Raw genomic sequence first — 144,179 nt, 5'->3', positions numbered from 1 at the left:
CCAGAGAAGAGGAACGAATGGGATAAGATCTCCTGAGCTAACTGGGAGATGGAGGGAGAGAAGAGGGAGTCAGGAGAAAGGGGAGAAGAGTAGGGGAGATGAGGATATGAGGGAGCAGGAAGACTGAGTCAGGGGAAGAAAAGAGGAGAAAAATAAAAGAGATAACTTAATAGAGGGAACCATTATAGGTTTGAAGAGAAATCTGGCACTAGAGAAATATACAGAGATCTACAAGGATGGCCCCAACTAACAATCTATGCAATTAAGGCTACCTTAAATGCCCTTCCCCTACAATGAGATTGATGACTACCTTAAATGCCATCCTAGAGCCTTCATCCAGTAGCTGATGGAAGCAGAAGCAGACACACACAGCTAAACACTGAGCCAAACTCTTAGAACCCAGTTGCAGAGAGGGAGGAGTGATGAGCAAAGGGGTCAAGACCAGGCTGGAAAAACCCACAGAAACAGCTGACCTGAACAAGGGGGAGCTCATGGACCCTAGACTGATAGCTGGGAAACCAGCATAGGACTGACCCAGATCCTCTGACTATGGATGTCAGTTAGGAGGCCTGGGCAATCTATAGAGCCTCTGGTAGTGGATCAGTATTTATCCCTAGCATATGAATGGACTTTGGGAGCTCATTCCACATAGAGGGATACTCTCTCAGCCTAGACACATGGGGGAGGGCCTAGACCCTGCTCCAAATGATATGACAGACTTTGAAGATCCCCCATGAAAGGCCTCACCCTCCCTAGGGAGCACAAAGGGGATGGGATAGGAGGTCCTTGGGGGGCAGGGGAGGAGGGGAGGGAGAGGGAACTGGGATTGACATGTAAAACAAGCTTGTTTCTAATTTAAATTTAAAAAATGAAAAAACTTGGAGATCAGGGCACATGCCCTCTAAGGGTAACCAACATTCAGCCACCTATTGATGCCTATAGATTCCAGAATTGAGGGCACACCACACAATTCCTGTGGCCAACATCCCTGTTCCACATTTAGATACACGATGCTGGCAGGGTTAGAAACCAATGCAGTGGCCCCGCACTCACACAGCTGAGGGGCTTAGGAAAACACCCAATTGCAGCCTGTGTCCCACCTTCACAATATATTTAGATACACGGGGCTGTGGGCTGTCAGAATGCAGTGACTGTCACACAGGGAGCACCGTGGTCCCACCACAGCTACTTTCCATGCAGTGCCTGAACATATGCCAGGGCCTGCTCAGAGAGAGTCAGATGCCAGAAGATTTTGCCTGAAGCACAGTAAGTATCCATAGAATCTTAGGAAACCCACATCACCCAACTGGGATCACCATTTCCATCATAAGAATAGCTAACAGTGAGCACAACCCCTCCACACATGCTAACATCACACCCACCATTCTCCACATACCCCCTACTCCCCAGAGATAGTGTCTTCAACTGTGCTGTAGCCTAAAGCCATTAATGATAACCTCAAGAACTATAAGGGGATACTTTAGTGCCAAGCTAGAACTAAAATCAACATTGCCTACCAAACCAATACCCTAAAACACACTTTCAAGATAAAGTTACCTGCAGTCTCAGTTAGGATTTCTATTGCTGCAACAAAACACCATGACCGCAAAGCAAGTTGGGGAGGAAAGTTTGTTCAGCTTACACTTCCACACAGCTGTTCACCACCAAAGTAAGTCAAGCAGGGCAGGGACCTGGAGGCAGGAGCTGAGACAGAGGTCACGGAGGTGTACTGTTTATACTGTTTTACTTCCCACAGCTTGCTCAACCTACTTTCTTTATAGAAGCCAGGACCACCAGTCCAGGGATAGCACCCCCACCACCTACAATGGGCTGGACCCTCCCCCACTGATCACTAATTGATAAAATGCCTTACAGTTGGATATCATGTAGGCATTTCCTCAAGCGAGGTTCCTTCCTCTTTGATGACTATAGCTTATATCAAATTGACACACAAAACCAGCCCATACACTTATTACAAGGCCCACTCCGTAAAAGTAATAGAGTAATAGAACTCATTGATCCATAAGATGCCCAAATCTCAAAATAGAGGCACAAGACATACAAAAAGAACATAATATAGTCAAAAAGAACATAATAATTTGAGAAACAGATCCCAATGGAAATGATATCTATAAAATTCCTAATAAAATGGTAAAGAATAACAAAAAAATCTCAAAAGAGATACAAGAAACAAGTAGATAATTGAAACAAAACAATGATACAAATTAAAAAATTCAGTAAAAAGATATAAATGATGGAAAAGACTCAAACATAATCCTTGAAATGAAAAATTTAGTAAGATACACTAAAAATACAGCCAAAAGACACAGTCAAGATCTAAATAAAGAAGGAAGAGACTCTAAACTTGAAGATATGTATTCTGAAATATTCCACTTGGGAAAGAGAAAGTTAAGTGGAGGAGAGGGAAGGAGTGAGAAAGAGAGGAAAGAACAGGGAGAGGAAAGAAAGAAGAAAGGAGAAGACAAGACTGTCTTAGTTTGGGTTTCTATTGCTGTGAAGAGACACCATAACCATGGCAACTCTTATAAAAGAAAATGTTTAATTTGGGCTAGCTTACAGCTTCAGAGATTTAATCCCTTGTCATCAGAGTGAGAAACATGGCAGTGTGCAGGCAGCTGTGGTGCTGGAGGAGCAAAGAGTTCTACATCTGGATTGACAGATATTTGCTAGGAGTCTTGTGGATTTCTGGGAATTTCCTTAGCACCAGGTCTCTTTCTAACCCCATGGTAGCTATCTCAATCAAGATGTCTCTTTCCTTGCTCTCCCTCTCTGTCCCTCCACCAATGTAACCATCTTCTCCTCCCCCTCTTCATACCCCCTGCCCCTGCTCTCAGTTTACTCAGAAGGTCTTATCTATTTGCATGGAATAACTTTTTCTTTTTACTTTTAGGCTGTATGCACTGTTACTGGTGAGTTTCTTATAGGCAGTTGGTTCTATTCTATTATCTATTTGGCTATCTGAATCTTTTAATTAGATAATGTAGTTTGTTTATTATTTATGATTATTATTGACAGGTAAAGCTTTATTCTGGCATTTTATTACATTTCTTCTGATTTTTTGACTACTCTATTTTTCTCCTCTTCTTTGTGTGTGTTGGTATTCCTTGATTCTTTTCTATTTCTCTTTTGTGTATCCTTTGAGTGAAACTTGTACTTTCAGGTTTATATTTTGGTAGTTTTCTTTGTTTTGTGTTTTGCTTCTGTCTCTGTGGTGGTTTGAATAAAAATGATCCTCTTAAACCCATAGGCAGTGGAGCTATTAGGAGGTGTGGCCTTGTTGGTGGAAGTATGTCACTGAGGGTAGGCTTTGAGGTCTCAAATGCTCAAGCCAGGTCTAGTGTGACATTCACTTTCTGCTGTCTGTCAATCCAGATGTAGAACTCTCTGCTCCTCCAGCACCATCATGATCTTGACCCCTTTGCTCATATAATCCCTCCTCCCTCACTTTGACTGGATTCCAGGGACTCAGCCCAGCGATTGGCTGTGTCTGCTTCCATCAGTTACTGAATGAATGTTCTATGACGACAATTAGGATGGTCACTAACCTGATTATAGCAACCTGAACTGACCTTCCCCTATAATCATGATGGGGAAACCCACAGAGACAGCTGACTGGATCTACTGGGAGCTCACTGACATAGGACTGAACTAGGCCCTCTGAATGTGGGTGACAGTTCTGTGGCTTGGGCAGTCTATGGGGCCACTGGAGTGGGACCAGGATGTATCCCTGGTACATGAACTGACTTTCTGGAGCCCATTCCCTATGGACAGATACCTTGCTCAGCCTCAATACTGGGATGGGGGGGTGCTTGGTCTTGTCTCAACTTGATATGCCAGACTTTGTTGACTCCCCATGGGAGGCCCTTACTGAGGATTGAATGGGTGATTGGGTGGGCAGGAAGGAAGGGAGTGGGAGGAGGGCAGGGAGGGGGAACTGTGGTTGGTATGTAAAATTAAAAACAAATTTTATTTTAAAATTAAAAATAAAAAAAATTTAAAAGTGTTATTCCATGCAAATGAGAACCAGAAGTAAGCACCAGTGAGACAGACAAGCATAAGAATAGCTTAGTAGCTGAGGACTCCACTGGGCTTGAGCTATCCTCACATTCCTATTCTAACAATACACTTAAACAACCAGGTAACTCCTGACGCACTTGCAAGCACACTCTGTTCCAAACCATGCAATAGATGGCTCCTCCCTTAACAGCCCTTTGTCAGCTCTCCATTCATTCCATTCATAGATGCCATGGAACTATTGGGGACCTAAAGGTAGGGGACTCATCCAGACTCAACGAGTTTCGAGTACACAAATCATGGCTTGAGAATATCTAGTCCAGTCTGAGACCATCACCAACACCATGATTGAGTTTGGTTTACCTGTAGAAGATAAAATCAGGTAGACACAGGAAGAGAGTGAAACCCAGAGAAGCTTTTGTTTTTTCTTTTCTCCTCCTGAAAATGTGATGCATAGAGCAGATGTTGGTTTAGTGAAAAGGATCTGGAGACAAATTTGTTCCAGATCCTTGCTGTGAGGATCCAGACCAGTCACTCAGTGGCTCTGAGTTTCTATTTAGTCATTCTTCAAGTCAGATCATCATTTACCTTTCTAACTTAGAGGTACTGTAATACAAAGTTTTCAAACAACATTAAAAGATGGAACAGAGAGACAGTGAGAGGGCTCAGCAGGTAAAAACACTTGTCACCAAACCTTATGACTTGAGTTCCAGCCCAGAAATTCACAAGCAAAAGGAGAGAACTGACTCCCAAGTTATCTTCTGACCTCTACACATCATCATTGGCACACAGACACACACACACACACACACACACACACAGATATATACACACATGCATTCATACTCTCATATAGACACAAGTATACACACATATACACACTCCACACACACACACAATCATAGTCCTTTTGTTAAATGGCATGCTGTCAAACTGCCTTCTAGATACTTATACCCACCGATCAGTGCTGTTCTCAGCCTTCACCAGAGAAACTTATTTTTGCAGTGGGTACCAGTCAATTCAGATGCTCACAAGTGGTCCAAGTGTTGACAATAAGTGACTGTTGAGTGCTCTGTCCTAAGTGGAACAACTATGTCAAACCAATGCCCAAGGTTCGGAGAACACTGCAGAAAATGGGATGAAAAAAATAAATGTCAGAGCCCAAAGAGGAGGAGGGAGCACTGCCAAACATCATCTTCTAGACAATGCATGACAATTACATTCATGAACTAACAGAAACTGTGGTTATCTAAACAAGACCTGTACAACACTGAAACCATCCACATTTCATCATGCATGGGGAGAGATTCCTGAGGCTCCACCCCTCCTGAGGGACTATAGACCATTAACTGGACAGGGAAGAGGGTATCACTTTCTTCAGGAGTAAAGCCACTGATAAGTTGCCCATGTGCCAGTAAGTAAGCCTTGCCCATGTTTATGCAAGCAACCCTAATTAGACTCCACACAGGTCAGAGAAATCAAGGTAGGTGTCAGGATGGTTAGGAATAAGTCAGTGGGAAGAGAGAGGAGGGTGAGGGATGGTAGTGGTGGGGTGTAAAAACAACCAAACTTCCTTATACACACATGCAGCATTGCCATCTTTTTAATTTGTGTTTAAAAATGCTTCAAAGGCTTGAAACTCTCAGCAGAATAGACAGACAAGGAACAGACAGCAGTTTGTACAATCCCGTAATCCCATAGCCCACTCACCAGTGTAGACATGCCTGGGTTACCTGCCAGGTGCTAAAGTGAAGCTAAATTCAGTAGCTGTGTCCTCTGAGGGTCGCAGTCCAGTGGAGGAGATCATCAGTGAGTACCCCATCCCACTGCACCGCCGAATGCGGGGGTACCCAGAGGAGCAAGGGAAACTGCCATCATCTGATGGCGTCAGACTGACTCCCCACCCCAGTGAAGGCAGGCGAGGCAAGCAGACTGCCTCTTACCCAGGTGCCCCGGGCTGCTTTTTTTAGCACATCTCATCTTCTCCTGGTTTTGTTCAATTTTCTGCAACCAGCTTTTCTATCTGGTTCACTTATCTGCCTTTATCCCTCAGAACTGTCTCAGTAATGCCATTGACTGGCAGGGACACTCCTTCAGAACAGTCACTGTAGCACTGGTTCTCTCTGCTATGCCCTCCCACCAGGCCAGGCCCACTACCTGACTTTCTAGGTTAGCTGGGGCTTTCCACATCCAGTCCTTTCTAGATTAATACTTTTTTTTTAATTTCTAGGTATAGGCTTTCTTATCTTAATGAGACTACATTTCACAAAATCAAAGGTATAATGAGTTGTTCTTGGCTTGTTTGTTTGTTGGTTGGTTGATTGTTTAAGACAGGGTCTTGTTTTGCAGTTCAGGCTAGCCTCAAACTGTCAATTTACCTGCCTCAGTTTCCCACCTGCTGGGATGCTACCACACCTGGATCTGACCTGGTTTTAAAGTGAGCTAAGATTCTGTAAGAAGAACCTATTCAGCTTGAGTCCCACTTCAAAGTCAAGTCAAGTTCAACCCTCTGCAAATAAGAGAATGAAAAATAACTGGTCAGAGGGGTACCAGGGGAAAGGTGCTGAGTTTTGGGCCAAGGAACTAGGCAGGAAGCCATGAGTCTTAGACAAGTCATCTAACTTTTCTGACTCCCAAACCTCATGTTTCATTGCCTTCCTCATAAGTGACAGAATCAAACTCACGAATTGCTATAAACGTGGTCTTATAAACTGTTAAAACTGTTCGGTAAGTAACAAGCACAAGGTACCCTTCTAATAAAGACACCAGCTCCATAGAAGCAGGGCCTGGGTCAGTTCTTGCAACTTGTGTGCCTCAGGGCTTGGCAATGATGAGGAGAAGCAGACAAACAAAAGGATGAAATGCCAGGTCTTTACATATTTGTAAAGCTTGCCACTTGCTGACAGGAATGAAAACACTACCTGAGATTCCACCGGTGGTTTTTTCCTCTATGTTTACCCCGATGACTCAGGTCCCATCTGTGTGAGGTGTGCAAAAGCATCTAGACCAGTGATCATTCTGTTGTAGATTAACAGCAACAGACTTGACCCTAAGTGATTTCATTTTCCCAGTGCTTTCTGGTGACTAAACATAAATCAAACCACCTCACCCTGGTCTTCAAAACATTATGTAGATATGACAAATCATTCCCAGTTCCTAGAAGAAGCAGCAGGAATGCAGATTTTGTTCTGTCAACCCCTTAACACTTTCAGCCACTGGTAAAGATAATAATGGTGCTGTTCCTTTACTGAACTGAGTCTGTAGCCACCGAGACCACTATGATTTCCTCTTTAGTTTCCTAGAGTTCCTGTTATTCTGACCCCCCCTCAGTGCAGAGTAGAACATCTCCTGAGAAAACAACAGCTACAAAACGTTGGAGTGGGATACGCAATAGGAAAAGTAAGATAACTTTAAGGTCATGTGAAGGAAAACTGGGCAATAATAATGAGAAGGGTTTAAGTGGGAAGAGGGATAGGCAAGTATATACAAAGAATGATACTTCCCCTAGAAGTATGGGGTTACCAATAAAAGTCCCATTGGCAAGTATGGAATTCTTCCAACAGCTGTCCGGCTGTTGGAAAGAAAACGTCACCCACAGCCTTATACAGCTTGAACCCTATGAACTACAATAATGACTGGTGTGGCAAGATATGCCCAAGTGTATAATCGTGACACAAGTGTTTCAGGGTAACCAACCACTTTCTGATTGCATTTAAGGCCTGCTCTACAAGAGGAAATGCATGCCTGGTACTATAAATCTGGCCAAGAATCCATGGTTGGGGAGCTCACAGAACCCAAGAGTGCTAAATGGATATAGAATCAAACTGCCTTCTAAGTTCATATCTCTATACCCATAGACTAGTGCAGCTCTGAGACCTCATCAGCCAAATTTCTTTATGTGGCAGATGCTGGTTGGTCAAAGTGCAGAGAATGAGTGAGGAGTGCTCAGCCACAAATGGGACATCTGTGTTGCCCTCCTCAATGCTGTGGAAACATACCGAAGAAGGAGAGGAGGGGTGGCAAGGGCCAGAGGCTAGGGAGATGGACATGACAGGACCACTGCACGCATGAACTCACAGCAGCTGTGGTTGCCAACAGAAGATAAAGTCAGTCCTCATTCCAGCATAGAGGGAAAGAGTTCATCAGTCTGCGCCACTAACTGGAGTAGCTATGGGTGCTGACGGCTTTTAGCAAAGAAAGAGTTGGGTTTCTTTAAAGAGGTGGCCCCCGTGGGCCAACCATGCTCCAGTGGCTGTTCCCACACCAGGGGTATATGGGTTGTACCAATTAGACTCGGTGGGTTATTGTTTTTAAAAACAAAAAGTGGGGGGGGGTGTAGATCTTTGAGTATAAAGTGGGAATAATGGTGATGGATATGATCAAAATCCACTGTGTGAAACTGCTTAATTCTTAAAGAATTAGTTAACAAGATTATATTAAGAAGGTAACTCTTAACATTTGACTTTATTAATATTCAACTTTAGACTTAGTACGTGGCTCAACAGCAGATCACTTGTCCAGGTCAATCCCCAGCACTGCAAAACAATAATAACCAACTACAAATATGCTTGCAAGTTGATGTCAACTTGACATAAGCTGGGAGAGGAGGGAGCCTCAATTGAGAAAATGCCTCCATAAGATCTGGCTGTACAGGAAAAAGAGAGGGGGATAATAGGACGTGAGAAGAAGGCATGGGGGAGCAGGAAGGTTGAGTTGAGGTAAGAATAGAGGAGAGCAGGATGAGAGATACCATAATAGATTGAGTCATTATAGGCTTGAGGAGAGAGCTGACACTAGTGAGATCTCCAGAGATCTACAAAGATAACACCAACTAGAAAACTAAGCAATAGTGGAGAGACTACATTAATTGCCCCTCCTTGATGGTCCACAGCTAAACACTGAACTGAACTCCTGGAACCTAATGACAGAGATGGAGGAGTGATGAGCAAAGGGGTCAAGACCATGATGGTGAAACCCACAAAGACAGCTGACCGGATAAGGGGGAGCTCTTGAATCCCAGGCTGATGGCTGAGAGGCCAACAGGGGACTGATCCAGACTGCATGAATGTAGTCTCAGTGAGGAGGTCACAGAAATCACTGGGGCCTTGAGTAGTAGATCAGTGTTTACCATGGTATATGAATGATCTTTGGGAGCCCATTCCAAATAGAGGGATGATCTCTCAGCCTGGACACGTGGGGAAGGGCCCAGGTCCTGCCCTGGATGAAATGACAGACTTTGGAGATCCCCGCAAGGAGGGCCTCACCCTCCCTGGGAAATGATGTAGGGATTGGGTGGGGGGCTGGGGGACTGGTGAAGGGACAAGGGAGGAGGGGTAGGAGAGGGAGCTGGGATTGACATGTGAAGCATTCATGTTTCTAATTTAAATTAAAAAAAAAAGATCTGGCTGTAGGCAAGCCTGTAGGGCATTTTATTAATTAGTGACTGCTCAGGGAAGGCCCAGGATGTCATGGGTGGTACCATCCAGTCCTGGGTTCTATAAGAAAGCAGGCTGAACAAAGCAGGGGAAGCAAGCCATTAAGCAACAATCCTTCATGGCCTCTGCATTATCTCCGGCCTCCAGGTTCCTGCCCTGCTCGAATTCCTTCCCTCAGTTCTTTTGATGAAGAACTGTCACATGGAACTGTGAGCAAAATAAACCCTTTCCTCCCCAAGAAGCTTTTGGTCCATGGTGTTTTATCACAGCAAAGAGTCACACTAGTGAAGATAGCAAGCAAGCAATTTCCCCTACTTGGTTAGAACAACTAAAAGTCAGCTGGATGAGAATGTAGCAAAATCTACGCATATGTTCACGAGTGTTGAGCGTCTATATGCACTGTGACAAGCTTTTGAAAGCTGTCCTTCTGTATGCGCCAAGAGCCGCGACATTGCTCAGTCTCCCAATCAGTAACCTTGTATCTGAGTCCTGGTTGCCAAGCTTTCCCTAGATAGCAAAGAGTTACCAAGTTATCTTTTGAATAAATTTATTTTTTGTTTAAACTAGCATGAGTTAGTTCCTTGTTGCCTGGAACCATTGCTAGAAATACATTCATGTACAAAGATAGCTAACCCAAATATTAATGCCTTCCCTTCCCTCTTTTTGATTCAAGTTGGCCTTTCCACCCACATAGCCTGGTGCTCCATCCCTCTACTCTTGAGTTTTAGACAAGGGAATGTCTCTTAGGTCTTAAGAGGCTGCCAATGAAGCCGGGCGGTGGTGGCACATGCCTTTAATCCCAGCACTCGGGAGGCAAAGGCAGGCGGATCTCTGTGAGTTCGAGGCTAGGCTGGACTGACAGCCTCCAAAACAATACAGAGAAACCCTGTGTCATAAAACCAAAAATAAAAAAATTAAAAAAAAAAATAAAGAGGCTGCCAATTAATGTGTTCTTGACCTTTGAGAACCTGAGAGTCACCTAGAATAGTGGCTAAAACACTGCCAAACGCATTCATATCAGACACCTGCCTTCCAACAGCTTTCTGACTGAGCTCTGCGTAAGGCCCTGAAGGAATGCTTCTAGCAAGTTCCAGGTCATGTTGATTCTAGAAGCTTACCTCAAAAGAAATTAGTTTTTAGCAACGCCCCAACTAAATCACCAAGATGTTTCTGACAGACTGAGTCCCAGATCCTTCCTCCTTGCACGTCTCTCAAGTTGTAGCTGTCCCTGTGAATCTTTGGAGCGAGAAGCCCCTGCGACTGTGCATGGCAGGATGAGAGCTAGCTGTATCCTCAGTGCCAGCTCCCACCCACTGTGGTACTGGCTCTTAGCATGTCTGTGTCCCTAGAGCTAGCACAATGCTTGGCACACACCAGTCACATGCACGGGGGAGAATGAATGATTCTGTGTTGGCCTCCTCCATAGGAAGTCCTGGCTGGCTCCTGTTCCCCCAGGGGATCCATTAGCATATTGAATAGCTAGTTAAAAAAAAATGATTAGCCACAGCAGCAAAAGAAGAAACATGAGCCGAGCTTATTAGTTTGCCAGGCTAGTAAATATCATCTTGCTTTGCTCTCTAAACTCCCTAATGAAGATAGCAGCTCTCGGGAAAATAAATAAAACATTAGGTTGACAGCACACCGCACATCACGAGCACAGCCCACTAATTTGCTCGTTGCTGAAGGACATTAGCCACCTTCAGGCTAACCGCCATAAGCGCACGGCCCAGTCTCCCTTCCTCCTAGATCAATTGTATCAAGCTACAGTTTTCACATTTTTTCAGCGTCCTTATATGTATTTTATTTCAATAACTTTCTAAATAGGAAGATACCCATCTTAATCACATGAAGGCTATTTTTTTAGTAGCTGTCCTAAAAGCCAATTCCTTTTCTGAAAAAAAAAAAAAAACATCATTTTGAATCACAAAGTAACTGGGCTAAACAGTGTTCTCAGAATATTAATGTGAGCTCAAGCTATTAAAATGTCATGGTTAACCTTTTTAAAATCTAATTAAATTAAAATAATAATATGGAGAACAGTCTCCCTGAAAGGAAGGCCCTTTTCCAAAGAACTTGTTCCATGTCTCAAGACTAACACCTTGAGACCATAAGAAGGGGAATTTGCGTGCAGACAATGGGCGACTGCCTTTGTACCTGCTGAGATTAACTTTTAGTTGTTGTTAAGACTTAATTATTGTAGCATGCTGGAGGGCAGGGACAATTTACTTGTCTGATCTCACCTAATAAGATGTGTTTGCAGATGCCAGCATCTCCTGGACTTAATCAACAAACTATCAAGACAATCAATGCTGTCGGTCCCCGTGTCCTTGTGATATCTTTTTTCCAAATTAAAAAAGATAAAAACTCAAGGGCAGAGTGCTACAGGGGGAGGCCAGCTGCTTAGAAGGCCACAGTTTGGCTAGCTAGCATCGGGCTTTCCTCCCTCCCTGGATGGGCAAAGTCATCATGGGAGAGGATTTGTCCAGCCTAAGGCCTTGATGCTTCTTAGTGCAAAGTTCAATCCACACACACCAGGTGAATGGTCATTATCCGGGTACCCCAACACCTCTTGTTCTGCAAGACTTCACTCGGAGTCCTGCCTATTTTAATCTCGCATGGGAAGATTGTTACCCCCAGGGCATTGTGCTCGCCTCTTGCTTCATGATAAATGCATTTCTGTTCCTTCACTTACTCATCTATGTGTGAATCCAAGCAAAACAGTTTTGAAAGACAAAAACTGGCTATGATATCAAACAGCTTGGCAAATTACAACAAACAGCATGCCTTACTTTCTACCCTGCTTCTCTGTAGGCTCCAAGACACTCTGGGGAAGAGAGATTAGATCACATGTGGACATACAAAAAAGGGAGGGTGCTACTGTGACCCAGTTAGCAGGCTATCCTGCAGGCAGGAGCCAGCCCAGGGGCCACTGGACACTAAGCTGAGACTGCCACACAACTGGTCCATCTTTAATGGTGGTGGCCAGCATTCCCTGCACTCTGTGTCATCAAGTCATTATTCACTCTCTCAACACACGTACATTTGTGCAGCACTGCTTCATGCCAAGGCCTATGCTGAGCATGTCCCTGGCTTCACTAAATGCAGGCTGTGCATGGCTGGATTCTTGGTAGTTTGCCTGTCTTAGGCAAAGTCACATTATGACAGTCTTAAGGGTCTCTTTTTTGACCAACAAAAATCTAAAAGATTCAGTCACCACCTTCATAAACGGGTCTTACTTTCTGTGATTTTAGTCACCCACAGGGACAATCATGACCCCAAAGTATTAAATGGAAAATTCTATAAATAATTCAAAAGTTTTAAATTATATGCTATTCTTAGGATGATGGTGGGATCTTGCAGTAGCCTGCCAGAACATGAATTATCTCTGTCCCAGTATGTCCATGTGTTATATGCTACCCTCCTGTTATTTACTTTCCAACCTTCTCTCAATTACCAAACCAGCTCATCTTAGTGTTTGCGTTCAAGTAAGCCATATGTAACAGCCTAGCACTGTCACAATGCATACTCATTCACCTCATTCATCTTATGATAGAGGCTGCCTATCATCTCACAATCTTCTACTTTATTATTAGTCATTGTTGTCTCTTATAGTATCTAGTTTATAAGTTACATATTGCCATGTGTATGCATACATAAGAAAACCTAGTAAAAAAAACACGCTGTGCATGTGTGCTGTGAGGGGGTATGTGTAGTGTGTGTGTGTGTGTGTGTGTGTGTGTGTAATGTGGTATGTACATGTGAGAGGAGTATGTCTGTATATGTAGTATGGGGCGATGTGTATGCAATGGGAGAAGATGGAGTGTGTGTATGTGTGTATGATATGTGGTATGTGTATGGTTATTATGTGTGTGTACTGTATGTGTGTGTATATTATATGTGTGTGGTAGGAGATGTTGGGTGTGAGCAGGGATATTGGTGCTATCCACAGTTTTAGGGATTGTGGTGATCTGAATAAAAATGCTCCCACACAGCCTTGTGTGCTTGAACACATGCTCCCCAGTTGGTGGAACTATTTGGGAAAATACCTAGGAGATGTGGCCTTATTGGAAGACATGTGCCATTTGGGAAAGGATTTGAAGTTTCGAAAGCCCACACCATTCCCAGTTAACTCTCTCTGCCTCTTTCTTGTAGATCATGATATAAGCTCTCAGCTACTGCTCCAGGACTATGTTTGTCTTCCTGACATCATGCCATGATGGTCATGAACTCACCTTCTGAAACTGTAAGCCCCAAATAAACTCTTTTTTCTATAAGTTTCCTTGGTCATGGTGGCTCTCCACAGCAAAAGAAAAGTAACTAAGACAGGCATTTAAGTAGATAAACACTCCAGAGTAACTGTCTAAACACTCCAGAAATGACACATTTAAAGTTACATTTACAGCCCATTGCTAAAAACTATGGCCATGCCTTATCAAGTAAAGTTGGGGAACACTTTCTCCATTATGTTACCAATTAAAATTGAGGAGGTCCTCAAGCTCTATTATAGAGCTATAGTCCTGAAAACAGCTTGGTATTGGCACAAAAATAGACAGGTAGACCAATGGAATCGAATTGAAAATCCGGGTATTAACCCACACACATACGAACATCTGATCTTTGACAAATAAGCTAAAAATATGCAATGGAATATAGAAAGCATCTTCAACAAATGGTGCTGGCATAATTGGAGACTGGCATGTAGAAGAATGCAGATCGATCCATGTTTATCGCCATGCACAAAACTTAAGTCCAAATGGATCAAAGACCTCAACATAAATCCAGCCACACTGAACCTCTTAGAAGACAAAGTGGGTGGTACCCTTGAACGAATTGGTACAGGAGACAGCTTCCTGAACATAACACCAGTAGCACAGACAGTGAGATCAACAATTAATAAATGGGACCTACTGAAACTGAGAAGCTTCTGTAAGGCAAAGGACACAGTCAGCAAGACAAAAAGGCAGCCCACAGAATGGGAAAAAATATTCACTAATCCCACATCTGACAGAGGGTTGATCTCCAAAATTTACAAAGAACTCAAGAAGCAAGTCTCCAAAACACCAAAGGACCCTATTAAAAAGTGGGCTGCAGAACTAAATAGAGAGTTTTCAATAGAAGAGTCTAAAATGGCTGAGAGGCACTTGAGAAAGTGCTCAACATCCTTAGCCATCCGGGAAATGCAAATCAAAACAACTCTCAGATACCATCTCACTCCTGTCAGAATGGCTAAAATCAAAAACACCAATGACAATTTATGCTGGAGAGGATGTGGTGAAAGGGGGACACTCCTCCATTGCTGGTGGGAGTGCCAACTGGTTCAGCCACTTTGGAAATCAGTATGGAGATTCCTCAGAAAAATGGGAATAAACCTACCACAAGACCCAGCAACTCCACTCTTAGGCATATATCCAAAAGAGGCCCATTCATACAACAAAGATGTCTGTTCCACTATGTTCATAGCAGCTTTATTTGTAATTGCCAGAACTTGGAAGCAACCTAGATGCCCCTCACCTGAAGAGTGGATAGAGAAAATGTGGTACATCTACACAATGGAGTACTACTCAGCAGAAAAAAATAATAGAATCATGAGATTCGCAGGCAAATGGATGACACTAGAAGAAACCATCCTGAGTGAAGTAACACAGTCACAAAAAGAGAAACATGGCATGCACTCTCTCATATATGGATTTTAGACATAGATCTGGGGAGTGCCAGCCTACAATCCTATGGCCAGAGAGTCTGGGAAACAGAAACTTTATTTAGTGGCTGATCGAAGAAGAGGCAGACTCCCTTGGTTAAGTACTGAGCTGAACTCAAGAAAGCCAGTAACAGAGAGGGAGGACTGATGATCAAAGGGATTAAGACTGGGCTGGTTTAACCCCCAGAAACAGCTGACCAGACAAAGGTTAACTCTTGAATTCCAGGCATCAGCCTGGGAATCCAGCATGGGACTGATCAAGACCCCCTGAATCTGGGTGTCAGTGAGGAGGCCTAGGTAATCTATTGAGCCTTGGGCAGCAGATCAGTACCCATCCCGAGTATACACACGGACTTTGGACTCCCATCCAACAATGTGAGGTGCACTCTCACCCTGAACTCTTGGGGAAGGGTCTAGGCCCTGCCCTATATGAAATGACAGACTATGCACACCCCCATGGAGGGCCTCACCCTCCCTGGGGAAATGAGGGGATAACGGGGGGGGGTTGGGGGGAGGGCACAGGAGGAAGGGAGGGAATGGGAGAGGGACCTGGAACTGACTTGTGAAGCAACCTTGTTTCTTACCTCAATTTAAACTGGAAAATAAAATTTAAAAAAATTCTCTAATAAATATTTTTGCAAAAAAAAAAATTGAGGAGGTCCTTTACCCTGTGAAAGAAAAAAAACTTAATTAAGTGTATTTCTCCTGGGCTGGAAGACAGCTCCATGGGTAAGGTACTTTCTGTGGGAGGCATGACAACCCAGTTCCGATCCCCAGAAGCCATGTACAAGTCAGACAGCAAAAATCTATAGCACAGTTCTGGGGTGTGGAGAAAGGTGGATCCTAAGGGCTGGCTGGCCAGTTGGTCTAGCTGAAACAGAGAGCTCTCAGTTCAGAGAGAGACAGTATCAAACACTGATGTGGGCAGTTGATTATCTAGTACCAAATGGTCATCCCTTAAAAATATACACAAGCAACATTATGCAGACTGAGAAGTTTATTTAGGAAGATATAGGATATGCACATACACATATATATGTAACAACAATTAATGGATAAGAGGTCATGAATTTGAAAGGTAACAAGGAGGGATATGTGGGGGGTATGAAGGGAAGAAAGGGAAGGCAAAATGATTGAATAATATAATCTCAAAAATAAAGAAAAAAATTAATAATACCACAAAAAAATTTCCACAATTTAAAAAAAATTAAGGTGGAGATATGTTAGAGGAAGATGCATGAACCTGACCACTGACCTCCACATGTGTCTTCATGGGTGACTGCACACAAACACTGCACACACATGGTGTGTTGTTCTTACAGACATTTGCTTTTTAAATGAATAATATAGTGTCTTAGTCTAGTGAGTCAAGATTTTGGGGTATTTGCAATAGACTACTGAGTTACAAGTGTCAGCCAGGAACCACCATACATAAAGGGAGATTTCTCACCTAACCGAGTCTGACTTAGAGATGGTGGTTTCGGCGAGGTGAGCTCTCGAGACCCTGAAGGACTCACAAGGAGGCCATGTCAGGATCACCATGCATGAAAACATCAGCGGAGAAGAGGTTCTGCCCTGATTGTATGTGGGAGGTGGAGTGTAAGCTTGAAAATAAGATGCGGACTGTGGGGAGCAGATGAAGTTCTGAGTGAATATGTTTTATTGACATAGTCATATCAAGGATCCCATGGATGCTTCAGCCTCAGACTCATAGGAATGACAACCCCTTCTCCGGTCTGAGAACAAATGCTAAGGAATGGGTGACCTTTAGCTAAATTCAGTGTGTATCAACCACAGCTTCCTCCTCCAGATAACTGCTGTCCCAAAATCCTTTGCTACTGAGACCCTCTACCCCACACCCCACTCCACCCCACACTCTACTCCACACCTGCCACCAGAAATTTACTAACTCACCCATGGACTCAATTTCTGGGTCACTGCTCATGAGCTCATCAGAGCCCATAGCCCACCTGATCCCAGTCTTTCTGTATGTGTGTCTGTCATTTCTTTGTTCCCTGCCACCTAAGTCATGTCCATCCCAAAGCCTCAATGGTCCAGCAGCACACCCTGCAGAGTTAATTCTGACTTTGATTTTCTCCATAGAACATTTGTGGTGCTAGGAAGGAAATACATTCTCAGCCATCTAATGTTCACTGAGTGGGGACCTAGGAATTAAACTGGCAAAAGAAAAGACAGCATTTATTCACATCCCCTGGAATCCACAAAAAGATGTATCTCAAAAAGCAGTTAGAAGCTGCCTTGACAAGGGACAGGAGGTTAGACAGTAAGTGGTGGGAAATGACTAAGAGCTACATGGAAGAAACAAATGAAAGATAAATAAAATGGTTAATTTAATCTGTGGACTTGACTGGGTCAATGGGTGACCAGACAAATGGTTGAACATTTGGCTGTGTCTTTGAGGATGAGAGAAGCATTTGAATTGTACCTTATCCTAGTCTCTGAGGCTGTAACAGAGCACCTAAAATGGAGTGACTTATAAGGAAAAACAGCTCGCTCCAGTCATGGTTTTAATGTCTAGGAAGTTCCAGATTGAGTAGCCACATCCAGTAAGACCCTTTTTGCCGCTGATAATTCTCTGTGGAGTTCCCAAAGTCACACGAGAAGTCATGTGGTAAGAGGCGGGCACACAGAAACAAAGCTAAGCTGGCTTTATGGCAAACCGATCCTCAAGATAAACCATTCACCCTTGAATGAATAAATGCTTTCACGAAGGCAGAGTCCAAATAACCTAATTGCCTCTCCAAGTCCCACCTGGCTTCATGTCTTAGCACATCACAAAGAGGATTGCATTTAAGAATGAGTTTGGGTGAGGGCACTCAAGCCACAGCGTATCAGTAGATGGAGCAAAGCAAATCACTCTTCTCCATTAAGAAGTCGTAGAGGAAGGAAAGGCCCCTGATAAGAACTGACAGTTGGGAGCTCAAGACCCAAGGACGAGGAGTCAACGTAGTGATGGCCCATAGTCAAGATCCCAGACATCAGTGAAGCAGCAACCCGGAACAGAGCAAACAGTGAAAGACCTGCACACGACCAAGCCAGTCAAACTTCCAGAATGGATGAGGTAGGGGCTTCCACAGCGCCATTCCTAGCTGAGGGTCTCTTGGCAGTTGATGGCTACTGTGGGAAAGACAATCACTTGCTGTTAGGAGTGTGGCCACTGGTAGCTATCCATGTCCCGTGTACATCTGGTCAGCACTAATTAAACTTGGTGGATAAATAAATAGGACATGAAGTTGGGAGGGAAATAGATGAAGGGTTGACATGACCAAGATATATTGTGTACATGCATGGCATTTTGGGGAGAAAAATTAAAAAGGTAAAAAAATGCAAAAAAAAACAAAAAACAAAACAAATCCAGTTGGATAAAAATAGATATGGAGATCCCTCAGTGCAACTGGGGCAGGGAAATAGGATGCAGCCCACAGAGATCACCGTGGGCAAGTAGCTCCCACCCACCTGATTGGAAACTTCCAAACGGCTTGGTGTTCTTCCCTTCCGGGTTTGACACCCCTTCTCTGGTTGGTCCCATTTTATTCCTTATTTGCATGCATGCCCATTCAGCTAGTCAGGCCCACTTGGCTCTATATCAGTGAGCAGGTGAGCTCTGGAGGCACAGCCTCATGAGAACATTCCTCTGAGAAAAAGATCTCCAAAACTCACCGGTGGGTCAGGTGCTCACACAGGCCCTCCTCCACTACTGGACCTACAACTGTAGACAAGGGGACTCATTCCTGCCATAGCGTCCAAGACCCTACAACTCAGCTGCAAATGGGAATTTATTCCTGTAGCTATATCCAGGCTCCAAGACCCACTGCTTCAGAGATCTGCAACTCCAGACTTCCAGACTTGCTGCTCTGAGACCTGCAAGAGCTGTAACACTTCTCAGAGACTTAACACTCCTAACAGCTCTGTTAGCATCCTGCTGCTAGTGAGAATTCAAATCTCCTTTGTCACTCCTGTCTTGTGACCTATTTTTTTCCTTTTTAAAGTTATTAATCCCAAGTAAATTGAGTTCCTCTCATTTATGCACCCTTTGTTGTCTGCCCACTTCATTATTAGAAAGAGCAAGACAAGAACTCAGCTGGATACAGGAAACTGGTCTCTACTGGCCATCTTAGAAGGATACTGTGCAATCAGCTGAAGATATATAGAAGGAACACAGTGGAGGGTAGACAAATTTCTCCCTTTCTGGCTGTTTGAACTGAGCATTTATCTCTTGCCCTCGGGCTTGGACTTCCATCATCAGCACCCAAGTTCTCAGGCCATCAAGTTTGGACTAGAACTTATACCACCATTCTCCTGGTCCCTAGACCTCTGGAGTCAGGTGGGAGCTATATACACAGCATATACACCACTCTCTTGGGTCTCCATGGCTCCCACATCAATCCATTGCTCTCAATATAGTGAAGCTTGTTTTTGTGAGATCTATTTGTGAGTAAAGCCCTAATATCTTTTCTCTGGTGAGAGGAGTTGTTCTTCCCCTGGTACAACAAACCAAGGAACTTAAGCAGGCAGATTCTTCTGCAAGGCTCTGCTTTTAGGCAGACACAGGATTCAAACAACAGCCCTTCCCACATCCGTTGATTCTCAAATGCCTTCAACTCAAAATAATCTTGTGTTACAGTAATGGGTTCTGACCACCCCAGATAAGTCACACCCAAATTTCATGGACTCTTTTATTTTAAAAGTAGAAAGAAAGAAGGAAGGAAGGAAAGAAAGAAAGAAAGAAAGAAAGAAAGAAAGAAAGAAAGAAAGAAAGAAAGGAAAGAAATCAGGACAGAAAAAAAGTGCTGACTATACTGAAATATTTTTCATGTGACTTGTGAGATTCAAAAAAAATTACATTTACAGCCCCCAAAATCAATGCATGAGTTGTGTGTGTGTGTGTGTGTGTGTGTGTGTGTTCTACAGTTTGCTTTCTGTTGCTGTGATTAAAAACTACTCCAACCCAAAGTGACTTAGAAAAGGAAAGAAGTTACGTCAGCTTATACTTTTATACTTCCAGGTCAGTCTATTACTGAGTGATGTCAAGGCAGGAACTCAAGCAGGAGCAAAAACAGAACCCATGGAGGATGCTGCTTACTGTTTTACTCACTGACTCATGCTCAGTTATCTTTCTGACACAGCCCAGACATACATACCTACCAGGAGATAGTGCTACTCACAGTAGGCTGGACCCTCATATATCGATTAGTAAGGCAGTCTCTCACAGGCATGGCCCACAAGCCAATCTGACCAGGGCGATTCTCCAACAGAGGGTTCCTCTTCTTAGGTGACAATGTAAGAACTAACTAGAAAACTCTATCTCTTGTCAACTCGACAGCAAATACATCACTGTTAATCCATAACCTTTCCTTTCCTGATTGTCCCTAAGAGCTCACACTAATATTATACTATAAAATACAGTATCACATTAAAAGTCCTCCAGTCTTTAGCAATCCTAACACTTTAAAAGTTCAGTTTCTTTAAATATTTCAAAGTCTCTCATCTGTTGACTCTTGTAAAATCAAAATCAGGTTAAATACTTCCTAATAGAGAATACTCAAAGCATATAAACAACTAGATCTAAACAAAACCAAGGTCCAGTAATGTAAATCAACGATCTGTAGCTCAATGTCTGGAATCTCAGACTCACTCATGATCTTCTGGGCTCCAGAAGGACTGAGCAGCCTGACTTTTTTTTTTCTTTTTTTTTGGTTTTTCGAGACAGGGTTTTTCTGTATTGTTTTGGAGCCTGTCCTGTATTGGTAGACCAGGCTAGCCTCGAACTCATAGAGACGCAAATGCCTCTGCCTCCAGAGTGCTGGGATTAAAGGCATTCACCACCACCGCCCTGCTCGGCCTGACTTTTCTGTCTTATCAGCTTAAGGCAACTCCACTGGACACCTGCTGTCCTTGGCAGACATCCTAGAGTTCCCACCAAAACTCTCTCTGTACCTTCACCATTAGCCTGCCAGGGCATCTGACCTTGTCACATATAGCTGGGCCTCAGCCTCTCCCCATGGTTCCTCAATCTTATATCTGTCACATCTCCAAAACCAGTACCATGTAAGAAACTCTTATACATAGAAGCCAAATTTGGATTCTATGTACTGACCTTGAGGAAGCACATTCTATTCACAGACTATATCTCTTCAGTGATGCTGATTTACTACAGCTTATTCTTCAGCCTCTGGTGACCGCCAACCACAGATTTGTAACCTAAAATACCAACAAACAACCCTGATAGAGTCTTTGTTTCCCTCTGAAATTTCACAAGCCAGGCCTACACTGTCTGTATTTCTTTTAACATTTGTATCTTCTAAGCTTCCATTGAACAGCCCACTAAGTTCTGGGCACTCAAAACAGCTTTTCCAGTTCAAAGTTCCAAGCACTTCATTCACAATAAAAATAAATAAACAAACATGGCCAGGGCTATCACAATACTACCCTCTTAGTACTAATTTCTGTTCAACATGTCTGTGTGGGGAGGGGCACAGAGACAGACAGACAGAGAGAGAGAGAGAGAGAGAGAGAGAGAGAGAGAGAGAGAGAGAGAGACCTGTGTGTAGAGGTCAGAGTTCAATGTTAGATGTCTCCCTCAGTCTCCATCTCATTTTCTAAGACAGGACATCTTACCACTTGTTTGGACTGACTGACCAATGAGCTCCAGGAATCTACCTGACTCCACTTACCCAAGGCTAGGATTACAGGCCCATGCCAGTGCCCAGCTTTTTATGTGAAAGCTAGGGATCTGAACTCAGGCCTTCCTGCTTGCCTGGCAAGCACTTTACCAACTAAGCTACCTCCCCAACCCCTCACTGCATGATTTTTAAAAAACAACACGGGTGAAAAAGACCTAAGTTATTAAGCAGCAGCAAAGGAAAAAGGTCAAGTAACATATAAAGGAAGACCTACCAGAATCACACCTGACTTGTTCATGGAAACTCTGAAAGTCAGAAGGTCCTGGATAGATATTTTACCAACACTAAGAGACCACGGATGACAGCCCAGACTACTATACTCAGCAAAGATTTCAATCACTATAGATGGAAAAAAAACAAGATAATCCATGACAAAACCAGATTTAAACAATACATATCCACTAATCCAGTCCCACAGAAAGTTCTGGAAAGAAAACTCCAACCCAAGGAAGTTAACTACAACCAGAAAAACATAGGCAATGATAATCCCACTTTACCAACAGCTAAAAGAAAAAATGGAGGTGGAAATCCAAAAACAATTCTACCACCAATTCCAATTCCAAAACAAAAAAGAATGAGCAATCAAAGGTCATTAATATCCCTCAATATAAATGGTCTTAACTCTCCCATAAAAAGACACAGACTAACAAAATGGATTCAAAGACAGAATCCATCCCTCTGCTGCATACAAGAAACACACCTCAGCTTTAAAGACAGACGCCACCTCAGAGTTAAGGGTTGGGAAAAGATTTTCCAATCAAATGGTCCCAAGAAACAAGCAGGGGTAGCAATCCTAGTATCTAACAAATTAGACTTTAAACTAAAACAATCAAAAGAGATGACAAAACAACCCTGTACAATAAAGGAACTTCCAGAGGCATCACCATCCCTGACTTCAAGCTCTATTATAGAGCTATTTATAGACATGAAAACAGCTTGGTATTTGTTGTTCTTTTGTTTAAATTAAAGACACCGCTCGAGATGGAACACAAACCAGGAGATACATTAACCATGGAGTTTATCACAGGGCAGGGAGAGCGAGAGAGGAAGATGAGAGAGAGAGAGAAAGGGGGGAGAGCAAGAGCAAGAGAGACAAAGAGGGTAAGAGAAAGCAAGAGAGCATAAGTGGGTGGGGGTCTGTGTTTTAAAGGGGTCCTTTGCACCTGCTTGCAGACTAGTACTCATGGAACCTGGGCTGACCAGGGTACTGCCTGAGTGCATTCTGCCAGGTAACGGGCAGGCCAGCATAATGCCTGAATCCTTTCATTCTCACCTTTACTTATTATTAAAAAGGTGAGGAGTTAAGCATGGCAGGTTAGGGAATAAGGACATCAAGCTCTCAAGACTACTTCCTGCTGACCTGGGGGTGTTAAGAATCTTTGGGAGACCTGAGAATGCTGGGGTGCTGCCATGTCCTGGGGTAGCTGGTTGTTTCATCGCAGTCCAGGCTGTATGGAACTCTCTGGTGCCTCTGCAGACCTGGCAAGATGTTAGCAGGGCTGAGGACAAAGTTAAGTTTAGGGAAAAATTTTTTTTCTTAGGTCCTGGTACTTGAGGGGAGGACTGTAAGATGAGAGAGGGGCTCCCGAGGGAGTCCCAAGATGAGAGAAGGGAGTCCTGGCATCAAGGAAAGGTTGAATAATATCTTCGGTGAACCTGACCTGTTTGGGTGGGTCCAATTCAGCTCCCTGGAACTTATAAGAATCCTTTGAGTTTGTGACAACACAAGTATTAGCAGCATCTTTTTGGCTGAAATCATCAACATTTTAAAACTGACAGATACCTTTAGGACAATGAAAAGCACCTTAATTTTGGCCTTGCAGTTATTGTATAATGGTATAACATGGTATTCAGTACTCCGTCAGATTGGATTAGTGTCTTATTAAAACTTTATTGATCGAGCTCCCCAAGACCCCAACCCAGCGAGTCCAGCTTCAGGTGAGATTGGGTCTCTGGCTGGGACCACCCGCCCATCACCCATCCCCCTCCATCTTCGGGGCCGCTCCTGGCTTCCAGAAGAGCCGCCCACACAGGAAAGAGATCAGCTCCTCCAAGACCCCAACCCAGCGAGCCCAGCTTCAGGTGAGATTGGGTCCCCGGCTGGGACCACCCGCCCATCACCCATCCCCCTCCATCTTCGGGGCCGCTCCCGGCTTCCAGAAGAGCCGCCCACACAGGAAAGAGATCAGCTCCCCAAGACCCCAACCCAGCGAGTCCAGCTTCAGGTGAGATTGGGTCCCCGGCTGGGACCACCCGCCCATCACCCATCCCCCTCCATCTTCGGGGCCGCTCCCGGCTTCCAGAAGAGCCGCCCACACAGGAAAGAGATCAGCTCCTCCAAGACCCCAACCCAGCGAGCCCAGCTTCAGGTGAGATTGGGTCTCTGGCTGGGACCACCCGCCCATCACCCATCCCCTCCATCTTCGGGGCCGCTCCCGGCTTCCAGAAGAGCCGCCCACACAGGAAAGAGATCAGCTCCTCCAAGACCCCAACCCAGCGAGCCCAGCTTCAGGTGAGATTGGGTCTCTGGCTGGGACCACCCGCCCATCACCCATCCCCCTCCATCTTCGGGGCCGCTCCCGGCTTCCAGAAGAGCCGCCCACACAGGAAAGAGATCAGCTCCTCCAAGACCCCAACCCAGCGAGCCCAGCTTCAGAAGAGCCGCCCACACAGGAAAGAGATCAGCTCCTCCAAGACCCCAACCCAGCGAGCCCAGCTTCAGAAGAGCCGCCCACACAGGAAAGAGATCAGCCCCTCCAAGACCCCAACCCCAGCGAGGCCAGCTTCAGCTTCAGCTGCAGTAAAGAAGGAGACCAGTGGAGACAGAAAGCCCCCACCAGCACCCACTGGAAGAAGAGATGGGAAGAAGACAGAATAAGAGATCACTCAGCAATAGAAACACCAACACGACCCCACCAGAATCCAGGGATCCAACACCAGCAAGACCTGAAAAGCACTACATAGATGAAGAAGAGGAGACAGACCTTAAAAATTATTTCATGAAGATGATGGAGAGCCTCAAGGAAGAAACGAGGAAATCCCTTAAAGAAATAGAAGAAAAAACAAACAAAAAAATCCATGAAATGGGGGAAAAATTCAAGAAATAAACAAATCTCTCAAAGAATCTAAAGAGCACCAAGAAAAAACAACCAAGAAAATTAAGGAAACAGCTCAAACAGTTGAAGGATTGAAAGCTGAAATAGAAACGATAAAGAAAACACAGAATGAAGGGATGCTGGAAATAGAAAAGCTCGGTAAACGGTCTGGAATCACAGATGCAAGCATCACCAATAGAATACAAGAGATAGAAGAGAGAATCTCAGGTGTTGAAGACTCATTAGAGGACATAGCATCGTCAACCAAAGAAAATCTCAAAACCAACAAATCCTTAACACAAAATATCCAGGAAATATGGGACACCGTGAAGAAGCCAAACCTGAGAATAATAGGTATAGAAGAAGGTGAAGAACTTCAACTTAAAGGTACAGAAAACATATTCAACAAAATCATAGAAGAAAACTTCCCTAACCTAAAGAAAGATATGCCTATGAAAGTACAAGAATCTTACAGAACACCAAATAGGCTTGACCAGAAGAAGAAGTCACCTCGCCATATAATAATCAAAACATCAAACCTACAGAGCAAAGAGAAAATATTAAGAGCAGCTAAAGAAAAAGGCCAAGTAACATACAAAGGCAGACCTATCCGAATTACACCTGACTTCTCAATGGAAACGATGAAAGCCAGAAGATCCTGGTCAGATGTCCTACAAACGCTAAGGGAACAAGGATGCCAGCCCAGACTACTATATCCAGCAAAGCTCTCAATTACCATAGATGGAGAAAACAAAATATTCCATGACAAAGCCAGATTTAAACAATACGTATCCATGAATCCAGCTCTACAGAAAATGCTAGAAGGAAAACCTAGAGCCAAGGAAGATAACTACATTCACAAAGACACAGGCAATATAGAATCATACTTTACAAAACACTAAAAGAAAAAGGGAGGAGAAACTACACAAAATAACTTCACTAACAATAAATCAAGCGCAAACAAGGATCACCAATCAATGGTCATTAATATCCCTCAATGTCAATGGCCTCAACTTACCTATAAAAAGACACAGACTAGCAGAATGGATACGAAGACAGAACCCTTCCTTCTGCTGCATACAAGAAACACATCTCAACACCAAAGACAGACGTTATCTCAGAGTAAAGGGCTGGGAAAAGATCTTCCAATCAAACGGCCCCAAGAAACAAGCGGGCGTAGCAATCCTAATATCTAACAAATTAGACTTCAAATTAAAATCAATCAAAAGAGATGAAGAAGGGCACTTCATATTCATCAAAGGAAAAATACATCAAGACGAAGTCTCGATTTTAAATATCTACGCCCCAAATACAAAGGCACCTACATTCGTGAAAGAAACATTACTAAAGCTCAAAATGCACATAAAATCTCACACACTAATAGTAGGAGACTTCAACACTCCGCTCTCACCGCTAGATAGGACCTCCAGACAGAAACTTAACAAAGAAACAAAAGAATTAATAGAAGTTATGACCCAACTGGGTTTAACAGACATCTATAGAACATTCCACCCAAATACAAAGGGATATACCTTCTTCTCGGCACCACATGGAACCTTCTCTAAAATTGACCACATAATAGGAAACATAGCAAATCTCCACAGATACAAAAAAATTGGAATAACCCCCTGCATCTTATCAGACCACCATGCATTAACATTAGAATTCAACAATAACACAAATCGCAGAAACCCTACAAACTCATGGAGATTGAACAATGCACAATTGCACCATCCCTGGGTAAAGGAACAAATAAAAAAAGAAATTAAAGACTTCCTCGATTTCAATGAGAATGAAGACACAACATACACAAACTTATGGGACACTTTGAAAGCAGTGCTGAGAGGAAAGTTTATAGCACTAAGTGCCCACATGAAAAAACTGGAGAACAGTCATACTAGAGAATTAATAGCACAGCTGAATGTTCTAGAACAAAAAGAAGCAAACTCCCCCAGGAGGAGCAGACGCCAGGAAATAATCAAATTGAGGGCTGAAATCAATCAAGTAGAAACCAGGAAAACATTGAGAAGAATCAATGAAACAAAGAGTTGGTTCTTTGAGAAAATCAACAAAATAGACAAACCTCTGTCCAAACTAACCAAAAGACAGAGAGAGAACATGCTAATTAACAAAATCAGGGATGAGAAAGGGGACATAACAACGGACTCTGAGGAAATCAAGAGAATCATCAGGGCATACTTTGAAAATCTGTACTCCACAAAATTTGAAAATTTAAAGGAAATGGACAATTTCCTGGATAGATATCACTTGCCAAAACTAAATCAAGAACAGATAAATAATCTAAACAGACCTATAACCCCTAATGAAATAGAAGCAGTCATCAAAAGTCTCCCAAACAAAAAAAGCCCAGGCCCAGATGGCTTCAGTGCAGAATTCTACCAGAAATTCAAAGAAGAGCTCATTCCAATACTCGTCAAAGTATTCCACACTATAGAAGCAGGAGGCTCACTGCCAAACTCTTTCTACGAGGCTACAATTACCTTGATACCCAAGCCACACAAAGACACAACTAAGAAAGAGAACTATAGACCAATTTCCCTCATGAACATTGATGCAAAAATACTCAATAAAATACTTGCAAACCGGATTCAAGAACACATCAGAAAAATCATCCACCATGATCAAGTAGGCTTCATTCCAGGAATGCAGGGATGGTTCAACATTAGAAAATCTATCAATGTAATCCACCATATTAACAATCTGCGAAAGAAAAACCACATGATCATCTCACTAGATGCTGAAAAAGCCTTTGACAAAATCCAGCACCCCTTCATGATAAAGGTCCTAGAGAGATCAGGGATAACAGGAACGTACCTGAACATAATAAAAGCAATATACAGTAAACCAACAGCTAACATCAAACTAAATGGAGAGAAACTCAAAGCAATTCCTCTAAAATCAGGAACAAGACAAGGCTGTCCACTCTCTCCATATCTCTTCAATATTGTACTTGAAGTTCTAGCTACAGCAATAAGACAACAAAAGGAGATAAAGGGGATACAAATAGGAAAAGAAGAAGTCAAACTTTCATTATTTGCAGATGATATGATAGTTTACATAAGTGACCCAAAAAACTCCGCAAGGTTACTCCTAGAGCTGATAAACAGCTTCAGCAAAGTGGCAGGATACAAGGTAAACTCAAAAAAATCAGTGGCCCTATTATATACAGATGATAAAGTGACTGAGAAAGAAATCAGAGAAACATCACCTTTTACAATAGCCAAAAACAGCATCAAATATCTGGGGATAATGTTAACCAAGGAAGTGAAAGACCTGTATATCAAAAACTTTGTGTCTTTGAAGAAAGAAATCAAAGAAGATACCAGAAAATGGAAAGATCTCCCATGCTCTTGGATTGGTAGGATCAACATAATAAAAATGGCAATCTTGCCAAAAGCAGTCTATAGATTCAATGCAATCCCTATCAAAATTCCATCACAATTCTTCAAGGACCTGGAAAGATCATTAATCAACTTTATATGGAAAAACAAAAGGCCCAGGATAGCCAAAACATCCCTATACAATAAAGGAACTTCAGGAGGCATCACCATACCTGATTTCAAGCTCTATTATAGAGCTATAGTCCTGAAAACAGCTTGGTATTGGCACAAAAATAGGCAGGTAGACCAATGGAACCGAATCGAAAGCCCTAATTTTAACCCACACACCTATGAACACCTGATTTTTGACAAAGAAGCTAAAACTGTACAGTGGAAAAAAGAAAGCATCTTCAACAAATGGTGCTGGCATAACTGGGTAATGGTATGCAGAAGACTGCAGATAGATCCATGTTTATCGCCTTGTACAAAACTTAAGTCCAAATGGATCAAAGATCTCAACATACATCCAGCCACACTGAAACTTTTAGAAGAGAAAGTGGGAGATACTCTTCAACGAGTTGGTACAGGAGACCACTTCCTAAACATAACACCAGTGGCACAGGCACTGAGATCAACAATTAACAAATGGGACCTTCTGAAACTAAAAAGCTTTTGTAAGGCAAAGGACACAATCAAAAAGACAAAAAGGCAGGCCACAGAATGGGAAAAGATATTCACTAACCCTACATCTGACAGAGGGCTAATCTCCAAAATTTACAAAGAACTCAAGAAACAAGTCTCCAAAACACCAAAGGATCCACTTGAAAGGTGGGGTACAGAGCTAAATAGAGAATTCTCAGTAGAGGAGGCTAAAATGGCCAAGAGACACTTAAGAAAGTGCTCAACATCCTTAGCCATCAGGGAAATGCAAATCAAAACAACTCTGAGATACCATCTTACTCCTGTCAGAATGGCTAGAATCAAAAACACCGAAGACAATTTATGCTGGAGAGGATGTGGAGAGAGAGGATCACTCCTCCATTGCTGGTGGGAATGCCGACTCATACAGCCTCTTTGGAAATCAGTATGGAGATTCCTCAGGAAAATGGGAATTAATCTACCACTAGACCCAGCAATTCCACTCTTAGGCATTTATCCAAATGAGGCAGGTTCATACAACAAGGGCATCTGCTCCACTATGTTCATAGCAGCATTGTTTGTAATAGCCAGAACCTGGAAGCAACCTAGATGCCCCTCAACTGAAGAGTGGATAGAGAAAATGTGGTACATTTACACAATGGAGTATTACTCAGCAGAAAAAAACAATGGAATCTTGAAATTCGCAGGGAAATGGATAGCACTGGAAGAAACCATCCTGAGTGAGGTAACCCAGTCGCAAAAAGACAAACATGGTATGTACTCACTCATATATGGATTTTAAATATGGATCAGGATAGTGCCAGTCTGCACTTCCACAGATAGAGAGTCTGGGAAACAGGAAAGAACCTAAAAGATATGCATATATGCATAGTACCCAAGAGAAGAGGATGGAGACAAGATCCTCTGAATGGATGGGGAACAGGGCGAGGGGGGGTAGTGGGACCTGGGAAGAGTAGAGGGGGTAAAGAGGAAGGGAGTTGGTCATGGGGGAACAGGAAGTTGAGGGGGTGGGGGTAAAATAGGGGGAAGAGGGAATCATAGGATCGAAGACAGATCAGGCACCAGAGTGACCTCGAGTGATCTAAAGGTATAACATCAATTGGCAAGCTAAGCAATAGTGGAAGGACCACCTCGAATGCCCATTCCTGATAATGAACTTGATGTCTATAACTATCCGGGAGCCTTCATCCTGGGACTGATGGAAGCAGAGGCAAACACACAACTAAGCACTGAACTGAACCCAAGGAACCCAGTGACAGAGAGAGAGGAGTGATGAGCAAATTGGCAAGGAATGGGCTGGCAAAACCAGCAGAGACAGCTGATCTGAACAGGGGAGTGCTCTTGGACCCCAGACCGACAGTGGGGAGGCCAGAATGGGACTGATCTGGACCCCCCAAATGTGAGTGTCAGTGAGAAGGCCTGGGCAACCTATGGGGCTCTGAGCTGTGGATCAGTGTCTATCCCTGGTATACAATCTGTCTTCATGTGCCTATGGCACAAAGAGAGATGCTCTCTCAGCCTGGACTCTTAGGGGAGTGCCTTGACCCTACCAAGAGTGAAATGATAGACTTTAGACATCCCCTATGTGGAGGGATTTGGCAATAGGGTGGGAGGGAGGGTGGAAGGGGAGTGCGGGAGGAGGGGAGGGAGAGGGAACTGGGATTGACATGTGAAACAAGCTATTTAAAATTAAAATAAAAAATGATTAAAAAAAAAAAAAAACTTTATTGATCAATGTTAAGACTATGAACAGTAGCATAATGAAAGAGAGAAATCTGGAACATGTTTCATTCTTTGAATGTCTCAACTCACTTTGTTTGTCACCGCTGAAGCCTTTTTATCCTCATACATTCATAACTTTAATTCATACACCTTACATTACCATCTTCATGCAGAGAAAAAAATACCTGCTCCTGAAATCTGTTCTGCTTTAACCTGGCAAAGCTACCAGTCATCAAGAGCATCAGAGTTCTTGAGAAGGATGAAATTTACCTGAGTTAACAATTAAAGAATAACAGAGACTTACTAGCTGACTACATGTACAACCACTCCCAAGGTCCTCCATAGTTGTTGAGGGCAGTGGCTTTAAGGAGACCTGTCTTCTGCTGATAGCATGTGACCTGTGGATTAGGAGTAGTAGGAAGACTTGCCTAATGTTAGCCTAAACAACGTGGAGAAAGTCGATTCCACTATCCTTTTGCCCGTGGTCTGAATAGTCCTTTGCAGTAGTTGAGGTGAAAGGCAGGGTTTCTCAGTGACTAGCATTGCCACTTTTGTGGGTGGAGTTTCTTCAGTGCCCATCAGTCTTCTTGGAGGAAATGGGGTGGGTCTAGCTGTTGGACTGTCTCTCTGTCATAAAAGCTTTTTTTTAATTAATTAATTTATTTATTTATTTATTTTTAAGTTTAACTTTAGATTAGAAACAAGGTTGCTTCACAAGTCAGTTCCAGGTCCCTCTCCGTTTCCCTCCCCTCCTCCCGTGCCCTCTCCCGAACCCCCTCAATATCCCCTCATTTCCCCAGGGAGGGTGAGGCCCTCCATGGGGGTGTCCACAGTCTGTCATTTCATCCAGGGCAGGGCCCAGAACCTCCCCCAAGAGTTCAGGGTGAGAGTGCATCTCACATTGTTGGAAGGGAGTCCAAAGTCCATGTGTATACTCGGGATGAATACTGATCTGCTGCCCAAGGCTCAATAGATTATCTAGGCCTCCTCACTGACACCCAGATTCAGGGGGTCTTGATAGGTCCCATGCTGGATTCCCAGGCTGATGCCTAGGATTCAAGAGTTAACCCTTGTCAGGTCAGCTGTTTCTGGGGGTTAAACCAGCCCAGTCTTAATCCCTTTGGTCATCAGTCCTCCCTCTCTGTTACTGGCTTTCTTGAGTTAAGCTCAGTGCTTAGCCATAGGAGTCTGCCTCTTCTTCCATCAGCCACTGAATGAAGGTTCTGTTTCCCAGACTCTATGGCCATGGGATTGTAGGCTGGCACTCCCCAGATCTATGTCTAAAATCCATATATGAGAGAGTACATGCCATGTTTCTCTTTTTGTGACTGTGTTACTTCACTCAGGATGGCTTCTTCTAGTGTCATCCATTTGCCTGCAAATCTCAGAATTCCATTGTTTTTTTCTGCTGAATAGTACTCCATTGTGTAAATGTACCACATTTTCTCTATCCACTCTTTGGTTGAGGGGCATCTAGGTTGCTTCCAGGTTCTGGCTCTTACAAATAATGCTGCTATGAACATAGTGGAACAGACATCCTTGGTTATGAATGGGCATCTTTTGGATATATGCCTAAGAGTGGAGTTGCTGGGTCTTGTGGTAGGTTTATTCCCATTTTTCTGAGGAATCTCCATACTGATTTCCAGAGTGGCTGAACAAGTTGGCACTCCCACCAGCAGTGGAGGAGTGTTCCCCTTTCACCACACCCTCTCCAGCATAAATTGTCTTCAGTGTTTTTGATTTAGCCATTCTGACAGAAGTGAGATGGTATCTCAGAGTTGTTTTGATTTGCATTTCCCAGATGGCTAAGGATGTTGAGCACTTTCTCAAGTGCCTCTCAGCCATTTTAGACTCCTCTATTGAAAATTTTCTATTTAGTTCTGCAGCCCACTTTTTAATTGGATCCTTTGGTGTTTTGGAGACTTGCTTCTTGAGTTCTTTGTAAATTTTGGAGATCAACCCTCTGTCAGATGTGGGGAATATTTTTTCCCATTCTGTGGGCTGCCTTTTTGTCTTGCTGACTGTGTCCTTTGCCTTACAGAAGCTTCTCAGTTTCAGGAGGTCCCATTTATTAATTGTCGCTATGCTACTGGCGTTATGTTCAGGAAGCTGTCTCCTGTACCAGTTCGTTCAAGGGTACCACCCATTTTGTCTTCTAAGAGGTTCAGTGTGGCTGGATTTATGTTGAGGTCTTTGATGCATTTGGACTTAAGTTTTGTGCATGGTGATTGACATGAATCTATCCGCATTCTTCTACATGCCAGGATCCAGTTATGCCAGCACCATTTGTTGAAGACGCTTTCTTTATTCCATTGTATATTTTTAGCTTCTTTGTCAAAGATCAGATGTTCATATGTGTGTGGGTTGTTTTGGCTATCCTGGGTCTTTTGTTTTTCCATACAAAATTGATTATTGTTCTTTCAAGGTCTGTGAAGAATTGTGCTGGGATTTTAATGGAGATTGCATTGGGTCTGTAGATTCCTTTTGGCAGAATTGCCATTTTTACTACATTGATCCTACCTATCCAAGAGCATGGGAGATCTTTCCATTTTCTGAGGGCTTCTTTAATTTCTTTCTTTGAAAATTCAAAGTTCTTGCAACACAGGTCTTTCACTACAGGTTAGCGTTACCCCAAGGTATTTTATGTTGTTTGTGGCAATTGTAAAGGGTGATGTTTCTCTGATTTCTTTCTCATATGGCATTTTTAAATATGTTTTAATAAAACATTTTAAATGCCATATTCTCTAGATCTCTAAGTATTTGAGGGCTGTCTGTTTAGTATATCTCAGTAGACAAAATTTGTATTTAGTTACTTGCCTTGAGCACATAGGTGGCTACAGATTAGTGTAGGATCTGTGTGGAGAACTGGATTGAAGCTGAGAGGGATGTTTTAATTAGATCCCTCTAGCCTCACTGTAACTGTTTTAATTTAATAGGTTAGATTTATGCCTGTAAAGGACAAAGAGGTAGAGAAAAGTCTCCTTTTGTAATTTACCTTTGTTAACAGGAAGTTTTGGGTGGTATAAATATTTTGTTAATTTGAAATAGACCTTTATAACCTTACATGTTTACAACAATTTAGAAATATTTGAGACTTAGCATAGTTGAATTTAAGTTGCATAGTTAGCTTACATTTATATATATATATAGTTAAATTTAAATCGCATGTACAGAGACAAGAAGATATATCAAACAAGACTGAATAAAAGTACAAACAGAGAAGCAGAGTGTAATCTCTGATTTGCATGTTGTAGAAAACAGACAGGAGATTTAAAGAGACAGAGTAGACTTAAAACTGCCAGTGACAAGAAAGCAGATTCATTGCAGAAGAGATTAGAGACAAAAAATAACAGCAAAAAAGGTCAGCTGAAGCAGGCTAGACTGTCCCTCTACATGGGCTGAGGGGAGGGAGTAACCCATGGTGGGAGGGCCTACAGCTTGGTCAGGTGGTTAAGGTGGCGGCTGCCTTAAGCATGTTCCCCTCTGCCAGTAGCAGTGGCAGTTATCGAGGCAAGCCTAAATTCCAGTGACCTGAGCAGAAACACCTGAGACCTGAGGGCTGTGCACAGTTGATCCAGATCCCAGCCCAATGGGTTTTAGCTCAGCCAGAGACTGCCAGCTTCCAAGTCCCAGTCTCCACCCACGGGAGAGGTGAGGCAAGGGTCCAGCCTACCCAAAGTTTGCCAAGGTCCCGATACTAGGACAGCCTCCATCCATGCAAGAGGAAAGTCAACAGGGTATTGGATCAGCTCTGCCCACTGGAAAGGGGTCACATACTCACCAGGGGAGTAAAAGACTCCTTCTGCACCCACAGGAAGAAATGATGGGAAGGAGACAATACAAAAACACACCTACCAACAGAAAAACCATAATGACACTGCCAGAAACTAGAGAATCTACACCCGTAAGACCTGAACAGTACATTACAGAAGAGGCAAATAAGAAAGACCTTAAAAACAACTTTATGACAATGATAGAGGCCCTCAAAGAAGAAATGAGAAAATCCCTTAAAGACATGGAAGAAAAAACAAACCAAAGAATACAAGAAATGAGGAAAAAAAACAAAAAAATGCAAGAATTGCAAAAAGTAGAAGAAAAGACAAACCAAAAACTTCAACAAATGCAAGAAAGAGAGGAAAAAACAAAGCAAAAATTGCAAAAAAACAATTCAAAAAGTACAAGGGTTGAAAGCTGAAATAGAGACAATAAAAAAGCACAGTCTGAAGGAATGCTGGAAATAGAAAAGCTAGGCAAACGGTCAGGTCCTACAGATACAAGCATAACCAACAGAATACAAGAGATGGAAGACAGAATCTCAAGTGTTGAAGATACACTAGGGGAAATAGATTCATCAACCAAAGAAAATCTTAAGTCCAACAAATCTCTAATACAAAATATCCAGGAAATATGGGACACCATGAAAAGACCAAAACTAAGAATAATAGGTATAGAAGAAGGTGAAGAAATCCACTTCAAAGGGGCAGAAAACATATTCAACAAAATCATAGAAGAAAACTTTCCCAACTTAAAGAAAGACATGCCAATGAAAGTACAAGAAGCCTACAGACTACCAAATAGAGTGGACCACAAAAGGAAATCCCCTCACCACATAATAGTACAAACCCCGAACATACAGAATAAAGAACGAATATTAAGAGCAGCAAAGAAAAAAGCCAAGTAATATACAAAGGCAAACCTATCAGAATCACACCTGACTTCTCTGAAAGTCAGAAGGTCCTGGATAGATATTCTACCAACACTAAGAGACCACAGATGCCAGCCCAGATTGCTATACCCAGTAAAGATTTCAATCACTATAGATGGAGAAAACAAGATATTCCATGACAAAACCATATTTAAACAATACATATCCACTAATGCCCTACAGAAAGTTCTGGAAGGAAAACCCTGACCCAAGAGAGTTAACTACAACCAGAAAAATATAGGCAATAGATAATCCCACTTTACCAACAGCCAAAAGAAAAGAAGTAGAAATCCACATATAATTCCACCACCATCAACTATTCCAAAACAAACAAGAATGAGCAATCAATGGTCATTAATATCCCTCAATATTAATGGTCTTAACTCGCCCATAAAAAGACACAGGCTAACAGAATGGATTCGAAGACAGAATCCATCCTTCTGCTGCATACAAGAAACATACCTCAGCCTCAAAGACAGACATTACCTTAGAGTTAAGGGTTGGGAAAAGATTTTCCAATCAAATGGACCCAAGAAACCAGTGGTGGTAGCAATCCTAATATCTAACAAATTAGATTTTAAAATAAATCAATCATAAGAGATGAACGAGGGCACTTCATACTCATCACAGGAGAAATCCACCAAGATGAAGTTTCAATTTTGAACATCTATGCCCCAAATACAAAGGCACCCACATTCATAAAAGAAACATTACTAAAACTCAAATTACATATAAAGCCTTACACACATATAGTAAAAGACTTCAACACTCACCACTAGACAGGACTACCAGACAGAAACTTAACAAAGAAGCAAAGGAACTAATATAAGTTTTGACCCAATTGGGATTAACAGACATATATAGAACATTCTACCCAAATAAAAAAGAATATATCTTCTTCTCAGTGCCACATGGCACCTTCTCAAAAAAAGACCACATACTTGGCAATATATCAAACCTCAACAGGTGCAAAAAATTGGAATAACTCCATGCACCTTAGCAGACCACCATGTGTTAAAATTAGAATTCAACAACAACACAAATTGCAGAAACCCTACACAATCATGGAAGTTGACTAATGCACAATTGCACCATTCCTGAGTCAATGAAAAAATAAAAAAAGAAATTAAAGACTTCCTAGAATTCAATGAGAATGACGACACAACATATCCAAACTTATGGGACACTTTGAAAGCAGTGCTACGAGGGAAGTTCATTGCACTAAGTTCCCACATGAAGAAACTGGAGAATAGTTACACTACAGAACTAACTGCACAACTGAAAGCTCTAGAACACAAAAAAAGGAAATTCACCCAGGAGGAATAGATGCCAGGAAATAATCAAATTGAGGGCTGAAAACAATAAAGCAGAAACTAGGAAAGCAATACAAAAAAAAATCAATGTAACGAAGAGTTGGTTCTTTGAGAAAATCAATAAGATAGACAAATCTTTATCCAAACTTACCAAATGACAGAGTGTGAACATGCAAATTAACAAAATCAGAAATGAAAAGGGGGACATAACAACGGACACTGAGGAAATACAGAGAATCATCAGGTCATACTTTGAAAACCTGTACTCCACACAATTCGAAAACCTAAAGGAAATGGACAATTTTCTGGATAGATATCACTTGCCAAAATTAAATCAAGAACAGATAAGCAATTTAAATAGACCTATAACCCCTAAGGAAATAGAAGCAGTCATCAAAAGTCTCCCAACCAATAAAAGCCCAGGGCCAGATGGCCTCAGTGAGAATTCTACCAGAAATTTGAAGAACAGGTTATACCAATTCTTCTCAAAGTATTCCATGCAATAGAAGCAGAAGGGTCTTTGCCAAACTCTTTCTACGAGGCTTCAATAACCTTGATACCCAAGCCACACAAAGACACAACTAAGAAAGAAAACTTCAGACCAATATCCCTCATGAACATTGATGCAAAAATACTCAGTAAAATACTGGCAAATTGAATCCAAGAACACATCACAAAACTCATCCACCATGATCAAGTAGGCTTCATCCCAGACATGCAGGGTAGGTTCAACATACGAAAATCCATCAATGTAATACACCATATAAACAACCTGAGAAACAAAAATCACATGATCATCTCACTGGATGCTGAAAAAGCCTTTGACAAAATCCAACACCACTTCATGATAAAGGTCTTAGAGAGATCCGGGATAACAGGAACTTACCTCAACATAATAAAAGGTATATACAGCAAACCAACAGCCAACATCAAACTAAAAAGAGAGAAACTCAACACAATTCCTCTAAGACCAGGAACAAGACAAGGCTGTCCACTCTCTCTGTACCTCTTCAATATTGTACTTGAAGTTCTAGTTAGGAGATCAAGGGGATACAAATTGGAAAGGAAGAGGTCAAACTTTCACTATTTGCAGATGATATGATAGTTTACATAAGTGACCCAAAAAACTCCACCGGGGAATTCCTGCAGCTGATAAATACTTTTAGCAAAGTGGCAAGATACAAGATCAACTGTAGAAAATCAGTAGCCCTACTATATACAGACAATAAAAGGGCTGAGAAAAAAATCAGAGAAACATTGCTCTTTACAATAGCCACAAACAACATAAAATACCTTGGGGTAACACTATCCAAACAAGTGAAAAACATGTATAGCAAGAACTTTGAGTCTTTAAAGAAAGAAATTAAAGAAGACACCAGAAGGTGGAAAGATCTCCCATGCTCTTGGATAGGTAGGATCAACATAGTAAAAATGGCAATCTTACCCAAAACAGTACACAGATTTAACTCAATCACCCATTAAAATCCCAGCACAATTCCTCACAGAACTTGAAAGAACAATAATCAACTTTGTATGGAAAAACAAAAGATCCAGGATAGCCAAAACAACCTTATTCAACAAAACAACATCTGGAGACATCACCATCCCTGACTTCAAGCTCTATAATAGAGCTGTAGGCCTGAAAACAGCTTGGTATTGGCACAAAAATAGACAGATAGACCAATGGAATCAAACTGAAACCCTGATATTAACCCATACGTGTATGAACATCTGATTTTCAACAAAGAAGCTAAAAATATGGAAAAAAAAAGAAAGCATCTTCAACAAGTGGTGCTGGCATAACTGGATCCTGGCATGTAGAAGAATGCGGATAGATTCATGTCAATCACCATGCACAAAACTTAAGTCCAAATGCATCAAAGACCTCAACATAAATCCAGCCACACTGAACCTCTTAGAAGACAAAGTGGGTGGTACCCTCGAACAAATTGGTACAGGAGACAGCTTCCTGAACATAACTCCAGTAGCATAGACACTCAGATCGACAATTAATAAATGGGACCTCCTGAAACTGAGAAGCTTCTGTAAGGTAAAGGACACAGTCAGCAAGACAAAAAGGCAATCCACAGATTGGGAAAAGATATTCACTAACCCCACATCTGACAGAGGGTTGATCTGCAAAATTTACAAGGAACTCAAGAAGCAAGTTTCCAAAAAAAACCAAATGATCTAATCAAAAAATAGGGCACAGAACTAAATAGAGAATTCTCAGTAGAGGAGACTAAAATGGCTGAGAGACACTTGAGAAAGTGTTCAACATCCCTAGCCATCCGGGAAATGCAAATCAAAACAACTCTGAGATACCATCTCACTCCTGTCAGAATGGCTAAAATCAAAAACACCAATGACACTTTATGCTGGAGAAGATGTAGAGAAAGGGGAACACAGGGCTGGAGAGATGGCTCAGGGCTGGAGAGATGGCTCAGCCGTTAAAGGCTAGGCTCACAACCAAAAATATAAGAGAAAGGGGAACACTCCTCCACTGCTGGTGGGAGTGCCAACTTGTTCAGCCACTCTGGAAATCAGTATGGAGATTCCTCAGGAAAATGGGAATAAACCTACCACAAGACCCAGAAATTCCACTCAGGCATATACCCAAAAGATGCCCATTCATAACCAAGGATGTCTGTTCCACTATGCTCATAGCAGCATTATTTGTAAAAGCCAGAACCTGGAAGCAACCTAGATTCTTGTCAACCGAAGAGTGGATAGAGAAAATGTGGTACATTTACAGAATGGAGTACTATTCAGCAGAAAAAAAAACAATGGAATCTTGAAATTTGCAGGCAAATGGATGGCACTAGAAGAAACCATCCTGAGTGAGGTAACTCAGTTCACAAAAAGACAAACATGGTATGTATTCACTCGTATATGGAAATTAGACATAGAGCAAAGGATAACCAGCCTACAATCCACACCTCCAGAGAAGCTAGGCAACAGGGTGGACCCTAAAGAGAGATAAGGGAAAAGGGACAAGATCTCCTGAGCAAATTGGGAGCACGGGAGGTCGGGGGAGTGGGGAGAGAGAGTTAGGAGAAAGAGAAGGGGAGAAGAGGAGAGGGTAGGAGGACATGAGGGAGCAGGAAGATTGATTTTGGGGGAAAAATAGAGGAGAGCAAGAAAAGAGGTACCTTAATAGAAGGAACCATTATAGGTTTAAAGAGAAATCTGGTACTAGGGAAATTTCCAGAGTTCTACAAAGATAACCCCAACTAAGAATCTAAGCAATATTAGAGACACTATCTTAAATGCCCTTCCTCGATAATGAGATTGATGGCTACCTTATATGTCATCCTAGAGCCTTCATCCAGTAGCTGATGGAAGCAGAAGTAGAGACCAACAACTACGCACTGAGTCGAATTCCTGGAATCAGTTGTAGAGAGGGAGGAATGATAAGCAAAGGGTCAAGACCAGGTTAGGGAAACCCACAGAAACAGCTGACCTGAACAAGTAGAAGCTCATGGACTGAGAGCTGGGAAACCAGCCCAGGACCAACCCAGACCCCCTGAATGTGAGTGTCAGTTAGGAGACTGTGCAGTCTACGGGACCTCTGGTAGTGGAACAACATTTATACGAATGGAGTTTGGGAACCCATTCCCCATAGAGGGATACAGCCTATATACACAGGGGGAAGGCCTAGACCCTGCCCCAAATGATATGACAGACTTTGATGATCCCCCTTAGAAGCTCTCAACCTCCCTGTGGAGCAGAAAAGGGATGGGATGAAGGTAGGTGGGGGGCATGGGAGGGTGGGAGGGAAACGGAACTGGCATTGATATGTAAGATCATTTCTAATTTAAATTTTAAAAAGGAAAGAAAAAGAAGAAAAGAAAAAGACCTAAGTTGCATTCCACACTCTCCTGGTAGGATTTCCCATTCAGCATGAGCCATTCTCTACCTACTGTGTGCCTGTTCTAAACAGATGGTCTGGTTTTTATTCAGTGTTATAAAAGTACCTCAAAACTTCAGAAAACATTGAAGAAGAACTTACAGAAAAGAGGTAAGCGTAGGAGGAGAAAAAAAAAAAACAGTACACTGGGGAAAGGATGGGTTTTACAGGACACCAAACAGTCATTTGCCAACTATGTTAATAGCCAGGGATTTTCAAGAGAATTTTTAGGCATTTTACATCCTGATATTAGAATCTTTCAGTCACATGTAGGCATTTTTACTGTTTCTGCTTATGTTTTCAGAAATTGCTTAGGGATTTGGGGGTTGTTGGTGTGTAACACATTGTAATTTTTCCCACTTACAGTAATAAGAAACAGGCTCCAATAACCCCTATCACACAGAACATCTGATTTTTAGGAGCAGATTACTGATGTTAAGTGGGAGGTACCTGTATTTTAGAAACTGGACAGAAAATGACAGAAAATACCATGGCCCTTTAGGAGTTTAGCATCCCCTCAGCAAGCATTCACCCTACTGCTACAGTCATCTATTGTGCTAGGTGGACAGACTGCCATGCAACCTCAATGTCCCTGTCTGAGAAGATCTGAACCAGTGAGTGAGGTGAAAGATTTTCAAGCCTAATTTTGATTACAAGCAATTGTCAACCTCCCCGTCAACTTTAGATCTCAATCTTCCCTGAGGAAAAAAAAAAGACATCTCAAAAATCTCTATCATTTTGGGAATGAGTAAATCCTAATGAAATTGGAAATCTCAAAGGCTTCCTTAGAGTTCAACCTTTACCTTGAACAATTTAAACCACCCCACAGTTTAGTTTGGGAATAGAATGTAGACAAAAAAAAAAATCAAGAGGGATCCATGACTGGCTGAGCTCCCCTTGTCATCTCCTATGCAACACAAGGCTAATGTAACTGTCAAGTGCCTCACTCTCCTGGCCTCCCTGACCAAAGGCAAAAGCTGCTTCCATCCTGCCTGCCGGACAACTAACCGAGGTGGCCTGCAAGTCCTCTGTAGCTACACAGGCACAGAGCCCAGAGCTTGAATTATAAATGTTCCCAGCTCGAAGCCCACCAGCCCACCAGCCCACCACCTCTCCTCAAGTTCAGGCAGGTCTGTTCACCCTGCTGTGTTTAATTTCAAATTCGTGCACAACAAATGAAGAATGGGAAAGATTTGCTCTCCCAGCTATGCAGAGTTTTCATCTGCAGCCTCTGGTGGCTGCACTCACAGGCTGGTCTTAACACCAACCTTCTCCTAGCCCTCCTAATCCTGACACGTATCCCAGAGACTCTTTCTAGTGGCCTGAGGAGATCTGTTTCTAGTTTCAAGGCACTGTGTGAGCACCAAGTCCCACAGACAGGATTCACTTTCTCCAGTCAAGCATTTACCAGTGAGCTGTGATCTCACATTTCTGCCTGCTTACCTTATCATTCTCCCCAGAAATCAGATCATCTTTTTGTCTCCCAACTACAATTCGATATTGAACAGTAAACATCACAGTGCTACAGCATGCGCGACCCTGTACTTACTCCACGTCAGAGTAAAGAGAGGGTGTGATTCAGCTGAAAGACAGTGCCTTTGGGAAGACAAGAGAAAGATCCTTTGGGAAATGTCCTTGTTTTTATTTTTAGCTTGACGTTCATCACATCTCTAACACACCTTGGCTGATGACTGTGCACACACCTACACATAAATACCCAAATACACGTGTGTATACACACTCACAAACACAAAATGCAAGAAACATTTTTGAGATCTTTAGTCTTTGATTTTATTCTTTTTAGCAAGTGAACTATAGCCTCCATAGTCAAATAAACATCAAAAGAGCAGGGTTTCTTCCTTCTTCAGCGGATGCTAAATACAGGCATCCAGATAAGTAAACAGCAGGAAGCCCTAAGCAGCTCAACAAGAAGGACTCCAGAGAATAGGAGCTTCCGAATGGAGGCTCCAGTTAACAGCAGTGTTCTCAGAATCTCATCTTCAAATTGTGATTCCAAAGGGGAAATCCCTCTGGCCCAGCCTGCACATACAATCAATTCTCCACGTTATTTATGTAAAAATCTGTCCTGTTGAATATTCTGGAGGTAGAAGTGACAGCTTCAAAATGAGATTTGCCAAAGCACCCTCCCCAGCCCCCCACACCCCATCCCCAAATGGGAAGACTCAGCAGAACTTCCTCCTTGGGTCTCTTGATTCATTCTTCATCAGAAGCCAGTGGGAAAGGAGTTAAGCTGAACAAGATTCTGTGCTGCACGAAGCCACTAGCTGAATCGCAGCACAAGGAAAATGAGAGGGGGGGCTTGGACCAGAATGTGTGGGCAAGCATAAGACCTCAGGAGACTCTGAGGAGGCCAGCCACAGAAGATCTGGGAAGAGAAGGTGGACCTAATGCAGTGTCCAGGCGGCAGGGTCTGGGAGACAGCAAGGATCTTCTAAGCAAAGGCTCCTGGGTGACATTACCTGCCGTGGCACGTGCAGTATGCATGTCAAGCACAGTGAGCAGATGAGCCTTGCTTTTGAAAGGGAGGAGAGCAAAGAGGTTTTATTTTACGTGGCTTCTGCAGTGTTAGCCAGATGTGTCCTTCCAGCTCCGGGCACATTCCCAGAGGGGCTCCGATCAAGCATGAAGTACAGCATCGTCTACATACAATGAGCTCACCTGAACCTCTGCTTACCTGTGCCCTGCTAGCCTTGCATGTGTTTATCTGTGGTATCTGTGCACATGTGCACACATATTTGCGTGTGCGTGCGTGTGTGTGTGCGTGCGTGTGTGTGTGTGTGTGTGCACGTGTGTGTGCATATGCGTGGGTGTGGGTGGGCATGGTTAATGTCAGGTATCTCCCTCAGTTGCTCTCCACCGTATTTATTGAGACAGGGTCTCTTGCTGAGCCCAGACCTCACTAATTTGATGAACCAGCTTTCCCTGAGGGTCTCCATCTCTGAGTCCCCAATGCTGGTTTACATGAGGACTGCCACACCTGCCCTGCTTTTAGGTGGTGCCAGGCATCTAAATTCCAGTCCTCACACTTGATGGCAAACACTTTATTCATTCAGGCTCCTTAAAGTATGGGGAGAGGATAAAGAGGTAGGGATGGATCTGGAAGGAGTAGAGGGAAGGAGAAGGGCATGAATGTGATCCAAAAGCTTTGCATGAGATTCTCAAGGAATAAATTAAAATACTACAGTTTAAATCAACTCTGAGATATCATCTCATTCCTGTCAGAATGGCTAAAATCAAAAACACCAATGACACTTTATGCTGGAGAGGATGTGGAGAAAGGGGAACACTCCTCCACTGCTGGTGGGAATGCCAACTCGTACAGCCACTCTGGATATCAGTATGGAGATTCCTCAGGAAAATGGGAATCAGTCTACCACAAGACCCAGCAACTCCACTCTTAGGCATATACCCAAAAGATGCCCATTCATACAACAAGGATGTCTGTTCCACTATGTTCATAGCAGCATTATTTGTAATAGCCAGAACTTGGAAGCAACCTAGATGCCCCTCAACTGAAGAGTGGATAGAGAAAATGTGGTACATTTACACAATGGAGTACTATTCAGCAGAAAAAAAAACAATAGAATCTTGAAATTTGCAGGCAAATGGATGGCACTAGAAGAAACCATCCTGAGTGAGGCAACCCAGTCACAAAAAGACAAACATGGTATGTACTCACTCATATATGGATTTTAGACATGAATCAGAGGAGTGCCAGCATACAATCCCACTGCCAGAGAGTCTGGGAAAAAACCTTCATCCAACGACTGATGGAAGCAGCTAAACACTGTACTGAACTCCTGGAATCCAGTGACAGAAAGGGAGAACTGATGAGCAAAGGGGTTAAGACAGGGCTGGTTTAACCCACAGAAACAGTTGACCTGAGCAAAGGGGAACTCTTGGACCCCAGACTGATAGCTGGGAGGACAGCATGGGACTGACCCAGACCCCCTGAATGTGGGTGTCAGTGAGGAGGCCCCGGTAATCTGTGGGGCCTTGGGTAGTATTTATCCCTGGCATACAAATGGACTTTGGCTGCCCATCCCACAATGAGGAATGCTCTCTCTCAGCCTGGACTCTTGGGGAAAGGCCTAGGCCCTGCCCTGGATGAAATGATGGACTCTGGAGATCTTTCATGGAGGGCCTCATCCTCCCTGGGGACTGGGGGGCCTGGTGAAGGGGGAGCAGGGGAGGAGGGGAGGGAGAGGGAGCTGGGATTGACATGTGAAGCAAGCTTGTTTCTAACTTAAATTTTTTAAAAAAGAAAGAAGAAAAAATTAAAATACTACAGTATTTTTTAAGTATGAAACACAGCATCTTTATTTTTAACTGAACCCTATAAATCATGTGACTGGCTCCTCTCCCTTACTGAGACTGGGCAATCCATCCCTTTCTCTGAGTCCTATTTCCCAAACTAGTGAATACAAACACCCCTCTGCTATCCCTGTCTACGGACACAGCAAGCTTGCTAGGTGTTCCTCCTTGGCCTTCAGATTTGCTTATCCACACAGCATCCTCCAGCTTCTCTGGGATCCCAAGCAAACAAGCAAACAAAAAACTAGCTCAACATTCTCCATCTAGAGGGAAGGCTTCCCCCTCCATCCTACCCCACGAAAATCATTTTCAGAATTCAACAGGGCTACCTGGGAAATAATACATCTGCTGTCAGTTCATCAAGTTCTTACTGAGTAGCTACTATGTACCCAGATTTCAGCTGGGCTGCCCTGGACCCTGAGTACCTACTAGGTACCCAGATTTCAGCTGGGATGCACTGGACCCTGTTTTCCTGGCCACCCACACATCATACTTCCAACCGTTGGGTGTATAGCATGAGTAACCAAAACTAAGAGAAGGACATTTCCCTACAATGAGATAAATCTCACAGGCAATTTGTCCTGAGAAAGCAGAGAAGACCTCAGGAAGAGAGGTAGAACATGCACATGAGACAGCTGGCGGGAGGCTGCAGACCCCGTAAAGACCGTGCTAAGGAGCAGCCACAGGTTTCCTGTCCATCATGAGTGTCATTACTACCGACTGCTCTCCATCCTCTAGAACATCAGTATGGTGGCACATAGTGGGGTGAGTTATCTGCCTCCTTTGGCCTAGACTCTTTTGCCTGAAGGGTTGAGAGTGATCTGAAAGCCCTGAGTATTTGCAAGCACAGGAGTCGAAGCACTTGGAGCCATCTCAAAGGAAGCGTACAAGAATGGCCAGAAGACGGCAGAGTTGAGTGATGAGATGCTGGGTGAGGTGCGGGATCCTGAGGCGAAGCTCTCTTTTCTCCCTCAGCCCTCAGTGAGCCAGGAACCAGAAGGGAGTGGGTCTCAGGGGTTCATCTAGAGATTACGCCAGGTAAAGGCTTATTCCTTAGAATCGGTGAACTGTTAAGTCATGAACGGTAAGAGGGAAATAGCTCCATCCATCTCAAGGGGGAGGCAGAGAACAGAAAAGGTGAGAGAAGTTCCAATCTTCCACAAAAGCTCTAAGCCAGGGCCTTGTGGCATTTCCAAAACTATCCCTTTGTGATAGATGCAAAAATCTCTCATCCACTTTCAGAGCTGTGTAAAAAAAAAAATGAAAGTGGCTTCAATTAAATAAGAGACATAATGGCAGCCAAAGAATGTGTGTGTTGAACTAAGCCTGCTGCTTTACCCCAACTTTCCTACCAAGATTGCATATGTGGATGGAGAGATGGGTGGGTGGGTGGGTGGACAAATAGATGGACAGACATACAGACAGACAAGTGATGGATAGATGAATGCAAGGGTGAGGCAATTAGCTTCTCTTCTGCAGGACTCAAGTTCATTCTGTGCTGTGACTCTAGGCCCCTGAGAGATATGATCTAGAACAAAACGAAGAGAGTGGACCACTCTGGGAGATAGATTGAAGGCTGGTCCCCAAGGAAGACAGACAAGGCTCTATTTTCCAACCTGTTTTGTTTGGGGGTGTTTTGTTTTGTTTTGTTGTGCATGTCTTGGAAATCAGCTGCCTTCCCAGGCCAGAATCCTCTCACCCAGGCAAAGTCCTACCTGTTAGGCAGCCACCAGTTGTGACGAGGCACAGGGCAGCTAGACTGTGCAAAAGATAATTCCAGAGGATCAGGAAACTCAGCAGCATGTCCTGGAGCACCCGGTCCTCCAGCCATCTTAGCAAAGCACGGGAAGCGCTAATTGCCAACCAAGAAGCATCTAGACAAGAAGGATGGAGTCTGAAGCTGTGTTCCGTGATCAGCAATGAGTAGTGCAGGGACACAGAGTCTGGAAAGGAAAAGGAAAATATGCAGTACCAAGGGTGAAGGCTGGGGCTGAATCACTGCTCTCTTTAGATGTTTAGATGACAATAGAGGCGCCTCCTCGGAGCTACAGAGTAGACTGTGCCTAACACTTAAGGCTCACCCTTAGTCTGCCTTCTACCTTCATATCATGTACACCCACACAACCTAGAGTCCATGAGAGAGACAAAGAGACAGACAGACACACACAGAGACAGACAGACAGAGAACATGTCATTTGTCTTTTTTTGTCTGACTTATTTCACTTAATATGATTATCTCCAGTTGCATCTATTTTCCATCAGATGCCACAATGTCATTCTTCTTTACGTCTGAATAAAGGCTATGAGTGTATATTCACAGTCATCATTGACAGGCCTGCCTATAAGTTAAGTTTGCTGCCAATGGAAAGACTGAACAGAAGATGCTAATCGCCTTTCTGGGCTCTAGTGAGAGAGACACCTATGGAGAATGAGAGGTAGACTCCTGACTCAAGGCCTTTGCCATGATCCATTGGTTCAGGGAGGTACCCATGCCATCTCAGCCCTCACGCTACCCATCACCACTGAGACCTGAAAACAGAGCTTTTATTCAAGAGCCTAATGAAGAACTCAACATTCACTTAGGATTTCTGGATCTTCAGGCTCTGAGGTTGGTTCATGGAAACTTCTGTTGTCGGTCTTTCCTCGAGGATGCACAGTGGAATGGAATCAACCTGTGCTTATGAGGGCATCCTCACACTACCTCTGGCTTTCTCTACCTCCGTTCCCATCCTCCCTTCATACTGTCAGACAGAAAACATTTTGGGAAGGTCTGCACTTGAGCCCTTCTCTAACTCCACGCTGGTAGGACACTTCATTGTCTTGTCATCTCAGCTCTGGAAGCCTCATTTTTGTTTGTTTGTTTGTTTGTTTTTGTTTTTCAAGACAGGGTTTCTCTATATAGCTTTGGAGCCTGTCCTAGCACTCGGTCTGTAGACCAGGCTGGCCTGGAACTCACAGAGATCCACCTGCCTCTGCCTCCCGAATGCTGGGATTAAAGCATGACTTAAGAACATGTCAAACTCTTAAGGAAATAGCTCCCGGCCTTAGCAGGGCCTGTCCCTGCTGATAACATAACACACCTGAGCCTTGCAATGTAGAACCCTTTGCCCCTCAGGATTCCAGTCAGGGAGTTTTGTGCCATCAATGACATGGTTGGTCTTGACATTTTCTGAGACTTTGCCATGTGTAAAATGACACAATTCAGTAACAAAGGGACATTTCCCCCAACTCCTCTGTTTGGGTGAGGTAATCAGTACCGTAGGTGGTAATTAGACTTTGCCAGGAATAGTGGAGACCTTCAAACTCTGCCTCTAGGTTTCTGTCTGCTTCTTCTTTCCCTCCCCACTCTCACACACCAAAGTGCTTCCCAGCAAATGCTTTGGAAAGGTCTTCATTTGGGTCTCTTTTCTCTAACTTCACCCTGGTCTTCTGCCTCCTACTTCTTCCTCCAGTGCTGCTTCTCCTGGACCCTGAGAGCAGGACACCTGATCTTAGGGAAGGAACTGAAGGTGACGCACACAGAAAGAGTAAGCAGGCAACAGAGTTCACTCCATGGCTCGCTTTGGCATAATGCAGGACTGAAGGACCCCTTGAGTAGTTACCAATCCTTCCTTAAGGCACGGCCCCCAGCCAGAGATCCATGTCAAGCCCAAACTCTCTCCAGGTTCTCTACTTGGGGCTGTGCTCAGATCTGAAGCAATAAGCACCAAAGAACCTCTTGCTTCTGAATCTAATGTTACTGCAACGCCTAACTAGGTATATGAGGGGAACACTGGGCTGGCTTAAGAGATCTACTGAAGGTGTGGTAAGCACTCCCTGAGTGTACACTAAGCAGCTCTCATAGAACACTTGGAGTATTATTCCCTCTCCTAGGCAGCTAATCCCCTTCAACCACAGGAGTGTTGATTGCCTTGTATGCTAACAAGGAGACGTCAGAAGAAGAGAAAGCAATCCAGTCTTGAATGCTAGCTCAAGTACCACATGCCACGTGGCTTACTTTAATATAGTTTCCTAAGTGAAAGCAACTTGTGTCTACTTGGCTGTGGTTATGTCATGAAATTCTGCCAAATATTGTGAGCTTTTAAGCACAGAAAGAAAGCCATTATGTGATTGTTAGAACAGTCATTCTGGTGAAATATGTCATTAAGAGTTTTAATTTAGGGAAGATCCTCTTTTTTTGCAAGACGGTCTCTGCTATTGACTTGAATGATCTGCTTTATCATCAGTGTTTCCATGACTCAAGCCAGAAGAGCAAGTCATAAAACCATGTGATGCTTACACTTTCTAGATACAAGTAATTTGGAACACAGTCTGTCTCCTCAGCAACTTGCAAATTGTTCGGCCTACAGAACATCATATCTATTTGAAGAACAGCATATGAGGCTTTCGGTGACAGTCTAGGTATTGGCAAGTATCAAGTAGGCTGGCATAAAGTCCCCATTCCAGAAACCTGGCTCCAGAAATGTCTGCATGGTTCACCAGGCCATGAACTGTGAGCACATATTCCACATAAAATCTCTCCACAGTGTGACTCCAGGATTCTTCTAAGCCCTGTTGCTAGGATGCCATGATCTGAATAAGTGTCCACCAAAGATTGCTGACTTTAAAGGCCTTATCCAGAGTTTCTAGTGGCACTGCTGAGAAATGGTAGAACCCATAAGAGGTGAGTCCTGGGGCATGATGGTAGAAAGAAGGAATCTAGCAGAAACACCAAGTCGCAGAAGGACACACAAGTGCCCCGCCCCCAGGAGGATCTCTTCATGGAAAGGGTTGCACTTCTCCTTGATCCCTGACTCAAAATGAGAAGCAGTTGTAATCTCTGGGTGTCTACGTGGTATGGAAAGATGGAGGGAGGAGCCTGAATGGTCGACAGAGCAGTGATCTGGGACAACAGACCTAATCTCTGCAAGCTTGGAAGATGCAGGTGAAAGTCGTACCCGATTCTTTGGGGACAACATTGACAATTCTTACTGATCAGATTTAGAATAACACAGACGCTTCAGGAATGCACATCTCTGAGGGTGTTTCCGGAGAGGAGTAACTAAGGGAGGAGGGAAGGAGACTCCATATCTCAGAGGCTAAGGAAAAGGAAGTAACAACAGGGTAGAGGAGAAAGCGGGCTTACACAGGTATTCCACATCTGCTCGATGACTTCCATGAGGAAGCTTCTTCACCACACACTCCTGTCACCATGACTCTCATCAGGTGTCACCATGGTGCTCTGCCCAAAAACACAGAGCCAACAACTAGGGACGGAAAGTGCTGAAGCCCTGAGCAGAAATGCAAAACTCCTCTCTTGGAGTTGGTTCTATGAATGTTTTGGTCACTGAGATGAAGATGTAACTAGCATGGGATCTGGTTACCAAAAAAAAAAGCCAAGTTTGTTTTGTTTTCCTAGCCAAGTTTGCTGACTTTGTAAACAGTCAGCAAAGTGTGGCTCTTAAATTTTTATTAAATAGACCAAAGCGCCTATACAGAGACACACTATAAATCTCGAAAGTTCTTTTCCATATTTTTTATGGCTGCTGTTCTCTAATAAAACATGACATTGTGGTTTTGTTTATTTTAGCATATTATAGTTCTGATAAAGCCCCAAATCCTTACATCAAATACATTCTTCAATGTCAAAAGGGCATGCAAAGAAATGTTTCCTAATGAAAGATTTATCTTTTATCTGACAGCTATGATTTAGCTGGTGCTGATCTCTCTATCCTCTTTTCCATTTAAAAAAAAAGTTGGGCAAAATTACCTTTCTTAGAATAACAGCCCCTTTAAAATCCTGACTACTTTGTCATTACGCCTGCAATCTCCCTTGGAGATCATGGGCTATTCATTTTCTCCCTGACTCCAATTTGCCTTTTGATATTTTTCTTTGGTCTGTTCAAACAGTCCCCCAATTGCCCAGCTCATCAGAGCGAGGCCTGATCGTGCACTGTAGCCCAGTGACACGGTGTGTCGCCCCGCGCTCCACCAGTTCTGAGCCTCTCTGCACACTGCAGAGGGGCTTTGAAAATGGTCTAAGCTCTCCTCGTTAAAGTTTTCTCTAGCTCTTATCCCCGTGAGATCTTTTATCTACATATCATGTCAAAGGCTGTAGTTTCATACTCAAAGAGAGAGTATAGTGACTGAGAGAAAGGAAGGAAGGAAGGAAGGAAGGAAGGAAGGAAGGAAGGAAGGAAGGAAGGAAGGAAGGAAGGAAGGAAGGAAGGAAGGAAGAGAGAATGTGATACATGATAAAAGAAATGTCTGGATGTATGAACTAGTTACATATAGGCATTTGAGACTCATCGCGCAGCTGTGCAAAGGATGTCTGCATAAAACCTGAATACACGACAAAGGAGCCTGAAATGCCTACATAGGTCTACAGTGGGTTCCTTTCCCCATAGAAGCTGTAAGCCTTTGGGTTCAAAGCAGCCCAGCCGGAGTGCTTAGCAGTTTCTGTGGGATGTTAACTTGAACCAAGGGTAGATGTTTTCTTGCTGCTTGTTTCGTTATGTTCCATTGGTGTCCTTAGGATTGTTTCTCTTTCCTTCCCTCTGTGTGGTTTCACCTCCGAGCCTGGGAAACCTTGGCAAGGCTGCCATTCAGAAGCAGCACAGAACAGATCAGATTCCCAGATACCTCCCGACTTTGCTTGCACAGGCCGGAAAGAAATGTCTTCCTAACAGCATTTCATCGATAGTGTGGATGCAGACACACTTGCTCAGTGCCTGCTGGATTCCGAATGCACAACCACATCCCAGCACATCCCAACTCATTAGGGACAAGCAAGCTGGGCACAGCTCACACCCCAGGAAGGTGGGCTGTGCTACAGCCCTGCAGTCAGGCTGGGATCCGCACGCCAGCTGAGCTGGCTTTCCTTTTCTTTTAAGCTATATTGATCTCAGGAAGAACTGAAAGCCTGTGGAAAAAGTGTGGGAATCAGCTCAACATACTAATTTATGTATTATTTATGGCCTTAAAGAAGCCTGGATCCCTCCAGCAGCAAAGGAAAATGATGGAGAGCCCTGGAACTGCCACTGAGTTCAACGACAATAGCCCACTGACTTGGTACAGGAATGTCATGAGGGAAAATGGGATGAGGAAGGCACCATGGGATTGGAAAAACTTCCTCTTGAGATCTGAAGCCTGTGCCACACCTCTTTAGGCTGCTGGCTTTTCTAGCCCTGAGATGAAGGGATGTGTCTATGCACAGGGTCATCTGGAGAACTAAATGGAAGAAATGAATGCATGGGCTTCAAAGTGGCTACAAACGCCTGCTAGGGGGGCCCTGTATAAGGAGGGCACCTGTCTAGCCCCCAACTTCCTTGTCACAGAACAGTTTCCTTTTGCAACTAAAGGCCCTATGGGAAGAGGCAGAAAGAGCAAAGACCCCTTTCTTAGATCTAGGCATAGGCTGTGTGTGTGTGTGTGTGTGTGTGTGTGTGTGTGTGTGTGTGTGTGTGTGCTCTAAACGACAATAAAAAATACTTGAAGAACTGGCTCAAAGCTCCACCTCACCTAGTATGGGGAGTCAGATACTGTCCTTTCAGCCATAACTCCGTGGTAATGGCCAGCATCCCCTCCACACTCAGCAAGGAAACTCCACCGTGCAGCGGCTTCTTACTGACACCAATGTGGCTGTGAAACTTGATGTTCACACCTGAGATGCCCCACCCACACTGGTACAGTCCAGACCCTTGGTCTCTGAAGGAAGATGGACTTCAGTTGAACCAAGGATGCTCACCCCAGGTGGGCTTCCGGGATGAGGGTGCTTCACTAACATTCTACTCTTCCTCCCATCCCGTACATCTATATTCTCAGGTTTTCTCAGCAAAGTGAGGTAAGCAAACAAGAACCATCAGACCCGGTCAGTCCCTGGAAACCTGTTCTCTGTCCTTCTTTCCTAGAAAATTAGAAGACTTTTCTTCTTGGAATCCTAGGGGTCTTATGACAATAGAGCAGAAGGCTTTATTGACTCTCTTCAGTCCTTCTCTCTTCCTGTTCACACTCCCTTCCCCTCCACACCTTTGAAGCACACCACGTCTTCCCCACACCTACTGTATATTATTTCCTTGCTAACCCCACCCCAAAAGGGCAATGCTTCCTCCTCAGTGTCACCATAGTGACTGCATTTCTCATGCAAAGGCAAAGCCTTACCAAGTCATTTTACTACCAACACAACATCTAAATCGCATCCCAGAGGACAAACACTATGTCCCTTGGTTTACATTCTTTGTCTCGTTTAATTCTCGTAGCTACTTGGTATAGGACTCATAATCCCTCTATGACCAAAGATAAACTGAATCTCTGAGTGGCTGAACTCTTCCTCCTGGGCCACAAATCTTGTAAGTGGTAGACTATGACTCTGATTGATCCTCGACTTATCAGGCCCCAATGTTCCTTAGATCCCAATCCTCTCAGCCTCATTCCCGTGCTATTACTCTGTGATCAGCACTGCCATGAACACAGCTCATTTCATCCTGATTCCCTGTGAAGTCAGTATATTGTACCATGCCCCAGTCAGGTTCCTATTGCTTGTATGACCAAAAGCAACTTTCAGAGGAAAGATTAATCTGGTTTACAGGTTATAGTTCATTAGTAAGGAGAAGTCAGGGCAGGAACTCAAGGCAGGAACTAGAAGCAGGAACTGAAGCAGAGACCATGGAGGAGTGTAGCTCACTGGCTTGCTCTCCATGGCTTACTCAGTTTGCTTTCTTATATAACCCAGGACCACCTATCTGTGGGTGGCACCATCCAAAGTGGGCTAGGCCCTCCGACATCAATCATTAATCAAGAAAATGCCCCACAAGCCATTTTGATGTCATTTTCTGAATTGAGGTTCCCTCTTCCTGGATTGCTCTAGCTTGTGTCAGTTGAAAATAATAAAAATACAATAATAGTAACCAGTGCAGTACAACCTAGTCCACAGATGCAGAAGCCCAGACACGGTGAGTTTCAGTAACTTCCTCACAAAAGTTACTTAGGCAGAAGTGCAGGTCTGGCAAGACAGGAGTGCACGCCTAGGTATTCTGGGGCTCACCAAGCTCCTCCAAAAGAGAACTCATTCTCTCTGAGAACCCTTTTCTGAGAAGGGATCTGGCAATGTCCATGAGATAGGGAAGGAGCTAAAGGAACAGAGCCTGTGGAAAATCTGTGGTTTGAGAGAGAGATTTCCTAACATTCCCTACTCCATAAAGTAGAGACTGGAGGACCTGAACACCCCAGATTATGTGTGATGTCCCTAAGGTTCCTCCTATAAGTGGCACCACCCCCCTAGACTGGCAGTGGCCTACATAATGTATTGATGATTCACTTTTGTCTTAGTTTCTTTTCTATTGCTGTGACAACACACCATGACTGAGTCAATTTAGAAAGCATTTAATTTGGGACTTGGAGTTCAGAGGGTGAGTCCACAACCATCATGGTGGGGAGCATGGCAGCAGCCACAGAGGCATGACAATGGAGCAGTAATTGTAAGGTTATGTCTGATTTATGAGAGAGAGAGAGAGAGAGAGAGAGAGAGATGGCATGGTTTTGAAATCTTCACCCCTACACCCCCCCATCCTAGGACACACTTCCCCCAACAAAGGACACACCCCCCTAATCCTTCCAAAATAGTTCCACTAATTGGGAACCAAGCATTGGGAACTCAAGTATATGAGCCTATTCTCATTCAAACCATCACAACCTTTTGAATCCTGTAGATTGTTCTGAACTTATGTCGCATAATAAAACGTGAATGTCTGATGATGACCTTTTCACATGCTACTTCAGTAGAGGCAACTGCTTATCAAAGCCACACAGCCACACAGCCATACTCATGTCTTCTCAGCTGCTCTGGGAGCGTAGGTGAACAGCCTGAATGCAGAGGGGAAAAAAGCTCAGGAAAAGGGGTAGCAGAGGAGCTGGCCTCAGATTCAAACTGACTGTAAAGTCAGGAGCCATTAGACAAGAATAAGCAAGATGCCCAGGAGTGGAACGCAGCCTAGGACCGCTCATATTATCATGTCCTTAGAGGTAGCATAGGCACACATTGTCAGACTCCCAGAGCTGCTCATCCTTCCCTCCATGTGACATAGCAAAGTGTGTCCTAGGAACTTCTGTGAGATTTTCTGATCATGGACTCAGTTGACACAGGGGAAACTGGAAGAGCCAGGGAGTTAATGCTGCAGAGAGCCTGATGCAGGGATAGACGAGAGCACAGGGGAATCCGTGTCCCTCTGGGATAGTTTGGTAAAGCCTCCACTCCTACGTTCTCCCCAAGGCTGAGCTCCAGGCCCCGCTGTGGCACCTGGTTCTCATGTACCGTCTTCTAGCTCCTTTTCTTACGTCCCTTCTCTGTTCCTCTCATAGTGGCTCCAAGGTGAGCTCCCGGATATGCTTGTACACTTCTCAGTCTCCTTTAGAGACCAAACAATTCCTCTGAATGTGTGCTTTTACTCCAAACTTTCCCTCTGTGTCGTTTTCCTTCTTCCCTTATTTAAAACTGTCATTGCCTTACTTCTTTCTTGAATACCAACCCCTGCTTTGTACTTGGTGTGGATGTCCATACAATTCTGTTATTTGCAGGGCACATGGAGGTAGCCTTTGGAGACACAGGAGCACACAAAGTCCAGCTCCAAGAGACGCACTGCCATCTTTAGAATGAGTTTAGCCTGAACAATTTCTATCCAATGGGCCTAGCAATGGTCACTGAGCCTAACCCTCTGTAGATTACTCTTCAAGATGCTATGGGTGGTACAAAGAATAAGTCACAGTTCTTCTTCCTGGAAGACCGCAAGGAGACTGTGATGAGACCTTCTTGTTCAACTCATAAAGCCAAGGTGGCACATGGTAAATTCCAAACGGATGCAGTGTGACTTCAGAGTTCAAGGAAGAGCAGAGCCTTTAAATTCTGACATCCCATCAGAGCTCAGAAAGAGCATTGTGACTGCCTTTGCTGCCTGCAAGGCAAACAGCTTCCTGGCACAGGCATCCAGTGTCATTTCTGCTCTGCTCAGGGAAGGAAGCAGCGGTAACAGGACTCTGGTCACAGATGGATCATTTGTTTCTCTAGAATGGACTTTGGGACAATGAGGAAAACCATTTCATTGTCTGATGAGGCACCTGATTTGAGGGTTCCTGGCAATGGTGGGACTTCTTAACATGGAGGGCTTGGTGGTCACTTAGAGGTTCCTGTACAAGTGTGCTTTCCAGGGTTTATTCTGACTCTAAAGACTAGCACTAGTGATGCCAGAATTCTTGAATCACAAAGCTAGATGAGACCTGAAGGCCCTTCACCACTGCCATCCAGCCTGACCACTTACGATGACCCCAAGCTCACTCTTATTGGTATTCCATTTCCTCTGGAGGCACCTCTAGGTGGTAGAACTCTTTTTCCACTAGGGGAGGTTTTCTTGGAGTTAGAAAAAAAGATAGCTACACTTAAATTTTAGTTTCAAAGTTATTTTCTTAATGAACAAAATAATGAATTTTGTTATTGCCTTTCAATACATGTAGATCTCTGCACTTGATATTACTGACTACCAGCCACTAGCCTCCCTGTTCCCCACAAAAAGTCACCCTTTTTCTGCTTTTGTGTCAGACACAGACTACATAATCAAATGTTGAACCTACATTTAAGAGAAAACATGTGGTATTTCTAGGTGACAGCTTTCCACAAAGACAAAGGCTGTCATAAATACCTAGCAGTACAAGAAATTCACCCCATCTAGGTGAAGGTCAAGACCACATGATCCCATGCCAGCAAAGGTCAGCCAAGGTAAGGAATGATGTTGAAGGTGTGTTCTTCTATGTCCCCAGAAATCTATACAATATCCTTCAACAGGGAGGCTTCTAAGTTTCTATGAAAGCAAATGGCTTAAAGGTACTTGGGGGTCAGGCATTCTGAGCTGATCCAGAGACATCATAATCATATCAGGGTATAGTGGGCAGAAATTGGGGTTGAGCAGACCAAGAGGGGCAATCACCGCAACTCTGGGACCTTCGGAGAATGAAAAAAAGATAGTCTCCTGGCAGGGCTAGAATTCTCAGCAAAAATGTACTTAAGTATAATCAAATCCGTAACTGTAAGTGAGCACCTGCTATGAGGCTGATACAACAAAATCTTGCTCCCAAAGGACTATGTCTCTGTACTTTTCATCCAAGATTTTTTAAACCATATATTCATTGTCTAAAACAATTGGTTTCATTACGATCTGTCCATGCAGGCATAGTATGTGCTTGGACAATAATCAGTTCTCTGCTACCCTCCCTTGTCACTCTCTCTCCCTCCTAGGGTCCTCTCCCTCTTTCTAAATACTTCCCTCTTACTCTCCTGTCTTCGTCACCCCACACCTTTGACTGCCTCTTGACTACTGCCTTTAGATTGATCCAAAATTGCAATATATGCATTTCTTGCTTAACATTTTTTCTTAAATAATACAAATAGTAGTGATGAAATATTTTAAAATTCCATATGGTCACCATGCAGAATTAATAATTATATTTTCTACCTCTCTGTGGGTCTCATTCCTCTACTTCTTCTCTTAGCCCTTCACCATCAGCCCAGAAAACCCATACACTCGGTGAAGACTGTGAGTTTAGTGTGTGCATTCCAGCCCGTTTTCTCTATAATTTTATATTTATACTCCTTTATTACATGCTGCTGGCTTCGCATACCCAGTTTCCATTCTTTCAGTGCCTACTCTTCAGACTTTAAAGTCGTCTTAACTTTGTGTTCTTAGGATCAAGTACATAGGCATTAGTGAGTACCTCTGAAATGCCAGTTTACGTTAATTACACTCCCCTACTATTTCAATCCCAACCCTTAGCTTTTTTATGATCAGAATTTTAGTTATATTTTGCTCTTAAACAAACATCAATTATTCTTTTCTTCTGCATTCTGTGTCTTCCCTCTTGGTTGGTTTCGTTCCTGCTTGAGGGCATCCTTTATCATTTCTTTCTGCGTGGTAAACTATCCAAGCTTTTTCAGTCTGAAAACATCTTTGCTTTTTCATAACTCTTTAGAATATTTTGCTGATACCATATATTCCATAGTTTTCTCTAAGATATTTCAGCAGTGATAGCATGATATCTATCATCTATGGATGTGTGCTAGTCACAGTCTCTGGTCTCCTCAGTTAAGACTGGAGGAACTCTAAGCAATATTAAATACTGTAAGGGTGATTAATTAGAATTTGGAACATCGAATTCAATAATGTGTTCCTTATGCTGTATGACAGCTCAGTCAGAACCTAACTAACAAGCATAAGGACCCAAGCCTCATCCTCTAGAACTCACATCAAAAAAGGGCTAGTATCAGAGCTAATGAAGGCATATATCTTGGAGTAGAACCTACAACCACAACTTTACTAAGCCAGCATAATCCATAACTACATTGTAAGTATATATCCTTATACCCACAGATAAGGGTCTCACCCCTCATCAAAAGAAAATAATAAAAATGCCTCCCTGCAGCATATGGATGTCATTACAGAAAATCACAACCAATCCAAAGGCAGAGAGGTGTGCAGCCCAGCTGATCCATCTTCAACACAGCTGCTGCATCCAAATCTCAGGGGTCATGGCAGAGGAAGAGATGGAAAGATTGTAAGAGCCATAGGAACAAGACATTTACTGTGTGATGTCAGTCTCCGAGAAATGTCAGGGAAGCTGCGCCCATGAAGTCTCATCAACATTGCTGTCTAAACAAGACCTGAACAATGATGATACCAATGGACATGTCCACATGAAGTGGGAAAGGCTCACGGGACTACATCTCTAGACAGTGAACTAAGGAGTGCTGAGAGTGGGAAAAATAATGTTCCCCAGGGAAGAGCACACCAACTGGTTATCCAATACCAAGTGGTCATCCCTGAAATCATATTCATGCAAATACAAATATATAGACTGGGAAGGTTGTATTTATATAGTGAGGATATATTTATATATCTTATATCATAGATTAGATTATTTATATAATTATAAACTTTTATTTATAAATTAAAGAAATAAAGTGCATGGGTTAGAAAGCAAGACGGGGTGCATGGGAAGGGTTGGAAGGAGGAAAGTGAAGAGAGAAAGTGATGTAATTAGATTTTAATTTCAAAAATATATTAAATAAAAAATTTAGTTGGGTGTCATAGAGCACACATGTAATCTTCATGCTAAGAAAGCAGAAACTGGGGCTCACTGGCCAGCCGGTCCAGCCTAGTTGGCAAGTTTCAGTTTCAAAGGAGACCCTGTCTCAATAAAAACAAGGTGGGTAACACCTAAGGAGCAAAACAGAAAGTTATCCTCTGGCTTCCACATGTATGCATACTTTTACACACAAATGTACCTGTACTCACATGACCACCTACCTACACACCCACCCACATGCATATGCATACACACACACACATGCATGTCAAAGTCAGGTAGTCCAGTTCTGAAATTCTAACAACTCACAACACTAAAAGGTTCATGAGTTCAAGGCCTGCCTGGAACATAGAATGAGTTCTAGGTGAGTCTTAAACTAGTGAGAACTGTCTCAAATTTAAAAATGTTTTTTCAATGCTTCATTTTGTGTTTTGTGTGTGCAAGTGTTTTTCCTGCCAGTATGGATGTGCATCACATGCATGCCTGGTGTTGGTAGAGTCCAGAAGAATGTGCTGGATCTCCTTGACTGAGTTACATGGCAATTCTATAACTGTGGGTTACTGCCATGTGGATGCTGGGAACTGAACCCTGGTTCCTCTTCAAAAGCATCGGGTGCTTTTAGCTACTGAGCCATCATTGCAACCCCAAAATACAAGGTTTTAAGAAAGAACTGAGGGCTGGAGAGATGGCTCAGAGGTTAAGAGCACTGACTGATCTTCCAGAGGTCCTGAGTTCAATTCCCAGCAACCACATGGTGGCTCACAACCATCTATAATGAGATCTTGTGCCCTCTTCTGGCCTGCAGACATACATGCAGGCAGAACACTGTGTACATAATAAATAATTTTTTTAAAAAGAAAGAAAGAATTGAGGATGGACTTGAATGGAAAACACTTGCCTAGTATGTGGATAACACTAGGTTCAATTCTCAGTACCAAATAAGAATAGGAATAAAAGATTCCCCAGAAGCAATTTCTGCACTTCCTGAAAATACCATGACTACACAGAGAGCAAGATGGTCTAGAAGCACCATTTGTTGTTAAAATAATTGGTGGTCAAGCCAAGTGTGTAACTGAAAATATACAAGTGTCTGTTTTGTTGCTGTGTGAACAGGATACAGAAACAGCCCAGAGCAGCACCTTGGTCCAGGCAGAGCAACGGGCCCTCTTTGACCTGCATCTCACTGCTTAATAAAAGATTCTATCATTTAATGGAACATATCTGAGCTGTTCATGGACACCATCATATCTGCCTTGAGAGAAGCTTTGTACAAACCGCAGGACACAATCACTAAAGGATGAAGAACTAGGATTTCATTGATTTTATAAAATCACATAACTATTATTTTTAACTGGCAAATTAAAAAGTCATCTTAGACTGGGGCAGGATTCAGTTTGAGACCTGATTTCACTATAACATCCTACATAAAAAAAATTTACTATCAGGCAATCACCAAATTTACCAAAAGAATAAGGCACAGCACTGTTTAAATGTGCTTACGCTACTCACCAATGGCATGAGATTGTAGGTGCCATGTTTTAGTATCCATTGTCTCTTGACATCTGTGGTGAGATAATTCTGCTGTCTGCCTAAATGTCACCATCTTGTAGGTAATTCCAGGATTTTACCTTATTATTTGTAAATCTTTTGAGAAGGGTTTTACTCTATAGCCAAGGTTGGCTTAGAACTCACTAGGTAGCCCTAGTTAGAATGGAACTCATGATGATCACCCTTCTGAGTTCTGGGATTACAGGTGTAAAGAACTACACTGGGCTATCTTGGGGTTTATATTACGTATTCTACTACCACAATGGAATCCAACAAAGGATTCTTTTCCAAGCCTTCTTGGCTGTCAGTTCTTTCTTCCAAATTACTAATTCTCTCCTTATCTGTATCGAAATTATACTACAACTTATCTCTAAGTTTTTTTTGGATGATTCTATTTTCCCATCTTTGAGGTTTCTACTTGATTCTTCTTACTATAACTGAATTTTTTTCCTTGTGGTATTTCTAAATAGCAACGATAGTGACAGTCTCTCTCAGGGTGTGATCAATCTGACTTGTGACTTGGAAATGATCCCCTTAATTCTTCACTAGAAGTGGGAATAGGATCAGGGCAGCTGATTTGTAAAACATACAGCGGTAGGAGGTAGGAATATGAGGGACGTACACAGAACCTATTTATTGTTAGGATCACCATGGAGTTAGAGAGATGGCTCAGAGGTTAAGTGCACTGCAGCTCCTCCAGGAGACCTGGGTTCAACTCCCTGCACCCACATGGCAGACAACAACCATCTATAACTACAGTCCATGGGGATTTGGCATCCTTGTCTGGCCTCCCTGGGTATCGGGCACATTTGTGGTGCACAGACACAGGCAAAACAGTGTACAGGTAAAATAAAAATAAATAAATCCCAACTAATAAGAAAAGAAAGGCCGGGCAGTGGTGGTGCATGCCTTTAATCCCAGCACTCGGGAAGCAGAGGCAGGCGGATCTCTGTGAGTTCGAGGCCAGGCTGGACTGACAGCCTCCAAAACAATACAGAGAAACCTTGTCTCGTAAAACCAAAAAAAGAAAGAAAGAAGGAAGGAAGGAAGGAAGGAAGGAAGGAAGGAAGGAAGAAAGAAAGAAAGAAAGAAAGAAAGAAAGAAAGAAAGAAAGAAAGAAAGAAAGAAAGAAAGAAAGAAAGAAATGTCCATAGCCCGGAGAGGGATAAAAGCAAAGCAGGGACCTGAAAGACTACAGACACAATAGAAACCACAGTGACCCTGTGCTCTCTAATCACAGATACAACTTGGCTTTGAAGCTCCAACCCCTTCAGAGAAAACTCTGCCCAAAAGGCAAGGTGTCTGATCTTGTGCATAAAGCCCTGAAGGAACAATGTGAAGCAAGACAGTCCAGGAACACTAAGAAGCTGGATCCACGATGGCCTGGCAAGCTTGGGACGCTTCAGAGACCGGCCCGCAGGGAAACTGCTATTGGAAATAGAGGATCCGGGGTCCGCAGCAGACCTGAGCCGATGGCTGCTGCTCTGCTTCCTTCCTTTTTCTGCTTTGGAAAGAAGTTGAGAGAAGGGGCCTTTCAGCCGGTCAAGAACGACAAACGGCTCAATGAGACTGACTCGGCAGCCAACAAGCCACAAAGAGAAACGTGTGTGGTCTGATGGAGACAGGACAGAAGCCACATGATAGAAATTTAGTGGTCACAAAAATAAAAGAGCAAAAGTAAAGCCCACTGGCACAGGTATATTAATGCCCTAGTCTTAGATGGTCACACCTTAAAGCTAAATCCCCCAGCCCCTTTACAGCAGCTGCCGTAATGAGAGTCCAGGCTCTCCACCAGAAGACAGCAATCTATCAGTCTCCACTGTGGCTCAGGAACCTCCATGTTAGCGAGCATGGAGACCATCCTACATAAATTACAAAAAGAGACTCAGCTCAGTGGGTGGAGTGCTGGCTCCGCCTGCACAGGGCCCTGGGTTCACCAACATCACATAGCATCTGGCATGGTGGTGCATAGCTATATTCCCCCATACGTGGGAGGCGGAGACAGGATTATCTGGAGGGAGTTCAAGGTTGTCCTCAGCAAAACAAAGAGCTCAAAGGCAAGCCCTGGATACAGCAGACCCTGTCTCAAATATAATGAATATTTAAAAGAATACACTTTGAGAAATACTGGATTATACTGAAGTACAAATTATGCCCAAATGATACTGGATATTTCAACTTATCATTTAAATGAAATAATTACTGACTAGTGGAGGTTTTTCATTTCAATACATAGATCGAATTTCTACCATTAGGGAAAACAAATGGAAAACTAAGCTAAATAGGATCCCATGTTCCCCACACAAGAAGAGCAGTCTATATAAGCAACTTACCCTGAGGCGCTCAACGTTAGCCACATATTCTGTCAACTGGGGCACTTTAAAAAAAATACCATTGTCTAGGCTCTACCCCAAACCAATTAAGCTCAAACATCCAGAGGGGGAGCCCTGGTATCAGCAATTTTTAAAAGCTCACCAAGCAATTCTTATGTGCAGTCAAGGTCAAAACCCAACAGCTCTAATGAAAACGGAAGGGCTGATCTTGAGAAACCAAACCTGGGAATCAAAGGCAAATATCGCTGTCCACTCACACATGGCACTCAGGCTGGATGTAACAAACAATTTAGGCATCTGTCACAAAAGCAGGACTTTAACAAAGCACCAAGAAAGCTAGCTCCTTTGGGGTCTACAAACACAGACTCTGCGGCTAGGCCCTTCTTCCGGAGCCATCCCAGAGAAACATCGAAGCCATGTCCCATTCCATTCCCAGTCAAATACTGGCTAAAGCAGAAAATTAGCTTTGTCGTCATCATCGATTAGGCAGTATTTTTCAAAGCCTTCATTCATCAGGAAAGGGGTTCTACTCAACAGATTAGCAGATTATTTTAGTGATTAGCTAGTGGTTTCCATCAGGTTAGCAGAATGCTTTATAGATGCGGGGCAGCCAGGCATGAGCTGCAGCTCTGACAAAGGCAACCTCCTCATGCTTCTCCCCGACCGGTGTTGACAGCCTCAAGACCAGGAAGGCAGGACGAGGAATCACAGATCCTGGATCATTGTCTTCATTGCCTGTCTGCTTCCACTTACAGTCCAGCTGGACTTACATCCCCGTCTCATTTTTTTTTTCTTTCCCCAAAGAAATAAGCACAACATGATGAACTTTTGTCTTCTCTAAATCCTCTGTGATTGGTGAGGTATTTCCACATGCTTCCTCTATATACTCCTTTTTTTCAAATCAACAACAGCATCAGCAAGCCGTGCCAGACAAGCAATTTTTTTCAGATGCCAACATGTGCCTTGAGTAGGTGCCTTGGCAAAGCAGGTGGTTGACAGCCAAAGAAACAGGAGAGGATACTTCATTCTTGCCCCAAAATCGCTAGCACCAGATGTCTTGCCAGCCTAGCTAAAAGGTCCATTCCTTACAGCCCTTAACAATTCCTCCTGCAGGTAGCAGCTGGAGATCATGAGAGGCGAGAGAGCTCAGAGCCCAAGAGGCTGGAGATGCACGTTTTTGTAGCTGGGAGACCTTGAGCAAGCCATTTAACCTCTCTGACCTTCTGTTTTCTCTTCTGTAAAATGGAAATAAAAGTATCCATCCCATCTTCCTTAATAGATTGCTGTGAGGAGCAGGTGATGTGATAAATGTAAGGGCTGTGTAGATTGTAAACTCCAAAGTTTTATCTTTGCAGCATATGACCCAGGAACCCCTGAACTCCATTCTTCATGACAAAGAGAGCCGTCAACATCAAACACACAATTGAAGGGTCCCTCTGGGGACACAAGTTCTCCTTCCTACTGTCTAAGTTACTGATGGGGATAGATAGTCCCAAGACAGAAAATTCTGCTGGCCTTGGTCCCCGGAGAGCTGTCACGGAAAATATGACAAGGAGGCCTGGAAAAAGATAAAGGGATTAAAGGGCTTCAAAGAAAGAGGTTTTGTTTCAGCAAAGATCTTTTCCATGAAGGTTGTTAGAGCAATACAGCTTTCCACTCACCCCAGGTGCTTCACACGGGGTACTATGGAAAGCCCAGATGGCCAGAATGACCTCTATGAAGAAATCCCAGATCCTGAGGAACCTAAGTCATGAAGTCTAGCTATCGGGATTTTAATTTGTCATGTTGTTTGGTCAGGCAAAACCAGCCAGAGAGCTGGGCGTTGGTGGCACATGCCTCTAATCCCAGCACTTGGGAGGCAGAGGCAGCCTGATCTGCAGAGCGAGTTCCAGGACAGCCTCCAAAACAATACAGAGAAACCCTGTCTCAAAAAAAAAAAAAAAAAAAAAAAAAGCCAGAGAACAAGAATTTCACCAGCATGGATGGAATGCATAATGAGGAGCAGGGAGAGGGTCTATTGGTAAAGTTCTGGCTGAGCAAGCATAGGGGCCTGAGTTCGGATCCCCAGAATCCATGTAAAGAGTCAAGTGTGGCAACCTGTGCCTATAATCATAGTGTGGGAACATTCTAAAGATTTGCTGCTCAGCCTGTCTAGCCAACCAGCAAATTCCAGATTCAGTAATAGAAACTCTATCTCAAAAAATAAGAGCTACTGAGTAAGATACAAACATTGCCCTCTGGCCTTTCCTTAACCTGGAGAAAGAAGGAAGACTGGGAGAAAGAGTAGGAGAGGGAATGAAGGGAGAGGGAGCTCTTTGCCAGAGCATGCTCACAGCAAGAGACAACAGAGAAGTTACCGCAGCCAAAGGGTGGCTGGCTTATAGGCAAACAGGATGAAGCTGTGCCCCTAGGAATGAGTGTCACATTAAACATAGAAGATTCAATGTGGAAAACCTAGCCCGTACAAATGCAGTTTTTAAACATTAATAGAATGAGAGGCACAGTGGCCCTCCAGGCCTCCCACCCGCTGTTTCAAGAAGCTTGATATGTAGTGACATCTAGTGGCGTCACATATGAAAGGCTTCCGGGTATTTTTTTAGGAGAGTGGAAACTGGGGAATTAACCAAACTTTGTCTACTGGCAGGGCGTGCAGCCTCTGCAATGCTCACCCTCACTTGCCCATTCCCCAGGGTCTAGAACCTTGAAAAATCCTATTCAGTGGTAAAAATATGTGATGGAAATAAGAAAAGAATCAAGCATTATTGGGCTCGCTGCATTTTTGTTTTTATTGAAATTGGAGCTTACCATTAATTACTTTCTTAAAATAATAAATGTAGCTGCAAGAACATGCTATTTATAGGACAACAACCTAAGACATATTGCCTGGATGATGAGAGAGGCATGTCGTGCAAAGAACAAACAACGAATTCCCCCTTTGAAATACCACTTTTAAGATGAATGCATCTTATCTCAAACTAGCAGCACTCTTTCTTTCCCCAGCGAGCGCATGGGTTTTTCTTTAATATTGTGTCATCAGAAGGTGACGTCTTACTGCTGCACATACCACCAGCAATAAGGTATGGCTGTAGCAAAGTGTCTCAGAATGTTCAAAATCTTCCAGCAGACGATGGCTTGCATTTCTAAGACATCCTCTCCAATCAAGAAACTTCTGAGAGTCTGTGCATGAGCCAGCAGTGTCAGGATCAAGTGGACAGAGACAATGCTCACTGAAACCCGCCTAGAGTCCAGGGAAAAAGCGATCGGGCCTTTTCCCAGTCTCGTCCTTTATTAGGTGGGGTTCTCTAAATAAATAGAGCCAACAGAATGTAGATAGATTATTAAAAAGGGGGACTTATTAGATTGGCTTTCAAATAATCCAAAGAGAACCCCTTTTATCCTTCAGACTGCCCAACAATGGCTGCCTTCATGCTGGAGAGGCTGAGATGCACGCAGCTGCTGGGCCGGTAAAGCCGGATGCCTCCTTTCAAAATGAGTTCCAAACGCCTAAAAGGTCCCTGGAGAGCTTCAAGTATTCGGTACACAAGGGAAGAACAAAACATCTGGAGTCTGACGTCAGCGGGAGATGGTGGCAGCAATGATAGGCATCCTCTTGAAGAGAGTGTGTGGGAAGACCCCGCCCACTCACTGAATCCTCTCTGAAATCCTCAGAGAGACACCATGTCTCCTAAATTGATACTAGACCCATCAAATTGGCAGTTAAGTCCAACACATCTCACATCACTTACTGAAAACTCCTCCTGGGATTTTGAAAAAGTGTGTGCTCATTCCCTTCGTTCAACAAGCAGTTCAACACCAAGATGAGTACAGAAAGATAGACCACAATTCTCTGCAGTGTTTCCCTGTCTTGGCCGTTGCATTTGTTGGATGAAATGGCAAGTTAGGAATACAATTTGAGTTTGAATAAGACTTCAAATCTTGTATGACACTTCTGCAAAGAAATATCCTCACAGATCACTCAGCCAGGCTGACTTGAGTGACCAGGAGCACCCCCTAGTGTTCAGGAGCAATATCTGCACCAAATTGAGCTCTTGGCCTAGATCATGGCTAACACAGCTGAGAGGTCTACTGGAATGTTCCAGTATTGATTTGGGGAGCGGGTAAAAGGGAACTAGAAGCTGAAGAATCCTGTCATAATACACTTGACCTCAAGGCCAACACCACCATCAGACAGGCAGCTCCCTGCTCCATAAACTACCCAGGAAGAGAGAGGTTATTCCTTTATTAATCAGTTAGGAAAGGCACCCTGGAGACCTGGACAGTTGTAGGAAGTGTGTGTGAGTTGACGCCTGCTCTCATGCACACATGTGTGAATGCTTCCTCCTCAGAATGACATTTCCTAGACATCTACCTCAAACATCCCATCTGCCCTGCTCACCAGCCAAGCCCTTTCCTAAACTCTAGATCTGAAGCCCAATATGGCATCCAGACCAGTGGTTCTCACCCTTCTTAATACTACACCCTTTAATACAGTCCCTCGTGTTGTGGTGACCCCCAATCATAAGTTAATTTCATTGCTACTTCGTAAGTATAATTTTGCTACTGTTGTGAATCATAGTGTAAGTAAGTATCTGTGTCTTTCCAGCAGTCTTAGGCAACCCCTATGAAAGGGTCATTTGATGCCCAAGGAGGCTGCGACCCACAGTTGTGAACCAGACAAGTCCACTCTTGTATACAAATGAACTTGACGACCTACCTCAGATCACTCCCCTCTCAGACTCCATCTCAGTAACTGACACGCGCCATCACCTGCACACTCAGGCAGGCACTCTCTCTCCTCCTTCCCATCCAAGTTCTAACTAGTCCTAACCCTGTTTGGGATCTGGCATGCTCAGGAAGGCATGACTGTAGATATGGCCTTTTTCCCTCACTTCCCTCTAAGCTCCCCTGACCCAGACAGTCGCCAGGCCCTGCTGAATTTTCCCTCGGAATCTCCCTCTTTGGGGCCTTCTGTCCTGCCTCTGTTCATGCCCTCCTCCCTGTTCTCCTGCCTTGGCTATGGAACAGTCACCCAGCCTTCAGGATCACTCTCCTAACGTGTTCTCCTCACAAAGCCACAGCAGCCTTTCCAGTCCTGCCATTGGCCTTCCTACTGACTAAATTCTCTTCCAATGAAGTCCAAGTTTTTCCCTAACATGGATCCTAGGGATCATCTCTAAACAAGCCTCACATGTCCCACATGCAAATAGAATGGAATTTTTGAAACACGTTACCCTCTTCTGAGCTTCTGTGCCCTTGCGGGTGCTGATCCCTCGGGGTGAGAAGCCTTTCCCTATATCGTCCCTGTATCTCCAGATGTTCATTCACATCCCTGTATCTCCAGATGTTCATTCACATCCTTCTCAACATGTGGGTCATGATCCCTTTGGGGGTCAAATGACCCTTTCACAGGGGTCACATATTAGATATCCTATATATCAGATATTTACATTATGACTCTTAACAGTAGCAAAATTACAGTTATGTAATGAAGATAATTTATGGTTAGGTGGGCACACAACATAAAGAACTGTATTAAAGGGTCACAGCATTAGGAAGGTTGAGAATCACTGCTTTAGTCCTTTGACTGCTCCTTCCTCAATGTTTATAAAACTTTCTTTCTTCTCTGTTCAACAACCTCCTGTATTTCTCATAATAATTGTATTTACCTAGTCTTCTCCACTATAGTGGAAAATCCTCAAAGGATAGGACAACGTCTTTAACATTCTTTTTTACCTCTGTAATTTGGCATACATGCTTAGCATTGATTTAATGGCTCAATAAAGATTTTTTGAAAGCCTGTGGAAATAGCTTGACATTCAGACATGAGAACCTGAGTTTGATTCCCAGAACCCCTGTGAAAAGTTGGACTTAATGGTATATAATTATAACCCCAGAACTAACTGACACGAGTGGATCCCTGCAGCTCACTGGCCCAACAGCTTGACCTGTTTGGCACATTCAAGACAATATGAGGCCCTGTCTTAATAAACAACTGGACAGCACCTGCAGAATACCCAAGGTGGGCCTATAGGCTACACACATACATACACACACACAGGAATAAAAATATTTGTTGAATGAGTCAAAATGATAAACATCCAGTTTTCCTCATCGTGGTGGAGGACCTTATGAGTCAAAACTTGGACTTATGGGTTCTACTCTGCTAGTCATAGTTTCCATCATACCAGTATTCCTTCCTTCCTTCTTCCCTGAGAACTCAATCCTTGTTTCCCTCTGGGGAAAGCCCGCCTCCATATAGCCCACATGGGAAAGCAAATTGCATTCAGAATGTTCCAAAGGTGGCACATTTCTATCTTAGTGATTGGTTCCAGCAGGGCATGACTGATTTTGGGCCTATAACATTTGAAAAAAAGATTCTTGTGGTGGTTTGAAAGAAAATGGTTTGAAAATAAAATAGGGAGTGGCACTATTATGAGGTGTGACCTTGTTGAAGAAGTTGTGGCCTTGTTGGAAGAGGTGTGTCACTGTGGGGGCAGACTTTGAGGTCTCCTATGCTCAAGCTACACCCAGAGTGGGACACAGTTCACTTCCTGTTGCCTGACAATCAAGATGCAGAACCCTTAGCTCCTTCTCCAGAACAATGTCTGCTTTCAAGCTGCCATGTGCTGCCATAATGATAATCAACTAAATGTTTTCCTTTATAAGAGTTGCTATGGCCATGGCATCTTTTCACAGCAATAGAAACCCTAACTAAGACAATTCTCCAAGGGTTTCTCAAAGACCCAGGAATAACTCTCACTTCCTTTTCTGGACTGTCAGATGCAAGCTATGGTCAATTTCCAGCCTAAGAAGAAAGTAAACACCAGCAGAGCTGAAAGCACCCTATGGTGATGGAGCAGGAACCCCTGAATTCAGCTAGCACTGTCCACTCTTATTCTAGACTTCCAATTTTATGAATCCAGTAAAGCTCTGACTAGATCCCTTGAGTTTATGATGTTATTCTACTAATAATCAAAAGTATCACCTGAAACATATATTAAAGATAATATGTTCATACATGCATTTTAAAAATAACTATCACTCACATTCTGCTTGATTTTCTGAAAGTAAACAATCTTTCTGACTGCCACTCCCTTCGTTTTTTAAATACAGAACAGATAAACAAAAATTGGAAGAGCTGCCAGGGTCAGCTAAGTTCATGATGCATCCACAGGCAGTGTGGTCACATTTTGACAAGCTGGTCTAAAAGCCAACACTCCGATCAGTAAGTAGACACAGGCCTGTCATAACTAAGTCCAGGGTCAAATTTCTACCACTTTTCACTACCCAATGCTTTCTTGATATGCCCATCAACTTCCTGATTGATTGACAAAAAAAAGTCAAATCAAAGTTGGAAGTTAAAGAAACAAAAGCAAGCAAAACCAGACCCCATGAGAATGGCCATGTTGCTGGCCAGAAGCACACTGGTTAGATTAGTTTTCACTCAGGGAAACAAAACTCTTGGGGACTCTGGAGGCACAGGGAGATTCAAACAGGGTCTCGGTGTATAGCCTAGGCTAGACCTGAATTCCTGATCCTCCCATGGGCTAGATTGCTGGCAAGGACCACCACTTCAAGCTTCTTGGGGTAGAAAAAAATGAAGCAATGAGGTGGTTACAAGGTTATGAAGAGGGCTGGAAGAACACAAGTCAAAAGTGTGATGAAACCTAAGGAGGCTGAGCTCAGGATCAGAAAGTTAGGGACACCTGTCAACAGGAACTCTGTTAGCTATGCTCCTGAAGGAGCTGCCCCTGCCAATAATCAGAAGCCCACCCATAGCCTGACTATTGGGAGCCTGATGAAGTTGTCAACAACCACAATTGGTTGCTAGCTATAAACACAACAGTCTTCCACTTGATCCCAATCTTGGTCTCCTTCCATGAAACCCAGGCAGACACAATAGGAAAGGTGGTTCTGAGCCTTTCCTTCCCTGTAGCTAAGGTTAAGTGACATAGAAACAATCAATCCATTTTCTCTTGCTATAATGAAATAGCCAAAGCTGGTTACCTTATTAAAGAGGTTTGTTTCATCTATTTGTTGTTAAACATCAAATAAAAACTCAACAGAGCTGCCAAATCAAACTTGAAAGATCAGAAAACAAAACCACAACTGTAAAGGTATAAAAACATGGTGCTGGCCTCAAGTCAGCTCTGTATCTCATGATGGATGACGACACACCATGAGCACAGATAGAAGAGACCATGTAGTAAAACTGTAGTGTAATATGTATTCTTCCTGCCAGCCTAGTCCCAGAGCCCCATCAGTCCCAAATGAACACGTAGGACGCAATATTAATTATGAAGCTGTTGGCCATTTGCTGTGGTTCCTAAATGGCTAGCTCTGAACTTAATTATTAACCCATACTTACTAATATATATATAGAGATATAGATATATTTTATAAGGTCTTTTCTTACCGAGAATGCCAGACTTACGCCTTCTCCTCCCGGGATCACATGGTAACTCTCTCCTAGACTTCGTTTCCCAGAATCCTCTTTGACTCCTAGTCCCACCTGTCTTGCTTTCTTATTGAACAACAGTGCTTTATTTACCAATCAATAGGACTACATAAACACATATATACACAGAAGGACTGATAGATATGCTCAGGATAGGATATAGGTAGATTATAATTTTTTATCATCTTATATATATATATGTTTACATATGTTTGAGACAATTTAGTTTTGTTTTAAGTCTAAATCTTTTCTTTAGACTAACAGGGGAACTGTAGGGAGAGATCTCATGTACCTATAGCATAGAATGTACAGAGGATTAAAAAAAGCTGGGGAGAAGGAGACACTCTCTCTTTGAGTTCCAAAGAGCAGCACGCAGGCCTTTGGTTCTCAGCTTCTAATGTAAATGACTTATCCCACAATGAAATATTATAGAACATCCATAAATTGTGTAGCTTAATATTTCTGTGATACTGTAGGGAGAGAGATCCAGGTGTTGTACTGTTCTATTGTAACAGTTTTTACACAGACAAACTAACCAGGGTCCCACAAAAACTGAATTAACCTAATCCTAAGGCAATAACCTCAGTATTTCTCTCTAGGTCCCGCCTCTTAAGGTTCCAACACTCTCGACATCATATAAGGGCCAAGCTTCCACCAAAGGAACATTTGAGTGGCAAACCACAAAACACATACACACACACACACACACACAGCAGGAAATAAGCCATGCCTAAGAGAATTTAAAAGGGTATCTAATATTTAAGATCCTTTCATGTGTCTGTGCAATATATAGATATAGATTGATATATAGGTATAGATATATAGATATAGATATATCCAGGAAGAGGAATCCAGAGAAGTGTAAGAAGGCAAGAGCTACCTTGTGTAGACAGCCCCTAGAGGCTGTGAAGAGAGAGTCCAACACTTACTCTGCTGACCAGACATATACATGGGCTTCAAAGAACATTCCAAAGAATTTCCCACTTCTCTACTTATATTGTCTACACATCTACATATCTTCTTTTCATTTTCTTTTAACCTTCTATTTTCTCAATATATTATCCCAACTCCCATTGTGTGTCCTATGATGTCTCCTTAGTGTATCCCTTGATAAAACAGGAAGCACAGGTCTGAGTCTTTTGATTCTCCTTAGCAAGGAAGTTTTGTTTGTTTTTTTATGTCTTTTTTATTTTTAAATTTAAATTATGAACAAGGTTGCTTCACATGTCAATCCCAGCTCCCTCTCCTTCTCCCTCCCCACCTCTCACAAACCCCTCCAACCCCCCTCCCCCAATGCCCACTCCTTTCCCCAGGGAGGGTGAGGCCCTCCATGGGGGTTGTCCATAGTCTGTCATTTCATCCAGGGCAGGACCTAGGCCCTCCCCCAAGATTCCAGGCTGAGAGAGCATCTCTCATTGTGGGATGGGCACCCAAAGTCTATTTGGAATGTTGGAGTCTTTCTGGTGTAGCGTCTCTAGAATCTGGTGGTGTCATATTTGTTTTTCTGTTGCTGAGTGTGTTTTTGTATTGTCTCTTTCCCATCTCTTCCTCTAGTGAGTGCAGAAAGAGCCTCTTCCTGGCCTGGTGGTTAGAGGACCAGAGTTTCCTTTCAGTGGGTGCAAGCAAGTCCAACACTCTGATAGTTCTCCTCTTCCTGGTCCTAGTCCTGGTCCCGTGGGTGGAGAAGAAGACCAGGAATCTGGTCAAGAGTTACTGGTCCACAGTAAATGTGCTTGTCATTGTTACTGGGTCAATAGCAGGTCCTGAAGCAAAGACAAACCTTTACCATCTTAAGTTCTTACCCTGAAGAAATTTACTTAGTCTCTAGTCTCAGCTCCTCCACTGGTAACATTAAGTGGTGAAGTTCAATAATGACACTGCTCAAAGCTTAATGATGCCAACCATCCAAGGGAGTGCCACAATTATTCCCCTCTGCAGAAATGATGCCAAACATCCAAGGGGGTACCGCAAATTTTCCCCCTCTGCTGAAGTGATACTAGTTCAGAAAAGCTAAGAAGCCAAAGAACATCACCTGTAAAGTGGCGGACTGGGACCTCAAGTTCATCTTTCGGACTCCCGGCTCATATTCCTTCCAACCACACCTACTTCTTCAAAGAACCCTTGCAAATTGGCAAGTGTGAAATTCAACGTTTGTAGCTGGTGGTTGCTCTCAGTGGCTGGATTTATCAAAATAATCACCTCTGTTCTGTTCCTGTGTTGACATCTGCCTGACCATGGTCACTGTCCTGTTCATTACACACACCCTAGATTAGCTGACTTTTCCAGCCCCTTTACAGGGTCTTTACCACACATCATGCATATCCCAACATAAAGGAAGCAGAAATGGGGATTGGGATGGGACCATGGCAGGAGATATGACTTGCGTCATTGACTAAGAGTGGTCACATTGACTGGATTGGAGTCTCCCAGAACATTTTACTCACTGGATCTCAGATGCCATTTTCTAACAACTAACAAAATCGTGACCATGAAAATCTGTTTCAATGGAAAAACAGGAAATCTGCAAGTGTAATTTTCAGTCCATTGTCACTGCCCATCCCTTCCAATGTGTGAAAAGATTTTAAGGGTGGAAAGAGGCAGGATGGACTGTAAAAATCATTATGGTTAATAATTTGCCCTCCTAGTTCATTTATAAAAGTCATTGTTCTGTAAAATGCTTTAAATTTATCATTTAATTCAAAATTAATCTCTATAATGAAGCTCTTCAAGCAGGAACAGCTCAATTTTGTTATCACCCAGGTAACAACAGATTACCCACCTGATCACCAACACCTCCTCCTCACACTGGGTCAGAAGCCAGAGGACTAAAGAGCCTCCCTCGGGCCACAGTCAGCTTCCCGTGCCTGAGTCAGAATCTCTCATGATCACAGAGTTTCCTGAATCAGGAAAACATTGGAACAGGGTTCTTGTTCCAAATGCCTCTAATTAAATCTCAAACCACCATCTACATACATGCTACCCCAGATTCTTTACTGATCAACATCATTCTGGGTGCACAGATGAGCGTTTGGAGGGGTTAACATTCAGATCAGTAGACCAAGACCAACAGATTGTCCTTCCTAGTGTAGGTGAGCCTCACCCACCAACTGAAGCCTGCTCTTGAGCAAGAGGAAACTCAGCAGAAGATGCCTCTGGACTTAAACATCAACACCAGCTCTTCCCCGTCTCCTGCCATTGGCCCATGCCCCAGATATGGCCTTGCCCACCTACAGAATCACGTGAGTGGCAGTTCCCTATATGAACTCTCTCCCTTTCTCTATTTCTAGACCTACTCCCACATACATTGCATCCCATTTCTCTGAAGAACCCTGACAATTACAATACACAAGGTGCTGTCTTCGTTGCTTTCCTATTGCTGTGAAGGGACACCATGACCAAGGCAACTTATAAGAGAAAACAATAAATTAGAGGCTTGTTTACAGTTTCAGGGGTGAGTCCATGATCATTATGATGGGGAACATGGCAGCAGGCAGGCAGACATGGCACTGGAGCAGTAATTGAGAGCTTCATCTTATCTGCAAGTTAGAGGCAGAGAGAGAACAAGACCGAGCCTGGCACAGGCTTTTGAAACCTCAAAGCCCACCCCCGCTAACATGCCTCCTCCAACATAATCACACCTCCTAATCCTTCCCAAAACAGTTCCACCAACTGGGACCAGGCATTCAAATATAGGAGCCTACGGGGGCCATTCTTATTCTAACCACCGCAATACTTAACTATAAAATGTCTCTGGTCTCTAGTGGCAGAGAGGGAGGACTGATGGCCAAAGGGATTAAGACTGAGATGGTTTAACCCCCAGAAACAGCTGACCTGACAAGGGTTAGCTCTTGAATCCCAGGCTGATGCCTGGGAGTCCAGCATGGACTGATCAAGACCCCCTGAATGTGGGTGTCTGTGAGGAGGCCTAGGTAATCTATTGAGCCTTGAGTAGTAGATCAGTATTTATCCCAGGTATACAAATGGACTTTGGACTCCCATCCAACAATGTGAGATGCACTCTCACCCTGAACTCTTGGGGGAGGGTCTAGGCCCTTCCCTGGATGAAATGACAGACTATGGACACCCCCATGGAGGGCCTCACCCTCCCTGGGGAAATGAGGGGATAAAGGGGGGTTTGGTGGGAGGGCACGGGAGGAGGGGAAGGAAATGGAGAGGGACCTGGAATTGACATGTGAAGCAACCTTGTTTCTAATTTAAATTTAAATTTAAAAATTAAAAAAAAATAGACACATTAAAAAAGTGTCTCTGGTCTCTGTTGTGAAATAATCTTTTTTTACACTGTGAAGATATGTCACTATGATTGGTTTAATAAAAAGCTGAATATCCAATAGCTAGGGAAGATTTCCGGACAGAAAGGACACTGGGAAGAAGGAGACACAGAACAAGCAGGATGAGCAATATGAAGATGAGGTAATAAAGCCACGAGACAGAAAGCAAGTTAATAGAAATGGGTTAATTTGTGAGAGCTAGTTAGAAACAAGCCTAAGCTAAGGCTTCATTATTCGTTTAAGTCTCCATGTCATTTTTTGTGAGCTTGCCACCCAAAGTAAAGTCTGACCATGGGTCCCCTTCGGGATGACAAAAGGTGCAGGAGCAGAGGTTTCTCTAGAGGAGAAAGAGCTTCCAGAGATTAGAGACCAAGATCTGCTCTCAAATAAAAGGACAGAAGTCATTTAACTAGAAAGACACAGCCATGAAAATAAGAAGAGAAACACGTGAAATGGCTATAGCAGCAGCAAGGTACTAAGCAAAGCCTCCGAACCAGGGCCTGTGCTCAGGGCTTTACATCCACCCACTTGTTACTAAAACCCCATGTGGGGCTGAAGAGAAGGCTCAGCAGTTAAGAGCACTGGCTAATCTTCCAGATGGCCTGAGTTCAATTTCCAGCAACCACACAGTGGCTCACAATGAGATCTGGTGCCCTCTTCTGGTGGGCTGGCAATCCATTCAGGCAGAACACTGTATGCATAGTAAATAAATCTAGATAGATAGATAGACAGACAGACAGACAGACAGATAGAGAGAGATGCATATATACATACATACATACATACAGTAGTCCTGTATTGGCCAAACAGCAGGACTGACAACACCAAATGCCAGCAGAATGTAGGGCAGCCACTCATATTGACCTTTATTGCCACTTCAAACTGGTGCGGTGTAACACAAGAGATAAAAACCCAGAGCCTGATATTGGAGTTCAGGCTTCAACCTGAAGATTAGAGAAGCAAAGCAGCCAAGCCAATAGATCTTACCTCTACCCAGCTGAAATGGCAATCCTGTTTCCACGGAAACTCAGAGGCAAAAGGCTCTCAGATCCTGTCTCCTTCTCCTTATATTCTTCTCTCTGCCGAGCCATGTCCCTCCTGTCTCCACCTCCCTAGTGCTGGGACTAAGGCATGTGATCCCAGGTGCTGAGATCAGTGTAAGCTCTGTCACTCTTCACTCTTGTGCGGGTCACAGTGGTCTTGAACTCAGAGACATCCATCTGCCTGTCTCCTGAGTCCTGGAATTAAAGGTGTGTGCCACCACTGCCTAGCTTCTACAGTTAACTAGTGTGGCTGGCTTTGCTTTATGATACTTCAGGCAATCTTCATTAAATCATAAATAATATATCACCACAGTGTAGACACTTTGAAGACAGTCCAGAGGCTTAGAAGAGGAAACACATGGTTTACCATACTTCCGGTCATCATGCTCCACGTGTCCGTCCACATGACACAGGTCAACACAAACACCTGCACCCAGATGTTGACAGCCACTTTATTCCTAATTATCATAAAATAGAGGTAACCATGAAGGCTTTCAATAGATGTGGTCCATCCTTGAGATGCAATCTTACTCGGTGGTAAGAAGATATGAGCTGGAGACTGAGTAGGCTCTGCACAGTGGGCTCCTGGGCTCCCAGCCAGGGCAACACTCTATACCTCAATGATAATGGCAGTCAGACTGGCACCAACCATGGTCATGGCGGCTCATGCCTATGACTTCAACATTTATACCTCCACTGCAAGGTACATGATCAAGTCCAGCCCCAACATGGCAGTTCTGTACATCCAGGCCTTCATTCTTCCCTCTTGGTCAAGGTGATGGGCAAAGTTTCTTTAGGCAGCTAAAGGTCCTGGAGATGGAATGGGCTGGCATGCTGTCAGTGAGACTTGTCTGTCCTTCTCTGTCTTCTGAGGTGACTCCATCATGCTATTCACTCCACCACTCCATTACTCCATCATGCTGCTCACTCCTCTTCCCTTCTCAGAAGTCTCCGCTGGCTGGATGAGGACAATATGAACATTATAGAAAGCAGTCCCAATATCTCCTGCCATATCACTTCCTGTGGATTCTGAATGACTTCTTGTCACTCAGAGGTGTCACAGTATCCTGACCCATGCAGCCTCCATGCAGCTGGCATTTGGCTTTGAGAACTCCATTCTGACGACCAATATGCACATCACCTTCATCAAGTGTGTGACACACCCCATGAGCCTCAGAGCAAGGACTCCTGGAACAATAAGGCCACACACAGGTTCTTCACAGATCTGTTTACAGGCTTCAACAGGGTCTTGCTGTACACGGTCTTCGAGGCCACCATAATCACATTTTCCCTCTCTTTGCCATCTGACCCATGTATCTGCCCATGAAGCGGTTAAATAAACCTTGGGAAGATACTATCATGTCACGCTAAACCATCCACAACATGAATATACTGTACCCAGATGCCGCCCTTGGGGAACTCCAAGACAAAGGACAGTAACTGCATCATCTGCTGAGAAGAGATGGTGACCAGTGTCAAGAGATTGCCCTGCAATGTGTCTTCCATTCCAGCTGCGTGTGCTCCTGGATCCAGTGGCGGAACTCCTACCCTACCTTCCCTATGGATGTCCTATGTGCATCACTAACACCACTGCTTCCTAAGTCTGTCAGCAAGGGCTACCCCTCCCCCCACCACTGCTTCTGTATCCCTCCACCCTTCCCTTCCTTCCATTACCTGTAGGCACGTTCCCACTGCAGTCTACTGTGGGCCTTTTTCTACCTGTCCTACCTCCTGGAAGCTCAGGAGAGGTTGTGACCCCTCCATCTACTGGTGCATGAACCTCTTAACCTGGTGGAATATCCAGAACCACAGCTGCTGGCAGCAATACCTTTGCCCCTGGCTCAGAAGCTGGCCCCGCCCCTGCCTTCTTCTTACCTGTTCACTAAATGTGTACCCCCCGACTCTACCCACGGCTGTCCACCCAGGCCAGCGTCCCGTGTAACCTTTGCTGGACTAACAGACACAGAAGAACTGAAGGCACTGGAAAATGGCAAGTGTCAGCACCTGGAGAGCAGGCTGCAGAGCTTGTACAATATCCACATACAGCTAGATGCTGCCATTCTGCTGGCCAACCAGTCCTTCATTGTGTCAGCCTCCTTGACTCTCCCCAAGCTGGTTATGTCAGTCAAGCCCACTGCAGAGACTTCCTCTCTACAGTGATCATGGCTGCCTACTCCACAAGTGTCACCAAGCCTGAAGCCACCAACGTATCCCCAGGAGACAAAGCACCAGCCCCCGAAACTAAAAGACCTTAAGTTCCTGTCAGTGGGCACTGCGGAGGAGCTGCCTGCAAGTGGAATTGACACTTCAGAGTGCCACGGGTGCTACCTGAAAAAGCTGGAGTCCTTTGCTGCCCTCTTGTCCCCATTCTCTTGCTGGGACATGTCCTGGCACCATCTCCCAGCTCCCTCCCTGTCTGCACCAGGAATAGTAACCCTGGCTATGAGGAAGAAACAGCATCATCAGAGAGGCTGGGGGGGGGGCAGCTGGGTTCCCAGTTGACTTTACATCCTCAGCATCCATGGCAGCCATGGGGATGCCAGTCTGTCCTGTCCTTCCTCTCCACCTCTTCTACCCTTGACAGTGGTTCTGCAGGGCCCTGAAAGCAGAGTCAAGCCTCTGAGAAAGTCCATGTTCGAGTTACATTCTATGGCTGTGACAAAACACTCTGACCTGAAGCAGTTTGGAGGAGAACGGGGTTATTTCAGGCTATTTCCATCCCTGAGGGAAATCAGGGCAGAATCTTGGGCAGGAACCTGAGGTAGAAGCCACAGAGAAATGGGCTTGCTGGCTCACTCACAGCCTATTGCTTAGCTAGCTTTCCTTAAGAAGTTAAAGATTTTATTTATGGGGAGGGATGCACACATGTGTGTGCACCATGTGTGTGCAGGTGCCCATGTCAGAAAGAGTCATTGAATCCACTGAAACTGGGTTACAGGCAGTTGTGAGTCACCTGATGTGAGTGCTGGGAACTAAACACTGGCATTCTGCAAAAGCAGCAAGTGATCTCACCCACTGAGCCATCTCTCCAACTCTTAGCTAGCTTTGTTTTTCACTTTCCTGGGGACGGGTGCTTCACGTACTGGGCTGGGTCCTCCTATGTCACCTAATAATCAAGACAATCCCCCACAGACCAAGCTGATCCAGTCAGTCCCTCAATTAAGACTCCCTTCTCAGGTGACTCTAAGCTCTGTCAAGTTGACAGTTAAAGTAAACTAGGACACCCATGCCCCCACCATTTCTGACAGAGGGGAATCCACTATGGACACATTTTGGGGGGGGGAAAGGAAGAAATGAGCCATCACACAATAAGAACACAAAGGACTCTTGTGCATATTTAAAGTGCAAGATGCCAGTCTAAAGAAGCCTCCTGCTATATGGTTTCAACTAAAATAAACTCCAGAAGGGACTGGAGTAGAGACAGTAAAAAACCCAGTGGTTACTGGGAGTCCTGGGGTAGGGAAAAGGACTTTTATGGTAGTGAAATTGTTCTGATAAGCTGTGGACAGAACTGGGAGAATCAACACATGTCATGTGTCTGTCAAAGCAAATGAAACTTTAAACACAAAATAGATGTGGAGAGGGGTACATGGGAGCTCCCTGTACTTTGGGCATATTTTATATACTTATGAATGCCCTAAGAACAGTCTATTAATAAATATTTTTAAAGACTTGTAGATGGGTCCTATCCCATTTTCCATATGATCAAACAGGGGTTCAGAGAAGTGGGAGGAAGGGAAGGAAAGAGAAAGGGATGGGAAATAGGAAAGGAAAGAGAAGAGAAATACAAAGTAACTAAGCAGCAGACACCCCAGGAGCTATCCCAGGGCTGTATGTGATCTCAGCCTCTTCCCTGCAGGAGGCAAGTCTCCATCCATCAGCCACACCCTGTCATGTCTGACACCTGCCCACAATTAATATATTCTGTTCATTCTTGCATTGTCTCTTTCTCTATTCAGTAACTCATCCCTCTCTCTCTCTCTCTCTCTCTCTCTCTCTCTCTTTCTCTCTCTCTCTCCTGAAACCATCAGGAGGCCAATAAAGGTTTGAAAACTACTTAAATTAATCCAGAAATCTAACCCGGTCAATCTGAGACTCACAAACCTCCCCTCACAGCCACATTCATGCAACTGAGGCCTCAACACATGGGGCTCCATTAGTCCTCAGAACATCTCGTGTATGAGTGCCATGTGCCTCACATCCTTGCCAATGTGCGGTATGGTTAATATTTTGTTTTCTGTCAACTATTTCAGGGAGTGAGCTGTAGCATAATCTATTACGATTTTATTGCTCCCACATTTTCTTCTTGAGTAACAATACTGAATGCATTTTCACTGGTTTGTTCTATCTTTTTAATCTATGATTCCACATCTATGGACTTGTGCCCTCTGTGTGGTCAAGAGCATAGAGATTTCCTGCACTTTTGAGAGGAAGGCTCACCCCATGCTGGGGCATATGCAGAAGGGAAAGTGCGTGTCCACGTTACATGGCTCTCAGAGGATCTAACTCAAGTCAATTTTTATCATGGTCATTGACTGCCTCCTCCCCCAACCCAATGGTGAACACAAAGAAGGTATTCCTCTGTCTCAACTCCACAGGCCCAGGACTTGATCAGGAGCTTTCTGGTGTGGCTAAAGTCTACAGAGATCTAGAGCAGTGTTCTCAGCTGTCATGTTCATGAGAGTCCACTGGGGAACTCACAGAGATGGAGTCAACTCCAAGCATCTTGGAGAGACCCAAGACTGTCTTTCTAACCAGCTCCCAGGTGACAGAATGTTGTGGTCCTGGGATGCCAGATTGGGAACAAGGGTCCAATTCAAAGGGTTTCAAAGTGAGCACCACTTAGCAGCAACCTCTGGAACTTTCCAGAAACACTAACTGCTGGGTCTGACACAGATATAACTTATCAGGAGCTACATAGGTGAGCTCAGCAATCCACAGATCCTCAATGCCCCCCCCAGTGATTCTGAAGCGTGCAACACTGCAGAGTCACTCCTGGGGAGGATGAAGCAAACTGCATACTATCCTCCTGGCATGAGTGTCTGAGCATGCTCAGTGTGGAGAGGAACGCATTTATCTGTTGCTTGTAAATCCTCACACACAACTACATTCCAAAGAAAATCTGCACAACTCCTGGCTTTGTAGACACCGCTTGCTTGCAGCCATGGTCACCCCCATTGAATTCTTTACATCACTGCCAATGGTCCTTGGGCCACATCTCCTTTGCAGATAAATTTCCAAAGGCAGCAAAAACTTTGATGCTCTGAACACTGGAGAGAAAGGATTATTTATATAAGGATTCCTCCTTTCACAAAATTATTTCAGGGTCCATGTGCCAGGGTGGTGGCTTCACACACCATAATGGCACTATCTACAAAGTCCATCTACAGAGAGAACTTTGAGGATGAGCACTTCATCCTAAAGCATCCAGCATCCAGGCGCTGGGATCTTACCCACGGCAAATGCTGGACCAAGAACAAGCACTTCCTGGTTGTGCTTCTGCAGTGCAAGGACCAAGTGACCTCATGGCAAACACATGGTCTTTGGGAAGGTGAGAGAGAGTATGACCATCATGGAAGACACAAAGCATGTTGTACCCAGGAATGGCAAGAACAAGAAGATCACCATTGCCAGCTGCAGACAGCTGATTCTTTTGACTTCTGTGCACCTTACTCAATAGACCATTTCTCCAGCTCAAGAGCTCCCCCACCCCATCTGCTGGTAACACCCCAAACCTCTGCTCCCAGGAAGTTCTTTGGGTTCCCCTTCAGGTCTAGCTGGGTTGCAGAGGCAAGCTTATTATTATGAATAAAAACTAAGAAGAAAACTCTGTACAACTGAGAAGTATCTGATGTTTTTCTGCCGGTTTAGCAGCTGCACATGAACCTACTGATATTTTAATTATTGTCTGTGGTCCCACAGCCCACAGTCAACACCAGGCTGGCCTCTCAGGCTGCAGTCCTGAGGGCCTTCCAGTCCCAAGGCCCCAGCCCTGCTCCCATCACAAATCTCTAACATTCTGTTTACCAACAAAGATTCAGGTCAGATGGGGGGGGGGGGACCGGCTAGATCAAAGAAGCCGAGAAGCAGCCAGCTGACCTTGCCTTTTGACTTGAGACTCAGCAAGAGATGTGTCTCATCACTCCTCCCCAATCAAAAGGAAGTGCCAAAAGCCCCCGCCCTTTTCTTCCTATTTGCCTTCTCTATACAAATTGCTGGCTTCTCTAAGGCCAATTCCAGCCAGTCACTAGCTCCACCCCCTGATTTAAGGTAAACTTTATTAACAGTCCTGGAGTGTTGCCATGCAATCAAAATTCCTGCAATAAGTGTCAAAGCCAGGAGGAGGAGGAGGAGGAGGAAGAGGAGGCAACAAGGACTGATGAGGAGCTCAGTGTGTAAAGACGCCTCCTGCAGAGCCTGGAAATGTTTGTTTGATGCCCTGGACCCACATAGTAGGATGAGATAATCAACTCCCACAAGTTATCCTCTGAACATAACACACACACACACACACACACACATGCACACATGCATGCACGCACGCAGGCACGCACGCACGCACTTAATATGTTAAGAAAAGGAAGGAAGGAGAAATAAGAAATGAGTCTGAGAGCTGAGGCTGACTTTAGCATGAGGCCTTAGGTTCAATCCCCAGTACTGCCCGGAGGAAGGAAAATGAGAAGTAGAAACAAGTCTCTGGATCCACCTCCTGCCTGTGGCCAGACTCTGCAGTCACACGTTCACACGGCTCCCTGTTCTCTGCCTCGCTTCCCCTATGATAAAACAGAGCGGTTCCTGAGAGGCCCTGCCATGGCGGCACTTGCTCCCAGGCCTCTGCGGGGACAGGCTTCTCCACCTTCTGCCTACGGGATCCTAGACTATAAGCATTTATCCATCTCTTCTGCTACCCGGCAAAGCCACATGAAAGGGGGCAAGGCCCGTTTTGCCCCCACCCAGTGTTTCAGATAGAGTTCACCACTCTCTACACATCTGCTCAGGTAATGAATGGGGACTAGCCAGGGGTTAAATCACTATTAAAAGGAAGGAAACGGCCACAGAGCTCAGGTTGCTCTGTTCAAGTCTTCCTACCATAGCTGAGAACACTCAGAAAAGACAGCTTTGTCCCTCTGGTCCCCTTCCACTCTCATGGCCTCCCAGGGCCCGGAGACTTGTACCAATGTGCACTGGCCTCTTACGCCCATAGTGAAGTGTGCAGTCCTCATCCAGACAACACCATACTTCCTAAGGCTATAAACCCTGATGAGTCTGCCCAGCATCACACCTGAGCAGCCACCCGTACGCTTCCACACCTGCCTGAAATCCTCTGGGTTCCTTCCCAGCCCACAGTTGTAGACATTGTTCTGTTCAAGCCACAGGGATAACTGTTTAGCCTGCTTCTAGATAGATAACAGATGATATAATTCTAGTATACTTCACTCGTTCAATAAGCAAGCAGGTACAAGAACACCTATAGAGTTCCCTAAACTGTGAGAATTGTAGCTATATGAGATGACTGGAGTGGGGGAGGGGGAGGGGGGGAGGGAGGTCGTCTCAGTAGTCAAACATGCTGCGGAAGGCTTTTTTTGTGCACTAACTTCTGCAGCGTTGCTCTGTCACCTAATCTGGGCGTCCATCCAGGCGTTAAATGGAGTTGGTGGTCTTTTAACCTAAAGCCATCTGCCACACCATTCATTATACCTAGAGACCAAACACAAAGCAGGGCTTAATAAATATTTGTCATAGGCAATGAAGACTTCAATCTGAATACCTGAGAGGTCACTAGGACAATTGCACAGCTTTCGCCTCTCCAGAGAGAGTGGGCACCACTGTGCCTTCCTCTGCTGCCCTCTCTCTGCCTGGCAGGACTCCTGGCCTCTGACTTAGTGAGGAAAGCGAAGGCAGGATGCATGGGACAGCCCACTCTCGTTAGCAATTGTTGCTTTCTGCTCTTTCTATTGGAAAATTGTGTGCTTGAGTGAAGGCCTGTGCACCTGCACAATAAAACCAGGTGTGGCAAGTGACTGACCACTTGACAGTTAGCCAAGAGTGGCAGCAGTCATTCATGCCAATGGTGAGGGTTTGCTGGCGAAACATTATGAGCAGCTAGCAACATATTAGTAATTTTGATTTATCTATTTGTATAAATGATTTTTCCACGTTAAAAGAAACAAGAAGTATAACTTAGAGCAATGCTTCCCAATGCTTCCACCCTTCGATACAGTTCATCATGTTGTGGTGACCCCCTACCATAAAATTATTTTTATTACTACTCCATAACTGTAATTTTTCTACTGTTTTGGGTTGTAAGGTAAATAATAGCAGGGTAACTGATATGTGAACCCTGTGGAAGGGTAGAGAATCACTAACCTATGGGCATGAGTAATTTTTGTAACCAAGAATTTGAAAAACGGAACTGAAGCTTGTGGAGTCTTTGCTGGAGCATCAGGTACTTGTAACAGCCCCGTGTACATTCCGGATCTTCAGTCTTCACAGTGACTCTACAAGGTTGATGATAGATAGAAACTGGCCTTTAGGATCCAGAAACAAACGAATTAAGGCCCACAGACAAGGAGGTCATGGTTGGCCAGATGTGTCCCACTGCCATGACTAAAAAGTCCAGCAACAGAGTCCTAAAGTCTTGGGTCTTTCAGGAATATGTCTACATATGTGTATATAAGAAGTCTTTATGATCCACCATCAAGCACTGGGCTGAGCTCCTGGAGTTCAGCTGAAGAGAGAGAGGAGGCATTATATGAGCAAGAGGGAGTGGGGAATCAAGATCATGACTGGGACAACCAGAGACAGCTGACTCAAGTTAGTGGCAGCTCACAGACACTGGACTGGCAGCTAGGCCCTATGAATGTGGATGACAGTTGTGTGGCTTTGTCTGTTTGTGGGACCCCGGCAATGGGATCAGGATTTATCCATGGTGCATGAACTGGCATTCTGGAGCTCACTCCCTACAGTGGGACACCTTGCTCAGCCTTGATACAGGGGGGAGGGGTTTGGTCCTGTCTCAATCTGGTATGCCAGACCGGTTGGTTCTCCAGGAGAGGCCTTACCCCCTCTGGGGAGTGGATGGGGGGGTGAGATGGGGGAGGTGCAGGACAGGAGAAGGGGGGGGGAGGGGGAACTGGGGGTTGATATGTTAATGAAAAAATTTAAATAAAAAAGAACACTTTAAAAACAGAAGGATTGTAGGGATCTACATTAATATAAAATCGTAATACATTGCTATTATGCTTTTTTCAAGACAGGGTTTCTCTGTGTATACTTGGAGCCTATGCAGACACTCACTCTGTAGACCAGACTGGCATCCAACTCATAGAGATCCGCCTGCCTCTGCCTCCTGAGTGCTGGGACTAAAGGTGTGGGCCACCACCGCCTGGCCATTGCTGTTATGGCTTACATTTTACAAGCAGTATCACAGAATCCAAACTTTTCTTTTGCAAAAAGCAAGCACACTTACATGTGAATGTATATGTGTGTGGTCTTTTTATATACTAGCTCCTTAGTATCCTTGGTTTTCAAAACCCTGGATGTACACATCAGCATGTCTAAACATGACTCTCAAAAAAATAAGACAATGATATGAGTGTTTTTCTCTCTACAGAGATTGTATATTGCTTTTATGCAATTCCTTATACTTCTCTAACTTTTACAAATAGAGTGGGGGCTGAGGAGACAGCCTCATTGGTAAAATAATTGCCACATAACACCAGGACCTGAGTTCAACCCCTAGCACCCATGTAAAAAGTCAGGCATGATGATAATTCCAGAGCTTAGGAAATGGAGACAGAGGGATCCTAGGGTCCACTTGCCAGCCAGACAAGGTAAATGGCTCCTGAGGAACGCATCCAGAGCAAACCTCTGCAAACCTCTGCAAACCTCTGGCAAGCACACACACACATACACAGAGAGAGAGACAGAGAGACAGAGAGAGATTATAAACAAACTACCTTTTCAATTAAAATTATCAAGTTTAAAGTGCACTACAAGACAAGACAAATCAGGACAACGGAGATGGAAGCTTTTTGCCCTGATGAGTGGCTTCTATCCATTTTCTCTAAAAGAATATGCAAGCGAATCTCCAGAAAATTCATTTCTTCACTTACCCATTCACTCAGTCAGGCAGTATTTGCAGAGCGATAAATTAAATATTGAAGTGTCTTCCTGCATGGAGACTGCCCTTTTGGATCACAGGGAAATATGAAAGAGCTACAGTTATTACTTGTGCCATGCTGCATCTAAACTAATAAATGGGAAGCATTAGCCTGAGGGCACAGTAAAAATAAAATGCAAGATAGTAGGGAAGATATTAAATGTGAAATTTGAGGAAAACTTGAGTTAGAACTTTGAAGAAGTCTTGAATTTGCTTCTGTGAATATCACCAACATAAATTCACTGTGTCAGATTTTTAAAATTTTTAAAGCTGAAATGGCCACACATGCTTCCTGGCCAAGTGCTTCTGTCCTGACCCTTCAAATCTGTGAGTCATACCAGTGAGAGAGTTTTATTCAAATAATTACATGATACAAATTTTACAGCCATTCTGTAGCCTTTGAAGATCCCACAATGATTAAAATCCTATTTTTAAAAGATCTAATTACTCCTTCTTTTCATTCACCAAAGTAATATTGAAGTGTACAGTTTCCATAAACAGTGATGCTCTAAATCTGTCACCCTTCAATCAGTGGCAAAACATACAGAGGCATCCATCATACGTGTGGGAGACTGATGATGGCCCATGGAGAGCATCTACATTATAGCGACTGGACATGGTTTGTTCCCTCTCAAGACAGTTACAAATGTAATTACATTAAGGGTCTTGAGATCAGGAGATGCCCGTGATAATCCTCAGGGACCCAGCATAATCATAAAGGTCTTAATAAAAAAAAATGCCAGTCTGGAGAGTTGGAGAGAGAGTTGAAGATGCTATGCTATTACTATGCTCCTGGAAAAAGGGTTCATGGACTACTGAATGCAAGTGTCCTCTAGAATCCAAAATACAATGAGAACAGACTCCCTTAGAGCCTCTAATGGAATGGACCCACCCAGGCCTACTGATAACCAGAACCAACAGGGAGTAAATCCACATTCTACTCAGACACTAAACTCTTGGTAGTTTGTTACAGTAACAATATATATACATGTGTGTATGTATTTATATGGCTATACTATATACGTTTGGATTATATGCATACATATGTATTTAGATTACTGCTGAGACAAGATCTAGAGTATAGCCCAAAAGAAAGCATAGACCACATCTGTACCTTTCCACCACCATCTACTCCTTGTGTAAGACCTCGGCATCAAAGCGCCGGGCACCGAACCGAATCCTCTGCCCAAGGACAGGGCCAGACCACTGGCTGCAAATGCAAGAGGCGATTTATTGGGTACACAGGCGCCTGTGGATGCTACTGCAACTCAGGTGCAGAGCATACGGGGCTTGTAGGGAGTACAATATTTATAGAGTTTTAATGGTTACATAAGTATCAGCATAGCAACAGGTATTTCATTGGCTACTTAAGCATGGGCTGAGATCATCTTGGGGGCAGGTGTAGTTGCCAAGGACTAGGTTTCCTACATGAAAGACCGCGTCACGCTTCAGCAATTAGTATCCGGGTCCCATGACTGCTATAGTGATCAGACACAACTGGGGGCCAGGGTAGTTGCCAAGGACTAGGTTTTCTAGTATTGTCACATGAAAGTTCCCAGTGCGCTTCAGCAATTATTATCCGGGTCCCATGACTGCTATAGTGATCACAGACATCGTGTTTTGAGGGTGAGGCACCTAGTCTGGGTTTTTCCACTAGGCAATGGCTTGGCTTTGTTTTTCTTTTCCTAGGGGGGCCCTGGGTAGGGGTCTTTCACTTGGGCACCACAAATTCTCCAGTATTGCATGGGCCTCTTGTACACAACAGGCTTTACAGGAAGCTGCTGAAGTAGGTGTCCAGGTGGCAAAGCTCCTTGTCCTCATATAGCCCCTCAGCCTAGCCATGAGCCGGGTGTCACTGAGCACATTGCAGGGACAGTATGAGCCTCTGCTCTTCAGAGTCCATCTGAGGCTGCCTGAGAGCTCTACCTCTGCAGCCCCTGCTCAAACTCCTTAAAGACCAAGAGGAGCAAAATCACACAGTATACATGTGCCATCTGTCACTCACCTCATCAGTGACAAACTCCTGGGGAGCTCTGGCTTCAGCGGCCCCTAAAGGCTACGTTCACTTCCAGCTTCTCATCTGAAACCCTTCATCGTAAAAAGGGGCGTAAAACCTTTTCCCACGGCAACACAGCAGTTTGATCCATAAACACATGAGGCCTCATCAGTAACTGTTCTAGTTTGATTCCTGTTGCTGTAGTCAAACAATCTGACGGAAAACAACTTGGAGAAACACTGCCGGGTCACAGTCCATCAAGGAGAGCAATCAGGGTAGGAGCTCAAGCAGGAGTTTGAAGCAGAAACCATTGGGGAATACTGCCTTCTGTCTTGTTTAGCTAGGGGCCTTACACAGTTTAAGACTACCTACCCAAGTAACAGTGTCACCAATGGGCTGGTGATAATTCAAGATAATTCCCCAAAGACATGTCCGCAGGCCAATCTTACCTGGGTAAGCCCTCATGAGAGTGCCATCTCAGAGGACTCTAGGCTGTGTCAAGTTGACAGTTAAAGGTGATTAGGATAGTAGCTCCCCTGGGGCATGTGTGACCCATGGGAAGAAGGTCGGGCTTACCAGAGGTTGCAGCCTTCAGGCAGGGGTCACCATAAGTACTGCATCCCCACTGTGATGTTTAAAATGATTTTTACTCTTTTGGCTTTTGGGGGGCCCACCACCCAGCTTCCAAATGAATCACACACAGAGTCTTATTATTAGTTATGAATACCTGGCCTTAGCTTGGTTTGTTGCTTGCCAACTTTTCTTAAGTTAACCCGGCTACCTTTTGCCTCTGGGCTTTTCCTAGTCTCTTACTTGTAAATCTTACTTGTAGCATGAAAAAATAAAAGACCCAGAGGCTGCTACTGGGGTTCAAGCTTCAAGCTAAAGACCAGAAAAGCAAAGCAGTCAACCACTAGCTCTTGCCTCTCTCTACCTCAGCTCAGACTGAAGGGGCAATCCTCAAGTTACTCCTGACTTCACTTCTCCCTCTCCTTAACGTGGCTAGACACTTTTGAGATTGACTCTCAGCCTACTGCCCTATCCTCAATGTGGCTGGAGAAATAATGTTATCTCTGAGACCCTGTTCCTGTCTCAGGAGTCCTGAGATTAAAGGCGTGTGATCCCATGTGCTAAGCTGTTTCTCTTTAGGACTGGATATATTTTTATAGCTCGAGGTAGCCTTGAACTAACAGAGATCGGTCTACCTCTTAATCCTGAGTCCTTGGATTAAAGGTGTGCATCACTACTGCCTGAACTCTATAGCTTGAGGCTGGATTTGCTTTAATAAATCATAAATAATATATCACCACACTTGCTCTTACTCTGAACTGCTCTGGACCGGATGGCCCGATGGCCGGTCCCTGAAGCCCTCCCCTTGTTCTCTTGCTTCCTTCTCCTTTTCCTTGTTTCTCCTTCTATTTATCCTCTCTGCCTGCCAGCCCCACCTATCCTTGCTCCTGCCTCACTATTAGTCATTCAACTCTTTATTAGGACCAGCAGGTGTTTTAGACAGGCACAGTAACACAGCTTCACAGAGTTAAATAAATGCAGCAGAAACAAAAGTCACACACCTGAAAATAATATTCCCCAACACCACCAGTTCCATTAATCTAGTACTTTGCAAAAACTGTCAATAGAAATAGGCATTTTTGCAAAGTACTAGATTCATAGAACTAATTCCTCTTAAGGGAGCTGTTTATTTCAAAACACAGAAATAGCTTTGCACTTCACTGTTCTATAAGAAGGCCTGGGTTAATGGTATTTTGCTTTTGCTTCAGTGATATTTTAGTACCTGTGGTGGTTTGTATGAAAATGGCCCCTATAGGCCCATAGATTTACATGCTCAGTCCCCATTGGGTGAACTGTTTGGAAAGGATTACTAGGTGTGGCTTGGCTAAAGGAAGTGTGTCACAGAGGGATCAGCTTTGAGGTTTCAAAAGACCATGCCAGGCCCAGAGTCTCTCTCCTTCTCTAGCTGTTGCCTGTAGATCAGGATGTAAAGCTCTCAGCTACTACAGCTCCATATCATGCCTGTCTGCTTCCCACCATGATGATAATGGCCAACCCTCTAAAACTTTAAGCAAGCCCCCAGTTTGATGTTTTCTTTTATAAGACTTGCCTTTGTCAGGATGTCTCTTCACAGCAATAAAACAGTAACAGAAACAGTGCCTTTTATGGTCATTGTCTATATGACTGACCCTTAATCTGGTTCTCATAAACTTTGTGTCTTCCTATTAGAGAAAGTTACAGAGACAAACACAGGGAAAGGCAGAGATAGACAGTGTGTATTCATTTCTCCTCGTGGAGAGGAATAGCTAATGAAGACATCCTGAGTTTCCGAGGTCAGCCATCCCCTATTATTCTCAGGTTGCCACTCAGCCAGAAGGTCCCGATACAACTATGCGTCTGTACTGGCTCATAGGGACTCCGCTTGACTGGTGGGCACTGAATTGTCAGTTGTTAAATAGTCTTTCGGTAACCTCTACTGTGCCATTTCCTTGACATTTGGCTAACACTGGGGAAACAATTTTTCAAGAGCTCTGACATGACCATTAAGGAAAGAGATAACCAAAGAAAATAAGTTGTGAATTTGAATATATGTGCAAGAATATCTGAAATATCTAGTATTCACGATTACCCCCCTAAGGAGCCGTTTAAAACCCTTTAGACAAATTTCTCTTTCAAACAATCAGCCCTTTCTATTCACCAACATCAACCTTCATGAGCCTTCTATATGCTGTCAAAGTCAGTCCCCTAGCAGTATAAAAGGGTCACTTTTTATGCCTTTTTTCCCTCTGAAAGGATAAAGAAAAAACAGAAAGTCTGTGAAATAAGAGAGTGTGGCCACATCTGTCTCCTGTCTCCAATGCATTGTCCCCATATCATGGCTGTTATGATTTCCAAAGCCTTTTGAACACCATGTACAGGTTATGCATTAATCAGTAGCCATACGTAGACAGAGGGAGCCGTTCCTGGCAACTGAGCCATAGACTGAAATTTTCTTGAGACGTTATCACTGTGGCTCAAACTAAAGATAAAAATAGCACGTAGGATGCAGTGTTTTGTAAAAAATGAATGTGTTCCAAAGAAGAATCAAGAGTGTTACATCCTAAGAAAATCATACAGACACGTTTGCTATATGATTGATCTGTGTAGGATTTACAGGCTCCAACTGCCAAACACTAAAACACTTTCTGCTTCCTAAACTTAACTACTAATGCCTTATTTCTCTTCAGATAACATTTATTTATCTTACATATTTATGTTTATTTGTTTTTATATATTTAGCCATATTTGTATTAGTTGCTTTTCTATTACCCTGATGAGACACCATGACCAAGGCAACTAACAGAAGGAAGGGTTTATTGGCACTTACGGTTGCAGAGGGAGAAAAAGCTGTCACGGCAGGGAAGCTGCAAGCATGGAGGTTGGCACAGAAGCTGAGTGCTTACATCTCTAACTACAAGCGGGAAATAAAGAGAGCACCCTAGGACTGGCACAAGTCTTTAAACTCTAGAAACACACCTCCAGAGACACACTCCACTCAACCACACAACTTATTGGAAAGGCAAACCATTTACATAGAAACAATCAGCACCGCTCAGAATTTTGCATGGACACATGAGTATGGGAGCACTCCACAGCTCCAACCAGCAGTAGCAGTGGGAGTCTTAAGAGGTCAGGCTGGGATGGAAGCTCGATGGTAGCAAAAGCGCTTATCTAACGAGGAGACGGTTCAGAGTTCAATTTCCAAGGAGGAAAGGGGGAGAGAGAAGGGGGAGGAGAGAAAGGAAACCTATGCAATATTATGACAGTCTGTGCCATTTCCGTTTGCTGCTGTGAACACTGCTCACAAGCGATGCCTTGTGCAGTGTCCAAGTGTGTGTGCCTGCATTTGGATGAGTTTTAACTTTCTATAATAGATTTTCACGTACTTGGGGCACAAAGTAATAAAACATGCTATTCTTTACATATGTGCCTTTCTAACATACCTAACACACAACCCTTTTTTCAGTATTTCTGTACTATGCAATTCATCTGTGAGTTTTTACAAATTCTCACTCATTTTTTAACCTCCGCATAGAAGGGGTCCATGCAGTTTAAAGAGACAGACTTCTAGCCCAGAGAAACTGCTTCCTTGCCCTTCCATGCTTACTTCCACCCCTGGAAACCAGCAAGACACCAAGAGTGACAGGATTTCCCTTAGGGACTTTCCTTCCTGTCTTAGAAGAAAAGGCTCCTGTGAAACAGTAAACAAGCCCTGTAGCAGAGAAAAGCTAGCCTCGTGGGGGGGATAAACTCCCTGCTCTACTCCGACGAAGGACAGGCAGGGTGAAGGTGTGGAACCTGGGTGTGTTAGTGAAACGTGGAATTGGCCTTCGGTCTAGTTTAAGGTGAGTAAACGCATATAGATGTAAGTTATACATTTGTACCACTTTAGACTATCCACCCAGCTAATAAAGAATAAATGAGAATCTAATATAGAATAGGGCACAGTATTGGTTTTGCTGGTTACTGACTGTACAGGACACTTTTTGGCTAAAGAAATAAAGGTGATTTTCCTGCCCAGTTTGTTTTGCAAACCCAGCAGATCTCAAAAATGTTATTTTTTCATACCCCCTAAACCTTACACAGAGCAACTGAGACTAGGCTAGCCATGGTGGTGGCTGATCAGTGTTCTGAAGAGAAAGGCAACTTACCAGGTAATTTATCTCACTTTACCAGCTGAGCGCCATAGAAACCTATCTTCTTATTTTTAGGCATATTTTTTAACTGAAAACAAATGTTTATGACAAATGAAACCTTACCTAAGTTCATGCCAATGTGTATGAAATGATACATGAAGCATGTGTTTGAAATAAAATACCAATACTTCTTATAAGTAGATTTTTAAAAAACTATATTTAAAGTAAATGGGGATGTGACTTATCTTGGGGGGAACAGTTTCCGTCTTTAAAATTTCCAGTGCAAGTGATGAATAAAAGAACCCTGACTTGGAGTAAGTTTTGTTACTGACCTGCTAGTTCTTTGAAAGGACCATTCTGCATCCTCTGTCATACCACTGTCTTAGTAACTAACAAAATGATCGCAAATACACCAAGGAACTAAACACAGCCAGGAACCTCAGAACTCCATCAGGAAACCATACCAAAATCAATGTCTACTGACAATCATTGCAGATTCTTCTTTCCACCTCTGGATTTTGCTTTAAGGAAATGTAATTAACTGTCCTCTCAATCAAGGCCAAACAGTAATCTTCAAACGAGTTTGGAATGGCCCATAGGCAGCCTTTCCCATGAAGACTTTTCTCAGCTTACTTCACATTATTGCTGAGAGCCCCAGTCCCGGACCTACTGACTCTGACAGCAAAGTCCTACGTAATACTTCCAACACAAAAGAAAATAATAAGAATCTAAGTTCTGAAACCCTGCCTTTCCAGAGCGTTGTGTGTGGTGATGTATTGTTTATGATCTAATAAGGCTTGCCTGGAGATCAGAATGCAAAGCTAGCCACAACCATAGGGGCCGGACAGTGGTGGCACAAACCTTTAATCCCAGCATTCAGGAGTCAGGGTAGGATGGATTTCTGTGAGTTCAAGGCAATCCAGGCTACATGACAGTGAAATCAGTCTAAAAGAGAAACACAGCTCATGCCTTTAGTCCTAGCACTAGGGAGATGAAGACAGGAGTGATGTGGCTGGGCAGAGAGAGGAATATAAGGCGGGAGGAGACAGGAACTCAGGGCAGTCTGAATGAATCTGAGGAGCAGTGCAGTCTGGACATGCAATCTGAGGTTCGGTGGATCACCCCTTTGGTCTGAGCATTGGTAGAGGTGAGAACTCTCTAGGGCTGGCCACTTTGCGCTTCTGAGCTTGAACCACAATATCTGTCAACTGGGGTTTTTATTATGCATGTTAGAGCTGTGAACTCAGGCATACCAGGCCAAGGAGGCCATGCAAATGAGTAAGACTTTTAGCTAGTGGCTGGACTGTAGCCTACTGTAGACAGGGAGAGACTGTTAACTTGATAATGTTCTTGTTCCAGACCACAAAGGTCATGATGGTGATGATGGGAAGGGCTTGAGTTGGAGAGATGGGTATGTGTGTGGATCCATGAGTCTTAAGGATGACATCATAAGAGTTCCTCAACAACTCTCCACTTTATTTTTTGAGGCAGAGTCTCCCAATTGAACCCAGAGCTCATGTCTATGGTTAGTCTTGCTCGAGACTCTATCACTGCAATTACATGTGGCCCACCCTGCCCACACAGCATTTACATGGGATCTGGGGATCTGAACTCCAATCCTTCCACTGCACAGCAAGCACTGAACCATCCCTCCCAGACCAGGATCTTGTTTCTGTGTTTTCGTGGGGTGGGTTGGTTGAGTGGGCAGGTGTCTTGTTCTGTTGGGTGTGTTGGTTGTTTTCTTCTTTGCTTTGCTTCTGAAATATATATTAATATGTATTTCAAAGCACCTTCTATTGCTGGTGTATCTTCTTTGTACTGCATGGCAGTTCATGTATTCTAACAACAATTTTATTTTAGCAATATAAAAATTTCCATAACCCCATTTAATTTCCGCCTTTAGTTCTTCTTAGTCATGCTTACACTGCTCCTTGCTATTGTTTTCTTTTTCATTGTCATCATTTGCCTTTCCATTTACATTTAAATATTTGCCTCACTTTGTTTTAGCTTTTTTTTAACAGCATAATGCTAGATTCTGATTTTTCATGGGGTTTTTTGTTGTTTTTGTTTTGTTGGGTTTTTTAACCTAATATGAATTGATTTCTCATATTTTACTATGTTTTCTCAATGGTAATTTTGTTTTATGTCTTAGTGTTGGCAGATTTTTATGTTTCAGGTTTGCTTGGTTGACTTTGATTTATATAGCATTGTATCCTCCCTTTTCCAAGGGGTTGTGCTCCAAGATCTCCCAGTAGATGCCTGAAACCACATTTAGTACCAAACCCTATATATAGTATGTTTCTACTATATACACCTGTGGCAATATCAATTATACATACACACCTGTGGGGTTTTCTATTATACACACATACCTGTGGTGATGTCTACTGCACATACATACCTGTGGTGATGTCTATTATACATACACACCTATGGTGATGCCTAATATATATAAACGCACCTATGGCGAAGTCTATTGTATCCCAACTGCCAGAGTTGCTACTCTTGCATGGGTGGGGGCTTATTATTAAATAAAATGAGGGTTATCTGAACACAAACATTGTGTTACAGGGACTTTCATCTAAAAGCAAAGACATATACCTCTTAGTACTGTTTTCCTTCAGTGAAGCATCAATCTAGACTCTATGTCTGTCACAAAGTAATATGCCAGTCTCTGGGGCTGCTTCTCAGTTCCATATGGATTTTTGTCTAACTATCTTCTAATTTGTTTACTATTGATACATTTTCTTCCTTCTTTCCTTTGCTTGAACCAACGGAGTACATCAAAAACTCCCAGCATGCATTGCTGCTAAGGTCTGCAAGTCTCTGATCCTAATTTGGACCTTTAGTCATGGGGATTATATCTTGCTTGCTTACTTTCACCTTCATGAGGACTAGAGTCTGGATCCCTACAACCCAGGTAAATGTCAGGTGGAAGCGGTGGTCCACCTGTAACCCCAGCCTCTAAAGGCAGAGATGGGTTTCTGAGCAAGCAGACTAGCAAGGCTAGTGCTGTGCTTGATTGCAAGACTGCCTAAATGAACAAAGTAGAGAACAATGACTAAATGAGTCACTCACACACAGAGAACCAGGTTGATAATTTTTTTTAAATATTTTATTTATTTATTATGAATACAACATCCTGCCTCTATGTATGTCTGCAAGTCAGGAAAGGGCACCAGATCTCATTACAGATGGTTGTGAGCCACCATGTGGTTGCTGGGAATTGAACTCATGACCTCTGGAAGAGCAGTCAGTGCTCTTAACCTCTGAGCCATCTCTCCAGCCCCAGGTTGATAATTTTTTATATTCTCAGTTTGCCTAGATCAATGTTCTCAACCTGAGGGTCATGGTTCCTTTAGAGTCAAATGACCTTTCACAGGTCTAATACCATCAGAAAAAAACAATTGTTTACATTATTTTTCATAAAAGTACCAAAATTACAGTTATGAAGTAGCAACAAAAATAATTTTGTGGTAAGGGATCACCACAGCATGTAATAAAGGGTCTCAGTATTAGGAAGGTTGAGAATCGCTGGCCTAGATAGAGAAAGACTGGATGGGAGGCACCTGGGAAATATTAATGTACTTTTGCAACCTCAAACACAGTCTACAAGTGATTGTTTTCAAGAATTCTACCTGATTTTTTTCAAATTATACAAAATTTAGACTCTCTTGGTGAGAGGACGAGTAGAGGGGAGCTGTGTGCTATCTCCTGAATGTCTCTTTTTAGGAGACCTGTTTTGAAACCAAAGCTAAGCTTTCTTATTTTCTTTCTCTTGTCCCAATTTCATCTGTTTTTAACTACAGTCAGTCATGGGTTGTACAATGTACTAAGTATTTATGCCCTGCTCCAATTTAGATGATATTGAAATCACAACCTCCCAAGATGATGGTACTATGACATTAGGACCTTTTGGAGTTCACAAGGGCTAAGTCCTCATTAAAGAAACTAGTGCTCTAAGAAGAAACTCTCACCCCATTCTGCTCACACCTTCCACTATGAGAAGTCATTGCTTAAGAAACAGGAAACAGGCCCTAGGCAGACTCAGAATCTGACCCTGGTCTCCCAACCTCCCTCACCTGTAAGATGCACACTTCTGCTGCCTACAAACCACTCAGCCTCAGTGTTTTGTTATAGCAGCCTCAATGGGCTAAAACAGATTGTCCAGTTGGAGAGGTACTGTGAGTGTTTATTGTACTGGGACTTTGTAGATATTTCAGTAAGAAACAATGCAGGAGTCACCTGATCTATTTATAGTCCTTTCTCTAACCAAGCTATACAGTTGTCTCCATTTCACTGCACGCACACACACACACACACACACACACACACACACACCATTGCTGCCAGGTGATCGTTTTCCATCTGACTTTGATGTCAAAGATGTTTTTAAAAAAAGACAATAACCAGGTGTTAGTGGCTCACACCTTTAATCCCAGCACTCGGGAGTCAAAGGCAGGTGGATCTCTGTGAGTTCGAGGCCAGCCTGGTCTATAGTGCGAGTTCTAGGACAACCTCCAAAGCAGTACAGAGAAACCCTGTCCCAAAAAAACAAAAAGGAAAAAAAAAGACAATAATAAAGAAGCTATAGTCAAAAATGTCTCATGAAGTCAACCTGGAAGGGTTAAACTAAACTCAAAAAGGCTTCAAGCCTTCAGAACAAACCCAGTCTACCCTCTCTCTTAGTCTCCAGGAGACTTAGTTCTTGGAGACTGTGTTATATGCAGCAGGCCTAGGGCCAAAACTGGACACAAAGAAACTCCAGACCTCTCTAGCCTCCTAAATACTTGGTTCTGGAGAACTGCGTTCGACCACAAAGAAACTCCAGGAGAGACCAAAACCTTCCCTGGAGTCTCCAGGATAGTCAGTTCTGAAAACTCTTGGTATCTATGAACAACAGGCTACCTGCAAGTAACAAGACAAAGCCATAGAAACCACAGAATGTTCCCTCTCAGCACTGAGCAATGAGAATAATTGGTACAAAGGTATTTCATGCCAAAATATGACTTTGAAAAATTCCCCTACTTGTTCCCAAATGTCAACCAATCAGAAACTGACCCATACCTGTCCCCACCCATTGATGTAACCCTTCAGTTTTTTCCTTTAAAAATCCTAGCAGTAGACAAGGAACTCACTTCCTCTGGTGGCTGCTGTGCAAGCTAACTAGACAAGGTCCCTGTCATGGTTGGATGGAACAATAAACCTTGCTTTTACAGTTCAGTGGGTCTGTCTTCCTGGTGGTCTTTGGGGATCTTCACAACTTGGGCATAACAAACCAATAGAGTGTCTGCCACCCGGTGCTGGTTGGACTTACTCATAAGACATAGTGACCACCCACATACTAAGAAGTTTGAAGGGTGACGAAACACAGGCTCCAAGTCATGGGCCAAAGAAATGCATCTGCTAAGGCTGGTTTCTGTATGCTCTCCTTCTCCTCTTTTCCATCCAGGAAATTCATCCTGGCACATGATGCTTCCCACAGACCTGATAAGGAATCTCATATACTAAAAAGTATCCCCCACAGCTGATGTGCTGTCTCAGCATGTAAAGACACATGCCAACAAGGCTGACAACCTGAGTTCAACATACAGGACCCATGTGACCCAATAAAAGCACTGACTCCCACAAACTGCCCTCTGGCCTCCAGATATGTGACATGGCATTCATACACACACACACACACACACACACACACACACACACACAAAATAGATAGATAGATAGATAGATAGATAGATAGATAGATAGATAGATAGATACTTAGATAGATAGATTTGGTTATAAAAATTTTTACAAACAAATATCCATAGGGCTGGAAAGATGGCTCCATGATTAAGAGCATTTGTAGCTGCTCTGGCAGACCTGAGTTCAGTTCCCAAGGCCTATTAAGCAGCTCATGATCACCTATAACTCCAGCTCCAGGGGATCCAACATCCTCCATGAGCACTTGCACACATAGCATACATGCACACACGGCATACATACCCACACATATACACACAAGTGAAAATTAAAAACAATAAAAAGAAAACTCATTCCCATCTGCCCCTCGAACACCCCTAATGCCACCCCACTGCTGGGTGCTCGGACAGTTGCCACGCTTGTGTCACCATAATCATAATCTTTCCAGGAATCACTGGCTGCCCCTGAGAAACCAGGCAGGGATGGCAAAAGCAGTGGAGACAATGTACAAGGAAGGCCACCTGACCTGGATGCCAGGAGACACAGTGGCTCTGAGGAGCCCACGTCATGACCCACTCAAGACATCAGTGATGTGGGTCCATGTGAACTTACAGAGAACTGAGAGCAAGAAAAACCCAGACAGCAAAGGAACCACTGCTGCTACAGGCCAACCCCGCGTGATTAACCCTTTCCTTTCCCTTTCTTCTTCTTTTGACTGCTTGATGAACTGAACAACCTGGGTTGCAGCAAATCAATAATTATTTCCAATAAAACAGAAGAACCCCAGCCTCTGTTAAGACAGCCGTGTTAAACTGCCCAGGTGTGGCTGGTGTCTATTCTATAACATGAGAACAAAGGTAGAAAAGATTAACCTATCATCTTTATCATCACTGGAAAATGAAGCAGAAAAGCCCCTCTGTGCATGTGGAAAGCTGCACCTAGACACAGATCTTAAACCCACACATGGCTGGTACCACTGATGAACTGGCCACGATCAGAACATCAGGGAAGTTGGTGTTTATACCAGAAATGAAGGCAGTTTACATTAATGTGAGTGGTGAAGCTAGAGCTCTCTTCCACTTGGTGAAACTTCTAAAATGAGGAGAGCAAATGAAACCCTCCTATCCTATAGAAGGGATCACTAAGATACCACTTGTCCGCCACTCAACCTCACCATCACTCACCACATCCCTCCCTTCTGAAAAGTTCTCCCCACCCACACCCTTTACAGACAAAGCATGAACACTGTATCCACCTGAGTTCTTCACAGCGGGAAGCATGCTTCTGCAAAAGAGCTTCCTCACCCCACCCACCACTTCCTCACCCCACCTACCACTTCCTCACCCCACCCACCACTTCCTCACCCCACCTACCGCTTCCTCACCCCATCTACCACTTCCTCACCCCACCTACCACTTCCTCACCCCACCTACCGCTTCCTCACCCCATCTACCACTTCCTCACCCCACCTACCGCTTCCTCACCCTCACCTACCACTTCCTCACCCACCTACCACTTCCTCACCCACCTACCACTTCCTCACCCACCTACCACTTCCTCACCCTCACCTACCACTTCCTCACCCACTACTTCCTCACCCCATCTACTACTTCCTCACCCCACCCACCACTTCCTCACCCCACCTACCACTTCCTCACCCCACCCACCACTTCCTCACCCCACCTACCACTTCCTCACCCCCACCTACCACTTCCTCACCCCACCTACCACTTCCTCACCCCATCTACCACTTCCTCACCCCACCTACCACTTCCTCACCCCCACCTACCACTTCCTCACCCCACCTACCACTTCCTCACCCCACCTACCACTTCCTCATCCCATCTACCACTTCCTCACCCCACCTACCACTTCCTCACCCCCACCTACCACTTCCTCACCCCATCTACCACTTCCTCACCCCACCTACCACTTCCTCACCCCCACCTACCACTTCCTCACCCCACCTACCACTTCCTCACCCCACCTACCACTTCCTCACCCCATCTACCACTTCCTCACCCCATCTACCACTTCCTCACCCCACCTACCACTTCCTCACCCCACCTACCACTTCCTCACCCCACCTACCACTTCCTCACCCCACCTACCACTTCCTCACCCCATCTACCACTTCCTCACCCCACCTACCACTTCCTCACCCCCACCTACCACTTCCTCACCCCACCCACCACTTCCTCACCCCACCTACCACTTCCTCACCCCATCTACCACTTCCTCACCCCACCTACCACTTCCTCACCCCCACCTACCACTTCCTCACCCCACCTACCACTTCCTCACCCCACCTACCACTTCCTCACCCCACCTACCACTTCCTCACCCCACCTACCACTTCCTCACCCCATCTACCACTTCCTCACCCCACCTACCACTTCCTCACCCCACCCACCACTTCCTCACCCCACCTACCACTTCCTCACCCACCTACCACTTCCTCACCCCACCTACCACTTCCTCACCCACCTACCACTTCCTCACCCCACCTACCACTTCCTCACCCCACCTACCACTTCCTCACCCCATCTACTACTTCCTCACCCCACCTACCACTTCCTCACCCCACCTACCACTTCCTCACCCCACCTACCACTTCCTCACCCTCACCTACCACTTCCTCACCCCACCTACCACTTCCTCACCCCACCTACCACTTCCTCACCCCACCTACCACTTCCTCACCCCACCTACCACTTCCTCACCCCACCTACCACTTCCTCACCCCATCTACCACTTCCTCACCCCCACCTACCACTTCCTCACCCCACCTACCACTTCCTCACCCACCTACCACTTCCTCACCCTCACCTACCACTTCCTCACCCACCTACCACTTCCTCACCCACCTACCACTTCCTCACCCTCACCTACCACTTCCTCACCCCATCTACCACTTCCTCACCCACCTACCACTTCCTCACCCTCACCTACCACTTCCTCACCCACCTACCACTTCCTCACCCACCTACCACTTCCTCACCCTCACCTACCACTTCCTCACCCCATCTACCACTTCCTCACCCCACCTACCACTTCCTCACCCCCACCTACCACTTCCTCACCCCACCTACCACTTCCTCACCCCACCTACCACTTCCTCATCCCATCTACCACTTCCTCACCCCACCTACCACTTCCTCACCCCCACCTACCACTTCCTCACCCCATCTACCACTTCCTCACCCCACCTACCACTTCCTCACCCCCACCTACCACTTCCTCACCCCACCTACCACTTCCTCACCCCACCTACCACTTCCTCACCCCCACCTACCACTTCCTCACCCCACCTACCACTTCCTCACCCCACCTACCACTTCCTCATCCCATCTACCACTTCCTCACCCCACCTACCACTTCCTCACCCCCACCTACCACTTCCTCACCCCATCTACCACTTCCTCACCCCACCTACCACTTCCTCACCCCCACCTACCACTTCCTCACCCCACCTACCACTTCCTCACCCCACCTACCACTTCCTCACCCCATCTACCACTTCCTCACCCCATCTACCACTTCCTCACCCCACCTACCACTTCCTCACCCCACCTACCACTTCCTCACCCCACCTACCACTTCCTCACCCCACCTACCACTTCCTCACCCCATCTACCACTTCCTCACCCCACCTACCACTTCCTCACCCCCACCTACCACTTCCTCACCCCACCCACCACTTCCTCACCCCACCTACCACTTCCTCACCCCATCTACCACTTCCTCACCCCACCTACCACTTCCTCACCCCCACCTACCACTTCCTCACCCCACCTACCACTTCCTCACCCCACCTACCACTTCCTCACCCCACCCACCACTTCCTCACCCCACCTACCACTTCCTCACCCCATCTACCACTTCCTCACCCCACCTACCACTTCCTCACCCTCACCTACCACTTCCTCACCCACCTACCACTTCCTCACCCACCTACCACTTCCTCACCCTCACCTACCACTTCCTCACCCACCTACCACTTCCTCACCCCATCTACTACTTCCTCACCCCACCCACCACTTCCTCACCCCACCTACCACTTCCTCACCCCATCTACCACTTCCTCACCCCCACCTACCGCTTCCTCACCCCACCTACCACTTCCTCACCCACCTACCACTTCCTCACCCTCACCTACCACTTCCTCACCCACCACTTCCTCACCCCATCTACTACTTCCTCACCCCACCCACCACTTCCTCACCCCACCCACCACTTCCTCACCCCACCTACTACTTCCTCACCCCATCTACCACTTCCTCACCCCCACCTACCACTTCCTCACCCCACCTACCACTTCCTCACCCCACCTACCACTTCCTCACCCCACCTACCACTTCCTCACCCCACCTACCACTTCCTCACCCCACCTACCACTTCCTCACCCCACCTACCACTTCCTCACCCCATCTACCACTTCCTCACCCCCACCTACCGCTTCCTCACCCCACCTACCACTTCCTCACCCACCTACCACTTCCTCACCCTCACCTACCACTTCCTCACCCACCTACCACTTCCTCACCCACCTACCACTTCCTCACCCTCACCTACCACTTCCTCACCCACCTACCACTTCCTCACCCCATCTACTACTTCCTCACCCCACCCACCACTTCCTCACCCCACTTACCGCTTCCGCACCCCACTTACCGCTTCCGCACCCCCACCTACCACTTCCTCACCCCACCTACCACTTCCTCACCCCCACCTACCGCTTCCTCACCCCATCTACCACTTCCTCACCCCACCCACCACTTCCTCACCCCACTTACCGCTTCTGCACCCCCACCTACCACTTCCTCACCCCCACCTACCACTTCCTCCCCTATCTACCATTTCCTCACCCCCACCTACCACTTCCTCACCCCACCCACCACTTCCTCACCCCACTTACCGCTTCTGCACCCCCACCTACCACTTCCTCACCCCACCTACCACTTCCTCACCCCACCTACCACTTCCTCACCCCACCTACCACTTCCTCACCCCACCATTTCCTCACCCCACTTACCACTTCTGCACCCCCACCTACCACTTCCTCACCCCATCTACCACTTCCTCACCTCCACCTACCACTTCCTCACCCTCACCTACCACTTCCTCACCACTATCTACCACTTCCTCACCCCACCTACCATTTCCTCAGGGCCTGGCTCTGCTCACCTTAAAAAGGGACTTCTCCACAGACTGTGATTCAAGCACCTCCCACCCCCCAGCTCAGTGACAGAACAATCTGGAAACCCAGAATGGGCTCTGGGCTCAGCTGTAGAAGGACCTGGTTGTCCATTTGCATACAAGCAAGATGCTCCCCTGAGAAGTCGGTGTGAACCCACCTCTCTGACTCATGATCAATACTAACCAATAACCATTCTAAAGAACAGTGATGTCAGCCACAAATCATTCCAGAAAGAGAAAGAAGAGTGAGCAATTTGATAGGAAGGAGAAAGTGCCTTCAAGTCCCCTACACCTGGCCCTCCTGTAGAGGTAGAGGAGAAAGTCTCCAAACCTGCCCTCCTGTAGAGGTAGAGGAGAAAGTCTCCAAACCTGCCCTCCTTTAGAGGTAGAGGAGAAAGTCTCCAAACCTGCCCTCCTTTAGAGGTAGAGGAGAAAGTCTCCAAACCTGCCCTCCTTTAGAGGTAGAGGAGAAAGTCTCCAAACCTGCCCTCCTTTAGGGGTGCAGGAGAAAGTCTCCAAACCTGCCCTCCTTTAGGGGTACAGGATAAAGTCTCCAAACCTGCCCCCCTTTAGGGGTACAAAGAGATCCTTGTCAGAGGCGAACTCCTCGATGACAGAAGAGACGTGGCCTCTGGTGTCATTTTTAAAAGGCCACCAAGCATGCTTCACATTTTAGCATCCGGAACACTGTGGCTGCTAACTCTTGAGGTTTATTTTCCTTTTTATCACTTACATTTTATGGCATTTAATATCTTCAATTTTCCAGGCTGGCTCAGGTGCGGTAATGAAATTCTAGGTCAGGGGTGATTTTCACACATGAACAGGGCCTTTTCAGAAAAGAATTGTTCACCTGAAGTAATTAGCCAGCGGCTCCTCATATGCATTCTCACTGCCACATATCTCTTCCTGCCAAAATCAGACTTGTTCTGGAATCTGAGCCTTCACGTGGGCACCGGTCCCATTTGTGGGTCCGGGGACCAGCGGAGGGACCACTGCCTCTCGTGTGCCATGAATGAGCACCCCACAGTTGGAGCGAGGCTTTCACCCGCAGGCTCCCCTGGAAACCTGTCAGTGCACACGGGTCTGCCCGACATTCATATCAGAAATCCACAGGCTTGATTTAACTCTCCCTGGAAGGAGGGATAAAGGTTACAAAATAATGAGGAAGTGCTCTGTTGAGCAGGAACCCAGGAGTCACAACCTCTTTGTTAAAACTGACAAAAGAATTGAAAGATAAGCTCTACAAGGAGCAGAACCAGGGCTATTTAAACTGCTGAAGCTGGAAGGGAACAGAATCACAGGTCTCATGCAGATGAAGGTCTATTATAATAAGGGATGTGCAGCCCAGCTCCTCTAAGGACTGTAAGAAATAGGTTTTAATAGCAACAGAAGGGTTTGTAGGCCTTCCAGCATCTTGGAAAGAATGAGCATTAGACTTGGGAAATGGGAGCTCTAGCTCCTGCCCCTCCCTCAGCCAACTGACAGCTCCTGCCTTGTTTCCCTGGAAATTGGAGTGGGGTGGCAGCCTTCCACCTGGTACCATAGGATAGCTGTGAAAATAAAAGGCACAAGACTGCATTTCAAGTGTAAAGAACACTGGAAAACATTAAGGGATTGTGATCTGTGCTTTTGGCAAACAATAGATAAAGAATTTGAGTTATCTTCAAACAGCTGCACTAACTCATCAGCTATCATAGTGGGGGAAACATACCCAGCTGGAAGATATACTATTTCTCAGAAGGAAAATGTGTGTGTGCGTGTGTGTGTGTGTGAGAGAGAGAGAGAGAGAGAGAGGGAGAGAGAGAGAGAGAGAGAGAGAGAGAAAAGGAGAGAAAGGAGAGAAAACACGTATATGTGTACATATGTGTGTGCACGTGTGTGAGTGTGTGTGTGTGTGTATGTGTGCATAAGTATGTGAATGTATGTGGGGGGTAAGAGTATGCACATGTGAGTGAAGGCAGATCTGGTTATTCCTGTGTTTTGAACATTACATCCATCTAAGACACACAGCTTGAAATCCCATCACCAATGTACTGGAAAGTGGAGCCTGTGCAGATAGATCAGATCCTGAGGACAGAGCCTTGTGAACGGGATTAGTGTCCTAATAAAAGGGGCCTGGAGGACTGTCTAGCTCTTCTACCATGAGAGGACGCAGCACTCCTCTCTAGACTGCACTGAGACTGCACTGTCTCTATAAATGAGAATGATTAATATCTGTTATATCTAAGTCACCAGTCTGTGGCATTTTGTTATAGTGTCACAGGCTGTTAGGACTAAAATCAAAGTCCCATAATAGGAAATGCTAGGACATGAGCGAGAAAGACGTGGTTGTGAGGTCTTCTCACTGAATCCTACTGCCCAAAGGATTATCATACAGCATCCATAGTTCTTTCTAAAGTTGCCAAAATACAGTACCTAGGAGGCTGGTGTTCTTTTTTATTGGTAAAGCCCCAAAAGATGTATGAAAAAACTAACCAGATTGCAAAATTGGTAGGGATTATCATCCATAAATGGAAAGTAGCTCAGATGGAAGAAAATGCACCTATTTGTGACATTAAAATGTGAAATCAAATATCAAGATGCAAACTTAGTTTTTAAAATGCCCAAGACCAGCATGAAGATAACAACAAAGCCATTCTTCTAGTCCTAAAAGCACGGGTGAAGACGCACCATGTTCTGTAATCAGTCCCCACAGAACACTTTTAAGCAACAAAATCATGGTGTAAAGTACCTCCATGATTATTTTCTGTCAGCAAATGTATTACAAGGTTCACAACAATCACAGGATACTCAAGAAATAAAACTAAGGAAGAAAACCACAGTGTGGGAAGTACAAGAAGTGAGTTCATATGTAATAAAACACCTATAGTTAAAAATAGAATAAATTGGCATGAATGAGACATGTACTAACTACACATGGAAATGTGGGTTGCAGCAGGAAGAGACATTGCAAATCAGTGAGGAAAAGTTAATAGGCATTGAAAGGATTGCTAAAAAGTAAAATGCAGGAGGCAAAATTAGATACATTTTGCACACTACACATTCAATAAATCCAAATGGACCAGCAATTTAAAGGTAGACCATAACTCTACAAATACCATAAGAAAATGTGAGTAATCCCAGCACTCAGGAGGCAGAGACAAGAGGATCTCTGTGAGTTCAAGACCAGCCTGGTCTACTGAGTGAGTTCCAAGACAGCCTCCAAAGCTACAGAGAAACTCTGTCTTGAAAAACCAAAAAGAAAAGAAAATGTGAGATAAAGGCTTGAGATAAATGAGGGGAATTTTTTCCACTATTACACAAAACATAGAAGCAACTTAAAGAAAAGATAAGTATACTCAATCGTGTGAGTGCGTGCATGGGGTATTTGTGTGCATGGTGTATATGTGTGGGGCTTGCAGATGCACACACCCAGGGCTTCATGCTTGTCACAGGCAAGTGATCTTCTACTGAAGTATACCCTCAACCAGTTATTAAAGTTACTCTATTAGAGAGAAGGCTTGATAGGTTAAAAAAAAATAGGTGCTTGTCACCAAGCCTGGTGATCTGAATTTGGTCACCAGAATCTACATAGGGGAAGGAGAAAACCAAATCCACAAAGCTGTCCTCTGAATTCCACAAGTCCACTATACTACCCTACACAAAAATACATTTCCTTTAAGAATTTTTAAGAATACATGTACTAGTGCATTTGATACCGAATGGGTGGCGATGCCTGTCCTGCTAAAAAGATCCACGATACCTGTGGGAAAAGTTGAGAGACAAGGGAGAAATCCATGGGAGCAGTGTTTCTGGAAAACGCTAATGACTGAGAACTGCATTATGTGCCAAAAACAGCGCTACTGATTGTCTTTCACCTCAAGAGTTCCCTCAGGGTGACAGCAAAACCTACAAGTTCCCAGGCATGACTGCCTAAGACTGTAATCCCAGCACTTAAGTTTCCAAAGTCAAGGAATCACAAAATTAAGGACAGTCTCTGCTACACCTCAAGACCCTGTCTCAAAATGAACTATCAAGCTACCAGGTCCAGAGAAACAATTATCCTGGGGCTTGCTGTTATTAGGACACTTTCCTGAGACCACCGTGAGCACCACAGGGAGCAGATGGGGAGACCACAGTGCTTCAGTCCCCATGTCTTGCAAACTTTGACTTCTAGTAGAGGGCAGAGACTGGAGATATTTCAGTGGGAGGGCACAGTCAGCCATGTCCCAGGAACACAGATGCTTGGTGAAGGATGTGGTCTCTCCATCCTTGAGTCTTTACTCCATCCACTGTGGGTGAAAGAACTTTCCTGATTACCAATTACTATTTAACACCATTCTTGTTAGTTTTTTTTTCTCCTCAAGCATTAAAATTGCAGTGGTATTTTAAAGCAACAGTCGTGAACATTTGCCATAGGCTATTTATTTCTTCTTTTTGTCGAGAAGCTCATTCAGTAAGCATGGGTAAGATATCGAACTCGGCCTTCTGCGAACTCTCTTTTCCCATCTATGAACTCCGACTCCCTCTCCATTAAATATGGATAGTGTTGATCTCTGCCTGCTGACTCTCCCACTTTGTGCTGGTGTTTTATATTCATGGAAGCTCAGCAAGGAACAAAATACAGAATTCAGTGTAGAGCTTCTACCCATTGGGTTTTCATTCAAAATTCACCAGGTAGACAGAACACCTGCATAGGAAAAGGATGGGGTGACTCAGGGGAGGTAAGCAAGGCCGTACAGTAATGATGCTTGATGCAGACTGCCAGGACTCTGAGAGCCAGAGATGGGTTTTTTTTCAAAGAAAGTGAGTCTGGAGACATGACTGTCACACACCTCTGTCATGCCGAGGGAGTTAGGCAGACCCTGACAGTGATGTCCGAACCAGACAAACCATAAAGTGCCATTTGCCACCTGGAACCAGACTGGTGTCTTTGTGCCACTTTTATGGGGTCAAGCGGAGATGTTACCAGCTGCACGAAGCAGCTAGATCTCATGCATAAAGCCAAGTAACTGTGTGTGAAGTCTATGTCAGAAAAAGCAAATGGCCCCAGCCCTCACAGTTGACCATGCTGTCGGTGAAACTGATGTCTGTGGTTTGAATGCATCTCTCAAAACATCACAGGCTGGAAACTGTATTCCAAGTTCATATGCTGATGGCATTTGAAGATAGTTGTTTAGAAAGCTATCAGGGTTAGATAAAGTCATCATGCAACTGTACCACCACCCACCAGGAAGAGGAAAAGACACACGGCATGCTGGCTCTGTCTCACCAGATGATGCCTCCACCACCTTGTGATGCAGCAAGGAAGCCTCACAAAACGCTCACATCAACTCCAGGGTCCATGATGCTCCTGAACCGTCAACTATGAATTTCTATTCTCTGTAAAAGTGTAGTCTTAACTTTTGGTACATGGATGAAAACATGATGGGCTAAAACTGAAAGGCAGTATTGGGCAACCATGAGAAAACAAACGACCCAGTCAAAACATGGCTAAGGAGCTAAACAGAGTGAACAAGAAACACAAAATAGCCGATAGATAATTTGCAAAGCTGTTCAACAGCCTTAACCATTGGGGAAATACAGATTGAAACTACATTGCCATTCTGTCTCACCAGAGTCAGGATGATGGTGAGGATGCGGGCAAAGAGGAACCATCATTCACTAATGGTGAAAATACAAACCAGTGCAGCCGCTATGGAAAGCAGGGCAGAGATTTCTCAAAAAGCTGAAAAACAGACCCAGGACATGATCTAGCTATCCCACTGCTGAGCATATGCCCCAAAGGACTCTCTATCCTACCGCAGAGACACTTGCTCACCCACGTTCATTGTTGCTCTAGACACAATAATGAAGAAAGAAGTGGAGCTGCCCTAGGTGCTCATCAACTGATGGCTGGAAAATGAAAAACGGTACATAGATACATGAGGGTTTCACCCACCTGTAACAAAAGTAAATAAAATTATACATGAAAGTAGGTAGAAGTGGAGATTATTATGTTAAAGATGTAACCTAAACTCAGAAGGACAAGTACCAAGTATTCTTTCCTGCACATGGATCTTAACTCCTAATTATTACGAAAGTGTGCTTATGTGGGAGTGACTGTACATGCCGGGGAACTAGAAAAGGCCATGATGAAGAGGGTGGGGCTTCAAGGACAGGGTTGGGAGGATAACGGAACTCATCATGAGGTCACCTTTCAGAGAGGAATCCTACACCCCAGAGAAGAGCCAGGAGAAGATAGCCCCACTCCAGGGAGGACCAGTCTCTGGGCCCAGAGCCCTGTCAGCCTTCATTTGAGTTGACAGCGCTGTGGCTTCAGTGTCCCCTCATCTGGGTCCTGACAGTCCAGCCATGTGTATTCTCAGAAATTATACCCAGCTACATGCCATATCTTCTTGCAATTGCAATCAGACATTCTCCATAACCTTTAGGGCAGTGGTTCCAACTTGCAGGTTATGACCCCTTTGGGGTCTTATAGATATTCTGCCTATCAGATATTTACATTACAAATTTATAGCAGTAGCAAAATTACAGTTATGAAGTAGCAACAAAATAATTTTACGATTTGGGGTCACCTCAGCATGAACTGTATTAAAGGGTCACAGCACTAGGAAGGTTAGGAACCACTGCCTTAGGGCAATCGTGCCTGGGTCTCTGGGTTACAATGTTCTATACAACAGCAGCCCAGCTCCTGGGGTGAGGGTGGGAAGCAAAACCCAACTGTTAAAGAGAACTCTGTGAGCATCTCAAGTCTGGCTTCAAGGAAAAACCTGGAGACTCCAGCCCTCTACACAGGGTCCCTAGGTCTGGGTCAGGCCTGGATCCCTTCACCAGACTTGGGCCTGGCCTGCATCCTCTCCCTTCTCAGCTAAGCTTGGGGCTCCTCGAGAAAGAGCACTTCGCACCGGCACTGGGCCAGCCCGACACTCTGACTGGCCCTGTGTGTGGTGGCTGGTGGTTGAAAGACAGCATGCAGAAAGATGCAATGGTGACAGTGGCCCACTGCCTGACCGCAGATGCTCAGCATGGCTTCCCATCACCACCAATACCCTCGCACCCATCTCACCTGCCCCTGACCCAGCAGGGCGCCGCTCACACAGTTGTTCCTTACCACAGCCTGCTGGCCTCCTCTGCTCTGCTGTCAGCAGCTTATCTGCTGCAGGGCATTTGCCCACACTCTGCTGAGCTACAGTGCTGGGAACACACACACACACACACACCAGACACACGCATATGCATACACACACATACACATGTACACATATACACACACATAGACACACAGGTGCAAACAGGCAGACACACACATAAACACACTGACAGACAAACAGACACACACACACACACACACCAGACACACACCAGACACACACAGATACACAGACATACACAGAAACCAGACACACACATACATGCACACATATACACACACATAGACACACGGGTGCAAACAGGCAGACACACACACAAACACACTGACAGACACACACACACACACACACCAGACACACACAGACACACAGACATACACAGAAACCAGACACACACATATGCACACACACACACACACACACATGCACACATAGACACACAGGTGCAAACAGGCAGACACACACATAAACACACTGACAGACAGACAGACAGACACACACACACACACACACACACACACACACACTGCAAAGAATGCTGCTACCTTCCCAGGAAGCCTATACAAGGAAAGCAACAAGCCTCTATAGAACCTGGGATGAAGAGACCACTGACCACTCCCTCACATGGACTTTGAGGGATCCCCTTGCCACCCAGAGCTGAGGAGAGAGGGATGCTCACTTGTGCAGCCACCACAGCTGTGCAGAGGGAGAAGCAACAGACAAGTTCGAGGCTACAGGTAGCGAGGCAAAGACAGAGCGCACACAGTAGCTTGGACTAGAGCCTTCTTCCTTGTCCTCTGCTCTTCTCCCCTGTGGAGTCTCCAGTGGCCACTGGTGCTCTCCCACCCTGTTCATGCAATATTTCATCTGCTGGATGGAGATGACGTGGCTGCTTCCGGTAGCATCTCACCCCACCCCACCCTTGCTCCACCTCACATGTGTGCTCCCCTGTGAGATACAGAGAGGGGGGGGAGAGAGAGAGAGAGAGAGAGAGAGAGAGAGAGAGAGAGAGAGAGAGAGAGAGAGAGCCCTTGCCTCCTCACATTAATAATTTGTGAAAGGGTTTAAGCCAAGATGGAGGACAGAAATTCCGGAGAAGAGGTGGTGGGAAGGTACAACCAAAACTAAGTACATAAAAAAAATGCCAAAAAGGAGTCAGAGAAGTGGCTCAGTGGTTAAGAGCACTGGCTGCTCTTGCAGAGGACCTAGTTCAGTTCCCAACACCCACACAGTGGCTCACAGCCATCCATAATTCCACTTCCAGAGGATCCAGTGCTTTTTCTGATCCCCAAGGGCACCAGGCATCCTTGTGGTATAATACATACAGACAGACAAAAACAGCCACATACCCAAAATCAATATATGTAGTTTTACAAGAGGGCCAGTGTAGCAGCTCAGTGGGTAAAGACACTTGCTTCCAAGCCTTGTGATCCGAATTAGATTCATAGAATGGGTCCATATAGTGTAAGCATAGAACTAGCTCCTGCATACAAATAAATAAATATTTTAACTTAAAAATAATCAGCTGGGCAGTGGCGGCTCACACCTTTTAATCCCAGCACTTAGGAGACAGAGGCAGGCAGATCTCTCAGTGAGTTCGAAGCCAGTCTGGTCTACAAAATGAGTTTCAGGACAGCCAGGACTATTACACAGAGAAACTCTGCCTCAAAAAAATTAGATAACTAGATAAATAAATAAATAACCAGAGGATTTATGGAAAGAAGGAGCTGATAGAATTCTTGGTAGATTTTGTAGCAAGTTGAGGCTTTGGCTGGACCTTGAAGACTAGATTTGGAATAGGCAGGAAAAATGGAGACCACTTGTGCTGGAGCCTGTCCACCTTACTGCCCTGGAGCAGGGTGTTGTGTCCTCAGAGGCCAGCTGCTCTGTGCCAGGTGGGAGAGCTGGCCCTGAGATCATGAGAGTGGGAGAGCTTGTCCTGCCCCTCACCTTTCACCTCGCCTGGGAGACACAGTAGAGCTTGCCCTAGTGTTGTGGGTGCAGGTGAGCCAGCCCTGAGGGCATGAGAGCAGGACAACCGCCCCCTCCCCTTGCTGCCGGCAACCGCCCCTCCCCTTGCTGCCTGCTGCACTGGGTGAGCTAGCTGGGGCCGTGCTGGAGAACGTGCCTTGGTGGTGATGATGAGGGAAAGCTGGTGGATGGACCATCCCAGCTACCACCCAGCCCCAGATGCAGGGCTATGAGCTTACCCCATCATCCACCCCATCTATGAACTGCTGGAGCATGCCAAGAGGCCAGTCCTGCAGACCCGAAGCTGCAGGGTCTCCCTGACACAGAGCAACAACTATGCAAGGGGAGCCCCAGTGAGAGCCCAGTATCCGTGGTGCAGAAGCTGAGGCCTCGAACCAGACCAATGACTCACTGCAACGAACACTTCGAGCAAAGATGTATGGACTGAATGGTATAATGTGTGACTCACTGTGCTGCAGTACAGCTTCCATGCCAAGATTTTCTTTCTGTTAAATATTATTTTATGTTATTTTGTGGGGGAGTGTTACAAGGGCAGAGAGAGGGCGGATACGAGGGGAAGGGAAGATGAATTGGATTGGGATGAAGGATGTGAAATACACAAAGAATCAATCAAAAGGTTTTTTGGTTTTTTTTTAAAGAAGTAAACAGTCAGTGCACTGCTTCCTAATTCTTTTACTACAGTTTGCTGTTACCTATCTCCAAGTTGCTCACCCGCTGGATGTCTACCGTGTAGGTTCTGTATAAAAGGCGCCAGGAGTAGAAGCATTGGGTCTTGAATTCCAAGCAAGGAATAAAGAAATTATTATATGATCATGAGTGAATGACTAAAGACTCTTGAGAGAGACATGAATATGGCTGAAATGGCATCACTTGATGTAGGGACCACGCTTAGCAAAACAGAAGGTCCAAACAGCAGGTAGCAGTAGCAGTTTCCTGGAGTGTGACCACTCCTTCTACAAAATCAAGATGTGCGGAGGCACCTTCTCCACACAACCCCACAGCAGAGGTCTGTGGAGGCAAAGTCTTCCACATGGGACAGCTAGTGTAGGGCTTAGCAACTAGCCTCACTATGGCAGATCCCAAAAGTCTTCCAGAGCAAAGAAAGATTAAGTTCCATAAAGTATATATTAGGTTATGTAAGTTTGGTTTTGAGTATACCTAAGAATGTTCTGATTCTTTAGAAATTTATAATTCACAGCTGGTAGCTATAGCAACACCTCATTAGGCACTCAAGATGCATCCCTTAATGTTTTTTTTCTGTCATTCTTTTATAAAAAAAAATCACTCTACTTGCCATTGACCTCCACACTGTCTTACTTTAAGTCGGTGGTTCACAACTGATCCCAAGTTCAACCACTCAGGAAGTTTAATAAAAGTACACCTCTGGAGATGGTGGTCTAATTGATATGAACTGGAACCTGAACACTGGGCTTCTGTAAAGTTCCCAAGGACTCTTCTGTGTCCTCATTATTGCTCCCCGGTTCATGGACTGAGCGATTTGCCTGGGCCCTTCCCTCTAGGTTTAAATTCTTCATCTCTCTTCCCTACTGCTGAACAACAGCCATTTTATCATGCTCCTCCTGCCTTAAAAGCCTTCAGTAAGTGATTCTGTTGAACCTCTTAATCCTTCTCAACTTTTTTCTCTATGGACACTTGTATAAAATCACCAATGTTGACAGATAAGAGATGTTAAACAAAGGCAGGAGCCTGGGAAGAGATATCAGGCCTGGTATAAGCAGCACCAATCAACACTTTGGCCTCCTGGAATGGTGGACATCAAGAAGAAATGGCCATACCACAACACCCTCAGAGGCTTCCGTGGGTTCTAACAGTCATCCCACTTGGAGGGCAATTTTATTTTACCAAAAATTCATATGTTAAAGTGTTATACCAGTATCTCATCATGTGCTGAGAGGAGGAGCAGTTCCTAGAGGTAGTTAAGATGACAACAAATGGTGTCTTCTTTATGAGAGGGGGACATTTGGACCCACACGTAGAGAGACAGCCAGTAAAGACAACAGCACACACGGGGGCAGTGTTTCTATAGACCAGACGTGACCAGAGATGGACAGCAGCCTCTGGAAGCCGGAGAAGAGGCTTGAATAGCTCCCACCACCCCCAGAAGGCCTAACTGACCCTTGGACTTCTGGTGTGAAATGTGTGAACAAGCACATCTTTATTGGTTAAACTGCCCAGTTTGGGGTATTTAATCCCAAAGGTCCAGAGAGCTGGTGCACCTCCGGCTTCTTGATCTGGGTAGTGTGCCTCTCCATCCACTCTTGCCTCCTACCCAGACTCTTTCTAGCCAGTCAAGCCTGTCTCAACATCCCCAATGTACCGTGTTACCACGTCTGCTCCTGCTGTCCCTTCTCACCACAGGGTTCACTTCCAGCCCCCTCCTACTGCCCCCAGGAAGGAGTCTGTAGGAGCTGAGCTTCGTCTCCCTAGCCACAACTCCCTGTCTCCGGGCACACCTCCACAGCTAGCCATCCCTCCTAAGACACACCGCTACTGGAGTCCAGACCCGACCGGTCTTCACATCCCCACAGCCTGTCTCTCCACCCAGCCTCTGCTTCAGTGACTACCATAGACCACTCCACTAGCTTCAGGCCGCTGCAGTCTGACTGCTCTCCTGAGTCCACACCACTTGGCTTCCCCCTTCCCCTCCTGCCCTCCTCTGCTAGCGTACGGACGTGCTGGGCACACGCGTGTGCCACCCTCACAGCTGCAAGTGAGACGCTCTTCACCCTCTTCACCTGGGCAAACTGTTCCCAGTCAGATGTCATACAAATTGAATAGCAAATGCTCCCATAGCGGCCAATTCTGCAAGCTTCCTACGCATTGGGGTTCCCACTCCCTGGTTTGTGTCCCAGCTCCTCCCTTATTATTGCCCCATATCACCATGCGGAAATAAACTCACTGTATGCATCCTCTGTCTTCTTGAGGTCAGAAGGGATAACACTTGTCACCTTGGCCTCCGCAGCATCCGTTCCTGTGGCCTCTCAGTAAGTGCTAGTAAATGTGTTGTCGTCTTGTCACGGTACCTAAGGAAAATGAAGGTAGATTAAGGATTCTTCCGCAGTAACATTAGGATAATAAAATTAAATCCCCACCTTACACCAAATAAAGATGAATTGAAGATGCAAAGCAAAATAAAAGGCACTTTTAAAGAAAGAAGGAAATGTCTGTGCTCTGGTGGAGAAACAGTTAAAAGCCAAAAGTTCACTATGGAGTAAGAAACGCTCTGCTAACAGAAGCTGGGGGTGGGGGCCTGGAACACGGGTAGCCAAGAGGGGCGAAAGCCAAGCTGAGTTCTAGATACAAGAAGAAAGTAGACAAGAGAACTCTGGGGAAAATCTTCACAAAGACACAAAATGGGAACAGTGAAAGCAATGGCCCTGTGTGTGATGAGAATCCATAGGGGTGTAACATCTGGCTTTCAGAGAGGGATGCCAAATCTACATGAGTAGCAACTGTACTTCAGATGTGACCTTGGAGTCTAGTGACTTCTTAGGGTGAGCTAGAATATGGGGGGAGAGCGTAGTTGCCACCTCCTTGGGAGTATCAATGACCCTAATCTGAAAATGGGCAATATATTTACCAATGTTCATCAAAATTGGTCATCCAATTAAGGGCCATCCACATTCCAGGGACATACAAAAACAATGTCCATTCTGTGATGTCGCAAGAGAGAACTTCTTCAAAGCTCCAGGAACAGTTGGAGTTGCCTCAAACCCTCATGGATGGTGTATTCTCTGTAGCCAAGTCAGAGTGAGGAGCTCCATTAGGGCTCCACCAGAGGGCAAGGGAAGAGGGAATAAACCGGCCCCACCTATTGATTTTTGGTCTGGATAAATTGCAGATTCCAGGTGCTATGTATTAGGACCTGTGACAACTTCAGCGTCTTTACCTGCACAAGCTCTATTGTGTGTGTTCTCTTTAGCCTAATGAATTGTTCTGAATGGTTTAAAAGAATGCTTCTCCTCAATTCAAATTGATAGTTTAAGAGAACTTTGGAAACGTTCCTAGCCCAAGAATCAGGCAAGTTGAATCAAATGTCTTGTAGCAGTCATGCAGTACCCCAATGCACAGTGTCCTTAAAGTCCACATGCAGTCATCAAGTGCATTTTGCCATGGAATCCCTCACAACCAGAGAGGGTTAAACAGCGGAGCACCACACAGTGCTGTCCCACAGCAACAGTGACAAAGTGAGTGCTGAGGGGACACTTAGCTGCATTTGCCACTTGTCACAATCAGGCACGTGGCAAAGCTATTTGGCTTCAGAAACGTACTGCCACTAGAGGATCAGTGTAAAGATACCTGTATTTTTTTCAATCATCTGTTTTTAAACACCTGCCTTCAATCACCCGTCTACTTTTTCCCACACATCTGATAAGACAAATTTGGAGGAAGCTGATCAAATTACAACACAGGTGACACGCTCAAAGGATCTGTATAGTCATAGAGTCTTTGTTACGGCTGTGTTTTATTTATGACTCATGCCACACACACACACACACACACACACACACAAGAAAAAAAACCCACTGTGCCATAGGGCTTCTGCTCTCCAAATCTCCAGCAATTTATTTCCCTCAAATTTATGCTCACATTTTACAGTGAGATCCACAGCAATGGAGCAAGAAATCAGAAAAATCAGCATTGGGTGTCAACAGTTTAACATTCTTAGCTAGCTGGGACAATCTGGAGGCAATCACTGAGAGGCTTTTGGTGACCTTGCCACCGCTGCAAATCACTGTGATCTGAATGAGAATCGTCTCTTCTTCAATAATACATTACAGACTCAAGTGCATTTGTGCATCCTCGGGGGTTTCTCAGTAGGAACTAATATTACTCCGGCACAAACTTCATTCTTCTTATCCCACAGTTTCCATCGATACACTCACAATCCCTCTACAGCACACAACCGAGGGGGCAACCCACGCCTCGTGTCCACGTCTGTCTCTAAGGGCTTACATAGATGCATAAGCCAATAAGTAATAAAGAACTAAATAAAAGTACTAACAAATATTTCTGCCCAGGGTGTTCAGGCCTAGATGCTCACATTCAAGAGCTGTCACGGTAGAAATTAAATGAGAACAGCAGACAAATCAAGCTAGAAGAGGTGAATGGTCAAGTCAAGGCAGCAGAGGGGGGGACACCACAGGTGGTGCCACCAGGAGACCAATGGTGACCCCTGGCATTATCTGTGAATGACTCCCAAACCGTTCATGCAAGTTTCCACTGGAGAAACCGCCAATATAAAAGCAATGAAATACAATGAGAAGTGCAGTGTGTCCCCTCCAGACCCAGAGAGAACACAATAAAGCCATACTGAAATGTCAGTGCTTATTAGACACCTGGAGTCCTGCTGGGGACCCAGTCAGATGCCACCACCCCCATCCTGCCACACACACCACACGCTCATGCGCGCGCGTGCACACACACACACACACACACACACACACTTTATTCCCTAGCATCCTCTTGAGTCAATTGAGTCCCTCACCACAGGAACAATTCAAAGCTTCCCTCAGTAAGATGGCAAATTGCTGGGTGTCATGATTGTACACATAAGGCTACAGTAAGGATTCCGTGCCAGCTCAGTACCAAGTTTTGTGCTCGGTATGACCCATAAACTTCTCATTTCATTTATTCCTCAACTGAATAAAGCAACACTATTACCAGCTCCTGTCTTATAGATGAGAAGCTCAAGTTTAACACATTCAACAAGGCAAAACATCTACTCAGTCCACAACCGTTTGCCCGTCGCTCTGAGTTTCTTCATGTACGGCGTGCATCCAGACAACTGACGCCCCAGAATTGCTGGGACCACTGATTCTGCCAGGCCACCCAGGAACTCAGATTTGAACTAATGAAGGAGACATATAAAGTGGGCTGCTGAATCTGGTCAGCAGAGACTAGAGAGAGGAGCCATGAACCCCCATGGTCAACCTCCCAGACAGCCATGGAATCCAGGGGATTCTATCTTCCAGCCAGCTTCCTGTTCCCAAAGCTACATTTCTATTCCTTCCTGTGATCTCCTATCCTTGGTGGCAAGAGATAAGATGGGGTGCCACCCGCTCCAAACTCAAGGTGTAGCTGTAACAGGGAGAAGCTTGCATCCTCCAGCATTGGCTCTGTTGTTCACAGGACCCACGGTGCCCCAGAGCTTTGCAGACTCCCATAAGACAGCTCCTCTCCCTTCTCCCAGTAGTCACACCCTGGTCACCACCCAACAATACCTCGAGATGATTCTTTATTTCGGTGAGGTCAAGCAGCACTGGAAGCTGAGAACTCGGCCATCTGGTCAACATCCCCTACCTCCACACTTTTGAAGCTATTTCTATCCTCCACGGTGCCTGCTTTATTAAAGAACCAGTTCTTGGCATCACCACATCTGTTCTCTGCCTCCACACGTCCCATTTCCTTCAGCTCTTGCCCCAACTAAAACCTAAGCCTGCTGCTTCCCTTGCACCCCGTTCAAAGGCTGGCCATTCTCTCCCTCATTTATCTCTGAAAATGCTGACTAGAGATGGGATTTCAGTCTTCTCACTGCCATTTCTAGACTTTTCCCCGACCTTGAACATTCTCCTCAGAGCTTGGTCTCTTCCAGTATCACACTGATCCAACCAACCAGTCTTCCTTAGAGTCACATGCCTGAACCCTTGCCCAGCGTTCTCCCTCTTGCTCATCTAAGATTTCTGTTGCAGTGATTTTTAATATCTACATTAAATGCTTGGGTAGTTAAACTTGGAGGTCGAGTTTATTGGACTAAGAGGTGCAGATGCCCACAATATTAGCACAGCAAATTTCTGAGTATGTCAATGAGGGTATTTTGGCATGTGTGCTAGCCATTAGCGAGAAAAAGACAGCATGAAGGTGGGTGGCATCACCTACTAGGATGATGAGATTCAGATGGAGGCAGAGAGAGCCAGCCAGTGCTCAGCCTCCACCCACTGATAGCAGATTACAGCTTCTTCAGACCCTCAACAGGTGGACTCATCAGAAGCTCTGCAGCAAGCTTCCTGGCCTCCACCTGCCACTAAGATTGTATCTCTGGTGCGCCTTCCTCTGCGGCATCAGCTTCTTGCTCTGAGCTCACACACAGCCATTGTTATAGAGTACACAGCCTCCAACTGTGCGAGCCAATGCAGTAAATCTTCTTTTGTTCTATAGGTCCGGTTCCTCTAGAAAGGCCTGCCTACAAAATAATCTTACTTAGCTGGTAAGATCTTACCCTCCACCTGGTCCATCACCCCTATGGCCGCATCCTAGACCTTAAATCATTCATTGCTAATATTAACATCACAGGAAACAGTGATGTTAAACCAAGGGCTTCCACTTTGACTTTGCCCAGTTCTGGGTTCCAATTCAAGCCCAGCCTCTTGGTGGCTGTGACATTAGGCCACTAACGCAACTGACTTGAAACTCAGTTTTGCTCAGCTGTCATAAAAGGGAGAGGTGGTCTTCTAGAAGGCTGTTACAGAGTGGAAATGTGATGGTTACAGGTAGAGGAGATGTCAAGTTACTCAGTCGTGATAGTTGTTATAGGAGGTGGCCCCTGTGAATCCCGCACTGGATGGTTCAGTCCTTTTCCATTTTAAAGTCACTTAGTATCTACTCCTAGCATGGATATGTTGGTCTGAGCATTTTGTGATGGGCAAATGAAAGGATGCCACATTTCACACGAAGCCTGGAAAGTTCTGAACACAACAGGCTATACAGATATGTTTGAAAACCAAGTTTGGAGGTGAGGTGGCGAAATGCTTACCGCACGAGCATGAGGACGCCTTAGCTGTCCGGCACAGCAATAAAAGCTGGGCACGGTAGCACGCATCTGTAATTCCAACACTGGGGAGGCAGAGAGAGGCGGATCTCTGGGACTCCCTAGCCAGCCAACCGGCTAAATTGGTAAGCTCCAAGTTTAGTGAGACCCAATCTCAAGAAAATGAACTGGAGAGCAACTGGGGAAGACACATCAATTGCAGGCCTCCACACACATGCACACATACATACATGTGCATGTGCAGCTACACACACGTGTACACCCAAACACCCGTCATACACAGTGAAGTTCATCACAGAGGTGGTGCAGGTTGGGCTGCATGTCTCCCTTAGAATTCAGGCTCTACCTGAGAACTGGATCCCACAGAGCAGACCTGCCACATAGATCCACAGAACTCTGGTCAGGTGGCCTTCTGTTAGGGGAGCATGGGGACTCCTTCCTGACTTGGGTTCTGTTGAAGGCACGGTGTGCTACAGTCAAGGTGATGGTTTTGTAGGTCTCCAGCAAGTCACAGTCACCTGGATGAACTAATTCTGCAGTGTTGATCTGGGAGGTTAAAAAGTTTGCTTCTCTGGCTGTCACAATAAAATGTATACAAGCCATGCATAAAAACCAGCCTCCTCAGTAACTGAGGCCTGTGGACCCAATCGCCATGGTTCCTCATTAACCAGTCCTGATTAAACTCCCGTTACAGTGTGAACCAGACTGAAGCTGTGGCCCTTGGATGGTTCCATTCAACAGGAAAAGGAGGGAAATTTTCCCCCTCCAACCTAGTGGAAGGTGGGAACAAGATAGAGGTCATGGTGAGTTTATACAGAAGCAGGCTGTGAGGTGAGTGCTTTCAATGACGGTTCCTGCTAGTGCAGGAGACCAAAGCTTAACAGGAAAACTGCAGAGCCTCACTACACACTGGAGCCCGTGTGCCTGGGCCACGCTGCACACTGGAGCCCGCATGCCTGGGCCTCGCTGCACACTGGAGCCTGTGTGCCTGGGCCACGCTGCACACTGGAGCCCGCGTGCCTGGGCCACGCTGCACACTGGAGCCCGCATGTCTGAGCCACGCTGCACACTGGAGCCCGTGTGCCTGGGCCTCGCTGCACACTGGAGGCTGTGTGACTGGGCCTCGCTGCACACTGGAGCCCGCGTGCCTGGGCCTCGCTGCACACTGGAGCCCGCGTGCCTGGGCCTCGCTGCACACTGGAGCCCGCGTGCCTGGGCCACGCTGCACACTGGAGCCCGTGTGTCTGAGCCACGCTGCACACTGGAGCCCGCGTGCCTGGGCCACGCTGCACACTGGAACCCGCGTGCCTGGGCCTCGCTGCACACTGGAGCCCGCGTGCCTGGGCCTCGCTGCACACTGGAGCCCGCGTGTCTGAGCCTCGCTGCACACTGGAGCCCGCGTGCCTGGGCCTCGCTGCACACTGGAACCCGCGTGCCTGGGCCTCGCTGCACACTGGAGCCCGCGTGCCTGGGCCTCGCTGCACACTGGAGCCCGCGTGTCTGAGCCTCGATGCACACTGGAGCCCGCGTGTCTGGGCCTCGATGCACACTGGAGCCCGCGTGTCTGAGCCACGCTGCACACTGGAGGCCGTGTGCCTGGGCCTCGCTGCACACTGGAGCCCGCGTGTCTGAGCCACGCTGCACACTGGAGCCCGTGTGCCTTGGGCCTCGCTGCACACTGGAGCCCGTGTGCCTGGGCCACGCTGCACACTGGAGCCCGTGTGCCTTGGGCCTCGCTGCACACTGGAGCCCGCGTGCCTGGGCCTCGCTGCACACTGGAACCCGCGTGCCTGGGCCTCACTGCACACTGGAGCCCGCGTGCCTGGGCCTCGCTGCACACTGGAGCCCGCGTGTCTGAGCCTCGATGCACACTGGAGCCCGCGTGTCTGGGCCTCGATGCACACTGGAGCCCGCGTGTCTGAGCCACGCTGCACACTGGAGGCCGTGTGCCTGGGCCTCGCTGCACACTGGAGCCCGCGTGTCTGAGCCACGCTGCACACTGGAGCCCGTGTGCCTTGGGCCTCGCTGCACACTGGAGCCCGTGTGCCTGGGCCACGCTGCACACTGGAGCCCGTGTGCCTGGGCCACGCTGCACACTGGAGCCCGCGTGTCTGAGCCACGCTGCACACTGGAGCCCGCGTGTCTGAGCCACGCTGCACACTGGAGCCCACATGTCTGAGCCACGCTGCACACTGGAGCCCGTGTGCCTTGGGGCTCGCTGCACACTGGAGCCCGTGTGCCGTGGGGCTCGCTGGAGGGAGGAGCTCTGCCTTATGACAGAGTGTGCCCTGACACATGAATATGGAGTGATCACAAAACTGCCTCCCCTAAAGCCTTGGGGTTTTCAGAAATGTCACATGCCTGGAGAAGGGTGATGTGAAATTAACAATCTGGAAAAGACAGCCTCGGTTTTCTTTTCCTTTCTCATGAAGAGGGAGGGTCCATCGTGGCTCAGAGCTTTAGCAGTTTCCATGCATCTTCAGTTGCCTTGCTGCCTTTTGAGGAAAATCAAGGCCAGCTGCTCACCTCTCAGCCCCCAGGAAGCAGGAACAGGAGAGGGAGGGGCCAGGTCCCAGTATCCCCTTCCTGGGCATCCTCTGGATGACCTAGCTTTCCTGTCACCTCCCACAAGTACCAGTCTGCTAATCAAACCATCAATGAATGGACCTTCAGAGGACATTCGAGACCTTTATCTTCTTTTCTTCCCTTTCATCTTTTAATTTTTTTTGCATGTTTTAAATTGGAGTTCAGAAATACATCTGAATCCAGAATATTCTTTATTTTATTTACAAAAATGCATTTATTTATATCCTCACGCCTCGTTTTTTAAAAGGTTTGCTCACCTACTTTACGTGCATGGATGGGTGTCTTGCCTGCATGTGCACCTGTGTATCACATGCATGCATTGCCTGCAGACACTAGAAGAGGGGGTTAGAGTCCTTGTTAGCAGCCATGTGGGTGCTGGGACTTGAACCTGGGTCCTCTGATCAAGCAGCCAGTACTCTTAACTGCTAAGTCATCTCTCCAGCCATTTTCATCCTTCGTTTTTTAGTGAGGGCGTCCAGATTTCCCATACTGTTGTGATTTGAATATGAATTGATCACAGACACACACACACACACACACACACACAGACACACACACACAGACACACAGACACACACACACATACACACACTCACACACACACACACACACTCACACACACACACACACACTCCATAGGCACCTGTGCTTGAGCACTTGGCCCCCAACACGTGGTGTTGTTTAGAGATGTTGTGCACCTTTGGGAAGTGGGGCCTGACAGGAGGAAGGAGATGGCTGTGAGGTGGGCCTTGAAGGTACAGCCTGATTCCATCCCCAACTGAGGTCCCTCTGCCACTGAGATATAACAAACTGTCCCACGAGCTCCAGCTGCCACACACAGAGCCACCCCAGCCACGATGGACTGAACTCCTGTCACCAACTATGAACCAAAGCCCCCCTCACTTAAGCTGTTTCTGCCAGATGTTTTGTCGCTGCAGAAAAGTATTAGAAAAGTAACTAATATGCACAGCAGTCAGTTCCCCGTATTGTAGTTATGATACCAACTATATCTTAATATTAATAGAATTTGCAATTATTACAGATACCACAAGTTAAGGACTCAGTTATGTAGAAGGCTCCCTCACACCAATCACAGTTCATATTCAAATCACAAGTTAGCCATGCGTTGGTCCTTCTTAGTCACATATTTAGGGTTCCCCTGAGTACCTTCTCATGCTCACTAGTTTGTTATAATTTATCATAGATATCATTAAGTGATTCAGCATGCTGATAAGCAGAGAAAAAGCATGAGGGCGAGTCCTCCTAACCCAAAAGTTTCCACCCCTGTGGATTTGGGCACCACCTTCCTGGCACATGGACACATCTCACCAACATAGAAGCTTTCTGAACCCCAAACTCCTGGGATTTTGACCAAGCCATCCTCACACAGACATAAGAATGCATTAACTCCATCTTTGCCTCTTTTCTCCTTCCCACAGGATAAGCATGGTAGATTCAAACTTCTTCTTGGGACCTGGTCTTTCTGGTGATCAATCTTTACGAAGAGCCCAAGAGTCAGTTCACTAAATCTAAAACAAGAATGTGTTTCTGCACAGTCATTGAAAGAGTTGGTATTCCCACAAAGAAACAACAATATTAGCTGGTCTTCAAAGCTGTGTCCAGAATTGGGTCAGTTGCTGAATGTCTAGACAAAAACCAACATAAAGAGGCTGGAAAGATGACTCAGCACTTAAGAGTACTTGCTGAGCAATAGTGAAGGTCAGAGTTCAGATCCCAGCGCCCATGTAACAAACAAACCATTCTGCACACATCTGAAACCCCACAGGGAGGTAGGATAGTTGCTGGGGTTTGCTGACTTTCAGCCCTAGTCAAGAAAATGCAAGTCCCAACTTCAAGGAGAGTCCCTTCCTCAAAGGAGTAGTGGAAAGTGATAAGTGAGAGCCATAAACAATTCATCTGGCCATCTGTGCATGCGTGGGCACAAACAAATTGTAAATATTTTAAAGCCAACATAAAAACTGAGAAAATTAAATAAAAGAGTAATTACTGACTAAGCAAATATAATCCTTCCACAAATTGTTCTTGCTGTGCATTTTTTAAAATAACTGTATATGGCCATGGATGGTGGAGCACGCCTTTAATCCCAGCATTGGGGATGCAGAGGCAGGCAGATCTCTGTGAGTTTGAGGTCAGCCTAGTCTACAGAGTGAGTTTCAGGACAGGCTCCAAAGCTACACCGAGAAACCCTGTCTCTGTGAAGATGGAGCATAGCCTTGCTCACGCTAGCCAAGCACTCCACCACTGAGCTACACCCCAGGCCCTGGTATTTGTAAACATTTAACAAATATACATTTCATAGCTACCAATGGGCGCTCTTTTCTGCTTTATAGATAGGAATACTGAGGCTAAGAGGTGCTAACTAACTCATACAGCTAGACACCTGGGTTTTGTAATGATTTGAGCCTGCAGACCTAGCATCAGCCCCTACCACCTGCCAATCTTAAGTCCTAATGAGACATTTCCTTAAAGAAGAAACAGAAAACACGTGAGGCAACACACTTCCGATGCCCGTGAAGAAAGCTGGAAGCAGTGCCTTAAACCTACAATCCCAGAACTCAACAGGCTGATCAGGAAGATTGCTGTAATTTTGCAATCACCCCGGGCTACCTAGTGAGCTTCGGTCTAGCCTCAACTATAGTGAGATCTTTTCTCAGAAAATAGAAACAGCTTATGAATGTTCCAGAAGGATCGCACTGCCCTTGTGTAGATGCAACTTTCTCCATGTGTCTGTGGTGTTCGAGGCAGATGATGCAAGCCCAGAGGCCTCACTTTTTGTTTTGTACATGGAGAGCCAGCTACTCCCATCAACCGAGGGAAAATCTAAGGTGTGCCTCATGCCTGGCCAGTTCCCAGGCTTGCAGTTGCAGAGACACCACACTGGGTCGTGACCCAAGTGCCAGTGCTGAGTGCTGTGACAGGTGCAGAGGCCCAGGTCGTTAGCCCAGAATGACAGCACACAGAGGCTGTCTGCGTCTCAGACCTGATGCCTATGAGACTCATTCTTCATTGCCACAATGATGGATTACCTTGCGTCATTCACACACACACACACACACACACACACACACACACACACACACACACAGGATGCCGCAAGGAAGCTCAGCTCTTCTTGAAAGGCGTGAGATGGCAAATATGGAAGAAATCTGCTTGCAAATACCTCCAAGTAGGGAAAGTAAGCTCATGCTTTGATTAACCCAAAGGATGACCTGAGATGTGCTATTGGAACATCACCTCTGCATAGCCAGGGTCACCGTGTAAACGCTAATCCTGGAGACATGGGGCCTGGCACAGCCCACGGGGGATGTCAGTGGCATTCCTGGATACAGTACTCCAAGTGCCCTCGTTCCTAGGAATGCATGGAGGTGGAAACAGCCAGGCAGCGGAAGGCTGTGTGACAGGAAAGAAATGTCAGCTCCATGTTGACACTGGCCTTTGAGCAAATAATATATGGTATAGCAACCACAATTACTCAAATGTCTTAAGAGAAAACCCAACTAAGGAAACTGAACTTTGGGCTGATTTATGAACAGTAACAATGACAGACTTACAAATGTGAATTTGTGGAGGGTCTACTTGGTAGCAAAGACGATAGATATTTATAGATGGGAAGCTGAACCTTTAAGGAGTCAGTAACTGGCACCCAGGCAGAGAGCAAGAGGCCCCAGGGAGGGTGGGCCTCATAGCTGACACATGATTTCCTCCACTACACCTCACCAACCAACCAACACACAGTCAAAAGCCGGCAGATTCAAATGATATAGACACTGCCCCCTGGTGGGCACAAGCAGATTTGCAAAATCATGTTGCAAAGTTTACGGCTACAGGAAAAAGGTGAGAATGAGCATATTTTCATCAATAAGCCTTAAAAAAATTAACCATATCATCCAAATGAGACTTTAAATATTCTTATGTTTATCTATATTTCACATGTAGATATAAAAACAGACTTTCATATTCTCACACACACACATATATATATATTATTTATATATGACTATACATCATGTGTATATAAACCAACCTTTAAAATCTATTGGACAGATAACACACAAATGAGAGTACTTGCCAATAAGTCTACAAAACTAAACCCTCGATACAATTAGTCACGATGAAAATGTAAATTGAAACAGCCGAGCACACCGACTTACCCTCCAAACAGCTACAATTTAAAAGTTGTCCTCCTTTCTTTCTCCACGTGCATGCCGCGGCATCTGCCTGCAAACAGGGCGTGAGAAATGGCAGTAAGTTTAGAGGGACCTGCTTGCACCCAGTTGGAAACACCAAGCCCAGTGGCTCCCCTCCCATTTCCCGCACCAAATCCTTCATTGTGGGCACATTCAGGATCTTCCCACTGATAGAAGTGAGATCCTTGCTCCCTTGGCTTGACGCTGCCTGATGGGATTTGGGGACAAGCTGCTGGTGCACAAGGAAGGTTATAAATAACGAGGGCAAAGTCACTCAGGAGGGCTGTACCGTCAGGGGGACGGTTAAAATAAATCACTGCATTTCCAAGCCAGCAAGGGATATTTACCACTGCACTCATTCAGGCCGGGCCCAAGAGTCTGCAAATAGGTGCCACAGTTTGTCCCCTAGCTACGTGAAGACACACGTGATTTTAACCAATGAAATATTCAAATGTGACCGGCCTCTGTCAGGGATGACAACAAATTGATTTTATTAAAATTGTTCACAATAATCAAAGGAATGTGGGAAAATCAGGAGGCACCTTTTAGAGATTTCTTTGCAGTTGTTTATTTGTGTGTCATTGCAGGAGTCTGAACATGGCCAACTTAAAGGAGTTCATACTCCTCCTCCACCATATGGGTCCCAGGGATCAAACACATGGAATCGGGTGTGGCAGCAGGTGCCTTCACTTGCTGAGCCTTCTTTCCAGCCCTTTTTTTATTTGTAAGTGTGGGGGGAGGTATGTATGAGCTTATGTATGGGGATGTGAGAGAGAGAGAGAGAGAGAGAGAGAGAGAGAGAAGAGCTACGTGTGTGTGCATGAATATGTGTTTATGTATGGGGATATGTGTGTATGAGTGTGTATATGTGTATGTGGGGTGTATGCATACATGAATGTGGGGGTATACCTACATATCTGAGTAAGTATATGTATCTGTGTATGCGGGGTATACATAGGTATCTGAATAAGTGTAAGTGTATGTATATACACATGTGTATGTGGGGTGTACACACATGAGTGAAGATGCCTGCAGAATCAAAAAGAGGGTGTTAGATTCCCCTGAAGCTGGAGTTAATGAGTGGTCATAAGCTTCCAGCACAGGACGCTGGGGATTGAGTTCCCCTCCTTTGAGAGAATAGTACACACTCTTAACTGCTGAGCCAGCACTCCAGCCCCTGGGAAACTAATGTTTGAGATGAAAAATAAAAAGAGCGCTTTTTTTTTTTCGGGAAAACACCAAATAGTGGATGGTACCGGTGCAGCAGGAGGGCCCTAAGGCCCTAAGGACCTCGGAGGCTTCTGCAGAGGATTCGGCAGCTGTCTTAGGGGCCTCTGTGTCAAGGGTCAGGGCTGCTGGAATCATGGAGGTAAATCTGGAGACAAGGGGTGGATCCCCGTCACCAAGCTGGGCCACCTGGTCAAAGACATGAAGATCAAGTCCCTAGAGATCTACTAGTTCTCCCTGACCATTAAGGAATCCGAGATTATTGATTTCTTTCTGGATGCATCCCTGAAGGATGAGTTTCTAAAGATCACGCCAGTACAGAAGCAGACTCAGGCTGGCCAGCAGACCAGGTTCAAGGCTTCTGTCCCCATTGGGGACTACAATGGACATGTTGGTCTTGGTGTTAAGTGCTCCAAGGAGGTAGCCACTGCCATCCAAGGGGCCAACATCTTGGCCAACCTTTCCATTGATCCTGTGTGAAGAGGCTACTGAGGGAATAAGATGGCAAGCTTCTCACCATGCAAGGTGACAGGTCACTGGGACTCTGTGTTGGTGCGTCTCATCCCTGCCCCCAGAGGCACCGGCATCATCTCTGCTCCTGTACCCAAGGAGCAACTGATGATGGTCGGTATTGATGACTGCTACACCTCAGCCAGGGCTGCACTGCCACCCTGGGCAGCTTTACCTAGGCCACCTTTGATGCCGTCTCTAAGACCCGCCCCTGGCCTCTGGAAAGAGACTGTGTCCACCAAGTCTCCTTATCAGGAATTCACTGACCATCTTGTGAAAACCCATACCAGAGTCTCTGTTCAGAGGACCCAGGCTCCAGCTGTGGCCATAACATAGGGGTTTTCATACAAGAAAAATAAAGTTAATTAAGTCTGCTAAAAATGTTGTTAATGAATTTGTGTTTGGGACACAAATCCATTGCAAAAGTTCAATGTCCATTGGCTTTGCCACCACCGGTATCCATTCTCCCCATGACCATATATGGCTTTGTCCTGGAACACAGCTAACAAAACTAGAAACTGTTTGGTAAGTAGACTTGGAGGAGACTGGGTGGGTGTCATTATGTCAACACCATGTAAACCAGCCAAGGGTCCAGTTAAATCCTAACCCAAACAGTTGGAGGGGTATACATACCTTTCCCTAGCGCAAAGTAGAACACTGTCCCAAGTATTTGGCAGATCTACTGCCTCCTGATACAATGTCCTAAGTACTCTCCCCCACAATCCCAACAATTGATTCTGAGCTGACAGCATGTGCAGCCTACCTAGCAACTCGGGCTCATCTCAAAGATCCTGGGGTCTGGTGTGGCATCCCAACTGAAGGAAAACATTGTCATTCTGTCAAATATATTTGTAGGGGCTGTATTCCGTCAGCTATATTTTTAAGGGCTGTAACTCCATCAGCTGTATTTGTAAGGGTTGTACTCTATCAGCTGCATTTGTAAGGGCTGTACTCTCTCAGATGTATTTGTAAGGGCTGTATTCCATCAGCTGTATTTGTAAGGGCTGTACTCCATCAGCTGCATTTGTAAGGGCTGTACTCTCTCAGATGTATTTGTAAGGGCTGTACTCTCTCAGATGTATTTGTAAGCGCTGTACTCCATCAGCTGTATTCCATTGACCATATTTGTAAGGGCTATAGTCTGGTCTGAAGTCTAGACTTAGCAGGTTTATTTAAAGAGATTTTTTTTGGTTTTTTTTCCGAGACAGGGTTTCTGTGTGGCTTTGGAGGCTGTCCTGGAACTCGCTTGGTAGTCCAGGCTGGTCTCGAACTCACAGAGATCCGCCTGCCTGCCTCCCAAGTGCTGGGATTAAAGGTGTGGGCCACCAACGCCCGGCTTTAAAGAGATTTTTGGTTTTAGCTTTTGCTCTTTTAGTGCAAGAACTGGACATGGAAAGAAACCAGGAAAGGAAGGAACAGAGGAGAGTCAGTAGGGAAATGTCTATGGAATCCAACCCTATCTGCGTTGCACATTCTGAAGTCCCAACAGCTCATGGTTATGAGTAGCAAACTGTGTTGGGAAAATGTGGAACCAGCTGGGCAGCACAGCAAGACCCTTAGAAAGCAAAACTGAGCAAAAATAGATAATTGCATCTGACAATGCAAGTGCTGTGACTGGGGTCCCAAAGAGAGCTGCTGAGATGACCATACACCAACAGACCCCAGCTTCTGGAACCTGCAGTATTCCCTTATGAGGCACAATTCAATTGAGGATCTTGACACAGGGAAATTATCTTGACCCCTAAATCCAAGCACAATTGTCCTTATAGCAGAGATATAGATGAAAGCTTTTTAATTTTTTTCCTTTGTATGTGGTATGGATGTATATGGTCATGCATGTTGGCATGTGTGTGCAGGTGTACATGTGTGTAGTTGTTTTGTTTTTAACTCTTTGAGGTTTCACCACCCAGCTCCCAAATACATACACAGAGATTTATTTTTACTTATGAATGCCCAACCTTACCATGGCTTGTTTCTAGTTATCTTTTTAAACTTAAATTATCCCATTTCTCTTTAACTACATCTTGGGCTTTTTATCTGTCTTCAGTCTTATATATCTTTCTTTCCCTCTTACTCTGTGGCTGGCTCTTGGCATCCTTCTCTCCTCCTTTTCTTGTTCCTCCCTTGCTCTTCTCTCTTGAACCTATATTTCTCCTATTTATTCTCTCTGCAGCCCTGCCTATCCCTCTCCTGCCTAGATATTGGCCATTCAGTTCTTTATTAGATCAATCAGGTATTTTGGACAGGCAAAGTAACAGAGCTTTACAGAGTTAAACAAATGCAACATAAAAGTATGCAAGCAAATATTCCATGGCATAAACAAATGTAACACATCTTAAACTAATATTCCACATTTCCCCCTTTTTTGCCTAAATAAAACTTCAACATAGTAAAACTATATACAATAAAAAGTTATCAAGAATTACATTTACAATATTCAGTGTATTTTTATTTAGCAAATTCAGAGAAAATATTTCATTATCTATAATACCTTAGTGATTCCAAAGTTTTATACCTAATTTACTTTATATCGTAACTAAGGAAAAATCTATTTAGTCTTTAACTCCATCAAAGACCCCAGAAGGTTGTAATATTACCTAACAACAGAGACATCTGGCTGCCTGGACAGTCACCCAAAATTCCTCAGCAATGATGAGGCATCCATCTTCGGCCTACAGGCCTAGAATACCCAGCAGACTTTTCAGTAAAACAGGAAATTTGAAGAACTGTCCAGCCTTGTGTTGTCAAAGTTCATCAGTCCCTTTTCTCTGTGTCCTACAGAATGTCTGACAGACTCTTCTGTGAAGCAGGAATCTGTAAGGACTGTCCTGCCTTGTCTTGGCAAAGTTTAGCAGTTTTTTTTTCCTGTGTCCCAGTTGTCCAGTCCAGCATACTGTCAACAGTAAAGGCAAGGGTAGTTTCTTGCCCAAGTGGCTAGCCTTGTCACATTAAAAGCAAACTCCATATGGAGTTTCTTTGATGCCCATCATCTTTTTATGAAGTAAATTGATGCTGCTAGCAGATGTGTCTCTTTTTCATGACAAACTTTAAATGCTACAGTCTGTAGATCTTTGAAGTGTTTGAAAGTCATCTGTCTAAAACATACTTGTTTAACCTTGAAAACATACATAATGTGACTACAAGTTTAATTATTATAAATTAACTACTAACCTCACTTCTTAATTATTGGCACTGTGGCACACACATGTGTACATACAGAGAGAGAGAAAGTAGTAATCATAATAAAAATACAAAGAAAAATAAAATTGATGATGAACAAAGGTGTCAAGACAAGGCTTGAGAAACCCACAGAAACAGCTGACCTGAACAAGGGGGAGCTCATGGACCCCAGACTGATAGCTGAAAAACCAGCATAGAACTGTTCCATACCCCCTGAATGTGGATGTCAGTTTGGAGGTCTGGTTAATCTATGGGGCCTCTGATAGTGGATCAGTATTTCTCCCTAGTACACGAATGGACTTTGGGAGCCCACTCCACATAGAGGGATACTCTCTCAGCCTAGACACATGGGGGAGGGTCTAGGCCCTGCTCCAAATGATATGACAGACTTCCATGATTTCCCATGGAAGGCCTCACCTTCCCTAGAGAGCAGAAAGGGGATGGGATAGGGGGTTAATGGGGGGCAGGGGAAGAGAGAAGGGAGAGGGGACTGAGATTGACATGTAAAACAAGCTTGTTTTTAATTTAAATAAAAAAGGAAAAATAAATAAATAAATCTGGACCAAAGTGTTAACAGTATTCTAAAGACTGAATCACTGCATTTCTGTAACCAGATGGAGTTTTACTGCCGTATTCCTGAAGCAAGGTAACCCAGATTTGGCTAGCAGGTGGCTCTCTCCAACCCTAGGACTGAGAGAGCCCAAACTTCTCCAGCAGCAGTTCCTCAAATCCCCCTAAGGCCTCATTAACCGTCTAGCAGAGAAAGATTGAGGAAAACACTCCTATAACTTCAAAGTCTTCGCTTGAAAGCAACCTGTTCCCACGCCTTTGGTCATGCCTAGATGCAGGTGTGGTCTGGAAAATGTATCCCCAGACTAATTACGGACAAAAGGTGCAAGATTTTTGGTGGACAGGAAGCCTTCTTTGCCATGGGGGGTGGGGGAGTAATCTTTGTTTTATAAATGCTCTGTAGTGAAGATGGTGTGTTTTAATAATCAGAAAGGGCAGCTAACCATGTGTGTAGGAGGGAAATAGCAGTCCAGGAACAAAGACTCTAGAGAGAGAAAACAGTCACGGAGCTGCATCTCAGGGCCGATGTTCAGGGCAGAATTAGCAAAAAGGCACGAGAGGCGAATGTGATGGAGCGTTTAGTCCTCTTTGGGAAATACCTTCACTCAATCATCAAGTACCATTTTCAGCAGCTATGCATGAGACAGCAACTTAAATGGAACGTTTAAGTTGCCTATTTTAGTCTGTCAGAACATATATTTTAAGAGATGACGTACAACTTGATAACAAATGCAGGGGTATTTTAGCATTTGGAACAGGTATACATTTACTCAAGGATAAGTTGACAGTAAGTTCAGAATGCCCTTGTCCTCACCATCAGATGCTAGAATTTGTCCTAAAGTTGGGTATAAATACACTTCTGTGACTCTAAGGGGTGACAGTTGGCTTTTCCTTGTATAAGGAAAAATTATGAGCAACATCATTTTGTAATTTCTGCTTATTGAAGTATATTACAATGCATGTGTGTAATAGAATACAATGAAATCACCTTAAATTACTAGCTGGATGAGTCCCCAGATTCAACCCCCAGTACCAACAAAACAGAAAAACAGGACACAATGCAATCTTTTAGAATGTACTATAGAGTGCTACTCAATGGTATGGAAAATACATGTATCTTTTTTTAATGTTTGCATTATTTTACATGTACAGGTGTTCTACCATCATACCTGTCTGTACACTACATGAACGCCTGGTGCCATCAGAAGCCAGAAGAGGGTATTGGATCCCTTGGAACTGGAGTTAAAGACGATTGTGAGCAACCATGTGAGTGCTGGAAATCTAACCTGGGACCTCTGCAAGAGCAGTCAATGCTCTTATCTCTCCTGATCAATGTGTCAATTTTTAGAAACCAATTCCCAAGTATTAAGCAGTCATTGAAACACATATAAAATTTAGAAGTCTGAGAGAACCTACACACATGTTATGGTTATCTCTGGGTGATGGGGATACATCTCTTTTTTTCTATTGTTTATTATTTTCTCTCTTTTCCAACATCTCAACAATAAATGTGTAATACTTCAAAATCAGGTTTTAAATAATTTACTTATATCTTAATAATACTTGGGAAATTCTAATGATATGGGGGAAGAGTAATCTAACAAAGTGTACCTAGATTCCAGTTGTGTGTGCATATGGTTGTATGAAATTCCCCTAGGGAGGCATAAACAAGGATCCCCTCACCCCAGACCAAGCAGCAACAACAGACCAAAGTGACAGTTACACACAAGCCTAGCTTTGGGAACAAGAAGTTTACCAGACTGCCTTACAGAATATGAATAAAGGGTTACACACAAGTGTGTGGGTGACTCCAAAACAGCAGCATGTTGTGTGGTGTTTTGCTCTTTTGGCTTTTGGGGGACCCATCAACCCAGCTCCCAAATAAATCACACACTGAGGCTCATTCTTAGTTATGAATGCCCAGCCTCAGCTTATCTTGCTTCTAGCCAGATTTTCTTATCTTAAATTATCCCAACTACCTTTTCCCTCGGGGCTTTTATCTTTCTTTTCTGTTAATCTTAACTTTCCACAGGCAGTGGTGGCGCACGCCTTTAATCCCAGCACTCAGGAGGCAAAGGCAGGCGGATCTCTGGGAGTTCAAGACCAGCCTGGTCTACAAAGTGAGTTCTAGGACAGACACCAAAACTACAGAGAGAAACCCTGTCACAAAAAATAAATAAATAAAATAAAAAATAAAAAAATCTTACTTTCCTTCTTACTCTGTGTCTGGCTGACTGCGTGGCTGATGCCTGACGTCTTCTTCTCCTTGTTCTCTTGTTGCTTCTCTTCCTCGTTTTTTTTTTCCTTGTATTTATACCTCTGCCTGCCAGCCCTGCCTCTCCTTGCTCCTGCCTCGCTATTGGTCTTTCAGTTCTTTATTAGACCATCAGGTGTTTTAGACAGGCAAAGTAACACAGCTTCACAGAGTTAAACAAACGCAGCATAAACAAAAGCCACACACCTTAAAATAATATTCTACTGCATGCCATTAATCCCAGCTCGAGAGGCAGAGGCAGGTGGATCTCTGTGAGTTTGAGGCCAGCCTGGTCTACAAAGCTACACAGAAACTCTATCTTGAAAAACCAAAAAAAAAAAAAAAAAAAAAAAAAAAAGGAAAGAAAGAAAGAGAAAAGAAGAGAAATGGATTAAATCCCCCGAACTGGAAATCTGACGAGTCCAGGATGTCTCAGCTTCCACAGAGAAAGACGGGCAGTAACTGCTTACTCGGAGACAATATAGATGGAAATTAAGAGCAAACACTTCAAAGTAACTACTCTAAATTTTTCCACTATTGGGTGATTTCACACATCTATAATTCTGAAAGGGGCTTTGACATTCTTTACCATGTTTTAGGGCAGTGTTTCTGTGTGAAAGAGTGTTCTCCATGGAAGTTAAAATGTTCTTCATCACTGACAACTGTAAAATCAGCATGTCTGTCAACTTTGAACAGTGTCGGAGATTGTATGCATTCTGCAGCACCTAACCTTCAGCCAAGATGTAATTCCCTATATTAAAAAGGCACATCTGCGGGGTGGTGGTGGCGTACGCCTTTAATCCCAGCATTCAGGAGGCAGAGACAGGCGGATCTCTGTGAGTTCCAGGCCAGCCCAGTCTACAGAGTGAGTTCCAGGACAGGGTCCAAAGCTACAGAGAAACCCTGTCTCTGGGGAAAAAAAATAACACGTCCATCTCATTAGTATGCACTTTTGCTTTTGTCATTAATAAGTGGTAAAACTATATGGACACCAAAGAATTGTTTTAAAACAAGTATCTGTGATTTAACAGTAAATGTGATTTGTTAACAGTAAATATCTTATTTGCATTCCTATTTTATATACTATATAACCAGAGGCTTTGCAAAAAGTAAAAAAAAAATACAGCAAAAAGCGGTTAGTGAATGGGAATAACTTTAAAAGTCCTGCTTTAAAACACACTCAGCAAAAAAAAAGAATTGAAAAAGAAACACACTTAGCAGTTGAAAACTAGGGTGATCACATTATCTGATGCGGGCTTGTTATTTCTGTGCCTAAGTTGCACAGATCCCCAGAGACCAACAGGAACACAGACCCACTAAACTGTAAAAACAAGGTTTTAATTGGTCATCCAATCATGACAGGGACCCCATCTAGCAAGCTGACACAGCAGCCCCCAGAGGGAGTGAAGTCCCCTGTGTACTGCTAGGTTTTAAAGACAAAAGTTACAGGATTACATCAGTAGATACGGGTTGGTTTTTGATTAGTTGACATTTGGGAACAATTAGGAGAATTTCTCAAAGTCATATTTTGGCATGAAATACCTGTGTACCAATTATTCTCATTGGTCAGTGCTGAGAGGGAACATTCTGTGGTTTCTGTGGCTTTGTCTTGTTACTTGCAGGTGGCCTCTTGTTCATAGATATCAAGAGTTTTCAGAACTAGATCCTGGAGACTATAGGGGAGGTTTTGGTCTCCCCTGAAGTTTCTTTTGTGGCCAAACAGTTCCCAGAAACCACGTGTCTAGGAGGCTAATGGCGGGGAGATCTGGAGTTTGTGTTCAGTTTTGGCCCTAGACTCCGGGAAGCCAGAGGATCTGGAGTTTCCTTGTGTCGGAGGCCTACGTGTCTTTTCTGTAACCTGTCATGGCTGCTAAAGCAGGAGACTGAGTGAGAGGTTTGGTCCCTTTATTTCTCAATTATTCGAAGTGAAGCCATTGAGTTTAGTTTACCCCTTTCAATATAAGTAGATGTAATTGCTAAGGCGACTGCAGCATAAACAGGGCATTGAAGGGACCTGTCCTGGAGATGCGGCAATGACGACTTCATGGGTTGTATATTAGTTACTTTTCAGGTTGCTATGACAGAATATCTCCCAGAAGCAACTTGAAGAAGTTGGACTCACAGTTCGAGAGGTACCTCCCATCATACCAGAGGAGGCATGGTGGCAGGCAGCTTCTAAGAAGCAGGGATGTGTGATCAGGGCTCCGTAACTCCTCACTTCAGAGCAGCATAAAGCAGGAAACAGACAGAAGGCTAGTTGAGCGATAAAACCTTATAGCCCACCCATGACCCACTTCCTCCCACAGGGCTCCGCCTCTTAAAGGTTCCACAACATCACTAAACAGCACCACCAACAGGGGACCAGGTCCTTTTGGCTTTTGTCTGCTGGTGTGTGTGTGTGTGTGGTGTATGTGTGTGTACATGCTTGTGTGTGCACATGTGGCTGCAAGCACATGCATTCGTGTGCATATGTGTGTGGATGGAGGTCTGAGGTTGACACCGGAAGGTTTCTCAGTGAATCTGGAGGCCATCAATTCAACCAGACTGGCTGGCCAGTGAGCCCCAAGGATCTTCTGTCTCTCTGGCTCCAGTACTTGGATTACAGGTGTGCACCACTCTGTGGGGCTTTCAAGTACATGCTGGGATCTGAACTTGGGCCCTCATACTTATGAGGCAAGCACCTGATCAATTGAGCCACCTTCCCAGCCCAGGACCAAGTGTTTAAATACTGGACTCTGTGGGGAACATTTCATAATCAAACTGCTACAAATCCAAAAGACATTGATTTGAGCTAGAGCAAGGAAAATACTCTTCGCAAGTTCCTGTGACCAAAAGGCCTACCTATATCCTCTCTCTGGGACCCAACTTTATCCTTCCTTGCTGACAAATCTACAAAGCCCTCCTACTTGCTTTTATGGTAACCTCTCCTTAGCCACTCATTCATAGCCATCATGATTTTTTAAATAAAAATAACTGGTAAATACCAACAATAGCAAAAATAAGAACCATCTAGAAAGTATGTTCTTTCTGCTAGACATTGTGCTGAGACTTTACATTGTCTTAATCCTAACTAAGAAGTAGATAATATTGTACTGACAAAAGATGAAACCAATTAAATGTGGTGTAACGATTTTTACAGTTGTTCTAACTACACTAATTAGACCTAACTGAGTTCCACAAAGTTGTGCCCATTTCAGAGCATCTTCAGGTTCAAAGAATCCAAGCCGGAATGACCTCAGCAGTATGCTTGTACTAGAATCCTTAACAGACTCTGGCTGGTTGAGATTATTTTAAAATTGAGTTCAGCCGGGAAACCAGAGAGAAGTTCAGGTCAATAAACGTTGGTGAATTCACAGGTCCCAGCCACGGCTCTTAAGCCGCCTCTTGGCTTCCAAAACTAATACAAGGAAAGGTATTTTGTGCACCTGCAAAGTCAGTCTTGCTTCTCTCTGAGATCAAGATGAAGCAATTTCTGTTTCAGAGCATCGATGCCTTCGACTGGCCTTGCTGCTAAATACTTACCGTGATATTTGTGCAGCAAAACACTTCAAGATCAAAGTAAGATGGATATATCTTGGCGATACATGCTGGAGAGAAATCGATTTCTATGATAAATGCTGTGACTTCGGTCCTGTCCTAGGGCACCGTTGGCAGCCCCATCAGAGCGCGGCATACTCATTCTTGAAAGGAGGTGCTCCTTGGTATCCAAGTGTTTCTTACCCCAGGATGTTTTAGGCTGCTCTGCAATGCACGGGAAAAGACAGCACATCTATCCATCCGGTTACAACATCCCAGGCAACTTTTGATGGAGAGGCTGCTGTGCTGGACCGTGAGGGAGAAATGAAGTTGCAAGGAATGGGGACATAAGGCATTCTGGAAGAAACAGGGATGGGGGACACAGTGGGTCCGAATTTGAAGTACAGAGACAGATTAAAGAAGGCCAAAGGAACGGGCTAGGAGCGGGGCTGATCTGTGGAGGTAAGCACAATGCAATTCGAATTAGGTGGATCAAAGCAAAGGAGAATTCATTCCCCACTCAACCGCTGGGGAGGGAGAAGGAGGAGGAAGGGGAGGGGAAATGCTGCAGGCCACCTGTGCTTTGCATGCAGGTATTATACTTTTCCTTCTCTGCTCTCTCGGCTCTCTCCTCCCTGACCTCAGCCATGTTCCCCAAGAAGCAACTGCCTCAGGCCTCAGCCAGACTCTCTGGTAGGTGACTTCCTCCAGGTAACCTGATAAGTCGGTGACCAAAGTTCAGGGAATGCTTCCGTCGTGCCTCCTGGCATGCCATCTCTTGGGGACTTTGTTCGGCAGGCATGGGAAAGCCCCTAGAGTTTATGCAGGGTGAGTAGCCGTGGGTTTAGAAAGGCCACAGAGCAAATAAGAGTGGAGCAGATGGGACAGAGACAGCCACAAGGTCCTGGACCACAGCAGTAGACCGGAGCGAAGAGAAGTCTTAAAAGTGAAAAGGGTTCACCATTAGCAGTAGCTGGGAGCAGGAGAGGGACACATGGAGCTTGCGCTTGGTCTTAAGGTCTGAGCTGCTGCTGGACGGCGACACTGTTCACTGGGGGGGGGAGGTTGCTGCTTCCTGAAGGTGGCAATTAAAGTCTTTACCACTAAAAGGCTGATTTTGCCCCTAGCTGTTTACACTCTGTGGTAGAACCAGATTCTATCACTCTCATAGGTGCTAAGGAAGCCCATTGGATGCCAATTCTAGCCTGCAGCTACCCTGAGCCTCTGGAAACTGTCCATCTTTTCCTTGCCAGCTCATGCTGGTTTCCTGGTGAAGAGCATGCCCTCCCATTCTGTCATGAAGACTCTGACTCACCAAATAAATCCATTCTAATGCTGCCAACTCCCTTAGCACCTTTCTCTGCCTGACGGTCACTTACAAAATACTCAGGCCCTGTCTGTGTCCATGTTTCAAAGTAGTCTGCCCGGGGAGTTTATGCCAGGAGGGCTTTTAGGTCAGTACTCACTACCTATCTTTACTTCTGCACCAAACCCCACCCCAACTCCAGACCCTCCAACCACCCTCCTCCCCTCCCCAAACAAGGCTTGTGGACATCGTGTTTAGATCTTGAGTCTTCTCTCTAGATGCAGTATTTCATATCTGCATAGGATTAAACTGCAGTCAGCTCCCCTTTGGGTCTGCAGACAAATATTGGAGGAAGCAAAGGCCACCTTGTGAGGCTGTGCATGTCGGGCTTGTTGTTTTGTTTTGTTTGAGACAGGGTTTCTCTGTGTAGCCTTGACCATCCTGGAAATTCCTCTGTAGACCAGGCTGGCCTTGAACTCAGAGATCCACCTGCCTCTGCCTCACAAGTGCTGGGATGAAAGGCGTGCACCACCACTGCCCACTGAGGCTGCACTTTTCTAAGAGTGAGGCAGGGTCCCTCAGTTACCACAGGACCAAACATGAGCCAGAGCAAAGAGTTCTTCCAAAGGCATTTGCGTGGCAATTCCTGAATTTGCTTCAGTCTTAGATTGCTAGGGAATGCTGGGACTTAGTCAGAATTTGTCAGCATCTCTGGTCTCTCTGCTGCTGCACCAGCTAAGGGCATGGACAACCCTGGCTCCCTCCCACTTGGAGTCCTGCTTAGAACACACTGTGGTGGAGGCTGGGCTCGGTGAGTCCAGAGAGCACACGAAGACATTTTCAAGCTTGTTATTTTTGAGGCTCAGAGCTCCAGAAACGAATTCAGAAAGAAAATTAAAACCATAACAAGACAGACAGCAGGAGCGCCGTCTCTACTAACAAAGGCCATCAGCTGAAACCAATTTGGACAGCTCAGTTCAGTCTCGGCTCATGAACTTCACTTTGCCTTAGAAAAGCCTTCAGCACAGTGTGCACATGGTGTGTGTGTGTGTGTGTGTGTGTGTGTGTGCATGTGTGTGCATGCATACTTATACATACATGTGTGTGTGCATGCTGTGTGTGTACTTGAAACTGTAGACTGGGTTTCAGGGCTATTCAACACGAAAGCAGCAAAGGAAGCTTGCTTCATTTTGGAAATGATATCTGTGGGTTCACCCTCAGTAAATGGTAATATGATTCTTAATTAAGAATTGTACCTTTTTGTGGAACACCAGGGAATGTCAATGGGTTAAAAGGCACTGGCTGCCCAAGCCTGATGGCCTGAGTTCAATTCTTAGGAACCATATGGTGGAAGACGAGAACTGACTCCTGTAATTTGTCCCTTGACCTCCACACAGGTGCCGTGACACCTCTCCACCACTCCCCCACAAGAATAAACAAATGTAATTTTTTAATGTTAAAGAAATGTATCTGGAGGCTGGAGAGATGGCTCAGTGGTTAAGAGCATCAACTGCTCTTCCAGAGGACCTGAGTTCAATTCCCAGCACCTACATGGCAGCTCACAGCTGTCTGTAACTCCAGTTCCAGGGGATCTAGCATCCTCACACAGACACATATGCAGGCAAAACATCAATTCACATAAAATGAAAATCATAAATTATTTTTTTACAAAAGAAAGAAATGTATCCACTGGGTCTTTGTCAAGTCTTATGGCACAAGCCCCTAAGACTTTTGGATTCTCTTGAGCACTGTTCTGGTTTGCTTCTTTTTTCTATAAGCAACATGACCAAAAGCAGCTTGGGGAGGAAAAGGGTTATTTCAGCTTCCAAGTTACAGTCCGTTATTGAGAGAAGTCAGGGCAGAAACTGAAGCAGAAGACACAGGGGAACTTGGTTTAATGGCTTGCTTCCAAACCCACATTCAGCTTCATTTCCTACACAGCTCAGTCCACCCACCTAGGGATGGTACCCCCCACAGTGGACTAGGCCTTCCTACATCAGTTAGCAATTCAGAAGATGCTCACAGATGTGCCCGCAGCCCAATCTGATGGATGCAGTTCCTCTTCCCAGGTGTGTCAAGTTGACAACCAAGAATAGCCATCACAAGTACTGAGTATCTTTTGGGGTGTTAGAGAGACGATTGGTGGCTAGGGCTCCCCAATAGTATGAGAAACCAACCATGTGATAAAAGGATGGGAACTCTAATCCCTTACCCTTCTCAGAGGAAAAAAAAAGGAGATGAAAGTTGAGTTGGTTGCCATCAGTCAACTTTCTGTCACTATGACAACATGTCTCATACAGAAACCTTATAAGGAGGAAGACTTATTTTCACTCACAGTTTCTGAAGTTTCTATCTGATCATGCTTTGGGGTCTGCATCGAGGCAGGACAGACAGCAATGAGTACATAGTAGAGTAAAGCTGCTCACTTTGTAGGGGCCAGGAAAGACAGACAGAGAGGAAGGGGATGGATTCCCAATCCCCAAAGACTTAACTTGCTTCTATCTCTCAAAGGCTTCCCTGCCTCTCAGCAGAGGCACTGGCTAGACCCAGCCCATTAATACTCAACATTTTAAAGTCATTAATCATCGACAATCATTCAATCAGCCAAGTGAATGGAAAAAGCCTACCATGAAAACTCAAACGAACAGGATTCTGAGAGTTTCTGGTTTGCAGAACATGTAGATAAAGCATATTCATAAGACACACACACACACACACCTGCATATTTCTTGCATCTGCCGCATCTCTTTCTCTTGTGACATCCCTTACATTAGGCCTGTAACTGTTAAGGGCTTTCCCAAATTCTTGGAGACACTCCATCCAGCAAATGACTATACTTGAGGAGGGGGTCTTGGGAACCCTTAATTCATACCATTTTGTCAGAAGCATGAGCTGAGATCTGAAACAAGCATCTGAAGTGAGTGGTCTTGTGGGTCTGAACTCTTAACATGAGATTTAGGACTCCCGGAGGATGATGTCAGACTGACTGAGAGGACCCTCATGCAGTGCCTGTGGGAGAATGGATTGTTGGTGGCAATCCCATAACACACTTAGATGACCAGAGGTCAAGGGTTATGCTGAGTATTGACAGCACAGGAAAAACACTCCGTTTGTTTCACCCATGCTAGACAGATGCTCTCACCTTACCATATCAAACACTAAATTATTTCTTTACACTCCCTCCTCAAGATCCTTTACTGCCCAAGGCTTTGCCATTTCACATATAGGTACCACCTTCAACCCAACTGCTCAGACCCCAGAACCATCATGCTAAAATTCTTTCACTTTCCCACATTATCCTGCCATGTGGTATCCTGACACGCCACCTCTGAAAGTAGGCGAAATTCACTGTCTTCACTTCTATAACTCACTGAATATATTGGCATATGTGGATTAGGAAGTATTCTGAAGATATTTTGTGTATGGCACTCAAAAGTGTTGGGAAGCCACTCAT

At 44.8% G+C, this 144,179-nt stretch overlaps 1 long non-coding RNA gene across 1 annotated transcript; it reads right to left on the bottom strand.

Annotated features, from left to right (window-relative positions):
* Window positions 1-46,592: 46,592 nt before the first annotated feature.
* LOC110339256 lies at window positions 46,593-135,941 on the bottom strand. Its single transcript, XR_005869997.1, has 4 exons — window positions 135,857-135,941; window positions 128,127-128,193; window positions 116,500-116,623; window positions 46,593-46,896 (listed from the first exon to the last, which is right to left on the bottom strand). It is a non-coding gene; the product is annotated as an uncharacterized LOC110339256 (long non-coding RNA).
* Window positions 135,942-144,179: the final 8,238 nt, after the last annotated feature.

This window comes from Mesocricetus auratus, unplaced genomic scaffold (assembly GCF_017639785.1).
Source record: "Mesocricetus auratus isolate SY011 unplaced genomic scaffold, BCM_Maur_2.0 Super-Scaffold_100020, whole genome shotgun sequence".
In the NCBI taxonomy this organism is placed as follows: Eukaryota; Metazoa; Chordata; class Mammalia; order Rodentia; family Cricetidae; genus Mesocricetus; species Mesocricetus auratus.
The sequence above is the reverse complement of the archived record's forward strand: the minus strand, read 5'-3'. Positions and strand labels throughout refer to the sequence as shown.